Here is a 144179-nt window from a genome sequence, read left to right as displayed (position 1 = left end):
ATGATAGATGATCATAGACTAAGAGTTGATTGATAGATGGTAGATGATAGATGATAAAGAGATACACGATAATAAATAGATGATGCAAATGCATAATAGACACATAATAAAAGATAGATGGCAAATAGATAATAGGTGATGTAGCTAGACTTTACATTCCAGTTTCATAACTATAACTGTAAAAACAATTCGAAGAAAGGCAAACATAATTCATAAACTTGTTTCATAGAGAAATTCCATTAAAAGAAGAACAGTTTCCCAGTCTTTAGCAAAACAAGCTCACCTCCTCCTCCTCCAGTTTCAGATGCCCCAGCCAGGTGCTATGCCCAGGTGGGTGCCTAGTGCTAGGCCACGAGAGCAGTTAATGGGAGAAGCAGGTGGCTGAGGAGAGCAGTTGGACTTTTCTCTGCAACTATTGCAACAAAGCAGGAACATCACTGCAGCATTTATTCTGCATTTAAATGGCAGAATCTGTCCTAAGAGACCTCCATGGGCCACTCTCATGTGCATCTCTCTTCCAAGGGATCCCTGAAGAGACAAGTTTAATGTCATCATAACTCGAAGGACCCCTTTGAGCAATGCTGACCCAAGAGCCCTCGGCCGGGCAGCTGACTGTGGAGGGCAGAGAGACTCCTTTGATGCAGGGTTGGCATAACTGATGATGTTCGGGTTCTTTTGTTCACAAGTTAAAATACTCTACTAAGTCACATTAGACAATACTCTTGGTAAATTTCCCTCCAGATCTTAGGTCTGTGATTTATGTAGCCCTAAGATTTCTAGATTTGCCCTGAGTAAGCCACTTTAAAAATAATGATGATTAATTAAGGCTAGGTCCACTCGGTCCCTCTGCTCTTTGAAAAGGATCCCCCAAACAACAGATTTGTTGTTTTATGGATTTGTTTAAATACAATGGGCTCACTTGATTATAATGCCACATGCTTCAAATATTTTTACTGAAACCGATCAGACCACAGGGAGAGCGGGCAACATGGGAGGCTGTGGAACAGCCCCTGGGGAGGAAAGAAAGCTCGCTTCAAAGGTTTCAGCCCTGTGATTAAGGAGAGGAAAAAAGGCTCTACAGAGGTCCAGGGAATGGGTTCCGCTCGTTCTTTGTTACATCCTTCACTACCACTTTTTCCACCGCAATAAATCTGAAAACATAATTGTGAGATTCTGATTTATCCTTATCCTTCTCTTTAAGTAAAATGTATTAAGGGACCAAAGGAAGAAAGAGATCCTTGGGGAATCTGGTTAGTTTTGACCACTTTTTCAATATCTGGAACTGAAGAAGACGGAAAGGCTTTACCAGTTTCCAGAATTTCTTCCCCAGTGATGACTTGGGTCCAATTGCTTGGGTCCGACTGTCCCAAACATGACACCTTTGCGGGGAGGAAGTGCTAATATTATTGTTTTAGATTATAAAATAGCCTTTAACACAAAATAAATTGTTCTGCTTCCTGTGACACACCACACATGAAAGTCAAATGAGATGAACTTGGTATTTACAAAAAGTATAAAACGATTTCAGCAATATTTACTTATTTTCTTTAGCTTCCGCTTATTTATTTATTTATTTATTTATTTATTTATTTTTGTAATGCCATTGGTTTGGGTATATGAATGTTGCCCAAATTTCTGGCTTATCTAGAAAGTTTTCTTAAACCTTCTCCACCTCAATTTCCTCATTTTGTGGGCATAAAATGACATTATGATCAAAGTTATCATAAAAAATTAAATAAAATATATATTCCACAATTTACTTCCTTCAGAGAAGTCAATATGGTAGACAAAAATCTGAACAGGTAGAGAACTGTAATGTGCATGTCTTAAGCCATTTCAGTCATCTCTAAATGCTTGCCCCTGTGAGTAGCAAAAACTGAATGCACTTCAAGATACAGGACAGAGAATGATAGTGTAAAGTCATAGAATTAAAGCATTTAGAAACCTATTACTAGGTTCTGTGAGACCTTGAAACTTCACCAGCATCCACCTGTCACCTCTATGGAACAGTGTAGATAATATCTTTCTAAAACATCCATTGCTTCTGTGACCAAAATTAAGTATAATTTCCATGTACGTAAACATGTGTAATATATTTAATTTTCATTCATTACTATACAGCAGAAAATTGGCTCAAGGCAGCAATTAGCAGCACAGAGTGAATCTGTGATTGAAATTCAGCCTTTCCTTGGCACCATGGCACTTTCTGAGCAGGACACTCTGATGTCACTGTGATAAGCTTTTCCTTCTCTTCGACCCTTATTTGACTAATAGCATTTAATATTAAAAGAATGCGTCTTTGGGAAAACAGCTCAATTCATGTTCACTGGCTAAGCTGTGTTCTGTTTTGCCTTTGATCCGTGAAAACGGAGGGGTCAGTTTCTTGCAAGGCGATTGGAGAGAGGGTCTTTATCAGAAACGAGACCAGCTGGCATTGGATTCAACACATACTGATGGGTAACTGCCACTAGGTAGCAAATACTGTCCTCTGTGGGAAACAGAAACTAACTAGTCTCTGCCATCATCTTCTGTCTTTGTGAAAACTACAGATGTTGGATTGTTCTGTCCTGTTGGATGCTGGGCCCCATCCTTTTCTATATGTATTTGTACATAGAGATAATTCCTCAACCCTCTTCCCTTTTAAGATTCATTAATTAGTAGCTGGGCACAGTGGCACACACCTGTAATCCCAGTGGCTTGGGAGACTAAGGCAGGAGGATCCTGAGTTCAAAGCCAGCCTCAGCAAAAGTGAGGCAACTCAGTGAGATTCTGTTGCTAAATAAAATACAAAATACAGCTGGGGATGTGGCTCTGTGGACAAGTGCCCCTGAATTTAATCCCCGGTAAAAAAAAATCATTAATTTAGTCACTCAATAAATCTCTACTTAGAACCTACTGTGTGCCTGGCACCATGCTAGATTCCAGCTGGTATAAAACAATATGTGGAAATATCACACCTGGTTCCTGTTGGTGGGATTTGTATAGCAAGGGACAGATGCCACAATCAAGGAGTCATCATGCCCACATGTGAAATAGCCCCATGACAAGCACTGTGCAGGAGAGACATGGGTGGGGGCCGTGTGTCCAGTGATGGTGCTTGGGGCAGGGGACAGCTGTGCCAGGGAGCTGAAGGGGAAGGAGGACTTCACCACCAGAGAAGGGAGGGAAGTACTCCTCACCCCTCAACTGAGAATGAGCTCGTGAGCCAGGGCCGAGAAGGTGGACAAGAGAAGAAAGACGAGCTGGAGTCGAACGGTGACAGGCCTGGAGTTACACCAGGTGAAGTGGCCATATGCTCAGACTTTGAAAAATCTCTTGGTGGCAAGGCTAGGGACACATAAAAGGACACCTTGCTGGAGGTTCTCTTTGCCCTGGGTGACTTTTGTCTTGCATGTGGCTGCAGGAAAGCTACTCATACAGTCTGGACCAAAGTTAGTGTCCTGGGGAGGGGGTGTTGAGATTGTTCCTCCCTGGTGTGGCGAGTATGGTCAGCATCAGGAAATCCAGGATAGGTGACGTTAGCCTTTGTGTCACAGAAGGAGAGAGCGGTGTGGAGTTTCTGTTTACTGGGGCTTCAGCTTGATTGCTCATGTGGTGGGACTTCATAGAAGGCCCTTTGTGGGATCACTGCCACCCCTTGTGTTCGGCTCACAATAGGAGCTTCAGGAGCTAAAATGACCAATGTGCTGGGCTGGTCAGGGTTCACTTGAGGAGAGTGGAGGCTGCTCCGACTAGTTTAAGCAGAGAAAGATTGATTACAGGTGCTCTGTGGCTTCAAGGGAGAAAACTAGAGAAACTCCAGGCTGAGTTACCAGGAACTACTCTCCAAGAAGCATGCAGAAATGGGCCACCAAGGCATGGCAAATCTGTCACCATCAGAAAGTGAACTGCCATTGCAGGTTCCACTCAGATGCCACTATTTCTGCTGTCTATATCTGTGCAATGGTTAGCTTGTTCTCTGCCTCTCTAAGTCAGTTCGGAATTCAAGTTGCAAGCAATTGCTTCTGATGGATGGAACATAAATCATGTCAAATACCCTGCGTTAGTCAGGGTCCTCCAGAGAAATACAACCAATCGAGGAGTGATGTATATATTTATTAGAAGGAATTACATCAACTTGACAAGTCCAAAATCTGCAGAGTGGGGGCAGTCTGGAGACCCAGGAGAGCTGGTGGTCTGTTCCAGGTCTGAAGGCCATCTGCTAGCACGGTCTTTTCTTACTTGGAGGAACCAGTCTCTTGTCTATTCAAGTCTTCAAGTGATGGATGAAGTCTACCCACCATTTGGAAGGAAATCTGGATCCTTCAAAGTCCACTGATTTAAATGTTAATCTCATCCAAAAACACTCTCCCAGAAATATCCCGAATGATGGTTGACCACATATCTGGGCATTGTGGCCCAGACAAATTGACTCATAAAACTGTCACATGTCCAGCAACAAGGAAGTCTAGCAAATGTCTCCCTCCCCGCCAACACACACACAGTATGGGAAGTCACCACCGAGAGCATCTGCAGTAGCTGAGCTGAGCCTGTCTGCAGGGTCTGCCAAATGTCTATGGAGACATCCTGGGGAAATTAGAATAACTCTTCTAGAAACATTTATTTATGGAATCCTCTTGAAGATTTGAAGTTCAAAGATAAAGTATCACTTGTAGTGTTTGTCTTTCCCATCGTTATGAATTTTGTTGTTGTTGAACGTGATTTATGTTTTTGTTTTTGTTTATTTGTTTGTCTGCTTGTTTAGCATTGCTAGGGATCAAACCCAGGGCCTTGCACATGCTAGGCAAGCACTCTACCACTAAGCTACATCCCCAGCCTACCCTAGGTTTTTCTTTAAATTTTTTTATTCTGAGACTGGGTTTCTCTAAGTTGCGAAGGCTGACTTTGAACTTGAGATCCTCCTATCTGAGCCTCTCCGGTAGCTGGGATTATAGGTATGCACTACGATGCCCAACTACTATGTAGTCTTCTTTTTTTTTTAATATGTTTTAGTTGTAGATGGACACAATACCTTTATTTATTTATCTTTATGTGGTGCTGAGGATCAAACCCAGTGCCTCACCCATGCTAGGTGAGTGTTCTACCACTGAGCCACAACCCCAGCCCTATTATATAGTCTTAATGGAAGGCAAACCATTCAATTTAAGTTCTATCCTAGATGTGAGAAAAGAATATCTTCATTAAAAGCATGACTGCTTAGGGCTTACAAAAGCAAAGTCAGAGGCTAATCAAGATTATGATTCTATATTCCAATCTTTCCTTGTAAAGAATGCATAAATCTCATTATATCCATTTTCCAATATTAGTATAAAGTGATCAGTGTCCAACTTTCTCTCCAAATGTCAGCCAAATGTCTTTTGAGAAAGGACTTCAAGTCCTCCCACTAGAACTGAGCAAACCAACCCGTTGATAATTCTCAGCCTTAGTTTGTAAATCCCCTTTGAGGTAACTCCAAAGGATTGAGAACTTGGCCAAAAATTCATTTCAACTCATTCTTATTGAAAATTCATCTGAGATACATCCTCCTTCTGTTTTCCTGTTTCTCAGAGTCCCACAAGGGGGCAACAAGAGTTCTTGAAATGGCTTAAAACTCTGGCACAGTCTTTTTTAGGACAGTTCATTAAACATTCTTTATTCATAACCAGCCTAAGAAACAATATTTTTAAGTTTCATAATAAAAATTCAAGGAAAATTGCTATAGTTTACTTGGTAAAAATTCTAGAACCCACTAGTTAGAACTGATTTCCTATGAGGAGTATATGCTAGATATACAAGTGATTCCCTCACCCCCATCTCCTCATGTCTGTCCTGTTGTTGGTATTTTCTGGTATCACATTACGTTTAGGTCCCTTTAACGTTTATCTGGTCCTTCACATCTTTTAACATGACCCACAGATAGGCCTTATGGCCTCCTGGGTGGAACGACCCAACAACTAAGGTCAAAATAATGTGGAAAGCTCCTTTGAGGAAAGGGCCAACCCATATATTTCTTTGTATTCCACATAAATACCATAAAATGGGATCATCTTAGTGCCTATGTGATAGAGGAGTTGTCCTCAAAATAGTTGCTCAAACCTTTGTGGAATAGAGACGAATGAATGAATGAAGATCGCTCTACAGGAGAGATGGAGCAGAAAGAACCTAGGACCTTGAGTCCCGTGGCCATTTCTGCGGAGGGTTTTTCACCCCAGAGTGCCTCTCCCACCTATGCTAGGCACAGCCTGTTTCCTATCTTCCTGCCCCTGTGAACCTTCTTAGAGATCCTGAGACAGCTGCCAGCAGTCCGCGCAGCATGATTCATCTCTGAAGCCTTAGAAAAGGTCAATGTCTGGGCCTGGTGGCTGGGGCCTGTGGCTCTGAAGTGGGGCAAGACATCCCCAGGCTTCATGGCAGCCCCAATGCCACCAAACAACTAGGGCCTTTCCTAAGCCTGGAGGCCAAGAGGTCCACACTGCTCTGTTTCAAGGGCTTGAAAATCACTTGGTTTTTCTCTGGTTGTTGTTCTTCTTTGCAATAAGCTTTGCACTGAGAGAGAAAGGCGAGTCTATTCTTCACCTTAATCCCCAGTAAGGAGCACTGCCATCACACTTGCCCTAGCAAGAACTTTCAGAGAGTATTTCCAACTCTATCAGCTGATGGGGACTCATCCAAACCGTGGTGAAGTCCCTGTGATACACAGATGCCCTCTTACCCCTCATCGCACTGGTTTAATGGGATATTAAAGTGAGCTTCTGGAAAGTTACAAAAGACCTAAAGAAATCTCAGTGGCTTCTTTCCAGTTTGAAATGATCGGTGCTGACATCCACTGCAGCCCTTGTGAAGGTCATATGGTGTTTTCTCATTTAAGCTGCACACAGTCCCGTGGGACAAGTTGTCTTATTTGTGACTAAAGATAAAAGCAGGTGGGTTCTCCCAGGCTAGGAGATTCTGATGACTGATGTCGTAACCTGATGATGTTATTACCTTACATCATCATAAGAAAAGCTGTCATTTAAAAAAATCACCAAGGTCAAAGCTGGGGACATGGCCAAGTGTCACACAACCATTCATAATTGTTAATGACTGGGGGCGTGGGCTGGAAATCAACTCACATCTGGTGCCCACCGAATATAATGGCCAGAATTATGGCCAGAATCCCCTTCCCTCTGGACAGACTTCCCAGCATGCAACTCACTGAGGGGCCTGGTGAGAAGTCTCCTGTCTTCCTACTTCATTTGCTTATTTATTTGGGGTGTGGTCATTATATTCACTTAACTAAATAACAGAAAGGGGCAACACACTCCTAAAGAAAGCTACAGGAAACTTGAATTAAAACCTTCAAGTTGGCCACACCTGTCATCCCAGAGGTGTGGGAGACTGAGGCAGGAGGATCGAAGGTTCAAAGCCAGCCTCAGCAAAAAGCGAGGTGCTAAGCAACTCCATGAGACCCTGTCTCTAAATAGAATGCAAAATAGGGCTGAGGACGTGGCTCAGTGGTCAAGTGCCCCTAGGTTCAATTCCCCATCATTTCTAAATGATGGCTGGGAAGGCCCAGCGGATAAGAAGAGTAGAGCTAGAGCCAAGGGGTCTAGTGGAGCCTGGGGCCTTAGCTCTGGCCATACCTGACTTGAGGGTATTCATTCAAGTTTCATTTAGCTTTCTTATGGAGTTGTTGCCCCTTTCTGTTATTAAGTCAGGAGAAAATAGACTGTCACACACACACACACACACACACACACAATTGTAGTGCCCTAGGAAGACAGAGACTCACCAAGTCTCTGGGTGAGTTGCATGCTGGGAAGTCTGTCCAGAGGGAAGGGGATTCTGGCCATAATTCTGGCTATTTTATTAGGTGAGCGCCAAATGTGAATTGATTTCCAGTCTCCCCTCCCAGGCATTAACAATCATGAGTGGGTCTGTGACTACTTGGCCATGTCCCCAGGTTTACCCTGGCTGATTTTTTTAAATGACAGCTTTACTCACCTGAAGCAAGCAAGATAATGACTGTTTGCAACTGGTCATGACACTAGCCATCAGAACAACGGATGAACACACTGAGACTTAGATAAGAACTGGAAGAACTTTCTGGTTCTGTTTTTCAAATGAAGACTAGGGTCCCTTCCTCCCGAGACATGTCTACCACAACTGGCTTGTTGAACAGGCCATGACAGAAATGCAGAGCAGGCTCTAACCTCGAAACTCATTTCTGGGAGCTGCAGGAAGAGGAAGGACCAGTTAGATGAGGAAGGCAGACCCCTCTTCCTAAGGCAGCATAAGTGGAAAGCTTAGCCTGAGAGAGAAGTTTCTTGGTATCCTCGAAATGAAAGGTGATATGTATTCATAATGTCCCTCTAGCTGAATTTTCAGATATTCTGATTTCCTGCTGGAGTTTTGGTTGGACCAAGTCAGAGGTTGATATGGAGCTGTTCTGTTTATCCATTTATCAAGTACTGTGTAGCAAACCACTCTAAAACATAGAGGCTAAAACAAAAACAAAAACATTTATTTTTGCTCTTAATTGAACCTGCAATTCACTCAGGACTCAGCAGGCACGGCCTATCTCTGCTTCACTCCCTGTCGACTGGGGCAGTTGAAGGCTGGGGCTAGAATCATCTAGAAGCTCATTCACTCAGATGGATGATGATTCATTCTGGCTATTGGATGGAGCCTGAGCTGACCTGTCTGCCTAACAACCACATATGGCCTCACCATGAGGCTTGGTCTTCCTCACAACATGGCAACTGGATTCCAGTGGTGAGTGTCCTCCCAGGTGGCCAGAAGTCATACCCTTGATACCCCTGTTTATGACCCAGCCTCAGGAGTCACACAGCATCATTTCCACCACACTCTATTCAGTAAGGCAACCACAATGGTCCACCCAAATTCAAGAGACTGGAAAGTAAACTCTGCCTCTTGATGAGAACAGTAAAAATATTCTAGAAAATCATGTAGGACTAGAAATATTGCTGTGCCCTTTTTTGGGAAATAAAACCTGTACGGGAGTAGCCTCATTTCTTGGTGAAGTGGGCACTCTGAAGATCAGATGACCTTTGGCACCATGATGTAATATCCTATAACTCTCTAACACTGACCCTCTCTCTGTCCCAGGGAAGGCTATCTTCTCACATCTCATGGGGGTTGAGCATCCCTGTACCCCCTCTAGGATTCTGTTATCCAACCATCTTCCAAGGTCCAACCACACCATCCCCCATGTCTTCTCTGGCTATACTAGTTCACAGTAGCCCCTCCCCTCTCTGAACATTCACTCTCTGTATCACTGGACAGAGCCCTACTTTCTTCTATTAAAAGGCAATTTTCTTGCATGCATCTTCACCTCTTGACTAAATAATAAGCCCTTGGCATCTCCCACAATGCTTTGCACAGAGGGGGCATTCAGTGCGTTGTTCTTGGTTAGAGTATACGCTCTTTATACCACCGTGAGGTTAGCCTCCCTAGGTTACATAACAATACGGAAGAAAATCGCAGTCTCATGACCTCTTATAAAAGTGAGGCATCTCACTTGAATGCTCAGTTGCCCTTCAAAGATGGGAAAAATAAATACCAAATTTTTTCTTTTTTGGTTTTGTTCTTATGCAATCGTGGCTTTATACCTCTGGGGGAGGGAAGAATTGGATCATTTAATAATTGCTTCGAGTTAAGTGTAAGACACACGGTGGCATTTAGCTCTGGGGGTGGTAGAAAGGAAAGAAGCAGGGAAGGGTCAGAATGAATGGAATCTTGTTGGTTTGCTCCTCATTTTCTCCTTTGTGTGGGAGAAGATCAGATGGTGGGAGGGTAGACGGAATGGATATTTCAAGTTGCTCCAAAATCTTGGAATGGGTGGGAATAAAGTCACTATCAGGTCACGTTAATACTGGTTGGAGTTAGCAAAGTGAATGAGGGTGAACCTTGGCATTTATTTCTTGGAAGGAGTTTAAAAGTCCTTAGCAAAGCCCTCCAGCTCTGTCTAATGCAATGCTTCTGATGTGTCACGGGCAATTTCCTCTGACTTATGGAGCCTCTGATTTCTCTGTGGATTGAAGGGTATCTGTCTTTCTGATTCTGAACGGCCTAATATGGAGAGAATTGGTTCTCCTCCCATTTCTTTGGTTCAGAACACTGCTCTCCGCTGGCCTCCCCCTGCTACTCTGAGAAGCTGAAGAACGTGTCCTGATGGCAATGCAGCTGTGGACCCCTGGAGAAAAATGGTTTAGATATGGCATGCCAGATTTCATGTCAAGTTTTCCTTCTCAATTTGTGTTAGAGTTATTTGATGTTACAATTTTTGCATTGTCTAAAGTCCATGCTAATTTGTAGCAATGAGATGTACTCTGGAATTCTGTTAGGTTTATGAGAGGTGCCAGTTACACCACCAGTGATTGCCATCAGGTATCCCTTCACGGATAACAGGATTGATTTGATTTGACTTTATTTTTTGCATCCTCCATTGGCAAATAACAGCTATCCGATTGATTCCAAGGGGAAGGATTTTTATTCTGGCGTGTTAGGTGCACCATTTCACTCCATACTGTCCCAACAAAGATTTGAAGTCCAAGGTGAAGCCTCAATTGGTATTCTGCACTTTGGAAGATAAACTCCTTGAAAGCAGAGACAGTCTCTCAGAAGAAAATTCCCAGGCATGTCACACAGCATCATGTCTAGAAAAGGTGCTCGGGTGGTGAGGACTTAATACAGTCACATCCAAAGAACAAGATGAAAGTTTGAAATAAATTCTCTTCCTCATCCATGAATACATATTTTATTCAGATGAAGATGGAACCGAAACAAACTATAGCTCTTGTCCTTGTATTTCCCACAACTGTACCTACAGGGGTGACTCTTGTGATCTGCAGTATCCATCCACTGCCCAGAGGACGTGGAGGATCACTCCTCCATAACACAGGTACATCCTGCCTGTGGCTGGTCCTCTGCAGCCTCATCCTGGTGCACGGTTCTGCCAGCTGTGGATGTGGGGGTGTGCTTGAGGCTGTTGCTATGGCACCGAGCAGTGTTACCATAACACAGCCTTCCCACATGCTCACAAGCCAACTTGGACTGGTGGCCCTGCGTGATGCTAGTCCGGCTGGAAAGCGATCAAGGACCCTTTGGGATTGATATTCTGGTTTTTGCATGTGAAAGTTTAACTCTGGCTAAAACCAAGCATGTGCACAGCACAGGCCCAAGATCTAAAAGGAAAAGTTGAAGCACTCTACCCCCTTTCCTTTCTGTCGGGCTGTGCTGAGTAGCCGGGCGTTCTGAGTGCTTGGGCCCCAGGGACTTATGCCTGTGAGGTCTGAGTAGCTGTAGGGAGTGGAACAGAAGAGAGAGGAGGCATGAGCTCATGACAAGGGGACAGGCACAGGTTGACTTTTATAGTTAAAGACTTAGAAAGTGATCTGCAAATTTCCTTACTTTCCCGCCTCCCAAAGGATACACAAGAATTGGGCAACTTAATTTGAACTTGAATTTAAGGGGAGATCTTTCATTTCTTGGCAGTGGCATGTCACCCCCCTGCCCCGTCTGGGTCATGTAGACGTTATCTAAGAGCCTTCCTCCTGCCTTGAGCCCAGTGGGGTAAGCCTGGCTTACCATCCATGCTGAGCTCATGCTTCACATTCAACAGCAGTTCTGTTGGAGTCCCAAATCACCAGGGGACAAAGTTCACTACTGTGCTTTACTTAGAGCCAGAAAACACCCTGACAGGGACAAGAGCAGTCCTCTGGCTGCCTGTGGATCTACTTGCAGGGACAGGGATTCTCCAAGCATGGGTCAGGGTGCTGCTGGCTTCCCACTGCTGCTGTCCATACTACCCCTTCTCATGTGTGAGGGGTGACCACTTCCCCTAGCAGGCCCCTCTCTGCATTCCTCCCTCAGTTCAGGTTGACTCTTCCATCTAGCCCGATTCTTAAAACAAAGATAATATTCTTTTTTTTTTTCAAACTTTCCCATCTAATAAAGTCTGAAACAATTACATATTTGCCTTTCTTGTCCCCCTCTCTCAAACCATAAGTTCTTTGAGGACAGACATCACTCCTGCCTGTGTCTGTATCCCCTACCAGGTTCTGGGCTTACATCATGAGTACACAGCAAGTGTCTATTTCAACAGCATAAATTAAATATCTCAGTGTTTGCACGGTGGACATTTACCAACAAAGCACCTAGGCAAAAATGTCATTTTGGAATTCCTTAACTTACCAGGAATTGGGGGTGGGACCATATAGATGATATTTTCTCTCATGACACTCAACTTGCTTCATATAATATATGGGACAATGATTTTTAAAATCTGTGATCCATGCTTAATTGGACTGTTTGTAGATTGGGTGAGCTTGATTCTGGCCACCTAGTAGAGCTAGTGTGATCCCTATACCAGGGCTGACTAAGAGCCTGGAGCATAGTTGGGGTTCAGTAACTGCTACTACCTTTCCTCTCCCTGCTGTTGAGAACCTAGCAGTAAGCACTGGCAGATGCTAGAGCCTAAATCCTTGGTTATTGACCCTGATGCTGCCAGCTTCACTTAGGGGGTCATCAGGAAATCTTCTGCTAGTTTCTTTTATCTGTTAGGAGGAAGTGGTTGGCTATTTCTTTGTGATCCCAGGGGGAAAAAAAAGAGTGCTTGAAGACCCAGGACCATTTCTCTGTTATCAACAAAACAAATGCATGTCTGATATACTTAGCAGACAAGCAGCAGCAGGCCTGAGAGAACGAACAAACCAAATCCCAAACTAGCAGTGTCGCCGTGTGGCATTTTTTGGACATCTGGCCCTTTGGGGCACATGACCAACTTTGGGGTACTTCCCCCACTTCATGTGTCCTGCTTCCCTGTGGTAACTTTAGAGGGGTTTATTTCTCAGGAAGGGTTGAATCAGGAAGCTCCTTGTTCCCACCCTCAAGGTTTTGGTGACTATGGATGTAGGAGAGGAGTCAGCCTTGGTTCTTTTTGGTCTTTCAGTTGGAGTTCTGCAGTCTCAGTTTTCAGGGGGACATAGAAGCATATGGTAGAGCTTATGCTCAAAGTGTGGTCCAAGGACATCAGCAGGAGCCTTACCTGGGAGCTTCTTGGAAGTGGAGACCTTCAGTTCCATCCCCCCTGCCCGCAACTTTAACACAGTCTCCATGTGACAGAGAGCACTTTGACTCTTGAGAGGACTAGTGTGCAGAAAAGCCCAAGCAGTGGCTCAGAGGTAGGTACTTGAACAAATCAGAGGCAGTTACCTGGCTCAGCCCCACTGAAGACAGAAAATTCCAGAAGGATTTAGAAATAATGGTATAGCAAGATCCTGTCTCAAAATAAAAAAATAAGACTGGGGATGTGACTCAGAAGTAAAGTGCCCCTACGTTAAATCCCAGCACCAAAAAAAAAAAAAAAATCGAATTCTATCATATATAATAATATGGATAGAATTCGAGGACATTATGTTAAATGAAATCAACTTCAAAGAGAAGAACAAACACTGCCTGTGCTCCCTTGTAAGTAGCAAGTAGAGAAGTTGATCTCAAAAACTAAGCAGTTTCATTGTAGAAACTACTGGTTCCTTCAGTTCCAAATTCTGTTAGATCCTGCTGGTGGGGGACGTGTGGAAGGAAGGCAATGCTGGGTGGGAGACGGGGAAGGGAGAAGCACCAAATTATTTTCTTATTAATTTCAAAGTAATCCAAATTCGTTATAAAATTTTAACAGCACATAAGAAAATAAAGCAAAACTTGGACATGAATCTTCCTCTAAGTTAGTAATGATCGTAGAAAACTGATTATGGGCATAGACTCAGATCCAACTTCAGGGTCTAAACCCCAGCTCTAGCACTTACTAGCTGTGCAATCTTGGGAAAATTACTTAACTTCTCGGTGCTTCAGTTTCCTTGGCTGTAAAATGGAGTTAATAAAGGGGTCATTGTGAGGATTCAATTTTGAGTTGTATAAATTACTTTTAAACCATGACTGCAAGTAAGTTTTATATCTTGACTCTTATTCTAATAATGATTTTTCATGTCTGAAGTTAATGATTTAACTTTACATTAGTGATTTTTCATGTTCAAAACCTTGGTCCAAGAAAATGTGGTACACACAATGGAGTTTTATTCATCCATAAAAAGAATGAAATAATGGCATTTGCTGGCAAATGGATGGAAATGGGGACCATCATGCTAAGTGAAATAAGCCAGACTCGGAAAAATCCATCATTGAATGTTTTCTCTCATATGTAGAAGCTAGAGCAAAATAAGGGAAAGAAAGTGGTGGTGGCTTGTGTGTGAGGGGGTGGGATCAGATATAAAAATATAAAATAGATAAGTGGATTAGAAGAAGGAGAAGAGAGGGAAGAAAATGGCCCTGACACTGAAGTTCTTTCCACCATGATGCCCAAGTGCAGGATCAGCCACCATCTCTCTCCCTGAATGATGGAATTTTTTAATAAAACTTAATGGGATGTGTTTGAGGATTAACTCCATCCACAGACAGAACTGTACACTGTGCTGGTTCAAAATGAAGTCTTCGTTCCTAGGCTTAAGACAATGCCAATTTCTTTCTTTTTTTCTTTTTTTAGCACTGTTGGTGGAGTTGGAAAGGGAAAGTGCCAATGCCAGGTTCTATTTCACTTGAGTAAAGAAAATCAGATTAAAATAATGAATGACAACCCAGGAACTAGGAGGCTTCCTGGGGGAGACAATGGCAGTCCGCTGGGCCTTAGCATGAGACCTCCTCTGTGGCGTAAATAGGGATGCATTTCATAGCAGCTAAGCGTCAGGAAATGTGCTTTTAATTATTACTTAAGATGTAACCTGTCAGAGGTATTAGTATCACTTGTGTTTAATGAGAATTGATTTTCAGATTGCATTACCCAGGAAGCCGAGGATAATGGAAAGCCCTGGTTCTTTCCCGAGACCTTTAGTCACCACATGTCTCTCTGTGCTGATGCTCCCCCCCATCAGCAGCCACCAGATATCTGATCTGCCCACATGTGGCCTGGGCAGAGGCCCGCTTAGCCTTGAAGCGATTTCTGATGAATGAGATTCCGTGGAGCTGAGCTGGGCTCATGAATTTCATTGCAAAGTGAGGAAGCCCCAGGGAAAACTAATTAGGGGTTGAGTTTTTCACCAAGGTCCACAGATTGGCCTTGTCAGTGCAAGGATATAATGCAGAAAGAGTGTGTTGATGGGAGAAGCATCAGAGGGAGCAATGCCCACCTCTGTTTTGACCTTTCTCTGATGGTCCAGCAAGTCATGGAGCAGCAGACCTGCGTGGGTGTGCAGCAGGCGGGTCAGAGACCCAGAAGATGTCTGATTCTGCATGTGTTCCCAAACTTAAATTATTCCTATTCCTCCTCCCCCTCTTCCACTTCTTCTTCTTGCCTTAAATTTATACTACCTTGAAAATTATTTGCTTAAAATTTTTCTCAAAGCTGAGAAATCAGCTTTGCAAAATCACTGCAGTAAACCAATTAATCCTTCTGGTTTGAAAACAGACCATCTTTCAGTTGTGATGAATTTTGTTGCCTGCTGATGATTTTGAATTGTGGACCCCACGATTTCTTTGTTAAAGTGGATATTCAACAGATGCTAAGGCATAGAAACATGATGGGGGACCTTCTCTTTTTTCCTTATCAGGATCCAAAGGATTGAAAAAGATTTGAACAGGGAATAATGTTTTCACTGCAAGATCCACATTGTTGAATTCTGTGTCTGTATACGACTTAGGAAATGGTGCTGTGTACTTTACTATTTGGAAAACAATAATATAATCTATGCATAGCTATCTGGGGATCCTGCTGCAAGATTATGTAAAGGGAGGTTTGGGGAAGGTGGAGTAAGCAGGAGACAAAGAAGAAAGCTCAAGCAGGCCCCATGGATTGAAGTAGGGCTTCTGTATTGTCTAAGATGGTTTTTAAAAGAAAAATGATGGTACTAAATTCAGTTCAACGCCAGTCTCTTGGCCCTTCATTCAAGGTTATTCATCCATCAGATGCCTCTCATGTATCAGACACTGTACAATACACTAGAGCCATGGATGAATAATTGCTGTCCTTGGGGGCCTTGTCTAGTTCACAAGTTAGGACAGCAGGCAGATAGAGAGCTGTGGGGGCCCGCGAGAAAGTCATTTTTTTTTTTTTTAATTTTTTATTGTGGGTTGTTCAAAACATTACAAATTTCTTGACATATCATATTCCACACTTTGATTCTAGTGGGTTATGAACTCCCACCTTCACCCCATACACAGATTGCAGATTCACATCAGTTACACATCCATTGATTTACAAATTGCCATACTAGTGTCTGTTGTGCTCCGCTGCCTTTCCCATCATCCACCCTCCCCCCTCCCCACCTCTCCCCTCCCCTCCTCTCTCTCTACCCCCTCCACTGTATAACCCTGAGGGTCTCCTTCCATTACCGTGCAATTTACCTTCTCTCTCCCTTTCCCTCCCACCTCTCATCCCTGTTAAATGTTAATCTTCTTCTCCTGTTCTTCATCCCTACTCTGTTCTTATTTACTTTCCTTATATCAAAGAAGACATTTTGCATTTGTTTTTTAGGGATTGGCTAGCTTCACTTAGCATAATCTGCTCTAATGCCATCCATTTCCCTGTAAATTCTATGATTTTGTCATTTTTTAATGCAGAGTAATACTCCATTGTGTATAAATGCCACATTTTTTTTATCCATTCGTCTATTGAAGGGCATCTAGGTTGGTTCCACAGTCTTGCTATTGTGAACTGTGCTGCTATGAACATCGATGTAGCAGTGTCCCTGTAGCATGCTCTTTTTAGGTCTTTAGGGAATAGACCAAGAAGGGGAATAGCTGGGTCAAATGGTGGCTCCATTCCCAGCTTTCCAAGAAATCTCCATACTGCTTTCCAAATTGGCTGCACCAATCTGCAGTCCCACCAGCAATGTACAAGTGTACCCTTTTCCCCACATCCTCGCCAGCACTTGTTGTTGTTTGACTTCCTAATGGCTGCCAATCTTACTGGAGTGAGATGGTATCTTAGGGTGGTTTTGATTTGCATTTCTCTGACAGCTAGAGATGTTGAGCATTTTTTCATGTACTTGTTGATTGACTGTATGTCCTCCTCTGTGAAGTGTCTGTTCAGGTCCTTGGCCCATTTGTTGATTGGGTTGTTTGTTCTCTTATTGTCTAATTTTTTGAGTTCTTTGTATACTCTGGATATTAGGGCTCTATCTGAAGTGTGAGGAGTAAAGATTTGTTCCCAGGATGTAGGCTCCCTATTTACCTCTCTTATTGTTTCTTTTGCTGAGAAAAAACTTCTTAGTTTGAGTAAGTCCCATTTGTTGATTCTAGTTATTAACTTTTGTGCTATGGGTGTCCTATTGAGGAATTTGGAGCCCGACCCCACCGACTGTAGATCGTAGCCAACTTTTTCTTCTATCAGACGGCGCGTCTCTGATTTGATATCAAGTTCCTTGATCCATTTTGAATTCACTTTTGTGCATGGCGAGAGAAAGGGATTCAGTTTCATTTTGTTGCATATGGATTTCCAGTTTTCCCAGCACCATTTGTTGAAGATGCTATCCTTCCTCCATTGCATGCTTTTAGCCCCTTTATCAAATATAAGATAGTTGTAGTTTTGTGGATTGGTTTCTGTGTCCTCTATTCTGTACCATTGGTCCACACGCCTGTTTTGGTACCAGTACCATGCTGTTTTTGTTACTATTGCTCTGTAGTATAGTTTGAAGTCTGGTATCGCTATACCGCCTGATTCACACTTCTTGCTTAGCATTGTTTTTGCTATTCTGGGTCTTTTATTTTTCCATATGAATTTCATGATTGCTTTCTCTATTTCTACAAGAAATGCCATTGGGATTTTGATTGGCATTGCATTAAACCTATAGAGAACTTTTGGTAATATCGCCATTTTGATGATGTTAGTTCTGCCTATCCATGAACAGGGTATATTTTTCCATCTTCTAAGATCTTCTTCTATTTCTCTCTTTAGGGTTCTGTAGTTTTCATTGTATAAGTCTTTCACCTCTTTTATTAGGTTGATTCCCAAGTATTTTATTTTTTTGAAGATATTTTGAATGGAGTGGTTTTCCTCATTTCCATTTCAGAGGATTTGTCGCTGATATACAGGAATGCCTTTGATTTATGCGTGTTGATTTTAAATCCTGCCACTTTGCTGAATTCATTTATTAGCTCTAATAGTTTCTTTGTAGAGCCTTTTGGGTCTGCTAGATATAGAATCATATCATCTGCAAATAGTGATAATTTAATTTCTTCTTTTCCTATTTTTATGCCTTTAATTTCTTTCGTCTGTCTAATTGCTCTGGCCAGTGTTTCGAGAACTATGTTGAAGAGAAGTGGAGAGAGAGGGCATCCCTGTCTTGTTCCAGATTTTAGAGGGAATGCCTTCAGTTTTTCTCCATTCAGAATAATGCTAGCCTGAGGCTTAGCATAGATTGCTTTTACAATATTGAGGTATGTTCCTGTTATCCCTAGTTTTTCTAGAGTTTTGAACATAAAGGGATGCTGTACTTTGTCAAATGCTTTTTCCGCATCTATCGAGATGATCATATGGTTCTTATTTTTAAGTCTATTGATGTGGTGAATAACATTTATTGATTTCCGTATATTGAACCAGCCTTGCATCCCAGGGATGAATCCTACTTGATCATGGTGTACAATTTTTTTTATATGTTTTTGTATCCGATTCGCCAGAATTTTATTGAGGATTTTTGCATCTAGGTTCATTAGAGATATTGGTCTGTAGTTTTCTTTCTTTGAAGTGTCTTTGTCTGGTTTAGGTATCAGGGTGATGTTGGCCTCATAGAATGAATTTGGAAGTTCTCCCTCCTTTTCTATTTCCTGAAGTAGCTTGAAAAGTATTGGTATTAGTTCTTCTTTAAAGGTTTTGTAAAATTCTGCTGTATACCCATCGGGACCTGGGCTTTTCTTAGTTGGTAGTCTTTTGATGGTTTCTTCTATCTCCTCAATTGATATTGGTCTGTTTAGGTTTTCTATATCCTCCTGACTCAATCTGGTCAGATCATATGACTTAAGAAATTTATCTATGCCTTCACTATCTTCTAATTTATTGGAGTATAAGGATTCAAAATAGTTTTTGATTATCTTCTGTATTTCTGAAGTGTCTGTTGTGATATTGCCTTTTTCATCCCGTATGCTAGTAATTTGAGTTCTCTCTCTTCTTCTCTTCACTAGCATCGCTAAGGGTCTGTCGATTTTGTTTATTTTTTCAAAGAACCAACTTTTAGTTTTGTCAATTTTTTCAATTGTTTCTTTTGTTTCGATTTCATTAATTTCAGCTCTGATTTTAATTATTTCTTGCCTTCTACTTCTTTTGCTGTTGTTTTGCTCTTCTTTTTCAAGGATTTTGAGATGAAGTATGAGATCATTTATTTGTTGGTTTTTTCTTTTTTTAAGGAATGAACTCCAAGCAATGAATTTTCCTCTTAGAACTGCTTTCAATGTGTCCCATAGATTCCGATATGTTGTGTCTGTGTTTTCATTTATCTCTAAGAATTTTTTAATTTCCTCCTTGATGTCTTCTATAACCCATTGATCATTCAGTAACCTATTGTTCATTCTCCAATTGATGTATGCTTTTTCCTTCCTTCTTTTATCGTTGATTTTCAGTTTCATTCCATTATGATCAGATAAGATGCATGGTAATATCTCTACTCCTTTATATTGTCTAAGAGTTGCCCTGTGACATAATATATGATCTATTTTTGAGAAGGATCCATGTGCTGCTGAGAAAAAAGTGTAACTGCTTGATGTTGGGTGGTATACTCTATATATGTCAATTAGGTCTAGGTTATTAATAGTGTTATTGAGTTCTATAGTTTCCTTATTCAACTTTTGTTTGGAAGATCTGTCCAGTGGCGAGAGAGGTGTGTTGAAGTCTCCCATGATTATGGTGTGGTGGTCTATTAGACTCTTGAACTTGAGAAGAGTTTGTTTGACGAACATAGCTGCACCATTGTTTGGGGCATAAATATTTATGATTGTTATGTCTTGTTGGTGTATGGTTCCCTTAAGCAGTATGTAGTGTCCCTCTTTATCTCTTTTGATTAACTTTGGCTTGAAATCTATTTTATTTGATATGAGTATGGACACGCCTGCTTGTTTCCGAAGTCCATATGAGTGATATGATTTTTCCCAACCTTTCACCTTCAGCCTATGTATGTCTTTTCCTATGAAATGCGTCTCCTGTAGGCAGCATATTGTTGGGTCTTGTTTTGTGATCCATTCTACTAGCCTGTGTCTCTTAATTGGTGAGTTTAAGCCATTAACATTTAGGGTTATTATTGAGATATGGGTTGTTCTTCCAGCCATATTTGTTTATTTCTGTTACTAAACATTGTTTGTTTTCCTCTTTGATTGTTCCCCCCCCCCTTTACTGTCCTACCTCCCACTGTTGGTTTTCATTGTTATTTTCCATTTCCTCTTCCTGTAATACTTTGGCTAGGATGTTTTGAAGAGATGGTTTTCTAGCTGCGAATTCTTTAAACTTTTGTTTATCGTGGAAGGTTTTAATTTCATTCTCCATCCTGAAGCTTAATTTCGCTGGATACACAATTCTTGGTTGGAACCCATTATCTTTCAGTGTTTGAAATATGTTATTCCAGGATCTTCTAGCTTTCAGAGTCTGTGTTGAAAGATCAGCTGTTATCCTGATTGGCTTGCCCCTAAATGTAATCTGCTTCCTTTCTCTTGTAGCTTTTAAAATTCTCTCCTTATTCTGTATGTTGGGCATCTTCATTATAATGTGTCTAGGTGTGGATCTCTTATGATTTTGCACATTCGGCGTCCTGTAGGCTTCTAGGATTTGGGATTCTGTCTCATTCTTCAAGTCTGGGAAGTTTTCTTGTATTATTTCATGGAATAGACTGCTCATTCCTTTGGTTTGGAGCTCTGTACCTTCCTGTATCCCAATGACTCTTAAGTTTGGTCTCTTAATGTTATCCCATATTTCTTGGATGTTCTGCTCATGGTTTCTTAACAGTCTTGCTGAGCTGTCTATGTTCTTTTCCAGTTGAAATACTTTGTCTTCATTGTCTGATGTTCTATCTTCTAAGTGTTCTACTCTGTTGGTAGTATTCTCCATTGAGTTTTTAAGTTGGTTTATTGCTTCCTGCATTTCTAGGATTTCTGATTGCTTGTTTTTTATAACCTCTATCTCCCTGTATAGTTGATCCTTTGCTTCCTGGATTTGTTTGCGTAATTCGTTGTCGAAGTGATCTTTCATTGTCTGATTTTGCTGTTTAATGTCTTCCTTGATACTCCAGATCATCTGAAGCATGTATATCCTGAATTCTTTATCTGACATTCCATCTGCTGCAGCTGTTACCTCTTCTAAAGTTGCGTTGACCTGCATTGCTTGTGGTCCTTTCTTTCCTTGTCTTTTCATACTGCTTGCGTATCTTTCCTGCAGGTGCGGGCGGCGGCTCTGCTCTCTCCTTATTCCAATTGGGGTGTCGTGGCTACCACGCCGGCAGGTCACTGGGCCTGTTCTGGGAGCTGGTGGCGGCTCTGTTCTGCCCCTACTCCAATTGGGGTGTCGTGTCTGTCGTACCAGCAGGCCACTGGGCCTGTCCTGCTGGTCGGTCGCAGATCTGCCCACCTTTCGGGCACGAGTGGAGGCTCTGCTTTGCCCCTACTCCAATTGGGGTGTCGTGACTACCCCGCCTGCAGGATGCTGGGTCTGTTCCTGGCAAGGGAGGCGACTCTGCTCTGTCCCTACTCCAATTAGGGTGGTGTTTGTACCCCGCCGGCAGGCTCCTGGGCCTGATCCGCCGGTCTGTTGTAGGTCTGCCTACCTTGAAGGCGCTGGCGGCGGATCTGCCCTGCCCCTCCTACCACGCCTGCGGACCCCTGGGCCTGATCTGCAGGTTGATCACTGGTCTGCTCACCCTGCGGGCACGGGTGGCGGTTCCGCTCCACCCCCACTCCAATTGGGGTCACGTGACCACCACACCGGCAGGGCCTGATCCGGGCATGGGATAAGGATCTGCTCTGCCCCTACTCGAGTTGGGGTGACGTGTGTACCACACTGGCAGGCCACTGGGCCTGACCCGCCAGGCTGTCACAGGTCTGTTTACCTTGCAAGCGCGAAGGGCGGCTCTGCCCTGCCCCTCCTACCACGCCCATGTACTACTGGGTCGTGGGTCTGCCCACCTGGCGGGTGTGGGTGGCGGCTCCGCTCCGCCCCCTCTCCAATTGGGGTCACGCGGTCACCACGCTGGCGAGCCGCTGGGCCTGCTCCGGGGGCTGGCGGCGGCCCGGCTCCTTCCCTCCGGCTCGAGGACAAATTGAGGAGACTCGGGTGACTGAGCCTCACCCCCCTTACCAGGAGACCAACTGCTTATGTCACCGCTGGTATTGATGAAGATCTCTCCTCCACCGCTTTCTGCTGACATCAGATCTCTGCCATGTTGGTATCCTATGCGAATGGCAGCATTTCGTTCCCCTTGCCAGGCAACCCAAGCAATGGGTGAGTCCTGACCTGCCCTCAGCAGGACCCGGACCGAGACACAGTTTCCGCGGGCTCCTAGCCCCGGTCCAGGGAAGTTCCGGGAGCCGGAACTCGGCCGCTCCGTGCTCGGTGTAAGCTCCTATAAGTGTAGGCTCCAAGAAGCAGCCCCCGCGGGCTCAGTTCCGGGAGCCGGAATTCGGCCGCTTAGTGTTTGGTGTATGCTCTGATAGTAGCAGGGTCCAAGAAGCAGCCTCCGCGGGCTCCGCAGCCCTGAGCCAGGGCGGTTCCGGGACGGTTCCGGGAGCCGGAACTCGGCCGCTCTGTGCTCGGTGTAAGCTCCTATAAGTGTAAGCTCCAAGAAGCAGTCCCCGCGGGCTCAGTTCCGGGAGCTGGAATTCGGCTTCTTGGTGTTTCGTGTTTGCTCTGATATTAGCAGGGTCCAAGAAGCAGCCTCCGCAGGCTCCGCAGCCCGGAGCCAGGGCGGTTCCGGGACGGTTCCGGGAGCCGGGACTTGGCCGCCCCGCGCTCCGTGTTCACTCCGATAAGATCAGATTTTAAGAAGCCCCCAGGCGCTGAACCCTAGCAATCTGTCTGCAAGCCGCAGGCGAATTGCAGCCTGAAATTACCTGTTCTATGGCTGAATGAGCTGCGGTCAGTCAAAAACAGGTGTGGTGACGTCAGTTTACCAACATGGTGGCTGCTGGCCTCCTCTGTGGTCTGACCGGTGTGGAGAACCGAGATGGACCGCTTCCTTCCCCGTCTCGAACCCAGAATTCAGCCCTGAGTGCGGTGCTTGCGCGTCTGGCAGAAACTGCAGCGCTGTAACCCTGCGTCTCTATCCCAGCGCGCCTTGCAGACTCTAGCCGCGGGGCGATTTGCTGAATAAGCAGTTTTACCCTCCGTGCGACAAACCTCTCGCGTTTGAGTCCCCGTAGCCGATCCTCATGCGATGGAAATCCTTCCTCCAGGTTCCGGCGCACCCCACTATTGCTGGAAATTCCTAACAAGATATCCTTTAGCCGTCCTGACTTGTCATACTCCCACACAGTGAAGCAGCACACGGGGGTAATGCACTCCCCTCGCCGCCATCTTCCCTCCTCCCCGAGAAAGTCATTTGAATCAACTTCTGAGGCAGTAATGGAGACTTCTTAGAGAAAGTGCTTCCTGGGACATCACCATACTGGAGTATTCTTATTCTCTGAGGAAGGAAAATTAATCACAATCCAAGCAGCACATTAGAGGAAGTAGTATACAGTGTCAGACCACGGCTGGCTTTCTAGCGTCGTTCCCAACCTCACTATGTGTCGTGGACCTTCAGAAGGGACTGTGCTCAGTATGAGATGCTACTGACGGCTCAAATTCCAAAGCCCAGAAGCAGGGGTGTCTCAAGGATAAGTTGGGCTTTGACTCTCTAGACAGTTTCACTGAACAACGGATTATAACTCCTGTGGGTGGCCACAGAGTGGGTATTCACCAGTGACTCCTGTTGGGTGACTACAAGCTCAATTAGTCAGGGCTTGAGAAGATGTCCACTGGCCTTGTTCTGCTTATCCCGGGCTCCATCACAGCAAGAACATTTCTGCCAATTTGGTAGGTTGATGTTCAGAGGGTGGTGAGGTCTAGAGCCAGGAGAAGGCCTGGATCTGGCCAGCTCTGGCAATGCAAGCACGGTTTTCGTGGTTTTAACCTGGCATTGACGTTTGAACTGTTTCTCTTGCCCTATTGGGAAACATAAGCCAATTCATATTGTTCATTGTGAAGCCATTTTTGCTAAACACGTATTAGAACAGAAAAGCAGACCTCACCAGAGCTCCCTGGTGGTTAGGAGGATTTTGTAGACTTCAAGATTTACCTCTGTAGTTTCATTACTGTGAAAATTTGAGGATTTCCCTCTATTGCATTTCATTAACTGTCTCCAAAGCACCATTCCTTCATCCACCATTCTTAATTTTGAGCTCTATGCTTAAAACTCATGTTTCCTGACAAGAGGATTTGAAGTCCACAGGGAGAGACTACCAGCTGTTGAGGACCAAGAGCCCTGGATTGATTCTGTTGAGTGATGATTGTCCCCGTTCCTCACTGAGTTAGGAGATTTGTTGGATTACATCCTAGACCCTCAGCTGCAGCTGACCCTAGAGATGGGTAGCATGCCCCTCCCTGTTCCTGTGTGTGCACTGAAAGGGGTTTCTGAGAACAAAATGGAGGACACAGCCAGGCACATGGACCAGGGCAGGAAAGTGGGCTTGGAGCTCTCTCAGAAGCTCATGGGTGGGGGCAAAAGAATCCCTTTGCAAAGACCAGTTCTCTCAAGGATTTGATTTTCTTCAACAAACCCTTGAAGCAATAAACTAATATATCCTTCAGGCTAAAAGAGAACCACTGGACACATCCACAGGTAGAGCCCATGAAGGGTACCCCTCACACATCCACACGGGAGCTTTCCTTTGCTTCTTTCTTCACAGTATTCTCTTTGGGTTATACGTCTGTCCCAGTTTTCTGTGAATAATATGAGAACGAATGACTCTGAATGTTGTCCTGACACTTCCTGTCCTTCAGACTCGGCCTCCAAATAAAAGAGGCATGAAGGGAAGTTTAGACTACAAGGCTAGGGGCTGTCGTTGGCTTGGTTCAGACAAAGGACAGGAAATGGAAAATAATCTGTATTTAAACCCCACATGCGTCAATTATAGGAAATGGAATGATCCCTCAGCTTCTCAGAATATTGAGATAATTTTGGTTCATGCTCTTTACCTGCCTTCGTCCCCACTATTCACAAGTAGTCCTCATCATAAACATTTCTCCCCATGTGATGTCCTTACCTTCTCTAGCTCCTGGGCTCTTCCTTCAGCAGAGATCCATCATCACTTGACCAGGAACAAGTGATTGGGGACTTGGAAATAGGCCTGGCAATATGTTAGAGCCTAGAGACACACCCAGCAAAATCCCCCTTTTGTACCTCCTGCCCTTACCATGACTTTAGGATAGAAAACATGCTTTACTGCCTTTCACCATCCAGTTCAGGGTTTTATCAAGATCATTTTCTGTATATAATAATAATAATCTACAAGTCTTATTACCTTCTTGACTCCATCATGTTCTGAGTAATGGATAACTTGATCAAGAGGAAATGTAAACAGAAGAGAAAAAGTAGTGATAATCTTCAGAGCAGATAAGAGGAGGACAGTCTACTAGTCATCAACCAAGAAGACTATCAGGAAGACTAGAGCATTGACCAACCTGAAACATGGTCCCTTAGGCTGAGTCACTATGCATAAAGTTGTATGTCTGGGTACAAAAGAGGTACAATCATTTATTACAGAAGATATGTGTGTGTGTGTGTGTGTGTGTGTGTGTGTGGTATGTGTATGTATCTCCACTCATAAGAATAATGTGAGTTGACTGTAGATACTTTGGATATTGCTGAATATATTAAAAAAAGAAAAGAAAAGTCATCTATAACCCTAGCAGCAGGAGGTAATCACTATTAGTATTTTGGCACATTTCTTCTAGTCTTCTATTATTTTTGTATCATTTCTTTTCCAACCAGAATATATGAACATTTTCCCATATTGGTAAATAATCTCACATAATCAGATACTACCTATCTATGCATGAGCCATAATTAAAGTCCCCAGGCCTCTATGATTAGTTACTTGAGCTGTTCCCACTCTGACTACATCCCTACATGAGCCTTTGGCCTACATCTTGAGGATACCTGGAGACTGCGTTCCTTGAGCCAGGACATAAGTAAGGAGTACACACACATTCAGACTAGACGGCACCAATATTCCCTCCACCATCAGTACACAGAGTGTCCATTTTGCTAGGTATGATTCTGTCTAATGGGTGCTTGAATATGGAGCCCAGGGTGAGATGGAAGAGGTTCAGTAATGATGAGGAAGGCATATTTGCCCAAGTAATAAGTACTACTTTCCAAAATTAGATGAACCCAGTCTAGGAGTCAGGAGCCCTGTGTTCAAGTGCTACCCTAATAAGCTGGGTGATAAGCTTGAGTTAATTCACTTCTCTGGGCTTCACTTTCCCTTTCTAAAGAGTAAAGGGGTGGGTGAGATGATCACTCAAACAATAAAAATTCCTGAAATTAAGCTTCCTGCTTTCTAGTGGACCCATGTTCATAGATGAGTGACAGCCAACATGTCGGCCCTCAGTGACAGAATATTAAATTTTAGATGCCAGGTCCAGATTGCTAAAAAATGCATTTCCTCCCCTCTTAACTAATGGGACCAGATCTTTAGTAATAACCAACTTGTAGTCAGGACTCATAAAACACTTATTTCCACAGTAGTATTCTCCTCCCTGAGTGGAGAAAACCTTGTGGACCCTGTAGTATGGAGCCTGCTTGAAGGATTTCTAGCTTTGGTGGACAAGACACGAGTTCAAACTTCCTAGCTCCTAGATGCATGCTTCCTTTCTATGGTTGGTTGCCTAAAATGCTGTCCTTTGAGTATGCCATGAATTACATGGATTTAGGAATCAAGAGATTGATTTATACCCATACAACAAAGTTAACCAGGAAGTCTCAGCACCCCATAAGAGAAAGAATTATGGGTTTCACAGAAGCTCCAGCTATAGATCAAAACTAAGACAAAGCTCAGTGTCTTCCTTTATATAGCTAAAAGGTGTAAGGTCAGGGGGGTCCCAGGTTAGATGCAGGGTGCAGGGGTGCAGTTCACCTCTCCATGCTCTGCTTCCTAGCCACTTCCTTCAGTTAAAGCAAGTGTTAGGCTAGATTGGTTCCTTCTTTGCGGATCGGCTGACTGAAGGTCTATCTAGTCTTATCACCGGATCTTGCTTTCTCCTGCTGACAGCAATATCATTTGGAACAAAGCGTGGGAATAAAGTATCTTTCGAAGAGCTCAGTGCAGTAGGGAAAAATTCATTCCCAACCTTACAAGAGGCACATCCTCACTCTTCTTGGCATATGGCACTTCCTGTCTAACACAGCAGAAAGATGGAAACCTGCTGAGGTTCCCTTCACATACCCAGGAGTCACACTGCTCTGGTGTCCCAAGAGTCTGATAGCCTGAGGTAGGTTAATGGAGGGGGGGGGGCGGTAAAAGGAAAAAAAAAGAGCATCCAGAATTGAGCTTTCAGTATGCCACATTTTTCAGAAAAGTAAGTTAGCACCAGTATCTGAATTACCCCAAGGCTTTAGTGATCACTCAAGGGGTAGTTGACACAAATTCAGCTTCTAGGACATGCATTGAAAAGGCATCTTTTTTCTTTTCTTGTTTTTTTTATTTTTTTTTGAGTACTTAGTATATGCTAGATACAGCACCAATTTCTCTCTTAGATTAGCTCATTGATTTTTCTCCTCAACATGGCATAGTTATGAGCAACTCCAGTTTGCAGATGAGGATGCTTTTGAGGTGTTAAATTACCTTTCCAGGCCATAGGGTGGGGTATTGCCCAGGTAGGATTAGGATGCTGGTCCTTTATTGCTCATTGAAACATCTTGTCAACCGGAAGCCATATTGTCTCTCCTGAGGGTCAGTCAGAAGTTCACAGTGGAGAACAGGATCCAACTTTTTGTGATAAACAGAAAATTAAATATTACTGGACTCTTGGGATCAAATTATTTTTCTCAATTTTGGCTAATGTCCTGAATTAATCAAACTGGCTTTCTCCCTCCCTCCTCTCCTTCCTTCCTCCCTTCCTTCCATCCTTCCTTCCTTCCTTTCCTTTTCCTGGCCTTGGAGATCAAACCCAGGGCCTCTGCATGCTAGGCAAGCCATGAACTCCATCCCCAGCCCACAATCTCACTTCTGAGAATCCATTTCTTGATGTTTACTGGCATGTCTTACTCAAATGGTAAAGTGGGGTGTTCTATTTCTGATAGGTAATCTTCTGGAAATAGGTCTCTATTGAAAATTTTCTTTTTTTTCAAAGAGAAAGATAGAGAGATCAAATTAAAAAGAAATCAATTCTTTGTGATCGTCTGTATTTTCCAAGGTTTTATTTTCTTTAACAATGAATATGTATTATTTTGCTGTCAGATACAAACTGTGTTTTGTTTGTAACTGAAAACGGAGAGCTATCAGCCCAGCCTCTAGTGGGAGAGAAGAAGCATTTCAGAATTGGTTGTCCTCCCCCTCCATTTCTGGGGACAACTACTTCATATAATGCTCAGGTAGGATGCTGACATTGATGCCATTTCTTCCAAACAAGGAACAAAACACTTTCACACACATTATCTCTTGTTGATTCCTCACAAATGAAACCAAAGTCCTTTTCAATAGTTAGTAGTTGACATATTAGAATGGAAAGCCAAAAGCATTTTTAGTATTACTTTAGAAGCAACTTGGGAAACAGTGGTATCTTGTGATTCTCATTTCACAGACCCATTTCGATCCAGAACCCTCCTAGCTTGGAAAAAAGAAAAAAAAATGAAAATGATTAGAACAATGATCTGAACAGTGGTTCGTTTTGATTATTTTGAATTATGACAAATACCAATCATTAAAAGTTTTTCACCTTGCTGTACAAGAGATTGGTCACAGTGTTCTGGGTTGTAGACGGTAAGAAGAGGTCCCAGGGACACCGTGTCTTGTTCACATCAATACAAACACATGGAAACTATGCTTTCACCCCAGTGGGCCAAGCCAGTTGTGCCCCTCAGACGGGGTCAGAAAAGTGGAAATTTGAAACATGATGCGATATGGCTTCTGTGCCAACAGTTGAGTGACTTAAGAAGGATGGGGGCAGCTGCTGCATGTGAGCATTTCATAAGGAGCATAGCCTATAAGGATGAGAAGGAGAGGAGCTCCCCTGCCTGCCCTGGAGAGCAGTGAACATTTCCTTTTAGAATTGCAAAAGCGTCTTTTCTCTGTGCTCCATTTCTGCATTTTTATTTTGTCCCCTACCCCTCCAAGGAACTTTGTCTATAACATTTTCCTCTGTTTAAGGCTCTAAGGAACTTAGAGTCTCCTTTTGCTCACAGATGGCCTAAGCAGTTGGTCTCCATCCTGTGTCAAGCCAAACCATGAGTCACCAACATCCCAGTAGCATGTGAAGCTCTGGGGACTCCCCAATCTGCCATCCCACTGATGGAAGGAAGGGTCTGGACAGTTCTGGCAGTCCTGACTGGGACTTCCCAGGCTGTAAGGTCACCTGTGGTCACTGGTTTGGCCCCTGCCACCCAGCTTACCCTCTTCACTCTGGGTCCTGATCAGCCCTTAAAGATTTTGGTTAGAGGGTAGAGGATTTTTTTTTTTTTTTTTAAATTGTGGGGTAAAATATATGTAACATAAAATTTACCATTTTAACTAATTTTTGTATGTTATTCTTTTAATTTAGTTAGATTCTGTTAAAACTATCTAAAAATTTTGCCTCAATGTCCATGAGTTTTATCTGTAATTTTCTTTCATTGTGCAATTTTTTCAAGTTTTATTGTCCCCTGTGGTTACTCCCCCCACCACCCACCCAAACACACTTTTTTTGCTTGGTAAAAACCACATAATGTAATAGCTAAGCCATTTTCCAGCACACACTTCAGTGACAATTAAGGATCTTCAGTGTAGCCATGCAACAGATCTCCAGAACCTTTTCCTCTTGAAACACTGAAGTCTGTCCTCCCCTGAGTTTCCCTCTTCCTCCTCACAATCCCTCAACCACCACTCCCTTTCCTGTGTCTGTTGCTACCCTGGTACCTCATATAAGTGGAGTCTACCATATGGGTCTTTCTGAGACTGGCTCATTTCACTTAGCCTAAAGCCCCCACCCCAACCCCCCAGGTCCACCCTGTTGTGTATCAGTGTCCCTCCTCCCTGAGGCTGCATGTATATACCACATTTGATTCATCCATTCGTCCCTCCGTGGACTTTGGGCTACTTCCACCTTTGGTTGTTGGAATAATGCTGCTACGAACATGGTTGTACGTCTCTCTTCAGGACACTCTTCAGGATACTGCTTTAACCTTCCTTAATTAAACATGTGGTTGGGTGGCATTACCTACCTTCATATCTTTGGGCAGGGGACACCGTGGCCTGAAATGAACCACAGAAGTCTGAATGCTACTGAGAAGGGTGGTTGTCCCAGGGTCCCCGACTGCAAGGGGATATGGGGGTATGTGTGAGCCTGCCTGGGTCCTCTCCAGCTGCTCTGGGAGGATGGTGCAGCTGACAATGTCCCAGAAAGGGGTCCTTGTCCAGATCGCGCCCTTAAGTGGCTCCATCCTCAGGGCCTTCGGGAGCCCTGCACCCTCCAGTGCAGACCCTGTGTCATTGTCACCAGAACCAGGAGCCAGGGCACGGCCTGGGGTCCAGAGCTCAGCTCTCTCCCCTCTGCCGGCACCCTCCTCAGGCGCCCTCCCCTCTACACCCGGTGCTAAAGTTTCCGGGCTGCACGGGGGTGCGGGAAAGCGCCTCTGGGTTTATCAGGGTTCATCGGACTGTCTAACAGCAGGCGCCGGGCTGCCAGCATCGCCCGGACTCGAATTTCAACCCGTTTTCTCTGCTTAACACCTCCCGGCCCCCCTCTCCGCCCGCACATAATAAGCTCCTTTCTTCGCCAGCAAGCGGGGCAGCGACAGCCGCCCGGGACCCACCGTGTGGGGACAGGAATTGACTCTACTTAACTTGCGGGATTTTCTTTCTTCCTTTCTAACCAGTGCATTCAGCTGTAATCCTAGCAGGCTCCGGCCCAAGAGGGGCGCCAAGGCGTTTGCCTGGGGAGGAACCGACCCAAGCGAGCTGGGAGGGGTGACCCAGGCCCTGCTTTGCACTCACTGTGTGGTCACCCGCAGGTCACCGGGTGTGAAGCCCCACCGTGACCCTGTAAGTAAGAAAGAATAGGCTCTCCTCGCCCTGACCTCACAGAAAGATCTTGGGAACTGCCTTGGTCTAAATGTTGAAGTGCAGGCGGGGGATTGAAGGGCTGTAAGGGAGAGAAGACCAAAAGCAAAACAATCAAGGGAGGTGCCTAGAATTACACTCTGTTTGCTGAAAGGACCCAGCGATTGGGAGTCAACTGGATAGTGAGATCATTCAGGGATTCTCCAGAGGGATCATTCAGGGACTCTCCAGTGCAGGGGCATGGTGGGCTTGGAATGCCCCCAGAATACAGCGGCAAAGAACTTTCTGCTGGGGATGACTTTACTGAGAGATCTCATGGCTAATGACCTTCATTTAGCTTCTACTTCTTCTTCTTTTCTTTTCTCCTCCTCGTCTTCTCCTTTTCTTCTATGAGAAAGTCCCGCGATTTAATTTTTCATCACCTGATCCAAGTGCACCAGGCAGAAAGGCATTAAGAATCACCTGGTGATCTTTCAAAGTCCCTTTGAGCTCCTGCTCCCTACTGACCAGTAAAGAGCTTCTTACTCCATCGCCCTTGTCATTTGCCTCCAAACTCCAGGACTGAGGTGCCAGGAGTGGAAATAGCCAGACATGCTGCACACGAATGAGCCAACCAGACTAAAGGATTGGACTGGAAGGGTCTCCTAGCCCAGGGGTATGAAGGGAGGGACAGAGAGCCCACCCACCTGCACAGGAAACCAAGCTCAGGGACTTTCCAGCAGATCCTCAGGAACTGGCTATCTTTCCTAAATGTGGGTTTCCACTTTGACTTTGTATCATTCATCATAGTGAGCTTTGGTGAGCAAGGGCATTCAAGGACACTGGGCAATGACACAGGAAACTTTTTTTTTCCAAGTATTTTACCTTTGGTTGTGGTATTCTTTGCCACCCCCTCCCTGTTTCCCCTCCCTCCAGTTATTAGAAACTCATGCTCTCATTTGCCTGGGGCCCCCATCTCAAGTCCATGTTCACCTCTTTCCTTTCTTACTCCCTGCAAAACTCCTGGGACTTGCTGACTGGGTGTCTCCCCATTGCTGCAGCTGGAGTCTGACAGAAAAAGGAAGTTCTTGCTGCTTCCACCTTAGCAGGATGCTCTCTGCCAGCTCAAACTGGCTCATTAATCATGTGTTCCCAAGAAGACAAGTGACATTTAAGAGCCACTCAATATGCATATGAGTTCTCTTTCTGTTTCTATGAATCTAACCCCCAGTCTGGCTCTCTCCCCACATCCTTCTAACAGTGATTTGATTGCAAAGGAAGCTTGGAATCATGTCCATGAATCAGAACTCCCTGTCCACTGCCACCCTGACCAGTGGCAATGGCAGCAGGACAGTTCTGTACAATGGACACTGCTTTTAGATGGAAAAACACAATACGATTTTGAAATCACTGTCACTGGGAGGCATAAGCAAGACCCCTGCCATCTTTCTTATCCTCTCAGGCCTGTGATGCATTTGCTGGATACAGGTGGTCCCCGGTCTCATGGCCCAGCAGCTCATGGAATCACAGTAGAAGCTGTTTTGTTTGTCCACAGCATCCCAGAGTCCTAAAAGGAGGAAGAGCATTGCAGCCAGGCAGCCCGCCCCCCAAGACTGATTCTGTGGCAACAGCAGTGATAAAATTTCCCCAAAATTTTACTTCTAAACTATGTATTTCCCTCTTACTTATAGTGTTTTATGAAGAATAAATCAGTTGTTACATGAAATGCTCCCAGACATCTTCTTCCCCCTCTGAACCTGACCAGTCCTGTAAGATCTAAATCAAATGCCAGCTCTTCTTTTATTCCAGGTTGAAAACAATCTTTACCTTTAAACCCCTATAGAACCCTCTTTTTAGCCCCCTGTTTTCTCTGAATGTCTGTAAGATAGACTGCTGTCTATTTTTTTTTTGTTTTGTTTTGTTTTGTACTAATTACATAAAACATTATCTCCAGGGCTGCAGGGGAGGGATGCTATAGCCTTATACGTACTTGGTGCTCACTAAACATTATTCTTAAATGCAAGAATAAGTACATGCATATATTTTGAAGCGTTTTTTCTCTCTGATGGGCAAATTTCATGAACAATTTAGAAAACTGTCATTCAATAAAAGTACAAAGTTTATCCTATGTTTTCTTCATAACATGTTCTCCAAGTATTCTACTTTAGTTTTCCAAGCATGCACATGAAGAGATTGAAAGGATAAGTAGTTACCTACAAGTTCTAGAACTTTCAGTTTCTAGAATATTCCTGGGCACGAACCTTCTTCACAATCAAATACACTTCACTTTTGAACTGACTCACTGTTTTTGCCCTCCAGTGGAAAGCTGGTTTCCTCTGTAACTTTCCATATGGCCTTTGGAATAGAAGCTGGACTTGAGCACTGTGTGATCTCTTGTTTTTTTAACATTTATAGAACTCATGCTAACTTCATGGCTGAAAGATCATAGAAAAGTGAGGCAAAATTCCAAACGGAAATTTAACAAGACAAATGTATATTTGTGTAGCATTCAGACCATCATTCACACTCAAGTATCTGGAGTATTGTATTTTATACATTGCTCTTATGTATTTCAAATAAAATTTATTTTTAAAAGCATACTGAAATGTATTTACAACAAATTTTACACTCATAGTTCAATGAAGTCATGTAATGGGCATGTAAATAAACTTCACACATGTGATTTTCAACTTATATAACCAGAAATTCCCAGTGAGCCATCAGAATATTGGATCTTTTCTTGCACAAACACAGCTGTTGTTTTGAGAAAATAATATGATTAACCAAGAAATTTCAGGAAGAACGCTGTGTCAATAAAAATTAATTTGGCGTTTGCTTCCTTTCCACATTCTGTGATCTCTGTGAAATTCACCTAGCACATATATTTCAACCTTTATTTGCAACATCAAAAATAGCAAAGATGAAATTATTAAAATCAATAAAAATCATGCCTTTAAAAAAATAACAAAGATGGGGCTGGAATTTTTCCTTCCTTTTCTTCTAGATCTTCAATCCCCAAATACCCACCCATATGATGAATGTAGACACTTTGAAGATGAAATTTAGTTTAGCTGCAGAATAACTAAAGGGAAGAGAAGTCAGAAGAGAAGTTCACACTGCAGATTTATATATGGGAGCCATCTATGTATGCAGAGCCACCTGTGGGAACCATGAAGTGCATGAGGTCACTCAAAGAGAGAGTGTAGGGGGCTGTGTTAGTTTGCTTCTCATTCCTGTGACCAAAATAACTGACAAAGAACAACTCAGAGGAGGAAAAATTTATTTTGGCTCATGATCACTGGGGTCCATTGCTCTGGGTCTGAGGTGAGACATCATGGTGGAAAGGCTTGTGGGTTGCTCAGCATTTGTTGACCAGGAAGTAGCGAGTGGGGCGGGGAGCACTCATGGAAGTGGCTGGGGAGAAGAGAAACCTTTCTAGGGTATGGCTGTAGTGACCTATTTCTTCCAAATGGGTCCCACCTCCCAGTAGTCCATTCAGTTCTGAATGGATCAGTCTGAAGCGCACTGAACAGGTCACAGCCCGCATCGTCCAATCACTGCCTAAGCCCCACCTCTGAACTTCTGCATTGGGACTCATGCTTTCCACAAGAGACTCTGAAGGACACTCCAGATCCAGGGACCATGGAAGAACCTCAGGGTAATCCACAGATTGGTAGGAGGAAAGAGATTCATCAAATGAGGCTAGAAAAGATTTACATAAAAGAAGCAAAAGGATCCAGCTTTTCAAAAAAGGGGGAAGAGGCCACCAGAGTCATGCTGAAGGTACTGCCGTTAACTTCGGAAGCAGGGAATGGTAACAGGATGTCTAAGGTATGGTTCCCGAACACCATGAAGGCAGACGCCGAATCTGAGATTGAAGCAATGGACTAGGAGGTAAGAAAAAAGAGGTGTCAAGTACCATCCACCAAAGTTGACACAGAAATATGAAACAAGATAGAAGCTGTAAGGGAGCCCAATCAAGGGATAATCATTTCAGGGTAGAATGAAACTATTTTGGAATGGTGCAGGTTGAGCATCCTTGATCAGAAAATCCAAAACCTGAAATGCTCCAAAATCAGAAACTTGTCAAACGCTGACATGATGGTAAAGTCTATGCCAATATGCAGAAATCCAAAACAACTCAGAAATCGGAAACCCTTCTGGTCTCAAGCATTTTGGAGAAGGGATAGATAGTCCACTTGCATTTGAAATTGGGAGAGAGGGACCTGGTGGGGAACAAGAGTCTGGAGAGAATGGCTGAGGCAACCACCTAGAGGAATTGAGAAGGGAAGGGACCCAGAACACAGGAGGGTGGTCACCTCTAGAATGAAGGGAGGTACCAAGATGAGGAAGCCATGGGAAGAGAGAAGCCCTTTGATAAGGGATAGTAAATGAGGGGGTGCTGGGTCCTTCCTCAGTTTTCTCGTCAGCATTGGAGGCAGAGGTGCTACGGAAAGCTGCAGGGTCTTGTAAGAGCCAAAGCTGGAAATAAGAAGGGCCACTAAGGTCAATATACTTACAGAAAAATCAATGCCAGCAGGAGCCCTGTTGACTACGTGGACCCATGGTAGAGTCATGGGACCTTCCCTGGATGCTTTCTGCATCCCAGGAGTGGGAGTAAAGGAAACAGATGATGTGGACATGGTTGGAGATCCATGCATGGGGACGGGGTGCAGGGAGTCAGGAACCTAGTATTCCACCAAGCATTTTCTATAGTGTGAGTTCCCAGAAACCATTCAATCAACAGCTCTATTTGCACCTGAATGCATGCAGTGAGGAGCTTGCTTCCATTTGGAAGGTGCTCCCAGTTGCCTACCATTATAGAAAACAAGTCCTATGGGGTTGCTTTTTTATATACTCTCCTTCCTGGCAGCTTAGCTCAAAGCTCTGTCCCTGGAATAGTTTCCTGACCTCCCTCTTACCTTCCCGAGTTGTCCCTCTACTATGCTCAGGTAACAGCTCTCGGCAAAGTTCTCCTGCAGTATTCATTAAACCTTTGCACTCGTTCTCCGTTCTGTGATCTCTGTGAAGGCAGGAACTTTGTTCTCTGGATCCCTGGGCCTGGTACACTGGAACTGCAAATTCTCTGGGGTTACTGAATGAATACTTTCCTAACTTATCTTGTGGCGGTTGAGGAAGTTTTTTTCATCTGAAGGCAAAAGATAAAGATCAGAGGATCTTAGAAGTTATCTCCTCCATAACTATAAGAAGCTAAAGAAGCTGAAGCCCAAACAGGTTGACTTGAAGTCCTTGATAATGGATTGTTGGCTTGTTTTCTATTTAACGCAGTCTGCAGTGATGTCTCCCTTGTGTCTCAGGGTTGTTTTGGTTTAAGTCAGGTACCGTTTTTATTCAGAATTTATCATAGCTCAAATAGAATCTAATCAAGATGTGACAGGAGTGCTCAGAACTGGAGGTAAGACGTCAGAAAAAGCTAGAAATGGTACCTAGGTTGGCAAGGTCCAAGCCAAATGGAAGAAGCATCAGCTGAGATGGTGGGCAAAGGGTGCACAAATGAGTGACCCAGTGAGAAGGTGATAGAGAGTTTGGGGTGCTGGTGTCCTCACACAGTAGTGCACTGGGGGTGGGGAGTAGGGTGGTTAAGATACCCCTAAGTCACAGTTTTATAAGAGCACAGGAATGGCCACCATAAATTTGCTGTGTCTTACTGTACAATAATGTGTTACTTTAACATTGTTCTTCCAATGTCACTAATCCATGCTCATATCATTTTACATACAGTCATGCATTGCTTAATGACAGGGATACATTCTGAGAAATGTGTCACAGGCTACTCTGAGAGTATCATGAAGTACAGTCACACAAGCCTAGATGGCATAGTTTATTATGCACCTACTCTGTGGTATATCCCATGCTCCTAGGTTACCAGCATGAACAGCATGTTACTGTACTGAATCCTGTAAGCAAATAAATTGCAAAGTATTTATGCATATAAACACATCTAAAGGGTACAGCAAAAAATAATAGACGGCAGAAAATTCTCAGCTCCATTAAACTCTTATGGGACTACTGTCCTAACTTGCCATCCATTGTTGACCAAAACATCATTATGCAGCTCATGACTGCAATTCAGAAAGACCTACATACAAGCAGCACTGTTAGGATCATTGCTTTATTCTCCCTAGTCCTGATCCTATTTTCCCTCAAAAAACAAACACCTCATTACTTATTTTTAGACATCATTTATTTTTTACAAATTTTTGTTTAAGAAAAAATGTTTCTTGAAATGTGAACTATCTTGTATCCTCCTTATAACTGAAAACGGGTTGCTAAAATAAATATTTAAAATTGAATTTCTAAGTATTTGCTTAGTTGTGTTATTTTATTTGCTGTTTATTTTAGCTAGATGGTGTTCTTATGGTTCTAAGAGTCTTTCAAATTTTAATAGTAGCATTGTTTGGGTACATTCTGGGTAGTTCAGAGAAAGGAAAAAGAATGCATAATGATTGTCTTCCTCAGCCTAGGCTGCTATAACAAGATTACCACGGACTGGGTGGCTTCAACGACAAGCGTTTATTTCTCACAGGTCTGGAGGCTGGGAAGGCCAAGATCAAGGTGTCAGCAGATTTGGTGTCTGGTGAGGGTTAGCTTCCTGGCCTACAAACATTCTACTCTTACATGGCAGAAGCAAGAGAGATGATCTCTCTTGTCTCTTCTTAGAAGAGCCTTAATCCCATCCCTGAGGGCTCTGTCCTCAGGACCTAATCACTTCTGAAAGAGCCCACCTCCAAGCACTATCACATTGAGAACTTAGGCTTTAACATACAAATTTTGGAAGAACACAGGAATTTGTTCCACAGCAGTCAGTTAGGCCAAAATATAGAGAATCCTGTTCCTAATCCACCTATAAAGGCACGATTCAAGTAAATATTTTATGTTCCTCCTGATATGGGACCAAAGAGGAGTTCTCCCCAAGTCCCCTGCATCCTCAGTCCTCAGCATCCTCCCTCACAGCTGGCCAGCTCTGATGGAGTGTTGTGCTGGTCTGTCCTCCCAAACACCTCACCCTCTAGCCTGCAGGGGAAAATCACACCCAAGTCAGACAGAGGAAGATAAGGCACCAGGCATGGCAGACAGGGAATGCTCAGCCCGTTTTATTTGGGGGATATGAAACTTTAAATTAGTAGACCCCTAAAGATGACCCATTCAGAGGCCTCTGTTAGAGGAGGGAGGAGGTTGGAACCCAGAGATGTGGACTTGCTCAAGATCCATTATGACTCATTAACATGAGCTATTACGATAACAGGGAGATTTATCTCCTCTAACTTCAACATTTTTCTCAGTTCCATTCAATTACTCATTTAATAACCTTCCAGTATTTTTTTTTAAAAAAAAAAGCAGAAGGAAAATAAATGATTGACCAGATGGTGAAAAAATGTCAAAGCTAACAAAATGGATTCAGGCAGTTCAGCCTCCCCCTGCTCTAAGCCTTTTAGCAAAATCACTCAACTGCACCCTGCCTTAGTTTCTCTGTCTGACAAGAGAATTCCTCTTTTTCTCTGCATTTGCTTTAAAGAGCTTGTCATTTATAATACATGTGGCTAATTTTTTAAAAAAAGCACATTTTCCAACCAAATTAAAAAGTCCTACATATTATACTGGTGTGGGGTTTTGTACTCACAGATATGAATTTCCAGCTCCAACAGAAAATTCAATGATAAATACCTTCTGCAAATAAAGAATGATCTACAACTAAAGCAGAGAAACAGGACTGGTGTTTGTCTAAAGTAAAAACATAACTTTAAAAGCTCCTCTTTGATACAGTAATTTTTTTTTTTTTTTGGTCTGAGCTGGACAGTTACTGCTGAGTTTCTCATTGGAATATGTTTCTCTGCTGTAGTAGTGACCGGGCTTGCCTAATGACATCCTTCTCTCTCCAGTGTGAGGCCAACACCTGGAACAACAGACCATCGCCCCACGTGCAGCATAGGGGCCTGGGCCTCTTGGCATTAGTGTTGTCTGCTCAGCTGGGATTTATATAATGGAAGGTCCAGGGAATCTGACCAGGACGGCACTGGTCAGCCCTGGCTTGTGTCCCTCCTCTTTTTCTGAGCTTTAAAATATGGAAACATCTGTCATATGTTTTCCTATGTGGCAGGAAAGCAGACAGCTGAGTTTGGTAAGATGGGAGCCAGATAAATAACACAGCTGACAGGCCGTGGTCAGGTGGGTGGGTAAGTGCAGACAGAAGGAGGCCCTGAGAGGGACGGTACCATCACCTGGCGCTAACTGGCTTCCGAATCCAGCCTCTGATGGGAGCATGAGGATGTCATTTCACTGCACGGATGTTTCCCACAGGAAGGTAAATACGATAAACAATTTTCTCCGCTCGGTGGTCTCTCAGGTGCTGCGCATGCCTTCCCGTTTCATGCAGAGGCTGCCCTGGCACCAGGCCGGACGGAGGAAACCCCACGTGAGCGCGTACAAAACCTTTCACTCTGTCCCACATCAAAATATGCTGTTTCCCTGACCACAGTCTGTCTTTCTCTGCTGTTTGGCTCAACTGCCCACTGTGTCCATCTGCTTCCAACCAGTGACTCTGAGAAGACCAAGCCCAGCAGAATGAGAAGTGCTACAAAGAGGAGCACAGAGGCTCTCTGCCCATCACACCTCGTTCCCCTTGGTGATATGGCCAGGCTTTACGAAGGGCATTCGGAAGGAAATGCCTTTTTTTTTGTAGCCCCTCTGATTTTAACACTTTCCTTAGGGGATCAGGTTTGCCCAAGTTCTGGAACCAACGCTCCCTGCTCATGCTGGTTTCCTGGCTTTTGCCCATCTAAGAAGTGGGAAGTCCATTAGGTTTTCTGACATGTGTGCCTTTCCTACTGACAACATGCAAGCTGATTCTTCCTACACCCGGGCTCCCTCTGAGCCAGGTCTACCTTACAGGCCAGCGCCATGCCAGAGCCCTCCCTCAGCTCCTGGACGGTGAAGTCAAAAATGGCCCAGAAATCCTGACAGAGACTGAAGAGTTCCAAGCTAACAATTTGCCTTTCAACTGGCCAACTCCCCAGCACCAAGACGGCCCAATAAACACTATCCACGTGGGGTTTTCCTGTTTATCAAAAGCACTCAGCTTATTGGAATAAATTGCACCAATATTCACCAGCAAAAACAAGTGGTTTATAAAGCTCTTTAAAAGGAAAGAGATTGGTATCTGGGATGTACATGTTTCTACATTTAAAAAAATATTTTTAAATTTGTTTTTAAAAATTTAAAAATGAAATTAATTTTAATGAGTAAGATTCCACAGCAGAGGAAAATCCTCTCCTAAAAAAAGATTTAATTGTTTAAATGATCCAATGTGTGTTTTGTCTGTATGGCCTGTGGCCCAGGGTCAATGGGTGGGGGCAGGGAAGAGATTTCTATGCATGAATATAAGGCAAAAAGCAGAGGGCCTGCACTTGGCTGTTTCTACAGAGAAAACCCTTTCAAGCAACCTCGCATCATCAGAAAAGGTTACTGTTTGGTAGGCTACAAGATGGGAGAGACAGATGGTATATGATACAAACTTTCTTGCTCTTAAATATGACCTTTCTCTCCTTGGCACTACCATTTTCCTCTACTGTAGATGGGGGCGGGGGCAAGGGAGAGAGGAAGGAGAAAGAAACAATATTTTCTCTAGAGCTTCCTGCCCCAGCCCCTTGCCCAAGCAGACACCAGAGCTCCACCCCAGCAGGGTTAGGCTCTGGAGCGCAGCTCACTGCAAGAACCAGGTGTGCACAAGCAACAAGAAGAGTTGCCCCACTGCGGCCCCCAAAGTCACTTCCGTTTCACGTGCTCTTATGAATTAAGGCTGCTGGTTTCGGATCCCAATGTCATCTCTGTGTCAAACGGATGAGATGCCAGGTAATCTTTATACTCCCCATCAATCAGTTTGGCGGCATTGTTCCTGGCAAACCAGCAGTCTATCTGCTCCTCCCCGTTGTAAATCTTCCTTTGTTTCCACACCACTGGGACTCGGTGCCCTTTCACCTTTAGGATGGTCTCAGAAGTCCCTCCTGCTGGCGGGAGTGGAGAATTGGTAAGATTCTTGCTGTGCCCTGCAGGCTCCTGTGTGAGTTTGGCATCCTGGTTCAGGAACTGACCTGAGAAGACAAAAAATAAATAGATAGTAGATAAATAAATAAATAAAAGCATCAATGCATGCTGAATGCAGACAACAGGTGCAATAGGTCTAAGTCAATGAGATGGGTTAACAGGACTACCAGTCCCTAGGTGGACTGCATTCACACATGGTCCCTAAAATGAAGAATAAAGAGCTAAGCTGCTACTTGTAGTGATGGACACTTCTGGAAGCTGCCTGGTTGCTAACATTGAGACGTCGTCACCTAAACAACAAATGGGGACAAACACTCTCTGGTTGAACGGTGAGGACAAGAAGAGGGCTTTGGGCAAAGGGTCAGGTCTTCCCTCTTCCTTCCCTGTTATAGGTCCCCATTTGAACAAGACGTGGTGGGTGCACCTGGGTGGGATATGGAAAGTAGTCAGCTCACTCCTGACACTTGTCCTCAGAATTCTCCAGGTCAGGCGAGGGTACTGCTGAGGCCAATGGGACACAGATCTGCATCTGTGAGACGGGGAGCATGTTTGGCAGCCAGGCACGGCAAAATGCGTCCAACTCAAGTGCCAGGAAATCCTGCTTTCTAAACAGAGCCCTGGCAATGGCTCGACCTTCATTTTTGGGCCAGGAGCCCACATGAAATTACACGTTGAAGGACGTTGGCCAGAGGGTCCTGCCCGCTGCTCACAGCATCAGTGTGGATGACTCCTATGAAATGCAAAACACTTTCATGCCGGGAGGGTAGTGGGCTGCCCTTTTTCTGTGTCTCCTTGCAGAGGAACAAGGAAACAGCCTAAGATGATTATCCTCCACTGCTTTGCTCTCCCAGAGACTAGTGAGAGCTGGTTTGTAACAGCCACTCCTATTCCAGAAAGTCATCAGGAGGCCCAAAATCCAATTTTCATATACACATACTCAGCACTCCATATCTATGGATTGCACATCTTTGGATTCAATCAACTGTGGATCAAACATTCAGGAAAAAAAATGCATCTCTATTGAACATATAGATACTTTTTTCCTTGTTATTAGTCCTTACACAATTCAGAATACCGGCTATTCACACTGCATCCTATGAGGTATAATATAATTTAGAGACGATGTAAAGCACATGAGAGGATGGGTGTAGGTTTTACACAAGTACTATGCCATTTTATTTATTTATTTATTACTGTACTAGGAATACTATTGAACTATATCCCCAGTCCTTTTGATTTTTTTGTTTGTTTGTTTTTTTGGAGACAGTTTCTTACAGAGCTGCCCAGGCTGACCTTGAACTTTCGATCCTCCCTGCCTTAGCCTCCTGAGTGGCTGGGATTACAGGTGTGTACCACTTCCACTGGCTTACTAGGCTATTTGAGGGACTTGAGCATCCTCAGATTTTGGTATCTCAGGGAATCCTGGAACCAGTCCCTGGTGGATGCCAAGGAACAGCTATGTACATAAGGACCACATTTGCTATTGGATTCCTCAATCAAGCTGAAGAGATTGGGAGTAGGGGCTTCTCTTTGAGAATCTAATTCCATGCTCCAAGCCCAGCGTGAAGATGAGCAGCTGCCTACCTAAGAGACCGTGGCAGTTGCTAGAAAGGCCCCTGCTGTTGGAGATGTAGAAGCCAAGGTGGTTTCTCTGGAAGGGCGCTGGGTTTTTGTAGAGGTGAATGAGGATGACAAAAGCAATAGTGCCCTGGATGGTGACAGTGACGTTAGCGTTGGCAGACACAGACACCTCCAGCCCCCGGCTCCCCACCACTACGCTCTGGTTGCAGGGAAGGACCAGCCTGTCGCCACCATCCAGGATGACCCTGTTGGGTGTGATCTCCAGGTATGATCTCTCCGGCTTGTTGATGAGGATGGTGATGGTGCGGAAGTAGGTGCGCTGCTTCTTGTGACCACTAGGTGGGGCGGGGGCCCCGATTAACTCTCCATTCACTGTCACACCTTGAAGCCCAGGGGAAGAGAACAATGGTTAGAAACACAATCCCCAACCCCCAAAGGCCTCTGGTCAGAATTTCCTTCCTCCTTCCTGATCTTTGTTTCTCTAGCAGGAATGACTCAGTAATAGAAGCTGCTCAGTGATGGCTGAATGAGTGAATGGGTGCGGGATCACTGGTAGCCATGTTTGAGCTTTCTGCCCCATGGTCTGACCACATTCTTGAAACAAGGGAAGAAGATTGAGGCTGGGATCAAGATCACAGAAGGGGACTGAATGTTTGTGTGCTTTCATTTCAGCCTGGGTATAGAAGAGAAAGATTCAGTGGTCCTGATAAATATTTTGTATCTACCAGTAGCCATAGATCCTAATTCAGAGACCACTGATGCTAGAATGTTTTTCAATCCCAAAACTCAAGTTTGTCCATGTCCGAGGTGTTCATCCTTAAATAAGTCATTGGAAAAAGTTAAGCCTCAATTCCTTCATCATGTAAAATCGGGAAGATATAATCGCAAACTAAAGTTTTGTAAGGATCGCAAAAGGAAGCATATGTATAAGCTGTCAACTGCCATCAAATATAACTCCTGTGTTTTTTTTTTTTTTTTTGTTGTTGTTGTTGTTGTTTTCCTGTGCCACTAAGAACACAAGCGTTTCTGGACTTAGTAAGGCTGGCAGCCAGCTCCCAGGGCTCCGTGCTGTCAGGCTGAATAACAGACACTCGCAAGTGCACAGGAGATGCTTGCAGCAGTGAATTAAGTGATGTGTGCTACGAGGGCTTTGCCCTTATGCCAAGAGGCAATTTTCAATAACAAAAGATTGGTATATAATTAACTCTTGTGTTCTCTACTTTGGGATCATCTCCCCAGTAAATCTTGACTGTAACTTCTTAGGTATTCAAGGAGAAAAAGGGTCTTCCCTGGGACAAGGAGTGTGGTGTGTGTGTGTGTGGGGGGGTGAGGATTGGAGAGATAGAATCCCTGCCAGAGCACAGCCATGCTCCAAGCACTTCCAGGCTGAGTTCCCATCTTGGGCAGAACACAGAAACCATGGAATAGCTCCAAAGAGAGGGGATACTTCCAGGAAGGGCTGCAGTTAGGCCCCTATCTTATTCCTGCACCCTTTTAGATGAGAAACATTAGAAAATATAGCTCTAAGACTAGAAAGACCCTCAAAAGAACAATGTGATAAAGGAGACCCAGGGTCAAACTTTCCTTAATCTCAACATACCTACCACCTGGGACCTATGTAGACTGACCTTCCACAACTCTTATTTTCTCAGCACTCACAAATACCAGAAAGGTCCACTCCCAAGCTTGTCCTCACAAAGCCATGCTGTGTGGCTGTCTATATAGTTGTCCCCAAGCATTGCTACAGGCACTGAACTCCAAAAGTTTTTTTCTGTGCCAACCTCTTTTACCCAGTCCTTCTCCCCAGCCCATGGGGTCCAGAGGTCTCTTTACATCTGTGCTCACAGCACACAGGACTGTGTGGTTAACCTCTGGGCTTCTCATCTACGTCACCAAGGAACTGAGATCGATGAGTTTGGGCCTCTGGCTTTTCCACCATCACAGCTTCTCAATGAAAAGACAATAATAACTTCATGAGTTTCTTAAGCATTTATGAAGCCAAATTATGTCCATTATTTAATTTAATCCATTTCATAATCGCCCTGTGGGACCAGCAGAGTATCACAATCTCTATTTTACAAGGGAGACAACTGCAGTCCAAGGCCACACAACACCGAAGTCATTAGAGTGGGTCTGAATGTCCCGGTCTCTGACTCCAAGTCCAAGAACAATGTCCACTGCCCTTCATTCATCAGTGGCACCCACTGAGCCTCTTCCATGTGTCCCAAGAACGGGGGGAGGGGGGTGTGCAGCCCCTCCCAGGCCCCTCCTTGCCTTGATGCCACGAGGGAGGGAGGGCAGAGCTCACCAGAGTGCACGTGATCAGAGACCAGCCGGAGGATGTCCCCAGGCTGCCCATCGATGTTGAAGCAGACGGTGAGTTTGCTCAGGGGGAAGTCCACCACAAAATGGGGGTCACCATCCACTGCCAGGACGGGAGAAAAAGGAGAGAGAAAGGCAGACATTTATTGGCTGTCTTCCGTGTGTAAATACTCCTCTCTATTTTCTCACCCATCATTTCTTTGCTCCTTAGGACAATGGTGGAAGAACAGTTTTCTCAATTTCTAAACAAGGGAGAGAAGTGACTCTCCAAAGTCTCCCAGTGAGCCCACATAAAGTAAATACGGACTTCAGGCCTCCTAAGTCCAAATCCAGTACTTCTTGCACCAGGCCTCAGTTAAGTGTATAGAGCCAGGCCTAAGAGGAGGAGGGGTGTGACGGGGAGGAGAGGTGCAGTCCCCAACATCCTGGGTGGGTTTCCTCTCACTGCCCACCTGAAGAATGCAGCCTCGGGGCTGGGTTGTGGCTCAGTGGTAGAGCACTTACCTTGCATGTGTAAGGCACTGGGTTTGATCCTCAGCACCACATAAAAATAAATAAATAAATAAATAAAGATATTGAGTCTAAGAATGCAGCCTCTTCTTATCTATGGCAAGAGTTTCTTAGCGCTTCTCCCAGGAAGCCCCAGTCTGTCTCACAAACATTCCCAGTGCCAGCTGTCTGCGATCCTAGCGGGCAGGTCCTGAGAAGCCAAGCCCAATTTACGGGCAGTGACAGGTGAAGCACTAGGTTCGGCAGTGACAGCGATGAGGGCAGAAATCACTCTCATAGGTCACACTGACTTTACTGCTCTCAAATTTTTGTCCACAGATGAAGTTCAGCTGGCCCCCGTCCCTTGTCCATTTCTCCCCCTTTTCACCTCTGCCAAAGATGAAGAGCCTGTGTCTTGTTGTACAGATCAACTATTTCCCAAGAGTCTACATCAATTCCCTTCTCTCACTGGACTGGAGATGTACTTTCTGACTTACACACCAGACACAGCCTGTTTTGGAACCCCTCTCTGTTTTTCGTGAATGTGTATACATGCATGAGAATGCGCCTAGGTACAGCAGAGGTTTGGGTCAGGAGAAGTCTGGTCTTTTCAAGCTCTAAACAACTTCCCATCCTCCTTATACCTGCAGAAAAACTCTATCTGCCTCCAGCATCACTCAGAAGATCCCTTGAGAAAATCTGGCTACTCTCACTGTGAAGTGCCTCATGTCCCCTGTGAATGGCAACATATAAAGAAATAAAAGGTATCTGTCTTCAGATGGTGGGTGGAGGGGAATGATACCCAGAGGAAACAAAAGTTCTCTCCCACATTTTTGGCACTCTCTGACAGTACTTTGAGACTTTCTGTACACACTACGACACCCACTTCTATTTAAATCATCCAAATCCCTTTACAAGGAAAGATTCTGCTTGTTCCAAAAAAGAGGAGTCCAAAAGTGATTACTGCAGGCAGCATCCAAGAGGAAGGTTTTCTTGCATTCCACAAAGCACACATGTTCAAGGAATTGCATTCTATCCATGAGAGACTACGCATTTCATCCCCATAGCTAATCTCTAGTACGTCCCTGGATTTAAGAATTTGCACGTACAGTACATTGGCAGAGGGATCGTGAGACTTAGAAGGGAAGACGTGTACATTGGAAAATAAAAGCCCAGCGCCCCTAACGCTGCTCTTCCATTTTTATCATAATACCAAGAAGCTGCCAAAAGGAAACTCTATGATGTTTTTAATCTGTTCTTCCTTCTGAAGTTTGGGATTACAAAACAATGACAACGAAATCCTGCTTACCTCAACAAAAATTTCTAAAATACCACTTCTGTATTCATGACACCAGGGGCTGGAAGCACACACACTCCAGACCCCTGAAACCAATGCCTTTTAAGCACAGAAGATGTCTGTTATTCGACTCTTCTTCCACCAGGGCTGTTGCGCCAGGCTTTCCTGGGGACTGTGTGCTCTCCACGGTGTTTATGTAATGGCTTAAAGATGGTCCTGGTTCTCAGCATGCACTCTGTTGGCCTGAGCTAAATAAATACAGTCACGATGCCTTGTTCTGTGAACTGCTAACCTAAATGTGCTCCTGGTGGCCCCTGTCCAAATTTCCCTTGTTCCCAACGCATTCACCAAACCACCTCCTTCTCTTTACCTGATGTTTTAGAGATTTTGATTCTTGGGTCATATGGTTTCTTGAGAGTGGGCCCTAAAAAGGAGAAGGAAGAGAACACTGTAGTTATTCATCAAAGAGGATCCTGTTAGAGGCCCTGGAGAAGCAGGCTGAGATGAGAAATATTCAGTTTTCAGATACATTTGTAACCAAGAATAAAAAACAAAAACAACAACAACAACAACAAAAACTGTTCAAAACATCATCTATTTTAAAGGGAAAGTCTGGCCTCCAAAGAAACAAGCAAGGATGGTTGATGATGTTATTGGTTTAGCATTTAGATAGTATTTTTCTTTTCTGTGATCTCTGTTTACATAAAAGGGGGGAAACAGTCTATCACACTTAAGATACAGTTCTGGGTAAAGGGAGACTAGGGGGTTATTGTTTAGGGAATACAGAGTTTTGGTTCCACCAGATGAAAAACTTTCTGAAGCTGTATTTCACAACGAAGAGAATATAGCCAGCACTACTGAACTGCACCCTTAGAACAGTTAAGATGGTAAATTTTATGTTATGTAGTTTTTACTGCAATAAAAAAAAAGAGACAGTTATATTCCAGGGTCCAGAGCTATGTGTGTAAGCTTAATTCAGAAAACATTTTGAAACACCAAGGATTCAAAATGTACCTTAAAAAATATTCAATTAAATGATAACCTAAAAGTAAATTAATTTCTATAAATAAAACCAATATCATATGGTGCATTAGCAAAATTACACTCCTCTTTAGTTGTTTTCACCCCTCATAGGAATTAAAGGTCAACAGTGTTGGGGACGTAGCTCAGTGGCAGCGCGCTTGCCTAGCATGCCCAAGGCCCTGGGTTCCATCCCCAGTACTTAAAAAGAAAAATAAAATTAAAGATCAAAATCTCTAAATGGGTTTTAAGTGCCCCTTCCTAATTCTGGTCCCTGGAGAGCACGACATGGGCAGAGCGCAGATGGGCCAGGAAGGAGGGGGAAGTCCTTAGGCCAGATGATTGCTTTGAGAAGTGTCAGTTTCAACAGGCACTTTAAAAAATTAAAATTAAAATGTCATCAGAGCATTAACGACAGGAAGATTGTCTTACAAAATCACTAACGATTCAGGAAAAATCTTACTCCAAAACTCTCCTTTGAACAATCAGTTGGTTATTTCCTCATCTGCGCTCTGGGTCCTTTGGGTCTTGGGTCATCTGCCTCTGATCTCTCCTGAAGCCACTGAGACTTGAGTAGTTTATGTAAGGTCCTTATTGCTCAAATAGCCATTTTCCTTGGATGTGGGACGAGTCTCCTGCGTGCGAAGTGACAGCATCCTGCAGCTTGACTTTTATCAGAATGAAAACGGCCCTCGCTTCCCCAGACAGGCGCCAGTCTAACACAGCCACAGCTTGGTGTCGCCTGTCTGAAAGGGTCTGAGCTTCTTGATGAGCTTCTCACACGATGATGTGCCTCATAGAGAGGAGGGCTAAGATCTGCAGAACACTGGTCACATGCCCAAGACACTCTGTGCTTAATACTCACAGCAGCCCTCAGGGAACCTGTCACCACCTCCAATTTCCCAGTAAGGGAACGGAGGCTCAGAGGGTCTGGAACCTGCCCCGGGTCTCACAGCAGGTCAGGAGGTTGGTGGGTCCTAACTTCATGCTCTCTCTGCCACACCCAGGTGCTTCCCAGAGCTCAGAGTGTGAGGAATAAAGGAGACAGCAGTTAACCAGGGCTCGTTAACTTCAGTCCCCTTTCCTAGGAGATGGCAACTTGACAGCGGCCTCATCACAACACCACACCCAACCAATGTGCCACTTTCTACCGGTGGACATGACCTAGACTGTGACCCTCTGATTTGGTTTTACTACTTTTCCTTTCTCCTGCTCCCGTCTCTGCGAAGTCCCCCTGTCCACTGGCACTGACTGGGCATGAGGCTTCTGTTGGATTTTGAGTGGCAGGTGTGTCCAGGGTGAATTCTCTCGAGATTCCCTAGCTTGGTTCTTCAAAAAACTTTCTCAAGAAAATGAAATCGATCCCACGCACACAATAACACAACTCTGATGTGTTTCAGGACACTGAAAGGCACTAAAGCAGAACATAGCTGTGGGCTCATCTCGGGGCCTCCAGTACTGGCTGGCATGTGGTGGGCCCTCAACTGATTGATGATTGACTGATGGGCATTTTTTGCCTCATGCCAATTTTTTCTCATTTCTCAAGAGCCACAGTTTATAATGATACAAATACAAAAATCAAAGATACTCTTTGAAGGCTATTGCTATATGCAGGGTTCTGGTTTATTAAAAGAAACTATAGTATGATAAAAAATAAATAAATAAACTTGTGGAGGTCCCCACAGCCTCACCAGGAGCTCAGGTTTCTGGAGCTGCCTTACCTGGCTGCAGGCCGGCTCCTCGCAGGCTCTGCATCACCATCTCAGGGCCTGTGGCAGCAGACATGCCATGGATGTCCTCCAGCCCACCAGTGTGGAGAGTCGGCTTCTTGAGCTTCATGGATGTGAAGGGGGTGAGGAAATGATAGTTCACGGCCAACGCCTGGGCCCTCTGCCTCAGCTGCTCCTTCTCCTGCTCATCATTACTCTGCACCCAAGAGCTCAGCAGCTCCTTCACGGTGAGGTAGCTCCAGAGACGCTTGATGTGGTTGGGGTCCCCCTGGCCATCACCTTTGGGCCTGGGGCTTCCTGGGACATCATTCCCCACTTTCTGGGGCTCCACGGGCACCTTCGTCTTCAGCATGACGAATTTCTTACTGTTGCTGGCGGTGACCTCCACGGGCAACTGCTCCACCTTCCTGTCCGCCAGCTTCCCCGCGATGATGATCTCTGAGCCGTTGAAATAGTTGGGGAACAGAGTTTTGGTGGCATGCTCCACTATACCAGGGGGATAGTCGATGCGGATGTCAGAAAGGAGGGGTGTCCTGATCTCATCGTAGAACCTGCAGCAGCAGCAGAAGAGAGAGAATGAAGGTCCAGCCCTGGCGAGGAGTCCACACCTCACAGGTGGATCTGACTCCAGAGGTGATCAAGTCCCACCCTAGAGCCAGTACAGTATGCCCCACGGGAGGTAATTCAGCAGGAGCTTGAGCATTTCTGGCAAGACCACACTCACTGCCTCTTAAGGCTTCCAGGCCCCTTTACCTACTCTCTGATGATGAGGAAGACCCTCCTAAGAGTCGATCAAAATCGTCCCCCTCAAATTTCCAGCCAGAGGCCTCAGTTTTGCTTCTGGAGCAAGACAGAATTAGGATGATCCATCCTCAACACAAAAGCCATTTAGATGCTCCAACGACTCTGCCCAGGGTTCCCTGCAGTCTTCGTTTCATGCTACCTAATCAGCCACCAGATTTTTAAATTGGTGCCTATTAATTATACAGAGTGGTGAGTTTCACTGTGGCATATTTAAAGATGCATAAAACGATGCGATTTGAAAAACAAGGAACATTTCACAACTTTGGGTATCATCCTGGACAGGGGCCATACTGATCTCTGGATGGTTCCGACCTTAGTATACCTGCTGTCAAAGCAAGCAGTTTTCATGAATCACTCTTCATGAGAGTCAACTTCAAAGTCCTAAGCACTCCTGATAAATTCCTGATACACACCTGAGTTTCTCAAAGAGCCACTTAAAATATTATTCTTAAAACCAAATACACATTTCAGATGAATTTTAAGCAGCACATTAGATTTGAGAATTCTGGCCTTGACTTTAATGTGGTTCTTTTATGTGATGCAACATTTGTTTCTATTAGGTTTTTTTTTTCCCATGTGTGTGTGTGTGTGTGTGTGTATGGCGGGGTGGGGGGGTTCTGTTATATGGTTGCTTCTTGATAAAGCCACAATTAAAATCCCTTTTCCATAGGTGTAGAGAGAACAGGCTGTAGAGCCACTTCCTTACTGTGTGTCTTGGAACATGTGGCTTAACCTCTCTAACTTCAGTTTCTTCAGCCATAAAATTGGAATATTAACAGTACTACTTTGGTAGCCTACCAGCTGTCTCCCCAAGTCCATTCGCCCCTTCTTTTATATTAACTGAGTTCTAAGTAGGCATTTGTCCATCCTCCTACAAAAGCAATTTCCCAGCCTCCACTGGGGCCAATTATGGCCATGTGACCATGAGCTCACCAATGGATTATACATACAAGTGATTTGTGAAATTTCAAAGATACTTGCTAAAAACAAAATAGCTTGTGTTGGCTTTCCTTCCTTTCTCCTTACCTGGGCAGGGAAAACAAAGGATACTGGCTTAATTTCAGCCTGGCAGCTCAGGAAAACACCTATGGGGAACAAAGCCATAAAATGGAAGGAGCCTGGGTCCCTGAGTGGCTTCATGGAGCAGAATTGATCCTGTCCAGCTGACAGGTGGGAGAAATGAGCAGTTTTCTTAGTTGAGTCTTTGCATTTTCTCATCACTGTGTGTGGCCACTTGGCTTTTATGTAATATACCTATCTCCTAGAACTTCTGTGAGGATCACATAAGGCAGGTAGAGATGCCCGGCATGTCCTGAGTTCTCTGTAAATGTATCAATATTATTTTTAGTAGTGTGACAGTGAAGTTGATTTGTTTCAATGTGGTGGCTTTTGCTTATGAATTCCTTACTGAATCCCTGTTTTTATCAGAGCATTTGATTCTCCTTCTTTGAATCTAATAATTTTTTATAATGGTAGGAAGTAATCAGGGTTTTCATTTAAATCTTTCATTAAAATGTTGGGGAAAAAAATGGTAGCCAGTCCCATACCAACCACCTGTTTTTATTGCATACCTGAGAGACCTTCAGCAGGATTGATAATGAATAAATTTCTTTGGCTATGGCTACTGAACAACTGTAAATTCACCTCAGTTTTCCTTTACCACATATGCCACAACACAGAGAAAGGTACTGTATGCAGACGCTGGCATCTGAGTCAAAAAAGCAAAGTCACATGCCCAGCTTGGCAACATGGCTTGAGGGAAGGTACTTTTGTGTTAGAAGACCCAAGATCTAGTTTCTTTTCCACCTCAATATAATAATCTGAGTATTGTATTTACCAGTTTTAATGGGTCACTTTGCTTCAAAATTAAAATGTAACCACTTATAAAATAAACTCAAAATATTAAGAAGGCAATTGTAACTACAGGAGCTCAGTGGACACCTCATACCTGACACTGTGCCAACACTTGCTTTCTCATTCAACTGTCAGCCTGCCATGACCCTCACTGTACAGATGAGGAAACAGTCATAAAGTCCCAAAGCAGGACCCCTAACCTGCCTGATTTCAAAACACCCAGTATCTACCAGTACAAGGAGTTGGCATTTCCGGCAGGTGTGAGATCACCCTCATTTCTGAATTTCACAAGGAATCCAATCCTGGGCCCCCTCAACCTCTCCTCGTCCCGAGAAGACAGGCAACTGACCCGATGAGCTGCGAGCCAGCGTCCTCCTCCTCATGCACGCGCCGGGTGAGGCCACAGTTCTCCAGCGACAGTTTCTCCAGCAGTTTGAAGTCCACATCATTCCCAATGCCGATGGTGAAGATACAGATCCGACCTCGGGCGGCCTCCTTGGTGTTGTTGAGAATCTTGAGGGTGTGGGTCTCCCCAACGGTGGGCTTCCCATCTGTCAAGAAGATGATGAGGGACACACTCCGGTCCTCGATGTCGTTGTGGGTCACATAATTGTTGAGCAGCCCGATGGCTGTCTGAAGGGCACCGTTGATGTCTGTGCCTGTAGGGAGCAACACAGAACAGCTCACACCTCTGCACCCACCCGGACCCTGACACATGTGTAGAGCTGCAGAGAACTCGGCCACACAGGCATCAACCAGCAGGACTGAGCTGTGGGGGGAAAAGAGATCACCTGCATATGTGGGTGGCTCAGCTTACAGATAAATCTAAATGGCAAGGTGTTATCCCACTGGCAAACCTTTTCCCCAAGGTACCCAATGACACCTGGGCTTAGAAGTCCTTATCTTAGCATTAATGGCTGCCACATTCCTAGAACAGCATTGAAAAGAAGCAGAACATGTTAGATACAGAGATTCAAAGAAAGAAAGTCAGAGAGGGAAGAAAGGATCACAGAATGAAAAGGTGGGGGGGGGGGCGGGTGGCGCGGGCAACTGGAGACCATGTCAGATGGCTTCAAAGGCTGCCCAGGCTGGACGGTGCTGACTGAAGAAGTAATGAGTCACCTTCATTGTCCCTTTTCTTGACTCCTGCCTCTTCAGGGTTACCTCTGCTTGTTAGAAGCCACAAAGGAAAGAGGCACGGATATATATATATATATATATATATATATATATATATATATATATATATATATATATATACCTCCTGATTCTGTAAACTCTCCTTTAGAAAAGGTGCTCAGCAGCAGCAGTTCTGATTAAAGTCCTGGGGCAGGGTGTGTGGTAGGTACCAATATGTATTTGCTTGGTGGGTGGAGAGAGATGGGTGGTTTGGTTGGTTAGGTTAAAACTATCAGCTAAAATGAGGTTTCTGGATTAGCCAGGAAGATCACTCAACTGAGCTACCACTGTTGAACCATCAAGGAAAACAGATTTCTTACTGTAGCATGAATATCTATTTCCTTTAGTTGTTGTTTTTTGAATGGCTTGAGCTAAAATTTACATACCAAAGAAATTTCCCATTCTAAGCACCCAATTCGTTATTTTTAGTCATAGATTTCTGTTCCAAACACCTTGCAAAATGTACCATGTTTGAAAGAACCAGATCATTTTCCCCACTGCTTTATACTCTCCAGAATTTCTGGCAAAAAAGGATAAATCTATGCCTGTGACAATTATGTTCATAATTCTTGCTAAGATGCACACAGAGTCTAAACAGAAGGGAGAGTTACAGCTGAAACCATCTTCAACACTTCTTTGGGATCATTGATTTGCCTTTCTTAACGCCCATCTAATTTCATGTGGCCTCTGGGTGTGTGGGCATGGACTGACTGGCAGGTGTTTGTATGCTCTTTAATCGGCACTTAGCAATGATGCCAAGTCTCCCTCTCCACTTCAAAGCCAAAGAGAGCCAGGGCCAAGCCATCAATTTAGCCTTCCTGATTGCACCTGGGTGCCAAAGGAACTACAGGGCTTGGAATCAGGCCTACGTTAAAATGGGGCATCTCTTGTCCACTCAGCAACCAAGAACTCACGGGACCCAAGCGCACCAGCAAGGGAGCTACTCAAGTGGGTAAAAATCATGGCCACATCTGATGCTTGAAGAGGACTTCCTGCTTGCCGTGCCTCTTCTGTGCACTTTAAAAATCTTAACTCATCTCACCCCAATAACAACCCCATTATTATCTCTGCTTTACAAAGAAACTGAGGCAGAGGGAAGTTCTTTGTCTAATAGAGAGTGGAGCTGAATTCAAGTCCAGGCAGTATGGCTTCAGAATCTACACTCCTAGTTCTGAGGTTCCATTCTCAGAGAGAAGCAGATTAATCCACTGTTGACCTGCAGAGGCTGAGGCAATGCAGGGTCAAGAATAAGTAGAGGGGGGCTGGGGCCGTAGCTCAGCGGCAGAGCACTGGCCTAGCACATGTGAGGGACTGGGTTTGATCCTCAGCACCACATAAAAATAAAAACAAATAAAATAAAAAGGCATGTGGTACATTTACAACTACAAAAAATATTTTTTTTTAAAAAAGAATAAGTAGAGGAACCAGGCATGATGGAGTGTGCCTGTAATCCCAGTGGCTCAGGAGACTGAGGCAGGAGGATCAAGAGTTCAAAGCCAGCCTCAGCAATTTAGTAAGATGCTAAGCAACTCAAGAACACCCTGTGTCTAAATAAAACACAAGAAAGAGCTGGGATATGGCTCAGGGGTAAGTACCCCTGGGTTCAATCCTAGCCCCCTACCAAAAAAATAAAATAAATAAAATTTTATATATATATATATATATATATATATATATATATGAAACTAACCAGGTTTCTAAGGTTCAGATTCCAAAGGAACATAGTCCACAGTTTAGCTGTTATCTGAAGTTACTTATCACCTCCCTGCCAAACATACACTTGTCATTTGAAGAGTAAGTAGTGCCATTAAAATAAGTTCACTTAGCAAATATTCACTGAGGATGCAGTACCTGTCAGGAACCACGCTGGGTACTAGAGGCCACAAGGACTTCACAGCCTTGTCAACTTTCTTCTGTGGACAAAAACTATCAAATTAAATCTAATCTTTTACCTTTACCATCCAACACCAGAAAAGTTCTAGACCACGCTGCTATGGAGACTGGTAGGAAATGCCAGGCTAAGTCAGACACTGGCCAAGCAAGGCCAAGTTCCAGGTGAGGCTCCTCTGGAAAATCAGGGCTTCGTCCTCGATGGGAAATTATGAATACATGAAAACTGGGAGAAGACTGAGTTGTTTCACATGTTTCTAGATAACCAAAGTGGAGTTAACCACAGTGACAACTTCATAAGATGGGTCTCTGTAAAGGGTCTTCAAGACAGGGAGCAGGGACAGCTCGGCCCCACAGAACACTCCAGCACTGAGCACCTCTTTATGTGTCCACAGTATTCATGACACAGCCCCTGTCCGGAGTTGAAAAAACTTACAGGTAGCACAGATGGGTAACATATTATTCTGATTCTCTGATCTCAGAACTCTATTTTTTGATACTGGGGACTGAACTACTGAGCTGCATCCCCAGCCCTTTTTAAATTTTTTATATAGAGACAAGGTCTCAGAGTTGTTGAGGCTGTCCTTGAACTTGCTATCCACCTTTTTCAGCCTCTGGAGTCACGGGGATTACAGGTGTGGACCACTGCACCTGGCTTAGAATTCTCCTCTCTGAACACTCTGCACATGGGCCATGCTCAGAATGACCACACAGTGATTCAGAGCCCAGCATCCTCCTTGGCCCATTTCACATTCATAGCACTTCCCAGGCCATGGTGACCCACTCTGAAGACCCTGCCTTGAAGGCCACCAGTTCCGCAGGGCAGTGCCATCTTTCTGCTCAAGGTGCCCTCATCCAAATGGACCATTCACTGGGCTTTAACTCTCCACCCAAGAACAATTTATAAAAAGAGTTTCCTTGTCCAGGATCCATGAGAGAAGCCAGGAAAGCCTCCAACCACCTTTTAGGTACTTTGTCCCCTTAAGCTGACCAACTTAGTCTGGGGACTGAGGAAGGAGAATTCACAAATTTGGTGTTCCGAGAATCATAAGCTCCTGAGAAAGCCCTCACCAGTTACCCTCTGTCCTGTCAGCACCTTTAGCTCTCAAATTCTTGTCTCTTGGCAGAAAATTAGCTTGATTATGCTGCGGCTACTATGGGAGGCAGGAACCATTCTTACCTCCACTGGGTGACATATGGTGAATGTGGATCTTGCCATCCCTGATGTTGAGGGGAGTAACTGACAGCAAGTGGTCCTTCCACACTTTGATCCGGTTGGAAAACCCAATGATACTGAAGCGGTCCTGGGGCCGGAGGTCATGGAGAATGGTGAAGAGGGCATCCTTGGTCTAGGAAACACAGAAGCCAAACCAGTCACTTGGATGGCATTAGTCCACTTGCTCCCTGGCTTGGAAACTGCCCACAAGGAACTATCCCAGGGTTCAGAGTGGTACCTGCCATGTAAAGGGCTCTTGGCTAAATAGAAGGAATTGTGACCTCGCTAAACAATGGCGTAACTGTATACAAGGCATGAGTCGGTGGTGAACAGGTAACAGGTCACATGCTGCTGCCAGTCAAGGTGTGTCAGGCCCAAGGTATACCTTCATAATTGCCGTTCTCTTAACCCAGAATATTCTTCGCAGCTGCTTTGTTCCCATCTTTCACCCAGCAAGCCTCTACTCATTATTCCAGACCCAGACAAGTGTGCAAAATTCTCTATTTGAAACTTTTCCAAAGAGAGCTGATCATTCCCTCCTCTAGGCTGGCACTGTCCCCAGAACACTCAGGTCATAAAATGCCTGCTGCAGAGTGACGATGACTTGTCTTATGCCTCTTTCCCTTATTGGATTGGAAGCTGTTTGCAGGTGGCTCTCATTCATCCTGTAACCCTAGGAGATGCTGGGGGTGGGTGAATGAAGGATGGAACCCTCAAATCAAAGGCAGACACAGCAAGTGCCATAGGAATTGAGCAGATTATGAAATCGCCATGGACTGGAATGACATGAGAAGGTTCTGTAAAGAAACAGAAATCTGAGTGCGGCGCTTAGAGGGTTGGACAGCTGCAAGGAGTAGGAGGGGGACCCTGAAGAGCAGCGGCCATGAAGAAGCAGGGCCGGAGCCAAGGGAAGAGGGGAGAGGCGAGTGCGGGAGATGCCGGCTGGAGCGATGGTGTGCGCTCAGGTCTGACGTGACCTGTGGAAAGGAGAAAGGAACCTCAGGAAGCAAAACCAGAAAAACTCTAGAGTCTGGACAGGAGTTTCTGGAGTCCACCACCAGACACCACGAGGAAGCACAGCCGTCCCCGGACAGCAGGCTGGGCGCTTAGAGAGACTCAGCCTCTCAAGTTAGGGGCTTTCATGACACCATTGCCATGACAATGACACCAGCACCTTTTTACAGCACTAAAGGTCACAGACTTCAGAGCCAGGTGGTCTTCTGTGGGGGAGGATAGAATAAATGAGGACAGGCAGGGAGGAGACCAACAGGGAGGGGGAATGGAAGGTGTGACTTTCAATCTAAGCAGCTCGGCCAACACTCTCATCGCTGCTTGCCACCCTGCGTCCCTCCAGGCCTGAATTCTAGAAAACTCAGAGTATTCTCAGTCTAGAGGGTCACTGCCATGCACGCTGCTACTTTAAATAATATATTTTCTTTAGACTAAATAAAGCCAAGGAAGGCTGGGGGTGTGGCTCATCAGGAGAGTGCTTGCCCCGCATGCCCAAGGGCCCTGGTTTGATCCCCAGTACTGCCAATAAATAAATAAATAAAGCCAAGGGGGAAACAGTCTCACATGTTCACTGTTTATGAAGATTCACTATTTAAGAAGAAGGGGCCAAGGCCTGGGGATATGGCGCAGTGGTAGAGCGCTTGCCTGGAATGCATGAGGCCCTGGGTTCAATCCCAGCACCTGCCACCACACACACTCACACACAAAGACAAAGAGCCCAAGACACCAAAAGTCTCACTCTAAGATGCCCATGCTCCTTCTGAGTGAGCCTCCTGCTCTATGGCTAGCTTTCCTAGATATATATCTAGATGTCTTAGATAAATCTTTGTGCTTCTTTTGACATCTCCTGAGATTCCTTTCTGTGGTGTAAGTCAAGAACCTGCCAGGGCTGAGTTGAGGCCCCCTCCTCCATTCTGGGGGACCTCCTCGGACCCCTTTCAGGTGACGGTGTGTACTTGAGGCTGGCCTCATCATCTCTCATGGGCCCTATGCAGTGAGCGCCATCTTTCCTTTCTTACTCTTTCCTATCTCACTGTGCCTCATTGGGACAGTGACAGCGCCCACCCCATCAGCTGGTCTCAAAGGTCAAATCAGGTACAAGATGAAAGGTTCTCAAACAGGGCCCGGCAGACAGTGAAAGGGACCTTGTTACTTGCCAGCTGGTGGGAGGTAGAATTTAGGGAAGCAGGAAGTCTGGAGAGGCTATTTCCAGAATGACTGGCAGTAAAGAGCAATATGACCCTCGGAAATACTACGTAGGTCTTTCCCCAGATTTTATGACTCTGACTTTGCTTCATTCCCCAGATTCAGGCAGTATTACAGCTTCCACCTCTCTGTGTCAAATGACCACTTTTTTTTTTTTTACATTTCCCCTTCTAAATTTCCGCTCTTCCTCACTTGTCTGTCCTCCTCTTCAATCCTGTGTCCACCTGCTCACTGTAATATCCCGTGGCCCAGCTCCGAATTTCACTGGGACCTCCAGATCCACTTTAGAATACTATTCTGGACGTGTCTACTTTTAAAATGGTACATCCCATTCTTTCCTGTGTGGCTTATGAAACCAGGAGGTTCTAGTCTGAGCAAGTGTTCACGTAATGTTCCCTGGTGATCCCTGCTGAACGTTAGTTCCTCATCTTCTACCATTTCTTCATTCCCAGATGGAGGAAGCAGCAGAGTTAATGACATCATCAGAAGCATGAAGATGATGATGATGGGGACAATAAATGTCATGTTGAGTGCAAATGCTTCCCTGTGTTGGGGTGACTGATTCTCCTAATCCTCACAGCCCGCCTGAGGTAAAGTGACTATTAATGTTCCCATTACTCAGATAAGGCAACTGAGGCACAGAGGGAGTAAACGCCATGCCCCACAGGAGCCTGGATTGGAATTCAGGAAGACTGACACCAGGACCAACACTCAACCCACAGCGGTGGGATCTGCAGCCCCCACCCTGCTGGGGCTGAGAATACTCTGACCTATAACCCTCACAGTCTGCAGCCCATTTTGGCATCCCTTCCAGTTCTGTTTCTGAGCTCTGTTTATTTCTTTGTTTCTTTCATTTCATTTTTGGCAGCAATTAATGGATTCATCTCCTATAACATCCTTACAGAAGGCACTGCATGAATTCCCCATCCACCCAGAGACGAGAACAATGACTGTATTTCATTAAATCTGTCTCCTCATCCTACAGAGGACTGCCTCCTACTCCCAGTTCTTCCAGGAGAAAAGAGGGCTGTGGAAGTGCTGTTTTCTCTCCTGGGGCTAGGAAGCCTCCTCCATTCTCCCTGAACTCCTTCTGGTGTGGGCTTTCCTCTGAGGGACACTCATTGGCAGCAGAGATTCCTGTCCCCTCATAAACCTGACTCCCATTCCCAGGAAATGGGTCAAAGTGTCTTATGACCATAAACAGAATCCACACCCCAAATGGGCCAGCAGTTCTGGAAGACATTTAAGTGTGTGAGATGCTCTACCAAGATGGCAGCTTCCTCCTTCTTAAAACTCTTCTTATTCTGGCTTTCCCCCGCACACCCTGGGTCTCCCCAAGCTGACTGGTGCTCCCTTGGGCTCTGCTAGGCCTCAGCCACCTTTCAATGAAAGAGTCACAGGGTGATAGTCTCAGCTGAGTCCCAGCTCCACACTCCTCCACCAGTCTCTGTCTTGCCCACTTCCAACTCATCTCCAGAACTTGCTTCTCTCATTAGATCCAGATCAACCCGACAACTATTCTCCCAGCATGTCCCACCAGCAGCTCAGACTCAACAACATGAAGAACTGGGACCTTCACCTTCTGACTCTTGCCTGTGTCCCCTCTGCTGCTCCCTCTCTTGGGGAATGGCACCTTTGGCCACTCAAAGGTCCAGATCGGAAACCTGGGCATCATGCCAAATCTTCTCTCCACCCCATCCCTGACCCTCATCTGCTCTAGCACCCAATCCCCAAATTCCAACGCCTCCCCAAACCTCCCCAGGACTATAATCTGAGCATTTTCTTTTGTTGTCGTTCTTAATTTTTTTAAAAAAATATTATTATTGAAAAGATCAGAAAAAAAATATAAAATTCACATTATCCCACCACCTAGAGACAACCACTATCAAAATACTGGCACACTGCATGCCCTTCAGGGGTTTTTGTGTGAATCTACATGTGTACACAAGTGTGTATGTGTATATGTTTGATTTTAAAGAAAATGCGATCGTATAATATGTATATCATGCTGTAAAGTTTTTATTTACTATACCATATACATTTTTCATGTCAATAAATGAATGAAAGTCATATAATTTTAACAGTAGCATAATACTCTGCTATATGTGTACCTATTCTTTAATATTTCTGAGTATTGAAGCAGAATTGTTATGAAGCTCATTACTCACATATCTTTGTGTCTGTGACTACTGCCTTAAGATAAATTCCCAAGCATGGACTTGGAGTGACAAAGGACTTGCACTTTTGGAAAGATTGAGCATGTCCACATCTTGCTGTGGAGTTAGATTTTCACCCCTCTGTTAAAAACTTTTAGCTGAGCAAGGTGGTGCATGCCTGTAATCCCAGCGGGTTGGGAGGCTGAGGCAGGAGAATCAAGAGTTCAAAGCCAGCCTCAGCAAAAGCGAGGTGCTAAGCAACTCAGTGAGACCCTGTCCCTAAATAAAATACAAAATAGGGCTGGGGATGTGGCTCAGTGGTGGAGTGCCCCTGAGTGCCCAAACAAAATCTTTGACGGCTCCTCACTGCACTCAGCATAAAGTTTACTCTCTTTTTTAGATACAAGATCCTCCATAAAATATATGGTCCCCATCTTCTAATGCTATCTGCCGCTGGTCCCATCCCCAATACCAACACTGAGGTCGACTCCACTCCACCCCCACCAAGCCCCTTGCCCACAACTTCCCTAAACCCACCAGGTGTTTCCAAGACTTTGCTGCTGCACAAACTCCCCCTTCTCCTTTCCCCTCTCTACCCTGGGAACCATGGTCTGTCCTTCAGGACCCACCCACCATGCCCCTCCTTGGTGAAGCCATTCCTAACTCAGCCATGAAGACAGGCAATGGCTCCTCCCCTGATCCTCCTCCATGGATTCACACGTACACTATGGCACCTCCACATCATGGCGGTATTGCTTCCTCATGCTCCTTCCTGCCTCAGGGCCTCCCCACCTGCTGTTCCTTCCCCTGGAATGCTCTTCCTCACAGTCCACACAGTGGCTAGTCCCCGCACTTCCTGTATACATTCTCTCCCAAGAGAGCCCTCCCTCGCCTCCCCCACAGGCTGCTCTCCAAGGCATGGCTCCTGCTCTTTCCATCACACTAAAGAGAACGCCGTTCTCTGACGTTGATTATCTGTCCATTTCAATTCCATACTTTTGAATGCAGGAACTTTTTGGATTTTTTTCATTCCATTTTTAATACCCAGGAACACCTGGCACATTAATGAATGCTTGATAACTGCTTCCTGAATAAGTGAGTGGTTGATAAACTGCCTGTCACACTCGATAGGGAGGGAGCTCCTCAAAACAGCTGTCCCCTTCCCTTCCCCACTCCCAACATGGTGTTTTACACACTGTAGGATTTCAGTAAAGTACTAATATCTGTCATATTAGAATTGTATGAGTATATTTTGTTTGTATTGGTAAATAAATGAGGAGCAGGGAGGAGAAAGAGAGAGGAAAAGAGAGGGAGAGGAGAGAAGGGGTCCTAGCTCTACTAGCAAATCAAAGAATGTGAGAGACTGCAGACTCCTCAAGACAGACAGAAATACCAATACCGGGAGGGCGGATGTGTGGGAGGTCAGAGTGGCCTGGTGGACATGCTGTAGTGCAATCCTGCACCAACACGGTGGCTTCAGCCAGGGAGCTGGCAGCACCGGTTCCCCACCCTTCCTGCTACTCAGACCCAGCGCACACAGCAGGAGCATCAGATGGTCTTGGCGTTACACTTCTGGAAGATCTGAAGGTCCGGGGCTGAGGGCGGCCTGTCTGTGAGAAGGCCCTCTGGAACCCACCTGCAAGGTCCTCAGGGCCCAGAGCTGGCTGGGCTGCACAGGGAGGGTGGGGAAGGGCATGCTTGTCAGAAAGGGCTGTTTGTTTAGCTGCTGGCCTCCCTGCGGACCCTTAAATAGTGTGCTAAAGACCTCGAGAGGGGCCCCGAGGGACTGGCCTGGCTCCTTGGCTGGTATTTTCCCCATGGTGATGGATATCCTGCTGCGGAATGGCTGTTCAGTCTCTCCACCCCACTCCCCTCAGCTCTGTGACTGCAGACTCCTTATGACCTTGTAAGGCCTCAGCTGCGATGTATCCTTGCGTGCACCAAGGGAAGGCGGCCAGCGGCTCGCAGTTGCTCCATTTCCAGTTGCATTAGAGCTGTCTGGATGGCCTCTTGCCCTCCTCCCAGAGGGGCCTGGGCAGAAGCTATCTGCTACCTGCCTCCACCCTCCCTCAACCGTTGACTGGCTCTTCCCCTTTCTTTGATTGGCCCTGGAGCTCTGCCTTCCATACAAGGCTTGGGAGGGAGGAGAAGGTGAGGTCCACAGAGCAGAGTTAAGGAGAGTGGGCTTAGGCTGATCTTTCTGCCCAGTGTTTATACTCTAAAGATTAACAGAGACCTAGTCAGGCTCTGTTCCAGAGTACAGTTCAGGGAACAGGGTTAGCACATTCCAGAAAGACCAGAGGAAGTCCAGAGAGGCAGAGAATGTGCAACCCAGGCTTTCTAAGGGCCTGAACTGCACTGAGGGTAAAGGAGCGTTAGATGAGGGGGTGGACCAGATCCCGTAGGATCCCTCCCACACCTGAGATGGTAGGACGATAACGAAGAAGAGCTGTAGACTCTTCCAGCACAGGTGTATGAGGAGGCAGGTGCACCTCCAGGCCCTTTCCAACTAACAGCCTGAATGAAGATCCTGGATACCCCCCAGGAAGTCATGCTCCTGGACTCCTTCTGTCCACAGTGCTCCCTCTACTGGCCTTACAGATTGGAGAGTCACCTACTAACCCCCAAATACATCCCTTGGAATAATGATGTCCCCAAATTAATTTATTAATAGGTGACCACAGGAGACTGAAGAATGTCTTCCCTAGAGATCTTCTGAAATAGGCATATGAAGCTGATGTTTACATGTATTGCATAGAGTTTCCATGGAGATGAATACAGTGGGGGGTCCGGGTATGATGAGTGAGTGGGGGGTAACTGTCTGACATCAGAAAGTTACATTTGCTCTTGGGGGCCATTAAAATAGTTTCCAACAAGTCGCCATCCTCATTCATCATTATGTTCCCAGACAGAACAAGGGCTTATTTGGAGTGAAAACAGAAGGGAGGGAGGCTCAGGTCATGCATAGCAATTGCTGGGTGCTGAGCCTGAAGAGGGGAGAGTGGGCAACTGTGAAGAGGCAAGACACCCAGGCTAGAACCTAGAGAAATAGGGAATTCTTTAACAGTGCTGAAGAGGAAACAGGGCTCTTTAGATCAACCAGCAAGAGAGCATCAATCCACAGTGAAAGACCTTCTGTACCGACCATCAAAGTTCTTTAAAATTCCAGCTTGTGTTTGGACAAAAGAGCACTATAGAGACATACGAATACAATAAATAAAGGAAAAGGACATATGCATTTCTTACTATTTGTGCTGTGAAGATGTAACTTAGCCTGGATACAGGCATTAGATGAGATTCCTTCTAATCCTAGCTATTTAGAATCACAAAGGATAGGGATTACTCTATGCTTAAAACTATTTTATGGTGATGAATTCCTCTTCTTATATGTACTTTTCTTGGATTAAAAAGAGGAAAAAAAAGTCTTTAAAAAACAGTCTTAAAAGTTCATTCCAGCTCTGCCTTCGGTTTACTATTAAGTAAGTCTTTTGATCTCCTCTGTTTAAATTCTTCCAAGCACAAGGCGGGGGGCATAAATAAATAAAAGTAAACTCTGCTTCAGAATCTTCACCATTCAATATGGCTAACGATGGTCCATCTTGCTCCCGTGGATCTACAGGAAAGAAAATTATAAAGTCCCTTCTGATGGTGCCTGTAGAATGTAGAACTGAGTTCTTGGGCACTCAACCCCCTTTCCATTCTTCAAATCCAGGGAGGGCAGTGTCCAGAGGGCAGCTCTGCCCTGTGCACTGTGCCCTGCACTGAGCTGACCCTTTCCTTCCATCTTCCTTATAAAACTGTGCCCAAGCAGCTGCAGGCTCTTGGCGTCGCCCTCAAAGGAGTGAGCATTCCACTGTGGAAACCCCCATGCCATGAATGACAAGTGAATAGTTCCCACGGAGAGAAACACTATCTAATAAGTCCCTCCGAGACAGCAGTCAGTGGAGCCCATGACAAACCCAGCTGCTGCCCACCCCTCCCTCCTACTGCCATCAGGGTACACATTGATGCAGTTCTTCTCAAATGTTTCTGTGTCTTCGTCAAACAATATGCGATGGAAACCAACTCCGACACAGAAGGCTTTTGTACCACAAACCCTAGGTTGTTGGGCATAAGACAACAGGAGCCCATGACATCACAGATGAATCCGAGTTCGAGGGAATTAGTTATCAGCCATCCCATGTTTTCAGCACAATGATGGTGCTGTTCTCCTACCTAGTCCCATCACTTGCCTCATTCTAAAATATTTACCAAGGAGTTGACATTTTATCTTTCGTTGGTCCACGCAGTCCTTTTCAATGTGTCCAAGGGAAAGATCTTCTAAGCTGCGTAGCTTAAAATAATCTTACAAAGAGATCAAAGACTTTCTAAAAGTCCTGTTGGCTATGGAAGAGAATAGTGACCAGCCAATACTCAAAAATAGCCCTAAGATTCTGAGAATTAATACTAGAAAACAATATAACCAAGACAAACTGTGGCTATGGGTCACCTTTCAAAGGAGGGCAGAGATGACAGACTCCGGAGTTGAGAGAGGAAAGCAAGTCTGTATTGTCCTCTTGGTGGCCTATTAGTCCCTCTTCTTCTTCCAGACAAGAGGTCCTCAGTACCCAGGACCTCCTGCTCTTGGAGGGGGGTGGGCAGTATGGCCCTGTACTCATGCCATTAGAAGGGATAGACAACAATAAAAAATAGCCTGTGATTTCATCAAAGTTTGTGATTCTCACCACAACCTTAAACTACTTGTCTATGACTACAATGAGGAGAAAGGAAATGTCCACCATCTCAGAAGTGCTACCATCCCTCTGTGCAACCCATAGGGACCCCTACAGAATTGCCTCAAGACATCTTGAAGTCAGGGTCATGGCAGAAATCAGAGTAGCCATGACTTGCCAGGAAATGTCGCTGGTCCATGGGTATAAAATATGCTTCATTTGGGGTTTTCCAAGACCATGGTGTTCCAAGATCACAAAAACTTAACCTACCAAAGACAGCACCAATTTATATTGCACTCTGCAGGTCCTTCGATGATTTCAAGGAGAGAATTCTAAAATCTTGTCATGACTGGTCCACCAAACATTTATGTAATAATGTCACTGAACATTTTCTAAAAATCTTTGCCAATATTCTCTTTGATTCTTCATGACATACTAGGCACATTTGACTTTCTTCCTTTCCCTTCCCTTTCTTTTTCTTTCTTTTTTCATACTGGGGATTTGACCCAGGGGCACTTTACCACTGAGCTATATCTCCAGTCCTTTTTTATTTGGAGATAGGGTCTCACTAAGTCGCTAGGGCTGGCTCAAACTTGAGATCCTCCTTCCTCAGCCACTCAGGTCACTGGGATTTTAGACACAATGTGTCTGGCCACATCCATTTTTCATACTTGATGTATAAACAACTTAAAGCTCAAAACACATTTGTTTTTACTTCTTTTCACAATCTGGTAGGTTAGTATTATGCGTGTTTACACTCATTGTTGATCCTATAAATCTCACTCTAATCAAGAAGATAACCTTACCCTACAGTCTTGGTTGCCTTACCAAGAACCTAGCCTACCTCTCTGTAGGTCATCCCTGGGTGTGGCTTCCTGCACTTACAGTAAATAAATAAGAGGGTGCAGACCATAAGAAGCTCACCTCAGTGTATATATCTCCTTCTTAATTGGTGTCCTCCATCCAATGTTCTGACATGCTTACTGACTATGTGACTGGGCTCTTGGTCCCTTTGACCCATTCAACTTTCCCTTCAGTTCTCGTGATTCTTGTCTCCCTAGCTTACATCCATCCTGTGACTCACTATGAATTCCCAGGACACAGATTGACAAATATCAAGAACATAAAACACAAATATGTGGACAGGCTGTGAAAAAGCCATGCTAAGTGCAAAACTGTGGAACAATTATGTGAAAAGTAAACACAATTTACCAACAAATGTAGATTGTATACACAAGGAAATGTCTAGAGGAAATGGAGTTGCCCCTCCCCAGACAAGGAGTGTGATGATATTCTTGCTTCTCTTTCACTTTCCCATAACTGTAAAGTCACCATGAGACTGGAGAGGGAAATTTTTGTTGCAAGAGCGAAGGGATTATAAAACCAGATGAAGCTTATTGTTGGGCATAGGTTTTTATTTGTGCGTGAGGAGATTGGATGTAGAGCTAGAGGGTCCAGAGGGGAGAAGGCAGGGGTTTCCTCAGATGTATGGGGAAGAAGGACTAAGGGAAAATTTCCATCTCTTCCTATTGTGTGGCTCAGCTGCCGAGGAAAGAAAAGCAAAATGAGCATCAAGGCAAAGTTTTGACCAATAATTAGACTGTATGTTGGGGGAAGTTTCATATATGCTACATACTTCAAAAACCTAAGCTGTGGACGGAATGCAAAGGGGCAAATTATTCCAATACCCCTGACTGAATCTGACCTCTGAGATTCCATTCTCCCACCTGACCCCAAACTTGGTTCTGTTTTGTTATAGGTATTTTCTTCCAGTCTAGCATCTCCCTCAAACTACCATATCTTCTTCTGCATGGCTCAGAGTCCTCAGTCCCTATATCTCCCTGCTCCTCTCAGCCAAGCACAGGCACAGCACATCAGAAATGAGCTCAGTCCCTCCTCCTGGTTGCCATCTTATTCACTCAGCCTTGTGTATACAAGTCACAGATGTGCTGAGGACAGGTGCCTGGTAACCACTCACTTGCTGACTTAGGTTTGGTTCATCAGATGGTTCTTCTACAAGTTAAGAATCTGACACGGCATACCTGTAGGTGTGCAATGGACCAAATATTGATGTCTCCCAAAAGCCACATATTGAAATCCAACATACCATGGTGACGGTATTAGGAGGTACTGGAGGTAGTCAGGTCATGAGAAGAGAGTCCTCATGATTGGAATTGGTGACCTTATAAGAAAGTCCAGAGGGCTAGCTATTCTCTTCTACCTTATAAGGACACAGTGGGAAGGTGCTGTCCGTGAACCAGGATGTGGGCCCTCACCAGACACTAACTCCACTGCCACCTTGATCATGGACTTCCTGGCTCCAAAACTGTGAGAAATAAACTTCTATTGTTTACAACCACCGAATCCATGGTACTTTGGGGCAGCTGGGACAGACTATGACAGATGCTTATACTATTAGATACATCTTATCCATCTTTCTAACCTCAGTTGAGCAATTAGCATCTGTTGTCATTAGGCAGACTGGTGGAACTTGCATTATGACCACATCCTAGCAAAAGTGGAATTTCAGAGAATTAGAAAAAGTGTCTCAATCAGCAAACATGAGAACTTTCTTTCCTGTCACCCCAACTCAGAGAGATGGCCGATCCCAGAGGGTCCTTGGAGGTCCAGGACACTAAATCCAAGAGTTCATTCAGAGGAACAATGGCTTCAAGAAGCAGACCTGCCTGAGTCAGACACAAGAAGAGCCCAACAAGTGCCAAATCATAACACAATGCCTAAGGAAGTGACTGAGACCTGGCCTTGGCCCACCCTGGATCTCTGGCTTAAAGATGCAGGTCTGCTATCTGGAACTCCAAACACCCTCTCTAACATTTTCTCCCTCCCATTCTCCTCACCACACTGGATACATTAGACAGATAGCATCAAGCAGGTCTCATGCTCCAAACTCTCTGCAACATGAAAAAACTGCTTCTAGAGGTCCTGGCAGGTGGTCACATGAATGGTGGTCATCCCAAAATGGGAAATGCCACCCCATAGGCAGGCCACCACCACTGAAAAGTAGTTTCAATTGCTCAAAGGGACTTTGGTTTTTTTGACCCTTACTGGAATCTCTTCATTCACTAGAGAACTGACTAGTCACAAGCATATGACCCTCTTCCACCTCCAGTACATCTGGGGCTCAATCCTGCCTTCTCACCATCTCTTTCTTTTCCTCTCCCCAGCCCCGCTGACCTCCTCCTATGAGGCCCAGTCTCTCCTCTGTCCCTAAAGGAATCTCATCCATACTGTAGCTACAACTCCCCTTGAGGGGTTTCCCAGGTCCACCTCTCCAGGACTGACTTCTCCCCAGGCTTTCCTTCCCCATGCCTTATCACCATACCATCACTTCCAGTGTAACCTGCTGAAAACCCAGTGCATAATATTCTTTATCTCAAACCAGCTCCTCCTTTAGAATTCTGTACTTCTGTCCCCAGTTCTGCAATCTTAAGAATCTTTCTTGTTACTCTCCTGCTCCCCAACATCCAGTGTGTGTCCGACTGCAGGGTTGTGGGCATCTCCTCAGAGAGGCTTTATCTGGGGGGATCCCGTGCAGCTTGACTCTCACCGTGTCCCTCCAGAAGCTTCTGCCAAGCGCCTCTGGGTTATCACTCTCTCACACTCCCTTATGGGACAGTTCTTTGATTAGATGGTTGTATATTCAATCACCACCCTAAATGCGTTCTGTTCTATTTTATTTGAGTCCCATGTTTTGTAGGAAAGTCCTTCTCCCCACACCTCACTCAAGCCCATTGAGAGTTGGGCAAACTTCTACGCTGCCTTCCTATAGCAGTGAGTGAAGTTTTTTCTGTTATTTCACTGAAGATGTGGTCCTTCAAAGGAACCAGCTCTAGGCAAGGGTCAGAAGGCCCAAGGCCTCATCTGCTATTCCCACGTGGGCTTAAAGCCCCAGGCCTGGGATGTGGACACTGACACTCTCCTCGGGGGACATCACTAACTATGGTGGTCAGCATTTGCTCTTCAGTGCCCTTTCCAATCTTAGACTCTGATGTTCTTCACTTGTTACAGCTCATCCCTGCTCTTAAAAGACTTCTTTCAAGGAACAAGGAAGCCAGACAAATTTTCATGTTATCCAATCCAAAATATTACCGAAACCTTCAGAGATTCTAGCATTCATTTTCTTTGGGGGAGGGCGGGGGTTCTAGGAATTGAACTCAGGGGCACTCGACCACTGAGCCACATCCCCAGCCCTATTTTGTATTTCATTTAGAGACAGGGTCTCACTGGGTTGCTTAGCGTCTCGCTTTCTGAGGCTGGCTTTGAACTTGCAATCCTCCTGCCTCAGCCTCCAGAGGCACTGGGATTACAGGCATGTGCCACCACGTCCAGCTAAATTCATTCTGGTTTCCGCTCTTTCTTTATGTATTTCCTCAACCAAGAGCTCACTCATTCCCTTTCTGACAAGAAATCTGCATCTCATATCCAAGGACTAGACCAGTTCCTACCTATTCCACCTCCATCATTTATCTTTTGATACCTCAGCTCTTCCTCTTCCCTAAATTTCTTTCCACTCTCTACATGACAGAACAGGTTTGAATAATTGTGACTGTTCTGTGTTTTCCCCAGAAAAATCCTAAAGTCCTTTATTACAGTGAGTCGACTTTCTTGAAAATACTACCTCTGTGTTTTTATACATGTGATCCCTCTGTCTGCACCGATCCTTTCCCCCCCTCTCATCCCATCCACTTGACTAACTTCTGAGAGACCTTTGAGACTACTCAACTATGTCCCTCAAGAGACAGTCACCCCCACTCCCACCCCTAGAACTGGTCACCACCTCACTGCACAATGACTTGGCCTTCCACGTACCTCCATTATATGGAGTACTTTATATATAATTTTTGTCTGACTCTCTCTTCTTCTCTGGCCTTCTTGAGACAATAGGCTCTGTGTTATTTTTCCTTGATTCCCCTATGCCTCGCACCTCGCCCACAGCATACAATCAATATTTGTCTCATTCTTGGAGAATCTGAAGTTCAGAGTCAAAGCCAAGCTGGAAACAGGGGGGAGAGTCGGATGTCTTGGACAAGAGAAGGGGGTGGCTGTGCTTTCTGGCATTGGTAGCTCACCCAGTTGGAATTTCAATCAGCCAGCCAAGGCTATGCAATCCCCTGAACGACCAAGTGTCCCGACACTCCAACAAGCCCTTCCAGGTTTGTTATCTCACTTGATTCTCTTTGACTCATTGAGTTTATCTCATCTTTACTTGTAGCAAAGTTTCCTTTCAGCCTCTATCTAGCCTTTGACAGAAAATTTTGGCAATCCCAATTCGAGACAAGACTGCAAAATCAGGAAACCAGAAAGGGAGATGCCAGAAAATGCCAGAAAAGCATTTACTGTGTCCATGCTTCAGAGGGTTTCAAGGAGCCTGCAACCTGAGCAGGTGAAGTGCTGGAGCCCTTTGGCTCCACACTGGTCTTCTCTGCATGACAGCTCACCTGGGGCTTGTGTTCAGAGACACTCGGTGCTTTTTAAGCATGATCTCATTTAGGTACATCGTAATTACCTTGACCATTTTCTTTTCAACAAAATTGGGTGCCTCTAGTTTATTTGAAATTTTCTGTATCATCATTGTGGGAGGGCAATGTTTCCCTAAAGCTAAAGATTCAAATTCTCATTGATGGCCTGGGGAAACAATATTTTGCCCTCTGCTCATCATATATTACTTCATGTTCTGAGTCAAAGACAAAAAAACACCAGTTTTAACACCATCTTCTGCATCCTGCCCCAAGCCTCAGATCTCTATGTTTAATATATTTCTGAAACAATCATCTCCTAGGGGCGATATTTTGACAAAGTTTACCTGTTAGACAGAATAAGTACTTTCCACTGAAAAAAACCTCTACCCACACACGAATTAGTCACTACTCTGGACGAGGGGTGAGCCAACTGTGGTCCAGGAGCAGAATCCAGGCTGCTTGCTGTGTTTAACAAATAAAGTTTTACTGGTACACAGTCATGGCTCTTTCTTTGCAAATGATCTATGGCAGCTCTTGTTGAGTCGAGTAGTTACAACAGAAACCACCTTGCCTGCAAAGCCCTAAGAGATTTACTATTAGTTATTTTATAGAAAGTTTGTCCAACCAGAAAGAGGGAAGTTGACTCTTGTTATTCCCTGGAGCCATGTTTATAGATGTTTAAAACGGGGTCCAGGACCTGGACAGGCAGTGCAGGTGCACCCAAAGCTTCCTGTTGACTTGCATTTGTATGACAACCAGCAGTGCTGATTCTCAAATGCCTCCACACTCACATCCCTCAGGCCCTTTCTGAGAGACTCAGTTTGTCCTGAGAACTCTCCCCTCTGACCAGAGGCCCTTCTGGATTCCCCTGCGTGTTCCGAGCATTCCTCCTGCTGCCCAGGGACACCATCACATGAAAGCTACTTCCTGCACGTCCTCATAGCGTCAAGAATCTTCCCTTTCAGAATACAATGGGCCCACATGTTCTTGAAGAGGAGGGCTAGAATGAATCTGCACTATGGGTCATCACTGGACTTCACGATCACTCCTAGAGCCTCACTCTGTACCGCCACTGTCCCTACACTTGGAGTCAATCTGTCCCATCCAAATTGTGAATGGGAAAGAAGCCTTTAAATGCCCAGGTATGCTTAAATAATGCCCAGCATTTAATTAATAAAATGCTACTCACTAATTCTATGGATCAGAGCAGAACGGTTCCATTAGTTTTTTTCCCCCGCAACATGCTGCTGCTGGCGGAAGACCCAGGATAGGTGACTTTTGTGTGAGCTCACCTGAGATGCACAGCATTCTCTCTCACGTTCCTTGGCAACAAGAGTGGGTGGAGCCTCTGAGCTTGAGAGATGGTCTGAGGTTTTGTAATGGTTCACATCTAATGTATGGTGAAGAGCTTTAGGGTGGAGTTGACTTGCGCTTGAATCCTAGCTTTTTACTTCATGTACCTTTGTGTATTTCAGCATAGCTACAACAACATCCTGACCATCACCTGTCCACCTATAGAAAGGAGATAGCAACGCCTACTTCACTGGGTTGCCAAAAAGTAACATGGGAAAAATAAGCACTGTGACCAGTGCTTTAGTATGTACTGATAACTCAATTATATTTACTGTGCCTTAAAACCTGTGAGGTGAATTTAAAGTCCTTGTGCTGGTATAGTCTCAGCAAATATCCTGACCTACTATGCGTTAGGTGCTGTGCTAAGAGCTGGGAATACATACTACAATGATCAAAAAACATGATGACCCCAGACCCAAGCAGCTTGCAGATTATTTAACAGTACAAGTTAAAATGTCCAAATCCTTAGAATCCCAATTTTGAACAGTGAAGTAGAAACTGACCTAGAGGATAAGGTGAATCCATGAATGACATACAAGCAGCACGCAGATCACCGTCCTCTACTCCATTAGTTCTAACTTACCTTCATTTTAATTTTGCAATGACAAATAAGAAACACCATGCTTGGGACTGGGCCTGTGGCTCAGTGTTAAAGGGCTTGCTCAGCATGTGTGAGGCATTGGTTCTCAGCACCGCATATAAATAAATAAAGCCCATCAACAATTAAAAATAAATATTAATTTTTTTAAAAAAGAAACACCTTGCTTGTTCTCTATCCTTTGATATTCTCAACCAAATTAAATAGATAAAGACAAATTTCCCAAAGCTACTAGGGTTGGTGCAGAATGGCAGAGTGTGGGAACAGGTTTGGAGAAAGTTACAACATACAAAACGCCTAGTAAATGATCCATTAGTCACTGTGTGGTTACCAAAGAGGTTCCTCGGCCATGCTCCTTAATATGAAAACATGAGTAGTAGAAGTAATTACACAGGCTAAGGGAAGAAAAGAGAAAAAAAATGTGGGCTTTGGCCAAGGAAAAACGTATTCAACAGACAGGATGTTATCCTTGATGTTCTAAAGGCCGTGCATGTCAACAATGCCCGTGCCTTCAGCCTGCGACTAACAAGGAGAAAAGAGTCAACCCTGGTCACATGTCCCTCCTTTGTGCTGCTCTTCTCAGCTCCTGCTCTCCCTGAGTTTTACAAGCTCAAATAGTGAGGCAGAAATCTTGCCTGACCCAGCACCAGAGCCACCACCTCTCAACAGATTCATCTGGAAAAACGTGGGAGAGAAAAAACAAAGTCAAGTGCCAACAACCATGTCATGGCAGACTCTGTCCCTGCTCTCCTGCTGGGGAAACCCTGGTTTCTAGACTCACTTTCCACTGGATTAGGACAGGAAGCAGAAAGTGCCAGATGTGCATGGCTTCAGGGGCTCCTAAGGGCTGCTATGGCCCTTACCGAGTGGATACATCAAGGTTAAGTGATCTTCCAATTTATAAGCCAATTGTTCATGTATTTATTCAGTATATATGCCCAACTATATGCCCTATATTGTGATAAGTACTTTAAAGTCAGTCAAGCCCATCAAACATGATGGAAGCCAAAACATCCAAAATCACAGTGAATGATTCTTAGTAAAATCCAAGGGGACTATGACAAATGTCACACGTTGCCAAGTTTGTTGACACAGTATGAAAACGCTGTGCTTGGGGCAACTGTCCTCTGCTCTGAAGACACAGCATCATACACAAGATGGTCCAAGAGCCAGCAGAGCTTTTTACTTAGTGCTGTGGCCTGAGAGAATCTGAGAATTGCGAAAGTAGTAGTTTTTGAAACCACTCAATGCAGCAAGGGGCTTTAGGAATGGCTCAGACATGTGTTTGGCTGGTCCAGGGTGATTCTCTTGGACAGAAGCCAGGCTGCAGCTAAGAGCCAGCAAAGCACATGCCAGACTGTCAGTGACTAGCATCCAGGAATGAAGGAAGAGGGAGGATGACAAAGGGTCTGGTATGTGTCACCGCACTGCTGTTACAGAAAGTAGGAAATCCCGCCTGCTGCAGCCTTCTCAACCAGGTCTTGAAAGGGGTCAGTGCCCTGACCTTGTACCTATGTGCACTTCTCTGCTGCTGCACATGACAGGGCTGCCTTACAACATGTTCCATGTCTAGAGGTGCCATGGCACCATTGGTTCATAGGCTTCAGAGTTGGATCTCAGAATGAGGCTGACCCTGTTACTCACCACCCATTACCTACCTGTGCTGAACCTCAGTTTCACCATAGATTCGATGCAAATGATTACAAAAATTAAATATCCCCTTATTACTTAATTCACATAAAACCACAGCATAATAAATACCATGTGAAAATACTCCAGGATTTTTTTTAAAGAGGTGTTGAAACTATTTTATGAGTGACAATAAATTTAGGAGATGGTGATTTATCTCATGGGCTTGTTTGTTTTTGTACCAAGGATTAAATCCAAGGCTAACCATTGAGCCACATCCCCAGCCTTTTTTATTTTTTATTTTGAGACAGGATCTCACTAAATTGCTTAGGGCCTCACCAAGTTGCTGAGGCTGGCCTCAAACTTGCAATTCTCCTGTTTCAAGCCTCCCAAGTTGGATTACAGCCTGCACCACCTCACCTGGCTCATAGGTTTTCTCTGTATAATTGGGGGCAGGAATTATCTTTTGGGGAGTTACTTGATAAGAAAATTCTTGATCATTGTCCTGTCAGATGGGGAAGAAGATGATTGTGTATTGGAATGAACTGGGTTTGGAGTCAGTCCCCGAAGTGACTCAAGCATGGGAGCCATGAGTGTTTCAAGCTGCAGCAGCCTGTGGGTAATTAATGGGCTCTGAGTGGAGGGACAGTGGGACTGATCAAGAACTTCCCACTTTGGAACTGCTTAACACTTTATTGGGAAATAATCCAAATATTATCATTGTGTTGAGTTCTACACATGCATGCTATTGAAAGTGTCATTATTAATAATTTACACTATTTACAGTTTGAAACCATGAAGATAAAAAACAGTATTTCTTTACATTTGCATTAAATATACTTGACCCTTTTCCCATGATCTCACAGAATCCTCTTATTTCTTCTGGACTGTTTCACATTCTTTGCTTATTTTCATGTGTAGGATTACCTTTTTGTGATCTGGAATAGCTCATTTATATTCATGATCAACTCCTCTGTCTTTCTCCTGCCTACAACTTACCAATTTTTTCTTGACTTTTAGACTTTTAATTTACCATAATTTCACGATATTTTATTGACCATTGTTTTTAAAATTTACAACAGTTTAATATTTTTATGCAACTCAAGTAATTGTGGGTTTTTTTCCTTATAATTACTTTCATTGTTTTTAGGCTTAAAAGTACCCCCCATTTAAAAATTAATTAAAAATGTCCCTGTATTTTCATACATATCTTTGGGCATGGTTATTCTGATAATAGGCTTAAATGTTATAAATTGGTTCAGCCTTTATAGAAAATGTATTTGTAATATGTATCAAAACACACTAATGAGTTGTCATTCTTTGCCCCAGTAATTCTACTTCTAAGAATCTAACAAGAAAATGACTGGGCATGTGGTCAAGGATTTCTACACAAAGACACTCATCCCAGTGGTGTTTGTAATAGCAGAAAAATGAGAATAATTTAAGAGTCTCTCATGTGTGGGGTAAATATTATACAGCTACACTATCTCATGTGGTAACCATTAGCTATTCAAATTCAAACTTATTGAAATTAAATAAAATAAAAAATTCAGTTTCCTGGTTGCAATAGCCACATTTCACATGTTCAACAGCTATATGTGATGAGTGGCTACCAGATTTGACAGCATAGGGATGGAATATTTCTGTTCTCATAGAAGTTTCTATTAGGTAGTACTGTTCCATGACCATTAAAATCAGGTTTTTAAAGAATATTTAATAACAAGATGCATTCAAGATATGATGGTAAACAAAAGTATCAGAATACAAAATATATGGTGATAACAGGGATTTAGGTTGGTTTTAGCAACTTTCTTCATTAAGTTAAATTAGTTCAGAGGAAACCCAAACCCTGTCCTCATGATACAGAAAGAGAAAGAGGAAAGAAAATCCAAGACACATTGATGCTCAAGAATTAAATGAAATACATGGAGAAATCTACCATATGACACCTACTTAGTAACTGTTTATTGATTGAAGATACAAGTGGGAAATGTCATGCTAGATTACACAAAAGACCGATTAGCACAGTATTCTGTGGCCAACAATAGCTTTGGTTGTCCTACCAATGTTCATTATGTAGCCACCAAAGTCACAAATACAACTTGGGCAGCAAATGGCACTTAAGAACTTATATAAAGCAAAAAACCTTTCAGAATACTTTCTACATATGGAAAGACCATGAAGCCTCTCCAAAACATCAATAAATAATTACATACTATGGAAGAGTACTTCACTATGGTGTGATTGAAACTTCGGGAAAAACTTGAGAAAACTACAGGCAATTTGGCCCCAGTCTTCCCACTGAGAATATCTCAAAAGCCAGAGAAAATGTATTTATTTAAATCTTGAAATCGTGTTTCAGTAATCTCAAGCACTCCAACTTTGAGCCATCTGGGTTCCCAGAAAAATCTTGAGCCCAGAATAAGGTCTGAAGAATCCCAGATTACGCGCTTAACAGAAACAAGTCAAAACTTTCTCTAGAAGAACACACCATCATACCAGGGCTCAATACAGTTTTACCAACAATTTCTAAAATTTAATGTTCATAATTCAATCAAAGATATCCAGTCACATAAGGCAAGAAGATGAGAGAGAATAAAAACAGCCCCTAAGAGGCTCCAAAGTTTAGATTTATTAGACACAGACTTTAAGAACATTACTGTACTTGGGAAAATTTTAAAAACATTATTAAAAAAAAACTTTGTAAAATAACTGAAAATTCTTTTAAAAATGACTAGACAGATTTGAGAAACATTTGAAAACAAATAGGATTTCTAAAGCTAAAAAGTACAATAACCAAAATAACTCAAGAGATGAGTCTAACAATCACTTAGACATATCTGAACAGAGTATTTGTGAACTGGAAGATAGGTATGAAATGAAGCATGGGTAAGTTGGAATATATAAAAGAGAATGTGGAAAACAGAGAAGAATAAAAACTCTAACATTGGAATCACACATGGAAAAGTGAACTTCCGAGATTATGACTGAGAACATAATGAATCCACAAATTCAGGAGGTTCTATGAACTTCAGGCAGAATAAATAGAAAGAAATTCACCCTAAAATCACCATGTTAAAATGATAGAAAACTAAAGACAAAGGAAAATCTTAAAAGTAGTCAATAATTAAAATTCCCTTAGAGGAAAAACAGTTTAAGTTTTTACTGACTTTTTCAATAGCAAAAATGGAAGCCAGAAGACAATGGAAGCCAACCTAAAATTCCATATCCAGTAAAAATGCACTTGAAAAAAATGAAGGGAAGTAAATAATTCTCTGGCCAACAAAAATTGGGAGAATTCTTCACAAAAAACCTACAATGTTAAAGATTTTAACATGATTAATGGATGTTCTTCAGGCAAAAGGAAAGTACTTTTAGACAGAAGATCAAGAATGAGAAGTTATACACCATTCATGTATGATGGGTCAAAATGCATTCCACCGTCACGTAGAATTAGAATTTAAAAAAAGATACAGGAAAGAAGGAAAAGCAATAAAAATGGAAGAGTTGGCAAAATAAACTTGAATGAGATGTGATGTTGAAGAGGAATACAGAGCTATTTTTCAGGGTGAGGTTAACTTTTGCCTATATTAATTAGAATTCATATTTAGCTATACTCTGATGAAAAATATTTAAAGCAATTTTACCATAAAAAAGATCTGTCAATCTTCTATCAAAGATCTGTCAATTTACTGCATGATTCTAAAAATACAAATGATCCAAGAAATCATTTATAAAGTAATAGTCAACTGAGAAAAATATTTGCAATACTTCATTAGCTGTAATAGAGTCCATTACATACGGAGTGGGATCTATGGTGGAAACAGGTGGATATGGGTTCTTAAGAGCTTTGAGGTACTATTTAACACATCAGGTTGTATATATACGATTAGTTAAAAAATAGTTAATGAATTTAAAAAGAAAAGATAAAGACCTCACTCAATTTTTAATGAATGTAGAGTTATAAATGATCTGGCATCCTGTAGCTCTCAATTCACCTTATAAAAGTTGTGGATATATTACAAATAGCCCAAATGATATTTATGATACCAAAGTAAGATAAGGAATCATCTTTTCTAATGATTTGTTTTTTAAAAAAATGTAAATAGTTGTATTTTCAGGATAACTTAATTTCTCAGCAGAGTACATGGCCCCTTAATCCCTTTCAGCCCTGGAATTTTAAGATTCACTGCAAATTCTGTGAAAATATCAATCCTGAATTATGGAGACCTGAATTCCTTATTCTAAGGCTATGCCAGGGGGACTTCCAATGATCCTACTCTGTTATTCTCCAAGGAATCATCACTGAGCAGAATCATTCTGTGGACAATGGCTGTGTGGTTGAGTGGTCCTCTCAGTGTATTCCTTTGTCTCACGTTATCCACTCTGCCAGTGCCCTATGTCAAGGTGTTTCTACAGCATGTCCCTCTGCTCTCTTAAAAACCAACATGCTAGAACAATGGTTTACATCCATGGCTTAAATTAATCAATTAGGAATGTTCTCTGTGGTTAGGAATAGCTGCATGATAAAGCAGATATCTGGCAGCAACTGAAATTTTATTCACAAGGCAGATCACTGTCCCAGAAAAACCTGAGACAGGAAAAAAATAGGCAGGTGGCACTCACTTACCTGCCGGAGTTTGGTTCCCACCATAGAGGCACTGGTGTCAAGAACAAAAACCACATTCTTGGGCAAAGGAGGAAGGTCTTTGGGAGCAAAGTAGTGCACAAAATAGCCATTTAGAACCTGGTAAGGAAAAACAAAGTAAAAAATGGTAGTACTCAGAGTAGGGAGGAAAATTATCCAAAATAGTTAATCTATGGAGCTTTTAAAACTAAGATGGCATGAAATAGTCTAGGGTCACATTCCACACCCAAAGCAAAATTATCTGTGGCTCTGATCCCTCTAAGGGAACCAGACGCTAATCAATCCCTATAAGGATAGAATCATCCCTTTAAAATTTATTGATCAGTGGATTGAGAGTGTAAGTACAGAGTGCTTGTCTAGCATGAGTGAGACCCTGGATTTAAATCCCCAGCACTGAAAAAAGAAAGTATTGATCATGACAACCCATTCAACTTTAACTATCTGTCTCATTCTGACCTTGCCACGTGTGAATCCTACTTTTTTCATTATCTAGTTTTTATCAAGCATTGTACGCATTGAGACATCAAGGTTGTCAACATTCTGGATGCACATTAATATATTTTAATATTCCCACCCTGTCTCTGGAGCAATAAAACCTAAAGGGAAATAAGCTGTGGAACAGTCTCCTTTAATTAAAATTGAAGATGAACTAAAATTCCAACCTCATCTAAAACACCACAGGGAAAATTACATTTTAGATTTCATTAGCTGTCCAGATTACTGGAGCAGGAAATAGGTACCCTCAGCTTCCAGCAAGGATCATCTCTAGTTTCTTTGAAGACATATTTGGGGTAAAACAAATTTACAAAGAACCAAAAAGAGCTTTTGCCCTTAGCTAAATATCAAAATCAATAGTTCTGAGTCTAACAAAAAGCTACCAATATGAAATAGCAACACAAAGCCTGGTACCTGGATGTCTCCAATGCTCTTTTCTCTATTGACATCATATCGAATGATGAAATCTCCCAAAATTCCATTCTGGGCAATCTTGGCTTGTTGTACCACAGTAGGCTTAAAAACGACCTTGGCAAAAGTTTCATTTTGGTTGATAGCAGTAGAAGGAGGTGGCCCCAAATCATCTGCAGGTAACACATTAACATCATAAATAACAATATAAAAGTATTTCCCTAAAAAGAAGTAAGAGTCAATATTGTATAAACAAAGAGGGTTAGACTTCATCTTACTGCAGGTGTACAGATCATATAACCTTCTGAGACTTTGTGTTACTAACATACCACAATATAAGAGATATGCTATCGTATATTTCACTGTAATGGCTCCTTTCTGAACCTTTTATGAAAATTGTTAAAATGCACAAAAGTAGAAAGAATAGCAATATGAACCCCCTATGTATCCATCACTCAGCTGAAACAATTAGCAACATTCTGCCAATTGCTTGTATCTACTTTTATTTCAGCTTTTTTCTAGATCATTTTATAACAAATTTCAGACATCATATTCCATCCAAATATTTCAGTAACAAAAGAATATTTTCCTATCATAACTACAAAACCATTATCACAAGTAACAAAGATAATGCTTGATGTCTTATTATTGTCTAATACTCAGTCTTAAAGTTCTCTTAAAAATGTCATGGTGTGGTTGATTTGTCTGAATCAGGTTCAAAACAAAATCCCCACATCATATTAGGTTAATGTTTCTTAGAATGTCTTTAAATCTCAAGTGTCCCTTCCCTCTATATCTCTTCTTTTTGAAATATGTGTGTGTGTGTGTTATGATGTTATGGTGTGGATATGAAGAACAGTCAGTGCCGCAGTCCGGCTGCAGCAAAATAACTGGGGGGTGACAAGCAACTTGTGTACGTTGATACAGCAGGAGTGGGAGCCATTTATTGCAGGACAGGAGCAGTATTTATACATTCCACACAGCTTATCTTAATTAGCATAAACTAGATACATCAGTCAACCAATAAGAAATCTCCACACTTAATGGCTCGCTGGCGTTACTTCACAAACCACTCCCTCTGGCATTTTGCCAGGCGCCATCCAGACTTGTTTACAGACCCTAACATTTCTCTGGCAAAATGCCAGGCGCCATCCTGACTTGTTTACAGACTCTAACAAGTCAGAGGTGAAATGACTGGATTATGAGAGCTATCCTATTTTGAAAGGATCAACTATAGGCAAGGGGGGGCGTGGCTAGAGGAGGTCACTGGGGGTGTGTGTCCTGGAAAGGTGAATCTTTCCTGTAGCACTTCGTCCCACCCCACCTCTCTGCTTCTTTGCTACCTTGAGAGGAGCAGCTTCCCTCCAGCACATCCTTCCCCCATGATGTGCTGCCTCATCTCAGGCTCAGAGCAATGGAATTGGCCGTCTATGGAATGAAAACTCTGAAACCATGAGCCCCAAATGAGTTTTTCCTTAAGTTGTTCTTGCTGGGTATTTCGGTCACAGTGATGCCAAACCTAACTAAAACTATACACACACATACATATATACATACATATATATCCTGCTCATTGAACTTGTTCCTCTCTTCTGCTGACACTGTAATATTTGGAGGAGCTATTAAAAAAATATTGATGCCCAGGCCCATAGAGTCTCATTAAATTGTTCTGAGATGAAGACTAGGCATTAGGTCTTTGAAAAACTGCCCATGTGATTCAAATGTGCAGTTAGTTGTGAGCACCACCGCTCAATCCCCTGTGTTCACTGGTGTTCTGGAAGTCAGAGCTGGAAGCTTGATTATTCAGGTTTGATGCTACTGAACTACTTCATAGGTGATGAAGATTTCATAGGTGAAATATCTTCATGGAACACCTTCTAGGTGATGGCAAGCTCTTTCTACTCCATCACACTAGATGGTACACAATATCTCCCTGTCTACTTTTAGTGGTACCAATAATGACAACATGCAGGTGTTGTGGGCCTGCCCCTCATCCCCTTAAAAAGTTCAGACATTCTGCAGTGATAGTACACTTAATACTTTTACCAATGACTGATGAAAGCTAGGTCCACTAATTCATTAGATCTACAAAATGATGACTTCAAATTCTGTCATTTCTTCCATATGGAAGAATTAGTCCATAAAGAAAGCCTTTCGCTCATGAATCATTCAGTTGCCCTAACACACTCTTGTCCAGGAAGCATATGGTTGTTTTAAAAACAAAAATCCCCAAAGTTTTCCCCAAAGTGAGTCTTAGGATACGAATTAGAATTACAAAAAGATTATCAGAAGAATGAATTTTGTGTAATTTATTTAAAACTAGCACAATGAGATACTAAGCAAAGAGAATCCCATTTTTACTTCTGAGCTTCAGTTCCTACTAGAACACAAGAACTATTTAGCAGACTACCACGGTTATAAGTGCAAACAATACCAGCCTATGTACTTAGCAATAAAAACCCATATTTTGAAATATGAATGCATCATAAGTAGTATAAAAATAAGATTTAAAATAAAAATAAGATTTCCTAGTCAAAATGAAAACAAGAATTCTTAATCATAAGTATATGTGCAGGGATTTTTTTTATCCATATATGGAATCAAAGCCAGGTTTAAATTGCTATAAGTGTCTGATTATTTTTGAAAATCTATTCAAGTTGATAACATGGAATAGGCTGACCACTAATTTCCCATCTTCAATTAGCAGAATAAAAAAAGGAAATGAAGCATAAATGGCCCCAGTAATTTGTACTTAAGAATAAACTTCTATCTGCTAAGGGTTTATTAGACACTAAAGTCAAAGGAAGTTTAAACACTTTCTTCAACAGAACAGACAGTTATTTTTCAGAGACAATTTAGGTGTAACCTTAACAGGAACCTCAGGACTAAACTGATTCTATTATTTGCATTTAACAAGGGCAGGGATTTTGGAAGTGATCAGAGAGTTTGCAAAATATAGTGTTTTTTTTTTTAAAAGAAAAAGAAATCACAGAAGAAACAAACTCCTTCCAACAAATCTTTTCATTTGAAGGAGTTAGAAAAAATCAAGATGGCACATTGACAAGTGTCCCCATGCAGTTTACTGGCACAGCTGAAGAAGCCTCAGGACCATCACATAATAAGAAGAAAAGAGGGCTGAAAATGGAAAGGCCCTTGAAGAGAGGAAACTGTAGTTCTCTGGGATCAATGTCACCATGGTGACCACTGGTAAAGCACCAAGAATGAGAGTCATAGCAACATGTAGCTAAGAACTCAGGGTCATAAGTCAGAAGGACTAACATTCAAATACTGATTCCACTTCTTATTAGCTGTGAGACCTTTTGCACATTACTGAGCCTTAGTTTCTCATCTCTACAACAAATTAATAGGAGTGCCAATATAACATTATTGACCAGATGAAGTGACATAAGGTATTTGGCACCATCTGGTTCATGGTAAGCAGTCATGCCAGCTAACAACCTTAAACATACACAAAATAGAAGAAGGAATTAAATAGAAGACTGTAAGGTATGTCAAACTTGGGATACTACATAGCAATAAAAATGAAAGGCTCACTATTGCTATTGACAACATGGTTGAATCTCATGGTCATGTTGATTGAAAACACCAAATACAAAACCGTGTATCTTCTACACATCCATTGACATGAAGTTTAAGAGCAAACACACTTGCTGGCTCACAGCAACTGAAGTACACCAATTGTTCCTTTGGTGGATTGGTACTGACTGGAAAGAACACAAAGGAAATTCTGGGGTGATGAAAATGTCCTGAATCTTGACGTGGAAGGTAGGTAGTTGTATGGATATGTTTATATACAATCACTCATCAAGCTGTACACAAAATATTAGTATACTTTATTCTGTTTCCCAGAATCTCTTAAGGTTTGAACTTGGGAGCCAGATGGCAGAATAGTCTGAACAGGCATGGAACCTATTATAATTGGCAAACAAACGCCTGTTTTTTTTCCTTGGGTAAACATGTTAGTGTAGGCATTTATATGGAGACTAGGTGTATCCAGAGAAATCCCAGCTGGCAGAAATTGGACCAGGCACAGAGTTGTGGGGCAGCACTTTTCAGCACGGTACTAGCCAACTGTAAGATGTTTATTGGTGCAGGCAGCTCTCACCACTCAGCTCATTAGAGGTGTTTGAGAAAACCCTGCAGTAATCACCTGCAAGGACCGTGGTAGAGGGGACATCGTAGTGTGACCTTGCCCCAGCAGCAGCAGCACCACCTGGAAGCTGGCTAGAAGTTCCAGTTCTTGGACCCACCCTAGAAACTGCGAGTCTGAAGCTGGGAATGGGACTCAGCAATGTGTGTTTTTAACAAGCCCTCCAAATGATTCCAGTTTCTGCTTAGAAAATAGACATGTTCCTTACACACAGTTGATGCGCCTTACATATAAAAAATTGCCGATAAAATTTGTTGTATGTAATTAGGCAGTGCTTAGATTATCTCTAAGATTCTGCAATAATTAGATTTGATTCTTCTTTATGCTGCCAGCGTGTACCTACTTTGTCTTGCTTCAGATCTCTCTCATGAAAATGCTTCTTACAAGTACCCTGAATTAATACATTCATGGTCGAATGAAAGTACTGGGGATTAAAAAGTATAATTTTTCTCTTCATAATTCATTTGACTAGGCTCTTTGATATGGACCATGAGAAAGGATAGTGTATTATTATTTTCGCTTCCTATTGACCTCGGTGTTTGTTCATTCATGATGAAAATTCATGAGCTTCATCTAAATGGGCTTATTTTACATGAAGAGTGGAGTGATTCTTGATCTGATTACGCACCAAGAAGCTGAGCTCCTGATGCATTTGCCCGTTAAGCACCAGTTAGTAAAAGTGACCAAATGAATTTTCCATTACCTATTTAAAAAAAAAAAAATCTACAGAGAACAATTCCCAGAGTCATATCTCTAGAAAGTAAAATCCCCTTTTTTGGGGGGAAGGAGGATCTGCTAATTATGTTAGTATAGGTTCTTCTTAGAGCTACTGACCAAAACCCCAAAACACAACAATGCTGCTTCGCCTTCTTTAGTGGGAACGGGGTTCACACTGCGGACAGCCACATGGCATTTCCTGGGCACAATGGGCTGTATTAGCAGGGCACTTGGCATTCTGGGACATGTTCCACAGACAATGAGGAGCACTGGGGAAGAGTGTGCAACGCAAACAGAGGAGGGGAGCATCTGACCTACTTTTCTAATGAGTGTCCTGTCTCTTTCCTCCTCTTTGTTTCCTTTCCTTCTTGCCCACTTGCTTGGGGGAAGGAGCCAACTTTGGTGGCTGCTCCGATGGGGGAGGCTGAGTCTCATATGGTCTTCCTGTTTTAATTCAGACATTGGTGGTCTCTTGCAAGATACACCCGGGGGCCCATGACTGCATGCAGCAGGCCCTGATTTCTCTGCCCACTGGCTCCTCTCAGCCTCTCAGGCCACCAGTGTCCTGTGAGGCTCTATTCCTATTGACAGCCTAGTCTTCCAGAAAGAAGCAGGTGTCACCTTTGGAAAACACCTTATACCAAAGTGGGCTTGAGAGTTACAGACTCCAAATGACTGGCTAATCCTTCTAAGCCTCTGTTCTACATCTGTTAAACTGGAGTTGTGCCACAATCATGGGATCATTGTTGGGATTTAGTGAGATCACACAGCCAAAGGTGCTGAGCCTGGTGCCTGGTACCATAACGGCTGCTCACTCCACATACATATCCCCATCCCACCCCACAGAAGTCACTTCTTGTACTCTTGGTCTATCATCAAAAAGCAACTTATGGGGAAAAAAATACTCTTCGATGACATACAGTTTACATTTTACCAAAACAATTTTCTCTTCATCACTAAAAGCTTGGTAAAAGCAATCAGTCAAGTCAGACACATCATAACAAACATTTGTAACAAAGAATTCAAGATTGTTTATATGAAGAACAATCTTTATAAAATATGATAAAGATATGCCCTGGAGACACCTGAAGCAATCTGCAGAATTTTGCATGTAGAAGCATATGTACAATTTTTTTTTTTTCTGAAGAGAGGATCCTTAGCTTTCACTATATCTTCCAAGGAGTCCAAAGAAAGTTAGAAATCACAACTATAAGTGCTATTAAATATTCATCTCTCTGATTCTATCTTGTAATGACAAACCATGCGCGCACGCTCTCTCTCTCTCTCTCTCTCTCTCTCTCTCTCTCTCTCTATATATATATATATATATATATATATATGGTACACACAAGGTTTGGAGAGAATAAATTTATGCCCTTATTCTAGAGCAAAGATGTTATACACAAATATTTTCTTCCTAGACAATGATGGGGAAATAAAAGGGAGACAGTTGTTACATAAACTATCTAAAGGTGGAAAGATTCCGGAGCCGAGAACCATGCTCAAGGACATTAGCTGGAAGCTAAACGCTTTTGGGTCCACAGACAGAGGGATTTCCTGGCCTCTGTTTCCTGTGGGCTTGGGTTTGGCTACTCTCTGTGAAAAGCAGCCACCACCTGGGTCTTTTACAAAAGGATTTCCAAACAAACACTGCCTGCTCATTTCCCCCTTGGAAAGAGGCTAAATTGTTTATGTTTGTTTATGTACCAGCTCACCTGGAATCCAATGAGGCAATTTCTTAAATTTAGGGCAGTCAAAAGTACTGTGTGTATTAGGCAACTATCCTTTGGTGGTGGCAATAAAGACAAAATTCATGCAAATCAGCACAGTTTTGGAAGAGACACTAGTAACACTGAAGCAATATAGAGGGGAAAAATTGGTTATTTCATAAATTTATTACATACAGTTCTCTTATTGGAAAGGACCCCTCCCCAATATTGATGATTGGTATTTTACTTGCTTTGTGGAAAACAGCATCATGTAGATATGATAGCAATATATGGAATAGAATAAAAATGCAATTTTACAGCTGACAGGATTCAAATTTGACTCTTATAATTAAGCAACGTTTGCCCAGATGTCTTAGCATATTAGCTTTCTTCACTATTTATTCAATGTACTTTCTTCCTAAATAACACATTACCAAGTTTCAGCTTCCATATTTGAAAAACTTCTCAAGCCAGACTCTGCATGAAAACATGTGCAAATCCTTCAGCAGATGCACCTGTCCTAATGGCAGCTAACTCTCAAAATAGGCACTATCCCTGCCTGACAGCATCCTTCGTCCACTGAGAATCTAATACCTGCTTGAAGGATTTCAAATGGAGCCACATGAAATCCTTCAAAAGCTGTGCTATAGCACCAAAGAAATATGAGATTAAGAGATTTCTGTTAAATTCCTTTACATTGTCCTTTCGCAGGCAGACCGAACAGGGTTTAGTCATTGAGAAAAACTGGGTGACATTTTATAGATTCAATCATACAGCAGTTTTGTTTTCTTATTATTCAAAACTTCCAACTCTACACATCCACTAGGATGGCCACTATCCAAAGAAACAGAAATTAACAAGTGTTGAGAATATGAAGAAATGAGAACACTTGTGTACTATTCATGGGAATGAAAAATGGCGCAGGGGCTATCGAAAATGGTATGGTGGTCCCTCAAAACACCAAAAATAGAATTATCACATGATCTAGCACTTCCACTTATGGGTGTGTCCAAAGGAATTGAAAGCAGGATCTCAAAAAGATATCTGCATGCTCACATTCACTGCAGTATTACTCACAAGACCTACTGGCTGGGGATGTAGCTCAGTGGTAGAGCACTTTCTTAGAATTCATGAAGTTCTGGGCTTGATCCCCACCACTGGGGAAAGAAAAAAAAAAGATCCAAGAAAATGGAAGCAAATCCAAGTGTCTGTTAACACAAATGGGTAAACAAAATATAATAAAAAGGAAAGAAATTTTGACACAACATGGTTGAACAGTGAGGACATGCCAAGTGAAATAAATCAACCACAGTAAGACAGATACTGAGAGATTCCACTTAAAAGAGGTATCTAAAGTTCAGAAACACAGAAAGCAGGATGGGGGCTGCTGGGGGCTGCAGGGAGAGAGAATAGTAGTTGTTTAATGCACACAGAGCTTCGGTTTGGGACAATGAAGACGTCTAGGAGATCAGCCGAACAACAATGGAAATGTACTTAGCACCGATGAACTGCACACTGAGAACTGGTGAAGGCAGCACATTTTACGTTATGTGCTTTTTTATCACAATTAAAAACTTTAAAAAAAATCTATTACTGACTCTAGTTTTTCAAGGACAGTGAACATGTCGTAGCCACTTTTAGATTCCAGGTATCTGGTTCAGTGCTGGGAATGCAGCAAGAGCTCAAGACAGGCCTGATGGACAGATAGCGAGAAAAGGACCAACATGTCAGTAAGCAGCTGGGAAAGATGGCCAGAGAAGCCCCTCAAGAGAATGGAAGCCTCATCGTGAAAGTGTCACATCCCCTGGATGACCTCTGGCTCCAGCCACAGCTGTGGTAGACAGTAACCACCTCACACAGCAGGTCAAGATAACAGGAAACAGGAAAAAGAAAAGAGTGCAGTCTCATGGGGCTGCCCCTCTCCATCAGGCCAAAGAGAGGAGGCCCAAGCCCCCTGTGACAATCTCCCAGGTCTCTCTGACCATCTTGCTCCCAGGTGTCCCTGGCCAGACTGCCGTGGATGTCAGAACACACAAGATAATGTGGGCTTGCACGCTGACATTACGGAACAAAACAAAACCAACTCTGGAGCCAAATGATTCATACCTGAATAATTTCTGTGCTGAACAATGTTGGAAACTCTCACACAACAACAAAATTGTTTCCTGGCAAATATACAGAGATTTTAGAGGCCAAACAGGGCCATGCCTTTCCAGCTGCCGCGTGGAGACTAGAGCCAGGGGAGGAACGCAGTACAAGGGCCTTAATGGTGAATCACAATGCAGCCCTTTAATAAGGGAGAGAGGCCAGATTTAGAAAATCAAATACAGGATGTCCAGTTACATCTGAATTTCAAATGATGAATAACTTTTTAGTATGTCCCAAATATTGCATGGCACATATTATTTATCTGAAATACAAATGTAACAAGGTATCCTGCATTGTATCTGGCAACCCTAGAAAAGCGGTATTAATCTAGATTTTTGGAACCAGAGTCTTCTGGACAAAGGTGAATTATTAATTCTCTCCTCTAATTCCTCCTTCAAAACAAGGTAAGAGTTAAGCCTAAAATGAAGCAAAATTCACCAAGGTAAGCCAGGAAAGGGTTGAAAACCCAGTAGCACTTGCATTGTCAATAATTATTTAGCCCTTGGTTCATTGAACAAACGTTTATTGAGCACTTACTGTATCCCAGAGACAATCTTAGGGGTCTGAGGATACAGCCCCCAAAGAGCCCTGACAGCTCAGAGCCATGGTGTGAAGGTATTAAAGAAAGACATAAGTAAAAGTTTGAAACAGATTCTATTCAACTCCTCATTAGGCATCTATGAAGTGCAAGACACTGTGTTCATCTCAGGTCAGTGGTGACTTGATCTTGCAGGTGAATGTGGCCTGTTTTTCAGGACAGCTGTAGCGTCTTTACATTCACCTTCCAACAAAGAGTAATGAAGCTGTTGCCAGTACCTCCCTTTGTGCTCATTAAGCTTTCTCGGTGTTAAGGATTATGTGAAAGCCAAAATTTTATAGACAGAGTACATCAGGGTGATATGATTAAAATGCAAGCCACACATCAAGTTCCACCTACTCTGATCATTTGCTTTCCCAGGCATGTAAATGACGCACAGCTAAGTGCCCAAGAGCACAAGAAACTGGCTTCCAGGGCATGGAGAGAGAAGGTATCACAATCTAGGATACAACCCTTTCCTTTAAACTCAGTTGAAGCTCACAGAACAACAACAACAAAAATAACCATTTTCAGGTGTACAATTCGGTGACATTTAGTATATTCATAAAATTGTACATTCACCACCTCTATTAAGTTCCAGAACATTTCTACCACCACCAAAGAAATTCTACAACCATTAAGCTTTCATTCCTCATTCCTTCCTCCCCGCAGCCCTGGCAACCACCAATCTGCTTTTTGTGTGTGTGGATTTGCCTACTCTGGACATTTCAAATAACTGGAATAGTACAGCCTGTGACCTTCTGAATCTGCTTCTTTCACTTCGCATAATGTTTTCAAGGTCCATATTGTAACATAAATTTGTGCTTCCTTTCTTTCATGCCTGGATAATATTCCTCATGTCCATATTCCACATTTCATGTATCCTTATACCTGTTGATGCACCTGCAAATGTACTAAAAAGCACTGAACCCTGCTCTTAAAATGGGCAAATGTTATAAAGGTCTATAAAGGATGGAGTCATTAGAACCATACCTGCAGAGAGGCAGAAAAATATTCAGCATTATTCTTTTACTTTATGAATCACTAAAAATTTTTAAAGTCCATATAAATTTTTAAGTTATTCATGTAAAAGCAGAATCGCAACCTAAAAATACAGCTCCCTAGAAACTATCTCCCTCCCCGCACCAACAACACTAATTCACCTAGCTGGGGTGGGCTTGGCCATTTGGATTTATTTTTCAACCTCTCGAGGTTACTATTAGAAAAAGTCAAGTTTGAGAGTCACTGATGTAAAGCCAAATGAGGACTAAAACAGGTAAGGTCTCTTACTTCTCACTTATTTATCTAACCACTGGTCATTATGGATCTGTCATAGTGAAAATTTACACATATATTAACTCTTTTAATAATCTAGAAATTATAATGTTTTAGTTTCCAAATTATCTCCACAATTAACTTTTACATTGAGAAAGGATTTGTTAATTTATAATTCAATAGATGTGGATCCAATTCTGATTCATCTAGCAAGGAAACTGAGGCAAAGATAGATCATCTTGCTGTTTTTTTTAATATTTATTTTTTAGTTGTAGTTGGACACAACAATTTTATTTATTTTTATGTGGTGCTGAGGATCAAACCCAGGGCCTCACACATAGTAGGTGAGTGCTCTACTGCTGAGCCACAATCCCAGCCCGATCATCTTGCTTTTAACCTTAAAAAATGTTTAAATTTAACTGGGAAGAGATATGGAATTTGGATTCATGCCCCAGAAGTTTAAAATATTCTGTTCAGTGAGAATATAGTACAGTACAATGGCTAAGGGCATGAACTTGGAATCAGATGGATCTGTTTACATTCTGTCTCCATTAATAATCAAGTATGAGACACTGTCCATATAGCTGGACCACGCCAATCCTTAGTTTCTTCATAAATCAAGTGAGGATTAAAAGAACCTGATCTAAGAGGGTCTTATAAAAAGACAGAATGAGCTAACATGTATGCCAAGTGCTTAGTCTAGTACCACACACAGTAACCCCATCCAGATGCAGCCTTCAAGATGAAGCCAGATCCACTGGTCAGAGGTTAGCTTAGACAAATTGCAGAAGTCTGATTTCTTAACCACAGCCAGATCTACCAGAGTCATGTTCTGCCTTGGAGCACATTCACACAGTTACAGCTCGTGATCTGGTGCAGGCCCAACCCCCAGTTTGATCTCTACCCTGTATTTCTTTTGGAAACATGCAACACTGTCCAGACAAAAATCACAACATCCTGTGCTTCACACTGCTGGGGCTACCATTTTGCAAGAAAAATAACAGCTGAGCTCAAAAAGATGGGAATGAAGAACAGCAACAAGGGAATCAATCCACTGCACCTGGCTCTGAGATGCACTTGTGAAACCACCACGTTCTGTAAGGCAAAGTATCTGCCTGGGTATGAAGAGCTAAAAAAACAATTTAAAAATAAATAAATAAATAAACAGATCCCAAGAGATCAATGGTCTGGAAAAACTCCTGTGAATTCTAACAGGGCCTGAACGTAAACAGTGAGCAATGTTTTAAACAACAATTGCAATTCATTACCCCCTCCAAGAATAACACACGTACGAATAGCACAACATGTACACACACACACATGCATGCACATTTACACCACAACACATTCATACACACACCACATTTATACACACATGTACACACATATGCACCACAATATGTACACACACATGCACACAACATGTACTCACATATACATATACATTACAAAATGTACACAGCTATGAAAAATCACGGTGGTTCAGAAAATTAGGCAAAAGCACACACATTGCTGACTAGCACAGCTGCCCTCAGAACCTCCTACAGGCACATTCACTGACCCTGTGTCACCCAGAGCACTTCAGATACCCCACTCCCTGTACAAGATCCTACCAACTCAGAGAGTAGTCTTTCCCCTAAAAAAAATGTTTCTGTCATTTGGCCCTCTAAGTTACGATTAGAGAAATGAATTTTCAAAACATTCCTGGCTATTTGTTTGGTTTTTCTTCTCTGATTTGAACACTCAGTGATGTGCTATGTAAAAGGCACTGGGTTAAATCCCTCAAGGAGATGCACAGGCCTGCTTCAAAGCCACCTATGAGCTTTAACAGGGGGGTGAGATGTGCAGAGAATGATAGTAAATATAAGGTGATCATAATAATGACAACAAAAACAATCCTGAACAGTTACCAAGCTCTACTCTGGACCAGAGGCTGTACATACAATGCACCTTGCCATGGCCCACTGTATGGGTGTGCAAGCTGGCTTCCAGGGGTGCCGTAGTTTTTTCACGAGTAGACAAAAACTGAGCTAAAATCCACTAACCACATGACTACCACCAACATGACATGAGAATGACTGCTGTATCTCAATCCATTTCTGAATGCCAGAGACCCTGGCAATGGCTTTGCTGTATCAGTGGGTATCAAGTTCAGGGTTTGGAGTCAACACACAACAAGGACCTGAGTGTCCCAGAGCCAGGGAAAGCAGTCCCTGAGGGTGAACAACTTCTCAATATAAAGTCTTTAAACTGTGGGCTGGGGTGGGGAACATACTTCCCTTCTGTTTGTTCTTCCTTATACCAGCTCTAGGCCTTAAATAATTTTGAAAAATGTTAAATGCCTATATTCTTTTATTCCACTTATCTAGTCATTTCTCTCCTTACCTTCCAATGTCATTCACAATTTTCAATGTCACGATTGCCTGAAATCGTGTCATTCCAAATCTGTTAAAATTTTTTAAATATATCTGTCTCATCATCCAATTTGACAATAAACTTTACTGATATATTAACTACAGAGCTCAACGCAAGTAAATATCTAACACAAGCTAACTTGTTGTAATTAATAGTGATTAAAATTAGACAATAATGATTCATAATATTTTCAATAAATGAAATGCATTTTCAAAAATAAGAATTTGAGAAGAACCTATACTGAATGATCCTGCTAATGAAATTGTCACCTACAGAACACATTTTTCATTATCTAATTGTAAAAAAAAAAAAAAACATAATTGAATGATTAATAATAGATTTTTAAAAACAACCCTACAATCCCATGTTCCTAACATAAAACTATTGTTATTTTATAAAACTTTCTATTCAACTTTTATTTAACACAACTAACATATTTTACAATATGCACAATTTTGCATGTATATATATATATATATATATATATATATATATATATATATTTTTTTTTTTTTTTGTTGCTAGGGATTGAACCCAGAGGTACTTTACTACTGAGCCATATCCCCGCCCTTTTGATGATGTGACAGGATCTCACTAAGCTGCTTTGGACCTCGATAAATTGCTGAGGCTGGCCTTGAACTTATGATCCTCCTGCCTCAGCCTCCAGAGTTTCTGGGGTTAAGGCACACATCACCATGCCCAGAGGCGCATATAAATTTATACGTACAGTTTTATCTTTTCTCCCATCACATGCTGAATCGTGATTACCATCGTATTATACTAATATCTTCTTATCATTGAATATTTAGGCTGATGAAATGTTTTTGCTACAATAAATGTTACCACACAGATTGCTGCATGTGATTATGCCCAATAAAATCTTAAATGTTTTACTTAGCATAGATTCCCAAGAGTGGGATTATTGTGTCAAAAAAAAAATACTTAAAACATCTTTTAATTTACTGATAGAGACCAGATCCTTAAAAAATAAAATGTACCAGCCATTGTCTTTGTTTTGTTGCTATCTTTCCAATTTCCACAAAAATTCAAGCCTTTGAGGAAGGGGTGCCATTCCTTCTACAGACTTCTGTAGTGCCTAGTGGCAGCTCTGACTTGACCCAGAAGATCTGAGCACAACCAGCAATTGGTACTCACCTTCCCCTCTCCCACTGCCCTTCTGCCTGCTGTTGTGAAGTGGGGGCACCTCCAAGGACGTGATGCCTGACCTCTCCAGAACATTCACTTCCACATTCAGTCTCCCAATCAGCTGCTGGGGTCGCACACTGATGACGTGCTCATACTTCCCAAGCCTTCTCTGCAGAAGTTCTTCATAACTCAGGAGGAAGATGGCTTTGTCCTTGCTGGGAATCACTAGAGAAGCTCTGAACGTATCAGCCCCCTTCTCTCTGTCAGGAAGAAAAATGAGGCCACAGGTAGAGTTCAGAGTAGAAAAAGCCAGGTTTCCTCAATTCCCTCAGGACACCCGCCATACTCTTTTAACCAGGATGCCAAGAAGACCAGTGGGTACAGCAGGGTGAATCCTTAGACTGGAAAAATAAAAATGAGTCTTAAAAGAAGTTGAAAACCTGCCCAAAGGAAGGTTACCAAGGACAAACAAATACTGAATAGAAGGGAATTCAAAAACTGACCTTTCCTACCTCTACCAGAGACAAACCTAAGAGGGCAAAGAGAAAGGGGACCTTTGAGTAGATAAACCACTACAAGAAGGAGCTTTGGAGTCAAGTTGTGAATTTCACTGCTCTCTCTACAAGGATGGACAAATTAATTCATAATTAGTTTTTTCACTTTGATTAAGTTTGGTGGATGTGTTTAGGGCGAAATAAAGGACTGCAAAGTTTATAAAAATACGAACTAATCCAAATGCTTTCAGTACTCAGAGTGAGGGTTCTCTGATTCAAGATGGTGGGTTGGCCACCAAAAGATGAAGAGCAGGAGGGGTGAGTAGATAACATATTTCAGAAAGGTTCCAGAAGACTTGGGAGATTCAGTATAGAGTAAGAATTCTATAGCTCAGGACATACTGGAAGGGGCTTCACTAAAGGAAAGAAACAAAGATTTTGTTTGGCATAATCTCAGAGAGACTGCTGACTTTGAGTTCAAGAGGACACAATAGGATAAAACTAAGAAAGGGGACCAAATAGAGGGGAAATAATTCTAATTCATATATGAATGAATGAATAAGCCGATAGACTTCTTGTACTCCTATTTCCCAGAGGTGAAAAGAGACAGAAAGTTCCACTGAACACTGGGCAGAATGAACAGAAAAGGATTGATAGCTAAACCCATTATGGTAAAATATCACACTACCAGATGAAGAAAACATGTAAAATGATGGGAGGGGAGGGGAGGAGTAGGGGGGGTAGGAAGGGCAGCAGAATAGAATAGACTTCATGATTGCTGTATGTATATAGATGACTTTATGACCAGTGTGATTCTGCAATCTGTACAATCAGAAAAATGAGAAATTATACCCCAATGATTCAAATGTATGAATTGCCAAGATCATTGTAATGTCATGTGTAGCTAATAAAAAAAAGAAAACATGTAAAAGCAATGATACTAGATCACACCAAAGACAACAGCAATGATACTAGATGTTGAAGGCCTTGAAGCAATACCCCAGAGTTCAAAAGGAAAATCACTGTGAACTTTGATTCCATACAATATTATAAAATATTACGAAGGCTCAGAAAATCTATCCCTCACACACCCATTCTGAGGAAGTTACTTCAGAATTATATGTCAGCAAAGTAAAGGTAAAAAGCAAGAAAGAGAAAAAATATGGAATCCAAGAAATCACAAAACCAACCCACAAGAAAATGAAAAGTGATTTCAGGGTAAATGTTTTGTAATGAGGCTTCAAAGGAATAACAATATCCATGGATCTGGAGACAGCCATGTTTTCACAGCATGTTTTAATGGCTCTGAAATCAGAATGCCTCCCAATCAATGATGTCTTCCAATTGCTGTTGGCCAGGCTTCTGGATGATGTAGATGTCATTGCTTCCATAAACTTGGTTACGGCTATTCATTTTGTCCTCATTTCAAATGAATTATGTGTCTTGCTCAACATTAATAGTAACAAAATTAAGTTCTCTCTCATAAGAGGAAGGCAATTAGAAACTCCAGAAAAAAAAAAAAAAAAAAAAAAAAAAAAACCCAGAAACCTGTATGTTAAGATCCAACTAAAGTAAGCTGTGGCGTGACTCTGAACAATTTTGATAAAGACAACCTGGGAAGCAGCTGCAGAATACAAAGTGAGGTTTAATAATTTGCTGCAGCAAGACAGACCACATACCAGAGGCACTGCAAGGCATCTCACCAAACAAAGGCAGAAACCGGGTTATTATGGGATTGGGGGAAGGGTAGAGTGTAGGTAAAAAATCAGTGAAGCCGAATTTGGACAGGCACCAAGCAAAGGAGGGGTGCTTGTAAGGCTGTTAACGTCAGCCTGGACTAAGAAGGAGACCCAAAGTTCTGTGTCCTTGGAAACTGTACTTTAAGATAAACGTGGAATTCTGCATGTGAAAATGCCTTATCTGAAGCTCTGAACCTCATTTGCTTTCAGTATCAAAATGACTCAGGTCTTTTAGACCAGAGCAAGATGTTCCATTCTTACAAACTGACTACAAAGGCCTGGCTGTCTATAATTTTAAAGAACTAACTTTCTCAAAGCTGTGTCTTTTATTAATGAGAAAAAATATCAGGCTTACAAGTTTGGACCATTTTATCTAGGTACTTAGATCACTTCTCTGCAAAGGGAACAGAGGCCTTCACATTTGTCTGGTTGAGGGGAAAATGTAATCTTATTAGTGTATGATAGGCTGTTCTTCTGTTAATGTAATTGTTATAGTAATTGAAAGGCAAAGGCTATTTATTGGCTTTCAGTAAATAGCTGATTTTCAATAAATACTTGTTTTTCAAGTTTACAAAGAATACAAGTATCATTATAGATCAGAATTTAAACGTTAATAACATTAATGAAAATGTAACAAGTCAATGATTACGTGACAAAAGATGAGTTCAAGAAATGAATAAGGAGAGGTAAACTGAAGGGTAAGAAAAGGAATGTCATCATTTAGGAAGCAGTGACAGGGACAGGAATGTAGCTCAGTGCTCCCCTGGGATGCATGAGGTCCTTGGGTCAATCCCCACATAAAGATAGGAGGGAAAGTCTAGGGGAGTAGAAACACTTCATCAGCGGAAGAAGAAATAAAATAATAATATGGAAATGTTGAACGCAAAGAGAAAGTAGGACTGTTGTAAATTTGCTAAATCCTCTTTCTTCACAATCAGGAGATAGTGTCTTTATTTTTATTAAGAAATCAAGAAAAAGCAACACTATCGTACACTTTAGAGTTAGGAGGTAACTACAAAGAAAACTCAGCACAGAAATATTAGAAGCAGATGTTCTAGGAAGTAAAAACCAAGGAACGGTGTAATAAAGTTATCTTTTTTTATTACCAATGTTCATCTACTATATTGTTAATCACATGTACTTATTCGATTAAAAAAAGAAAAAATATTTGGAAGACAGCAAGAAATAGGTCAAGGGGTAGAAAACGTGACACTGTAAAACCAGATTTTTAATTCCTAATTAAACAATACTTACTCATTTTCTTCTGTGGTTGTATTCCTTTTCCCTTTTACCCTATCACCATTTTTCTTCTCTTTTTCTGTAATTTCACCCTGATACACCTTTTCTCCAATAATCCTGAAACATGAGAGACAGCTATGTTACCAGCTTGCAGTTCCAAGACAGACTCAAACATGGTTCTCAGAACCATGACAACCCTAGAAAATATTTTTATTTGCCTCTTAGATATGCAGATTAAATGCATTCCAGACGAGGGCACTAGCCTTAAACCATTCATTTCAATCTAGGGCAATTTTCAAAAGACCCAACCCAGGGTGTCTCTGATTCTCCAGGAGAAAATCATAACTGCTCAAACGTCCATGAAGATTCACCAACTCGATTCTTGCCCACACCAAAATTAAACCCAACGCTTCCCCTGTTTTGCCAATTTTTACCTCTTGAGTCAGAAAAATAAAACCTCAGCTAGTATGTCAGAGGTTTCATACTGTCTCACTCGGGTCTCAACCTAACCATGGCCCCTCTCACCTCCCTCCCTCATTTCCCTTCCTAAGGAAGCCCCTCTCAGTCCTGTTTGCCATCTTTATACTACAACACTCCCCACTGCCCAAGATGATGTCACTGACTATTTGTTTACTTGCTAATGGACTATTTCTCCCGGCTGAAATTTCTGGAGCAAGCAACATGGTCTTTTTTTTTTTTTAGAAGTAAATCAATCACCCCTAAGACAGCCTGGCCCAGAGTGGACCAGGAGGGGAAAAGGGATAGGAAAGAAAGAGGAAGAGGAAGAAAAGGAAGGAGGAAAGGAAAGGAGAATGGAAGAGATGAAGGCAGTCGGGAAGGTTGGCAGGAAGGAACCAAAGAAGGAAAGAAGAAGGGGAATCAGCCCTCGGATCCACACGCCGCCATCTAATGGGATGTGAATCCTTCCCACACACAAATCTGGACCACCCCCACACAGAGCTCCATCTCTCGCCAGCATGCCACCTACATGGTGAAGTTGGTGATGAAAGCTGAAGCTGGAATCTGCATCTGGAACTCAGCATCCTGGTCCTCAGAAGCCCTGTTCAGCATCCTGCAGGAGACTGTAGTGAAGGCGTAACGAGAAATAATGGTGGACTTCACCGAGAATTCTGTCATCAAGGGCTTGGTTTTCTGTTGAAATTAAAACAACAGGATTCTTCCTGATGCATGGAAACATGATGAAAATATTTTGGGGTAGATGTAGGCATTTGAGAGCCTTTGGCATGTGATTCCCCCCCCCCACCTCTCTCTCGTGTTGTCCCTATGTCCCCATTTTTAACTCCCTTAACGTGTGAAAGCAACCTTAACTGAATAATCAATTCACGACACAGAAGCAACTCTTTTAAACTAATCTGAACAAGAGAACATAGTGAAGATTTCCAACTTAACAGAAAAGACACATTGCTTCAATAGATCAATAATTATCAGAATTTTAGAAATATGTAACATATTTAATACTTTCATCAACTTGGAGATCACATTTACAGGATCACCCACTTGTAACATCAGAACATGCCTAAAGATTCTCACATTTTCAAATTCCTTTCAATATCCATTTAGAGACACTATCTGCAAGGGCTTCCCTATCTGGACTGTAATTATGGTATTATAAAATAAAAATCAATACTAAACTCAAGAGAGTTTTTGGGGAATTTTCCCAGAACAAAGAAAGTCTAAGTTTGTGCTAATTAAATTTATCCCTAAAGCTTCTGATAAGAGTAGTTGCTAACAATGCAAATTTAAGGACCCCCACCCCCACCCCAGTAAAACTATTCACTGTTTTTTCTAGTCTCTGCAATAGTGCTATGTCTTAAGACAGTTGGCAGCAGAAGCCCAAAGAAGGAAGGAAATATCCATGAGAAAAGGTGTTACTAAGAGGGATTCTCTAACCCCAGGAACTGGCTGAGCAATTCACAAATGTGAGCTGACTGGGTGGTGCCCTCAATTCATATGCTGAGGCCCTAATCCCTAATGTGGTGGTATTTGGAGGTGGCTTCTTGAGAGGTAATCAAGGTTAGATTAGGTCATGAGGATAGAGCCTCAGGATGGATTAGTGCTCATATAAGAGGACACAGTGGAGAAGATGCCTCTTATAAGGAGACACGCTCTGGGTTCCCTTCCTCTTTTTCTTTCTCTCCAAGTGCACACACCAAGAAAAGGCCATGATATAAGTGAACAGCAAGAAGTGGCCATTTACAAGCCATGATGAGAGCCCTCACCATTGATGAAACCCTGCTAGACCTAGACCTTGATCTTGAAATTTCCAGTCTCCAGAAATATAAGAAAACAAATTCCTGCTGTGTAAGACATTCAGTCTATAGTTGTGTAAGCCCAAGCAGACTAAGACATTATATAGTCTTGGGACAGACATGCAAAGGAGGTGTTTTACCCTCGCTTTTATGGCAAAAACTCAAGCTTAATGAGGGAACATATTTGTCCATACCAACAAGTAATAGAGATGAGACTTGAACCGAATCCCACTTGCTCCAAAGTGCACACCTGCTACCATTATGTGAGGCTGTCTGGCAGCTCTGTGTCAACGGGCCTACTCACCCTTGTGTGTTCCAATCTCAGCCTGGTATGTGACACACAGCAGGCCTCAATAAATGTTGAATGGAGTCAGCTTACTCTGATGGAACTGGACTCTCTGCTGTTGGGCAACATCTGAGTAATTCAATCCTCACCTGCTTTATTTACAAGCCTAGGCTCACTTTCAAAATACATACAAGGTTACAATCTGTTGATACCAAGGCGTATTGTCCCCGTGACAGGAAGGGCAATCATATACCTGTTCTAAAGGGTCACCACAGAAGGTTACTCTATTTAAAACAAGTTACTCGAAACCTTTGAGTAAAATCATGGATGGTCAGCCAGCAAACCACAAATTGCTCAAGAGATGTCTTCTACGATGCATTAGAGAAGTGGGTATGCACATAAAGTGATCTGAGAATATACTCAAATACCCCCAGGAGGGCCAACTGCAAGCAAGCAAGAACAGAGCAGTGGGGGAACAGCCAAGATCACAAGCAAGAACAGAGCAGTGGGGGAGCTCCATGTGAGCATGTCAGGAACATTGGTGTCTGTGTTGGTTTATGGCAGAACTTCCAGTCTTGGAGAAGGAAAAGACAAAATTGGAACAGCTTAGGACAAATGTTGGGGTACATGTGTGAAAAGTTCGGGAAGATAACACATAGAGAACAGCTAAGTAAGGATCAGGTTAAAAATAAATAAATAAATAAATAAATAAATAAATAAATAAATAAATAAACAGCCTATTGAAAGCGGTTTAGCTAAAACAGGAAAAGAAATCCCCCAGTTTGGTCTGACAAAAGTGATTTCAAAACAGTGGTTCTCGAAGTGTGGCCACCAGACCAGCAGCAGCATCAACCCAGAAAAGGGATTGAAAGGTAGATTCTCAGATTCCATCTCAAGCCACAGATTCAGAAGCCCAGAGGATGGGTTTCACAACCCGTGTTTTAACAAGGTGCCCAAGAGATCTTGATGTATACTCAAGTTTGAGAACCACTGTTTTACCGTAATTTAACAAGGTGATCACCTTTGCATAGTTTTTCATCTGTAAATTGAGAAGGCTTGAATATGTCACTAGAATCACATCCACTTCTGAGATCCACAGAACTAAAGACAAAGCCAAAAGTGTGGAATAAAACTTTGGGATTTAGGAAATAACTCCCCAATTCAGAAATAATTGGATTGTACAACATTCTTTTATGAAACTCCAGTTTCTTTAGGACAAAGTCTGTCTCTCTACACAGATGTGATTTGAATTAAAAAAAGAGTTCATTAAGATTAACCAAATGTTTCTTTTAAATGATGTCATTAAAACATTTAATACATTTCAGTAAAGATGATGGGTATTAGACTGGGGATGACAATGATAATGATCTTCATAGCTTAAAAACCTGTTGCGTTCTTTAAATTAAAATTTGTATCTCATGATCTTTCAAAAAAAGGGGCCTAAGGTGAATGAATTAAAACCATGAATTGAGATGAAGTGTTGACTTTGATTTGTGTTATTTCTGGAAGCAGATTTTCTTTCTAAATTATTCATGATTAAATATATTCTTTTATCTCTAAATCTGAGCTGGTGTACCAAAAAAAAAAAAAAAAAAAAAAGTCCTTGGTTGCACCCATATGAATTTGCGAAAAGTCTAAAAATATACTGCACATAGTTCTGATTTCTGCAGATGCAAAGTTAATGGGAATCAGAAGCTTAAAAAAAATCCTGTGAACTAAGAAAATTTTAACTTTATCCTTCTCCACTTTATTTAAAATTTAAACTAGTTCTTAAAAAATAGCAAGTCACATAGACACATGGTAAAAACTTCAAATTACACTGAATGTCAAATGAAAAGTATGCATCTCCCACCCACCTGGGATCCACATTTCCATTCCCCAGAGGCAGTATTTAACAGTTTGGGGTATATCTTTCCATAAAGATACTGTAGTCGTTTGTTTTAATTTCATCTGATAATAGAGTAGTTTGTTCATCTTTCTTCACCAATGTTCCAGTTATCTCACTAGGCATAACAAATCACTCTGAAATGGTGACTTCAAACAATAGCAATTAATATTTTCTCACATGGTTTCTGTGGGTCACAGATTCCAGAAGGACTAGGTTGGGACCTGGCTCTTTCACAGTCAAATGGTGGCTGGAGTTATGAAAATGAGATGGCTGGCATGGATTTTATCTTATCCCAGGGCCCCTCTATGTGATCCTTCTGAATGTGTTGAGTGTAGGCTCACTCATTTGAGGGGCTCCCTCAGAATGATTATGTAGAAGCTAGAGGTTCATTGATCACATGGTAGTGTTCCCAACAGAAAGGTGGTCACTGTTGTATGCCCCAGCCTCAAAATTTCACATAGGATTACTTCTGTTATAATGTTGGCCATGACAGGCACAAAAACACAATTTCAATGGCAAAGAGAACAGATCCTATCTTAACAGGAGAAGTGGCATGTCAAAGGGCTGCCATTTTTTAAAATGCCATTTGCTGCTGAACAAAAAGGTCTAACTCATTCTTTTCTAAATAGTTGCATAACGTTTTAAATGTACTATATTTAATCAATCCCTCCTATCATCCACCAGTCCTTTGTAATTATTTTTTGAATTATAGTTTGAAACTCTCTTCAGATGTCCCTCCTCTCTAATTCATCCACACCTGGGGTAGGCAAACTATGGAAGGCAGGCCACATGCTTTTGTAAATATATATATATTGGGACACAGCCACATCCATTCATTTACATACTATCTCTGGCTACTTTGGGACTATAATGGCAGAGTAGTTGAGTAGTCACATTAATTAATAAAAATAAATAATAAATGATCACAAATTCTTTCTCATCTCCACTTTTGGAACAGATAAGGCCCTTATATCAATCATTTACATATCTTTATTGATCAGTGTGCTTTAGTAAGAGATCTCAAATTATACAGCTGGTAGGCATTTTATTTGACTTGTGGTCTTTTAAATTTTTTTTCACGTTTAGAGTACAACATCTAAAAATTGGGAAATTTTAAACAAAAATCTATAATACCTATTTCTATTGGAATAGCGAGTGGGGAAACTCTAGCTCTCATTCCCATAGCACCATCGTCTGCCAGTAGTGATGGCGTTGCCCATTCAGATCAGCCCCATATCAATATATCCAATATCCCACATTCCCCTCTCACCCCAGGCCCCCTCAATCCCAATTGCCCCCTTGAGGCTGAGACTGGTAGTGTTTTCACTAGGATTTTTCTTATTCCCATCTTAGTCCACTCCATTGTAAATGGATTAAAAATGGCCAAGATCTGCACACGCACGTTTAGAGCGGCATCACTCATGACAGGGTGGAAACAACCCAAGTATCTATCACCAGATGAATGGAAAAACAAAATGTGGCATATGATACAATGTAATATTACTCAAACTTTAAAAAAGAAAGGAAATCCTGTTATATGCTTCATGGGTAACCCCTGAAGCCACTATGCTAAGTTAAATATGCCAGACACAGAAAGACAAATATTGTGTGATTCCACCCACATGAGGTAGCTAAAGCAATCAATGGGGATTTATTGCTTCAAAAGGACAGAGTGTCAATTTTATAAGATAAAAAAGAGCTGGATGGTGGTGGTAGGTGAACAATGGTATGAATGTACTTATTGAACTACGTACTTAAAAAGAGCTAAGACATTAATTGTATGCATTTTATCACAAGAAAAAATGAAAAATAACTTAATGATCATGGGCTAGGGGTATAGCTCAGTGGTACAGCCCTTGCCTAATACACATATAGTTCTAGGTTTGATCCCCAGCAGCCCCCCCCAAAATATTAATAAAAATAAATAATAAATGATCACAAATTCTTTCTCCTCCCATGGAGAGGTGAAGTTTGATTCATTTCCCTTTGAATCTGGACCTTAGTGATTTACATTATCCATAGAACACTCTAGAGGTGATGTTCTGGGATTGCAAGGCCAGGTCATGAGAAGCCTTGTCCATCCAGGTCTCCTAGAATGCTCTCTCAAGGTCCTGAATGTCCATGTAAGATGTCCAGCCATCCCGATGGTTCCATGCTGCAAGGCCACATTCAGGTACTGCAGCGAATGATGGCAGTGAGCCCAGCTTCAGCCTCCTCTCCCACCAAGCCTAGCATTGAGTGAAGGCTTCCTAGACCCTCCAGATCAGCCCATCTGCCAGCTGAATACCACTGAGCAACTTCCATTGAAGTGATTGGCCAAAAAAATTAACCCCCATGAGCTCTACCCAAATTTCTACCCCACAAATCAAATAAAGCAATGGCTGTTGCTTTGAACCACTAAGTTTTGCAGATTTTTATGCACCAACAGAAAACAGGAACACTTTCCCAGTCTCTGTAGACATGTGAATGTACAGTCCTACTTTAGTGTGACTTGCCAGTGAGTGGCATGGAGTCATCTTGTTAGTTACTCCAAACTCTAAGCTATTTATGACCTGTAGGTGTTTCATTTGCTATGTTTTATAAAGATCAACAACACCTTTGGAATATTTTTGGAAGAATTTAAAGTATAAATTATAAAGTCAAAATATACAGAAGAATACTCTTGTCACCTCAATCCCTTCACTTTACCAATACAGGACAAAGTTATTTACCATGTGGCTTTACCAGGTCACCCAGGTAGGAGGTAGCATATCCAGGATGACAGTCAATCCTGCCTCTCTCATAAAAGGATTACACATGCCACCTGGTTGCCAAAGGCTTTCACAACCATAGTTGTTAGATAATCAATGAAATACAGAACTCCAAAATACACTCAATAGAACATGGTCTTTGTTGCTGATTCAAAAGTTACTTATGACCCTCAATTACCATCCACTAAATTATAAACACTGGAGAGAGGATGTTAAGCTGAATCTATGCTGAAACTGCTGTCATATTCTGACATTCTCCAAAAATTCTTATCAACTGGTCACTTATCAACTGTTTACTCTTACATAAAAGTCGTGTACTCAGGGTGCAGAGGACGTGCTAAGTTTACACCTTAGTTCAACAGAAGTTTATAACTCTAGCTACATAGCATTCTAAATAAAATTTAGCTCCTCCAGTGGAGTTCTTGCCCAGTGCTATTTTAAAAATAACTGAAAATCTGCTTCCCTTGATACGCTGTGACTATTTTGATGTCATGTTGATGGGTTCCTATTTATGTGATAAGAAATGATTTTGTTGAATTTAAAATGAGAAAACTAGAAGACACCGGACAAACATTGTTTATTACAGTATAACTTCTTGGGCCTTAAATTAAGATTATAGATGTAGTAGAATGTTCCACAATATTCCATCAAGAATATGAGGCATAGTTTATGGGCCCAAGAGACTAGTTGAAAAGAGCTTAAGAAACTATTTTCGTCTTGCTGCCTCTGCCCAGTTACCATTTTCCCAGGAGCCCCTGATGTTATTTACACACCACAGCCCTGCCCTCTTGGTTCTGCATGCTAGCTGTAGAATCTGCAGGAATCAATTACGTGCATGTCTTTATCAGCTCCAGCTACCAATCCTTACCCCACCCCTACTACATTGTAAATGCATGGAGAATAGCAACGTTGACTCTCTTTTTCAATCCACAACTCTCAGCAAGAGGGGACAACTTGGAAAAAAAAAAAAAACGTTTATGGAACTGATTTGAATTTTCTGAACAATTAAAAAGAAAAATATATATCTACTAAAAAATGAAATGTAATAAACTAGTATGTATTAAGTACTGCTACAGATGGAATTCTATGAAGGTTTGGGAAGAAATACCACACATTCTTCCTTCTCTCAAGGCATGAGATGGGAGGAAAGCAACATAGGAAGATACAGGGAAGGCCATATATATATGTAGCTTCAGATAGACAGACAGAGACTTGACTGCAAAATATTCAAGAGTTTGAAGAAAGATAAGCTGTAGTGTACAGGGTATAGCTCCATGGTAGAGTGCTTGCCTACCAAGCACAAGGCCCTGGGTTTGATCCCAGCACTCCAAATGAACAAAAAATTATAATAAGTAAGAAAAGGTTTTCAAATAGATGCAGAATTTGTATGTGAGAAAACAAAACAAAAAGAAAATTCTAGGATGGGGATATAGCTCAGTTGGTAGAGTGCTTGCCTTGCATGCACAAGGCCCTGAGTTCAGTCCCCAGCACCACTAAAAAAAAGAAAGAAAGAAAATTCTAACAACACCAGACAGGGAAGTTGGACGCAGCCATGAATACACTATGGAAAGTGTGTTGGACAGGTAGGTGACAGAGGAAATGACATTAAAAAACAAACACAGAATGTTGAATGGCAGAGGCTCATGAAAAATTTGTCATAAGAGGAAGGATATAAAACAGTTACCTCAAATTTTCCCAGTACATAGTTTTTTAAAATATAACATGTGTTCTATATTTATAATTAATAATTTTGTTTGGGGATGTCAACTGGAAAATTGGGGGCCACAAAAAAAATCTTCCTGTGACACAGTATAATTTCTTCATTATTTTTTCCTGCAAAAAAATAATGAAACAGATGGAAAAGTAGTTTGAGGCAGGGAGTGTCTTAATTAGCTGCCTAAGGGACCAAAGGTTTTCAGATGACTCATGTGAGTCATTTAAAATCAAGCCACCCAGAGGATGTCCTGAATTACCCAAGCTGTCATCTGGAAATGCAATGGGAATGTGTGGGGTGGGAGCTGCCAACACCCAGGACCCGGTGCCTTTTCCTACATTAACCTGTTTTCTTCTGGTCTAACATCCTTTAATATCCATTAGGAGAAATAATCTGAGTGGTTCTCTGCTCCCTCAGAAATCCTCTTAACTCCACTCCCTCGCCTCTTCTAGAAGAGGAGGGTTTGCTGTGGCCGCTGGCTAACTCTGGACACAAAGACTTAACTAAACCTTCATGCCTCTCCTCTTGAGGAAAAGGAGGAAGCACACACTGTTCTTACGTGGAGCAGAACGATAAGGGCCCTTCCCAGAATGCACGCTGTATGTATTTACCACCTTGGGAAATCATTTCACCCTTCTGCAGACACAAGGGCCATCAGCTCTGAGCCGCCTACATGCAGTAATGCATCGTACTTAGCAGTATTTCCTTTTATTTAAAGAGAAGAAACGCAACACATAATTATCATCTTTACAGGGGGAAAAACCCCATCCTATTATCTGCTGAAAAGGATACATCCTGAAGGTCAGAGTTGGGCACAGGGAGACAGACACACACACCTAAGTAGCCTCCCTGAGGCAATGTGGCCCAGAATCGCGCTCCTTGCAGTATTGTAGCCAACAATCAGTTTCTGTGTTCTTGTTGCTCTGGCAGCTGGGGCTTTGATCCTGGAGGGACTGTCCCTCTCATTCCTAGAGAGGGCGCATGACTTCCCTGCCCGCACACCTTCCACACACCAACCAACAGTCCTGGGCCCACACCCAACCACCTCCTCTATCAAACTCTCACACCAAGTCAACGCTCTCCCTATCCTGCATCACCTGGAGCAGGTACTGGACAACTAGGGACAACTGTTACAGCCCAGAATCATGCAAACTCTCCAGGCTTAAGCTAAACTCAGCAGACACACCAGGCCATGCCCATTTCTTCTCATGGAAACTCTAATAAACACTCTGAGCCATGCTGTCCCCTGCCCCTTCTGCCTCCTGACAGACCATGGTACTTGCACATGTGACCCCGCATTGGTGCCGAAGCCCCTGTTTCTAGAGACCTACGAGTACCGCCTTCTTCCTCTGTGAAGATCTCCTCTGCGTCTTCATATCTTACCATACCTGAATAACAGTTCCTGGCTACAAATTTTAGAATACCTGCTACAAAAATCCATGAAGACAGGGCATCTGCTGTCTGAGGGTTCAATGTCAGCAGAGAATCATTTTACGAAAACTAGGCCAGTATCCTAAAGCACCATGGAAACTCAGACACAAAGATAACCCCTGCTTTTCAAAATGTGTGCGTGTGTGCGTGTGTGTGTGTGTGTGTGTGTTTTGCCAGGGAGCTTCATAAAAAGGATACCTAATTAATTCAGAATAGAAATCCAGCAAATCCTTGCAGCCTGGCCATGGTGGGAGAAGACCAGCTGTTGCCGTTCACATTCTATTCATTAATTAAAGTGTGGAACATTCAGGGAACTATAATTAATGTGAGATGGCTAGAGCACAGAATATAAGGAGACTCAGAGAGGGAATTAAAATCCCGCAGGGTCTCCTGGTCCTTGGAGTTTATCCCACATGTGATGTGGAGTCATCGAGGACATGCACGCACAAGCATGATATGCCAGGTCTGCTGCTGGAAAGATCGTTCTGGTTCCAGTTGCATGGGTATAGTTCATGTTACAAATTTATAACACATGTGAAAATAAGACTGAAAACTCTAAGAAGTCTCCAAGAACATCTAAGAGATTTTCTGAAGAGTCTAAGCCAATGGATCAAGAAAGTCTTTGTTACCAAGAACAAAGACTAGAGGCTAAAGGAAAAGATAAATTTATTTATTACTTTGGAACTTAAAACTTTTATATGACAAATATACCCTAAGTAAAATTAATAGGTAAATGGTAGTTTTATGGGGGAAAGTTTTAGAAGACAGAAGGTATCTGTGACATACAAAAATCTCAGCTACATTGACAATTAAGGGGATAAAAACACAATAGAAAGGTGGGCAAAGGACCTGAAAAATTCAATTCAGAGAACTACTCTGAATGGCTATCAAATCTATTTTTAAATTTCCAAACTTGTATATACTCAGAGAAACCAAAGGAATAATGAGATATCACTTTACATCTAAGAGACTGGCAAATCCAAAAGAGTAGTCATAATGATTATAAGAGGAATGTGTATATTCATCACTGGTGACAGAATGGAATAAATACAGATAGTATTAACAGCAATAGTATTCAAAAAGTAATCTGAAGACATCTGTCAAAAATTAACGTACATCCATTTTGAATCAGCAATCTTCCTACTGAAAATGTAAGCCACAGAATTAAAGCACTGTGAATAACAGTATAAAAAAGGGTTTTGTTGTTGTTGTTGTTGTTTTGTGGTACTATTTAGAAGAATCTAGAAACAAATTAAGAGTTCAATACTAGACTGATTAATAAATTGTAATGTATCAATGACATGGGTTTTAAATGGTGTTCACCATTTAAAAATGGGTAGAGCTATGCCAGGTAAAGTATTATAGAGTGAAAATGATAAGGAATAGAAAATACATATAATTCATAGAGTAGCTGGTGTATTAGTTAAGAGCATGGACTTAGAAGCTTCCAGATCATTGGGACTCAATCCTGGTCCTGCTACCTCTTCTCAGCCATGTAATCTTGAAAAAGTTACTCAATCTCTCTGATTCTCAGTTTTCTCATGCTGTCCCCCGCAAACCATGATAAGAGTAATTGAGACAAGACACGAAGAACTGAAGAGGAATGACTGGCACACAGTAAGCCGTCGGCCAACATCAGTGGTCATTGAAGGTCCCCACTGTTTTAAAGCAATGAGCAGAAATCTCATGTATAGGTGTATATAAGGTCCCATCTTCCACTGCTCATCTTGTCAATGGGACTTTTCATCTTCCCAGTTACTAATATGCTGTTACTTTTATTTATTTTTTATTTCAATTTTTTAAAAATCTATTTCCACCCACTTTTAGAATTCAAGCTCTGCAGAGGGCAAGATATTTTATGCCTACAACAGTGCTGGGCAGGTATCAGACACTCAAAAAAATATTTGTTGAATGAATGAATATGTGTATGTGTGTACTGTTAGGATAATATTCCCCAGGAGTTGCTGGAATTTCTGCACTTTTACCACTAGCTGACACTGGATGCTTTGTTCTGCACTATCTTTTCAAGGATATTTGTCTAGTGAACAGCCTTGGAAGATAGGTGGTATCTCTTTTCAAAGCAGAGGACAAGTTGGCTTAATGTCCAGAATAATAAAGAGAATATTTTCCTGCAAGGGCAAAAATCAGGAAGGTTCAGAGGGCAGTTGGTATATTAGTTGGTGTATTATTAAATCATGTTCCCTAAACTTAAGTTTGCTCTCATGTAACCAACTGCATGTGTAAGGGTCATCATGTCCAGGGACTGGGGTCGAGGAATAGAGCAAATGTTATACCCTGGTTATTATTACTGTTATTGTGAGGAATAAACTGGTCTTTGTCTCTGACCCAGGAGTCTCCTATTTCCTGCCAGCGTTAATGAAATGGTAACAGGGAAAAATCTCAGATATTTCACAATCTTTGACATACTTAAGTACACATGTTAATCTATGGTATGTGAACACGGATAAAAACGTGAAAAAAAAATACTAAGCTAACAAAATTGGGAATATGGAGAGGCAGAATTGGGAGGACCATGGGAAGGAAGGGGGAAGAGGAAGACAAGCAAAAAAAAAAAAAAAAAGAATGCCAGGTGTGGTGGCACATGCCTCTATCTCCAGCAACTCAGGAGGCTGGGGCAGGAGGATTGCAAGTTCAAGGCCAGCCTCAGCAACTTGGTGAGACCTCCTCTCAAAATAAAATTAAAAGGGCTGAAGAGGTAGCTCAGTGGTAGAGCACCCCTGGGTTCAATCCCCAAGTACTGAGAAAGAGAAAGACAGACAGACAAAATCCCAGTCCAAATAAGGATGGTAATGGATGTGATACTGTTAATGATGAGACAATCTAAATCAATTCAAACACCAGCCAGAGAAAGGAAAGCCTCCCTGGAGCCTAAGACATGTCCCCTCGCTTTGATATTTCACCACATACGCATTCATAAGGAAGAACTGAGATTGCTTCAAACAAGCTCTTAGAGTTTCTGAACGTTTGTTCAAGTTCTAACCTACTAGCCTCCATTAGGCAGTGAGAACCTGCCCAGCTTTCACTAGCTGCCTTCATCTGTGAAAGTGAATTCTTTGGATGCCTGACCGGTTGACTTCACAACAAAGTGTTTTTTTCCTGGGCAAGGATGCCATAAAAAAAATAAATGTTATGTTTAGATTCTTTTTAAAAGACAGCCCTTTGAAACTTCAGGCTTTGTTCTTAGAGTCCTACTGAAATAATCAAGTCTCTTTCAAGCAAGGAAAATCCACTTAAATTAGAAAACTTATAAAGGAATCAGCTACGCAGACTCATGTTAGAATTCTTCTGAGAGCAACCCCAGAAGCTATGGAGGGCCTGCATGCAAAGCGTGTGCCTGATTCAAAAGAACCAGCGGAGTAAGGGAAGTGACTTTTGAGATGCACCAGGGTATACGTACCAGCCTCTGCAGCAGCCTGAGTTGCCTGGGGACCCTGAGTCCAACCTACATGGAAGAGGAGAAATGGAAGAGCAAGATCATGAGGTGTCCTTAAATATGAGGGTTAAAATTCAGATTCACTCAAATTCACCAAAAGGACTATCTATCTCAAAAGGTAGTTTTAACTTTATATCGGAGTTTGTTTCTAGGCCAGAACTGGAGCCAACAGATCTGGTCAGCTCTTAACCTGCCTGGTCACCTGAATGGTCTTTCCGGTAAGAGGAGAGATGATATTAGAATATCTTTACTCTGTTTCATTTTACTTTGGGCTTGACATTGAGCTCCTTGCTGTTGTACCTATTATGATCAGTGAAGGTACTCAGCCTTATTCTGATGGGCTCATTATGCAACTCAAAACTCTTAGAGTGTTAGGGATGTGGTTCAGTTGGTAGAGTACTTCCCTCACATGAACAAGGCCCTGGTTTCAATCTCCAGCACCACAAAAAAAAAAAAAAAAAAAAGAAAAAGAAAAAGAAAAAAAAAAAAAAAAACCTCCTAGAAACTCTGAAAGCAAAACTGAACTTACCCTGATTTTTTTTTCTTTACCATGAATTTTCTTATTGTGTTTTTTCTGGATGATGTGTCATGTTTTCCCATGTGCAGCAGAGGGACACAGAAAAGTGATAAAATCACCTTCTTTAAAAACCACAGTCATAATCAATGGGCCCCTCCAGACTGATTTGAAAGTTGTAGCTAGGTGCCAAACGTTACTTATGACAAATTTCTGTCTCAATAGTAGCAGTGTAAATGGTTATTGCTAAGAGTAATAAAATATTCTTTCTGGAGGGCAATTTGACAATGTAGATCAAAATCTTGAAAAATATGCCAGGGATTGCCTGCATATTCTTTAAACAATGGTATGAAGTGTAATTTACATAAAATGAAATTCATTCCTTTCTGTGCACAAGTAAAAACATTTTTTTACCATATACAGAGTTGTGCAAATACGGCCATAATCAACTTGAACATTTTACTGTTCAAGAAAGAAACCCTATTTCCTTTAGCCATCATCTCTGAATCTCTTCTTTTCTCCTACCCCTTTGAAACCACTAAATTTACTTTGTCCCTATGGTTTTGCCCATTTCGGTCATTTCATATAAATGGAAACTTACTATATGTAGACTTTTGTGTCTGACATTTTTCACATAGCATGATTTTTTCCAAGGTTTGTCCATACTGCAGCAACCAGTACTCAATTCTTTTTTATATCTGAATGATATTCCATTGTATGGATGTACTACATTTCATTTGCTCGCCAGATAATGGACATTTGGGTTGTTTCTACTTTGTAGCTATTTTGAATGATTCTGAACTTGAATGAAGATTCACAGTCAATCCTTTGTATGGGAGACATACTTTTATTTTCCTATTACTGAAATTACTGGCAAATTTAACTTTTAAGAATCTGCCAAAACGTTTTTCCAAAATGACTATAGCATTTTATATTCTCACCTGAATGCATGTCTTTTAATTTGAAAATTCTACTTATAGAAAAGCATAATATACACAATGGAATATTACTCAGCAATAAAAGAGAATACAATCATGACATTTGCAGGTAAATGAATGGAATTGGAGAATATAATGTTAAATGAAGTTAGCCAATCCCAAAAAACCAAAGGTTGAATGTTTTCTCTGAAATAAGAAGGCTGATTCATAGTGGGGTTGGGAGGGGGAGCATAGGAGGGTTAGACAAACTTTAGATAGGGCAGAGGGGTGGGAGGGGATGGGAGGGGGCATGGGGGTAAAAAAGATGGTGGAATGAGATGGACATCATTACCCTAAGTACATGTATGAAGACACGAATGGTGTGAATATACTTTGTATATGAAAAATTGTGCTCAATATGTATAATATGAATTGTAATTCATTCTGCTGTCATATACTACAAATTAAAATAAAAAATAAATAAATTTTTAAAAAGAAAAATATCATAGGAGGAGAAATCAATGGAAAAAAATAGATACACAAGAAAATTCTTTGCAACTTTTAAAGCAATTGTTCATAATTGGAAATTGTCCAAAATATCCTTAAAACATGGTTCAATTAAATATATCATGATACATTAATTACAACAGAGCTGTTGAGAATAATGATGTGGATCTATATTTACTGATATCAACAAATCCTCTTGTTACTAAACTTTAATGCTATTCATCAAATATTTTTCTAGCTCTCCTCCTGAAAGATTACTACCTTGGAAGGTAAGTGGATCCACATGACTAGCTGTGGCCAATAAGTTGTGAAGGCAAGTAGTGTTTGTCACTTCTGGACCAAGAATTAAATTATAGACACTGGATCCTCCAGTATAGTAATTAGCAGTTTTTAGATCGGTAGCTTCATCAGGCCCATGTTCACAAGGGACAACAGTGTACACATGCGCTCCACTGCCAACCAGGAACAGACAAGTGGCATAAGCAAGAAATAAATGAGGGGCTTGTTATCTAGCATAACTCAGCTTATCCTGACAGATACATTCATGACACAATTTAAAATATTATATCAGGCAACAAACACTACATTTAATATGATTCATTTTTGCAAGGATAAGTGTTTTTATGTGTGGAACCCGCACCAAAATGCTAAAGATGGTTACTTTGGGATGGTTGAATTCTTTCTCTTAATACTTTTCTGTATTTTCTTCAGTTTTGACAAACTATCAGGTATCCCTTCCATATAGAAAAAACAATAAAGATATTTCCTTTTGAAAACTGATTGTATTACAGAAATTGTTTAACCCCATCCTCTTCCTTATCCCAAGTATGTGTGTGTGTGTTATAAGTTAAAACTAGAAACCACTAGATAGCTTCATACTCAAAATTCAAGAACAGAAAGGAAACTACAGGATTTAGGTTGACAGCCACCCTGAATCCAAATGGGAACCAAACAATTCCTAGGTGGATGGTGGTCTCTGATTTCTAAAAGGAGGTAAGATGTATCAGAAACCACTGGAAGGATCATGGGCAAGTTATTTACCAGTTTTGCAGGTTCATCTGAGGCCTTCCCCTCCCTAACATTGCAGAATAGACTGGGGACCACTTAAAAATAACTATGGTCAGAAGGAAAGCCCAACCCCTCTAGGTATTAAGTTCTCTGATTGATCTAAAGTATTTTCTTTGACGTCTCCTCCTTTTAAAAATAGATTTTACAAGGAAATAAGCAAGCTTTAAGGAGAACAAGAGAAGTGGGTTTTCCATTTTTGAGATAACTATCTGATGTCTCAGGGGATCCTGATGGCTACACTTCAGTCCAAGTTTAAACTCAGGTTGACCCAGAACCAAAACATCCCAGTACAGACAGATTCCCGGTGCCAGCTGGGACTGGAAGTACAAATGGCACCAATGTCATCATCATTGTTTTGAGTTAGGAATTCCTGATCCTTTTTATTGTTTGAGTAATTTTCCATTGTCTTATATAATAATCTGGGGGTAGGAACTGGGAACAAGGAAGTTACTGATTTTCAGCTTCATGGAAAGAGTTACCATAAATAGTAACCTCAGAGCTCCCACCAACTTGCTTGCAACCTAAAGAGATGATTCAAGTAGGATTCTTTGGTTCTAGCAAGACTTAGAGCTTACTTCCCCAGCATCAGATGTCCAGATCACAGTATTTATTAAGAAATATAAGCCATGATCTCTACCATCAAGGACTTACTATCTAACTAAAATATATATATATATTTAGGAATGGAAAAGGGCTGGGGATGGAGCTCAATGGTACAGCACTTTCCTTGCACGTGTGAGGCTCTGGGTTCAATCCCCAGTCTCACAAAGGAAAAACAAAAACCAAAAAAGGAATGGGAAAAGGTCAAGTTCATTTTGTTCTTGAGTGACTATGGATGGCTATATGATAGAGGTACGACTAGATCTAGCTTTGTCTGTATGGAATGGGATGAAAGGGAAGCAGGTTTAATACAGGTAACTAATGAGACAAGTTACCTTAGAGGTCTGCTGTAGAACTTGAACCAAAACCAAGGTCAGACATGGAAGGTCACTTAAGATGTTGTTTGTCACCAGTTGAAGAAGAGCCAGTGTGGGAGTATTTCCCTTTGGGTAATTCTATGTCACCTGCACAAAACTGTTCTTCCTTTGGGGTAAAGCTGCTGCAAGTTGTTCAGCTACTAACCACTTGCAATTCGGGGTTTCTATAACTTCAGAAATGAAAGAAGAAACTTCAAATTTGGGCTAAAATTGCAAACAATTTCCTGGAAGATTTGGGGTAAAAAATCAGCTGGCCTTAAGGCAAGTCAACCTATTTTGTTTCTTTGTGAAAAATAATGGAAATATAGGAAAATAATGAGTGGTTTAGGACACCCACTTGTCCCTGACCCTACCATTTCCACACACAAACATAAGCTCAGGCCTTCATCCCGCGGCTCCATCATCCTGAATCAACCTTGCAGCTCCAGGGACACAGAAACATTGCTCACATTCCAGACTGCAACTCCAACAGCACATTGAGCAAGATTCCTCAAACCTGAGCATCCAAGGCTTTGAGAAAGTGCTAGTTAGAAACACAGAGTCACATACAACTCATCACACAGTGCTCAGGACTCCCACCCCTCCTTTCCACCCCCAAGAAATGAGATATGGCTGGCTTGGGAATGAGCACATCTCTGGAATTTCTCCCACAGCATCCTCCTTCCCCATTCAGTTCTACAATTCCATTTCAGCAATCACATTCATGCACACAAGGGAGGCATTATTGAGGGGCCTGCAGTTTGCACAATCTGGGACTGGCTTTAGAAAGTTTCATATATTTACACACACATATGTATTTGTCTTCTCTGTTTTTTCCCCAAATACAAAGATGTGACTCTAAATAGAAATTTGTAAGAAATTTCCAAATTCAGGGAATTGGAAATGTATTACAATAGATGCTAGAATTATGATCAGCATTTATTGAACACTATTGATGTGCCAGGAGTTACAAATGAATATTACATTTAAACAAACTAAACTGTCCACATGAAAGAGGGGTGCTGCTTGGAGGAGTCAAGGCCAGCCCCAACCTTGACCTCTGCACATCTGGGTTCTGGTATGGGCTCCGCCCAGTTAGCCTGGGTGCATTGCTTCTTCTGGTGGCCTTCCCTGGTTGTCCTTTGTAAAGCAGCTCACTGAGGACCTTGTCATGGAACTTGTGAAGATTTAATAAGGCTGGACATAAATGCTAAAAACTGCTAATATTACCTTAGTGTCTACTATAGGCAAATGCTTTGCCTGAATTAACTCTGTCCTCACAATAACCATGAGAGCATACAATTTATTGTCAAATTTATTATCAAACTGAGGGTCTCCTACATGCCAAGAAACCACAATTTATTAAATAAATTTTATTATGTTTAGACTATAAGTTTGGAGCTCCCTCCCTTGTAAGAGACCCCTAAAACTGAGTGATATTTGTGATGTTTTTTCAGTTGTCATCTGTTGCAATTTATCACTCTAAATAAGAGGTCCCTTTAGCACCTAATTTTGTAGTCATAATTTGATATTCTTTCCCTTTAAAAAGGGCTCTGCAAATTATGATAACTTTATTTTCATCCTCAAACCTAAATCCACTCCTGCCAATGAGGCAAGAACTATTATCAACTCTTTTGTGCAGATGATGAAACTGAGATCCAGAGAGTTTGTTACTCGCCCAAGTATACACAGCCAAGAAATAGTGGGGCCCAGATTTGAACCCGGCAGTATGACTATATTTGAAAGGTGATTAATCATAACTTTATTGCTTTTGATGGGGAGGACAGTACTGGGGATTCAACTCAGGGGCACTTAAACGTGGAGCCTCATCCCCAGTCTTTTTTTTAATTTTTTAAATTTTGAGACAGAGTTTCATTAAATTCTTAGGAGCTTGCTAAATTGCTGAAACTGGCTTTGAACTTGCAATTTTCCGGCCTCAGCCTCCCAAGCTCCTGGGATTACAGACGTGTGCTGCCACACTTGGCTTCTGAGTTCTTTAACACAAAAGTTCTTAACAAACTCTCTGAGAGACTGAAGACATTCAATAACTGGTGTCTATTACTATTTTGTGAAGCTAAAACTGCTTTTCTAATCATAGGAATAGAGCCAATCTTTATTTAAATTTAAAACTTACAAAACATATAAATCAGCAGACTGATTTTATACAAGAGACTTCCTCTTTAAGATTAATTTTCTGAAAGAGTCTTTTAAAGTAGTAGTGTTGGGGTGGAGACAGGAATTTGAATGAGGTGTTATTAGTCTATTTCTAATTAAAGGTAAATGACAAATAAGAATTGCATTGCAAGTTAATGGGTCTATATAATTACATTAAGATTTGCATAAAATTCACATACCTGGATACAATTTTTAAATTAAGTTTACATGTAATTTTGAAGAGCATAATATTTGAGAATAGAGTACTGACAACATTTCCAGGTTCTGTTCTAAGGTCTAAGTACATTAATTCTTTCACTCTTCAAAATCCATGTAATTAAGTAGTTTTGTCATTCTTGTTGAGACATAAAGATTCAGAAATGTTAAATAATCCCCTAGCAAGTGCCCAGCCAGGATGTGAACCCAGGAAGTCTGTACTAGAACCTGTCTCTTAAATTCTTCTTCACCAAAAAAAAAAAAAAGAAAAAAGAAATAACTAAATTTTAAAAATAGCGCTTATTCTATTTTTGAGCTTTACTCAAAGGTAAAATTGCAAATTTTCATAGAACTTCATACTTTGAAAGGTTTTATTTTATTTGTATTTTTTTATTTAGTCATTTTCAACACAAATTATTACCACATATTAAAGATCACATGAAACCATTAAATGGGCCGAATCCATGTTTTTCTAAGAAGGAAAGTTTAGAGAGTGTTAAGCCTTCCTGGACGTTAGAGCTGTAAGAGGTCCTCCTAATTCATAAACACAATCTTCACTTCTGTCCTTCCCACACTGCCTTTCCTCCATCCCACAAAAAAGTTACAAGATCTTTACTCTAAATTCCTTGTTTCTGCTCTCCTGCTGCACAAGAGCAATTGCTAACATGCAGTGCCAACCCTGTTTTAAACACACAACTAATATTTTCCTATATTTTACATAAGAGGAAATTGAGGCACTGAGTGTAAGCTGCCCAAGGTAACAGAGATGGTAAGTGACAGAATCAGGACTCAAACCTAGACAGCCACCGATCATGCCCTTTACTGCTTACTAAAACACCTTCCATGTACTGAGTGTCCACTGCATATATCAGGTCCCTACCATATGGTATCTAAGTCCTTGGCTGTATGCCCAAAGGAACTGCACTGTAAATGGAAGAGAAGGGACCAGCCTGTCTCTGGATCCAAAGTCTGCACTTGTTCTACACCAACACAAAAGCCTATTGGGATTTGTATATATTCCATCTGATGACCCCCAGAAAGAATTACCGGCCACCTCCACTTGATCGATAAGCCCATTCATAAGAAATAGTCTGCATGAAATTAACCAAGGACCGGGCAGATTTGTCTTCCAGATCTGCTCTTCAAAAGGAGGGGCAGGAAAAAAGCGAAAAGAGGTACCCTGCTTATATCTTCCTCCCAACCTACAAAACAGGCTTTAAACTGAACAGTGTGTCACTAAAATGTTGTGTATGCAAGCAGCTTGTCCACTTTAACTGTGACAGCCACTCCTCTCACAGGTCTCCACAGTGCCACTTGTGTGAAGCCGCTATATACTACTGTCCAAAGGGCTTTCCTAGTCGTAGGACACCAGATTGGGATTTCATATTTATTGGTTTTATTCACCTGGGAGGCTAAGCCAGTTAAAACACAAGCTCTAGCGAACATACTGAGTATCAGTTAAAGGGGCTAAGACGCTTTAGTTCCGGGGGATTTTTAAACTGCTAACCCATTGCTGAGACCCTAATGGGAAAGTCGTGTTCTCCCCGTTTCCACGTGGGAAAAGCTGAGCTTCCATGAGTCTGGAACTTTCCCAGGTTGTCCCTTCTCCTTGGATCAACAACAATAGCAACAAACTCTTAGTCGCCTCAGAAATTAACAAAGACTGGCCAAAACACGTCCAGATAACCCGAGGCCAAGAAGTTAACTTGGTCCCGCAGGACTGGGAGTCTCAGGCACAGTTCCGCGGGAGCCTCAGGGTCAGGTTGGCACTGCGGATGATGGAGAAGCGACCCACAAGTGACCGACAGGTGGGGAAGCTTTGGTGCAGAAAGTCGAGAAAGGAGAGGGAGGTGATGCCTCCCTGCCCCGCGTCCGAACTGCCCAAAGACTCCCGTCCAGAAGCCACGCGGCCCAGGCAGGCTGAGGGAGCGGACCGCAGCCCCGCCGGCCCCCGCCCACCCCTCCCTCCAGCTCTCCCGCTTACTTGCTCCGAAGTGTCATCCCAGCTCCGTGCCTCTTCCTGCGACCCTGCGCAGAGAGAAAGCCCCAAGCACAGCCCTAAAAGCAGGAGCATGGTGGGGCGAGAGCGCGGGGACCGCGAGGGACACGCAGGGAGATCCCGGGACTCCGGCAGCTGCGGACGCGCCCTGGCCCGGGCCCCGCCCCCGCCCCCGCTGGCCCGCCCCCCTCTCCCCGCTGACAAACCCCCGGGCCCCGCCTCCCCGAGCGTCCCCACTCCGGTCCTGCCTCCCTGAGCGCCCCTATGGACACCCAGCCCAGCCTCCGGCGCGCTACCACCTCCGATCCCCGCCTCCCCTGGCCCGGGTCCAAGCAGGGTACCCTCTGCCTGAGTCGCACGCCCAGCCGGGCCACCTGTGCGCTGTCCAGTGGGTCCTCTCCCCTTGCTTGCCCTCCTATTCTGTACATGCCCTTAAAGGAACCAGATTCCGGTATAAAAACTTCTCCGTTTTCACCTTCCAGCACTCCACCCTAACCCTTTCCTCCCTTTCTGCAAGGTGTGAAATGCCTCTGTGTGCCAAAGGAGAGGGAAAGGTCACCCTAACACTCAGCATAGTACCCACTCCCTCACCTGCTAGCATTAGCCACAGAGCTTCCTCCTCTCTGTTCAGACAACAGCACATTTTGCATCTGCCACTGATATTTGGAAGTCAAGATTAAGCGACCCTGGTCAGTAGTAATATTGTTCCCCTTTGTGATGTTCTGGCACAAGGAGAAAGAAAGGAGGAAGGTAGAGTTGGCAGTGTGTGAGAGTAGTTTTAATTTTTTTGCTATTAATCATGAAAATGAATGCCAGGTATCTTACTTATAAACTTTTAGTGTATTTCCAACCTGCCATAGGCAGAATTATCTACCAACAATTGTACCTGGCCTGTTAAAATCTGGGGCCATCTTTTTGTCCAGTAGATACATAATGTAGCTGGGGCTACCTGTTTATTTTATTTTCAAAAGGGCATTTCTCAAAGACATTTTCTGTCTCTGGCATTGCTATCTCACCAGATGAGGCACATAGTAGGGTTCACTGGCCCAGAATAGGGAAATGACTACCACAGATAGTGGAGCATCAGACCTGTGGGACATTAGGTGGCCGTTATAATCTGGAAGTCAGAGAAACATGGCAAATGCTTATAATGTAATCTAAAGGGAAAAAGAAATCAGACCACAAAACTGGATCAATAGTATGACTGTAATTAGGTAAAAATACATATGAATGGACATTACTGAAAAACAATGAAAAATGACAACCAGTGTGCTCATTTGAGCAGGTATTTCATAAAGCATTTTATTTACCTGTTGAAATGCTGCTTGCTCGATAGAGAAATTAAGAGAGGTTAAAACAAACAAACTAGTTGCTACAGTGCAATAAATGCAAGGAAAATCTTTGCCATTAGCAGATAAACATTTCATAACCTAACTACTGACTAATTAAAAAGCACATAACCAACAAGAACTAAAGTAGCTGATAGAGTGGGAGTTTCTGCTTAGACCTGGTAGCACACCCTGTCCTCATTTTTAACTGAAGAAAATAGTCCTAATCTTTTCAAGTCAGTTTGCCTATTTCTTCTCCTGGGGAAAAATAACTATCTGTGAACTGATAGTTGTGTTGGACAAAGCCACGTTATTTGAAGGGGACGGTGACAGCTACTATTATTTCAGTGCTTCAGCAGATCAAGGGCCCCATCTGGTCTTCCCTTTCCTCCCACCCCTCTGCCCTGCAGTGCCAGGAGGAACCATACTCAACTGTTTTTTCTCTTATATCTGATCTTTTTTTCCAGTTTTATAATAACTGGGTTTTGTAGCAATAACATTAAGAAATGTGAGTTTTCTTTGTCCTGGATGACCCTGATTTTACTTTGGGCCATGGAACTAATGCATTGTTGTGTTTGTTTTGAGGCCAGTATCTCCAGTGGGATCAGAAGTTCTTTGAGAACAAGCATCTTTCTCTACTTCCAGCACTGTGTTAAATATATAGTTAGTCCCAAGGACCTTTTGATGAACAGAATAAGGAGACAAGAGGCATGGGATGGGAGGTCAGGGGCTGTCTGTGCTGGAAAGGGGCAGCTTGGGCTATCATCCAGTTGGCCACTGGGGACTACAAGACTTAGGAAAGTTTCAGAATTTTTTGTTACAGATGTTGCTGGATTTATGATGGTTTGACTTACAATGTTTCCAGTTTACAGTGTATTCAGTAGACAACATGCTTTCTAGAAAACATGTTCTAGAAAACATGCTTTGAGTTGTGATCTTTTCCTAGGCTATAATTTGTGGTGTGATACTCCTGTGATGCTGAGCCACAGAGGCAAGGGGACTCCCAGTCAGCCACTCCATAGCAAGGAGGGGAGTGGGGAGCAGATAGTACTGTACCATGTGTTGTGTTGCCAGCGGTTTTGATATTGTGTTTTGTGTGTTTGGATCTCATCATGTATACAAAACGCCCATCGTGTGCATACATGAGATATTCAACACTTGATTACAAACTAGGCTTTGTGTTAGTTGATTTTGCCCAACAGTAGCTAATCTCAGTTGTTCTGAGCAGTGTAAGGTAGGCCAGGCTGACCTATTCATGTAATATTCAATACATTAGCCATGTTAAAATTTTTTCAACTTAAAATTTCAACTTATGAGGACTTCATTATTTATTACTCTTTCTGTTCCCCTACTGACTCCCACTAAAATTGCTCTACAGTGAGTAGTGGAACATCAGTACTTTTTAAATCACATCCATGCTAAAGGTTTCCCACCCAGGACTCATTCTGACTGACCTTGACACCAGTCCACAGGTAAAAAGCTCTATAGATTTATGTGATATGCCTAATTATGTAAAGCCAAAGAAATGTAAGCCTCTGGCAACAATCTCTGTCAAATCTATGCACGCATCTACAAATCCACTTCAGAGAATTTATAATACAAACAAACCCGCTCACATACCCAAGGTAGGTACAAGGTTATTCACTACAATATGAATTTGTTTGTCATGCCCAGAGACAGGAAACAACTTGAAAGTTCATTAATAGGGGTCTAGTTAAATATAATGTGTTACTATGAGGTTGTGTTAAAGATTTCTATGTATCCATATAGGAAGATATCCAATATTATATAATTAAGAAAAAGCAAAGGTTAATATGTAGCACACACTGTCTTTAGTGTAAGAAAGATGAAAATATACTCATATTTTCCTGTCTTTGCACAAAGAAATTCTAAGAAACATGAACAAGGAATTAAAGTGTTTGGGGAAATATGATAGGAAGAGGATGGGATGGGGGCAGATTCAAAGCTGAGGAAGAGAAAGGCTTTTTTTTTTCTAACTGCATACATTCATTGTTTTTGATTTTTGAATATTGTGAATGTACTACCTGCTCAGGATTAAGGAATCCATGTCAAACTGTATACCCCAAAACAAAGATAATGGTGATGGAGAACTGATTCTTGGGGTACCTCTCACATGAGAAGATCTCTCTTGAGCTTGTTGGCTAAATACCTCCCCATGCCTACTTCACTTCTTGGACATCTTCCAACACACACACACACACACACACACGCCTGTAGATAGCCATACTCACTTACTTCTGGTTTCCTAATCACTCTGGTCCCCCTGCTTGCTTGGATGCTTCTCTTTTCTGGAATGTCCGTCTCTACCTCCTTACCCAACCCTGCAGATGTCACTTCCTCCGGGGTGTCTCCCAGATCACACAGGGGTGAAAAGTGCTGTTTGTGACTCTAGCAGAGCTCTCTGCTCTGTGTTTACTTGTCTGTTTCTCCAAGACCCAGCAGGGGACAGGCTCTTCTTTTCATGGTGTCCCTTGTCAGTACCTAGCCTGAAACCTGAGCTAGAGAAATGTTTGTTGAATGAATAAGAAAGACTCAGTTAGCTTGTCTGCTTTTTATGTTGTGCATCTCACTTGAAATTTCTACACCGCCAGACTGCTTAGCCACTGACTACATGCAAGACCCTGCACAAAGTGTTTACTTCTCCGGAAGGCAATATTTTCAAAGAGGAGCATAATATTGACAGCTCTATTGCCAAAAATATGTTAGCAAATGATCAGCCCACTTTATTATATATTCATTTTGTGGGAGTTATAATTCCAAGAACTGTGGGAAGACAAATGAATTTGAGACCCTCAATATAATACTGTGTCAGAAGTGTGATCTTCTCTTAGAGTATTGTATTCTTCAGAGAACTGAATTCTGCATGGTGGGAGAAGTGAGTTCTAATCCATCCATTTCCCCCACCCCTATTTACTCTATTTACCTATCCTTTCAAAGATTTCCCTCCAAAAAAAATCTGCTCTCAGAAATTACTATAACCTTCTCCAAACACACGTGCTAAAAACATCTCTCTCATTATCAACTTTAAGGTTGATAATATATAATAATACATTTTTTAATCTTTTTTTTAGTTCTAGATGGACATAATACCTTTATTTTATTTATTTTTACATAATGCTGAGGATTGAACCCAGTGTTTCATGCATGCTAGGCGAGCACTCTACCACTAAGCCACTACCCCAGTCCCATATAGTTTTAATAAATGCCTTAGGTCATCAAAAGTCACCATTAACATTAATGTTACTTTATTTCCCAAAGATGAACAAAAAAATTAAGTAAAGCCAGGGCTTCGCTCTTCAGCCTTCACTGCAGATAGCTATGGCTGCTCTTCTGCATCTGCATTAAGGTGTAATTCAAAACCAGGCAAGTACCTCTGTAGAAATATTTATCAGTTGAGCAATGTTTTGTCCCTATAGAAATGCTCATTAAATACTGAAAAAAAAATCTCAGTCCAAAGTTAAGAATGATTTTCATTTTCGTTTGGAAAGATGCCTAGAGCAACAAGTGGTGGCCCACTTTTCTGGGCTTCAACCTGGCCTCAGAGAAGACTTGGAACCTCGCGCAGCATTTGCTGGCACGTGGAATAAGATAAAGGATCAGTTTTACCTGTCTCCTCGCCCAGCATTGATTCCCCACCCTGTTCTTTCTTTGACTTCAGGGCCTGAGGATTGAGAAGCCAGAAACACCTGAAGCTGATCCACAGAGAGTGCTTTCAAGCCGGAGATCTGCAAGATGCATTTCAGACAGATGTTGGGGGATCTCCAGGGAGTTTGCACTGAAAGCCCCAGGTGTGTCTTTGGGAGGGTTTTGGCTAAAACAAACTGGTGTTAGTTTTGTGGCTGATGCCAAGATACATATTTATGGTATTTGTTGAAACCAGGGCGGACAGCTCAGCATCCTTGGGTCCTTCAGGTAGCACTGACGGGCTCACTTTCTGGCTGGGAAGAAGCCTCTTCTCTATGCAGCACCTGCCACAGATTCAAATGGCACAGGTAAAGACTTGCTGAGCAAAAAATGTGTTTTTCCTTTTACTACTTCTCACCAGTATCTCCAGGCTGGGTTCCCATTCCCTGGGGAAAACAAGCTTTCCTCCTGCCAGTTCGTGAGAAACCATTAGTGTGGAGTTTTTTAAAGACCAAATTATTGTTTTCTTCATCAATTTAGGATTCTTTGCCTTCCCACCTGTTGGATTGGTTCTAAGTTCCAGGATGCCAGTAGGGAATGGGGCAGGGAGGGGAGGAATGTTCTTTCCTGCTATGCCTGATATTCTCCAGCAACTTTGTGTATGTTTGTGTGTGTGTTTGCATTTATATGTATGCATTTACCTGGTTGTGTGTGTGTGCTTGCATGTGTTTATATTTGTGTATGTGTGCACTTATCTGATGTGTGTGGGGAGGTGTCATTTTATGCCTTCTCTCTACCATAACTACCAGTTTCATTTTTAATGTCTTATCCAAAATAAACTCATTACTTCTAGGCTTCCTCTATCAATTAGGCACAATGGCTCTATCAGAGCAGGCTGTCCATCTTTGAGGTCCTACCATATAGAGTTATTGTTCAACTCTGCCACCAATTATATAATTCTCTTGTAATAGGGTCTCTCTGTTTTTCTTAAACATTGCCAGGATTTTACCACATTTCAATAGGAATGCTAGTACATGCCTCCCTTCAATCAAGAGGCCTTTCTATAATAACTTAGAAGCAGAAGAGGGAAAGACAACTTGTTTTCATATGATCACATGCCAATACTCTGCTAAGTGTCTTACAAGCATGTCTGATTCACTCCTAAAGATAATTCAGACAGAACAGATAAAAATATGGATTCCGAGCAGTTCAGCATCTTCTCCCAGGTGACAGTTATAAACAAAGGAAGGAGGATTAAATAAATTTGTGATTATCTCAACCTAAAAATAGCTCTGGAACTTTCACTTTGTCATAAGACTGATGTTCTTTTATTGACTATTTGATCTGTGTTATAATTTATTCCAAATCTTTAGAGTCACTGGATTCCTAAAAGTCACTAATTACATCATAGAAAATGCCAATGATTTTGTAATTTAAATTTGTAATGGAATATATTTTTTAAAATTTTCACTTTGCCATGGTTTTACCACCTTTTAAATAGGAATATCAATATATGTCCCTGTTATATCAAGATTCTTGAGGGGCTGGGGCTGCAAGTGTGAGGTCCTGGGTTCAATCCCCACCACAGAAAAAGGAAAAAAAAAGAAAGTTATGCAAACATAATTTTATAATCAACAGGAAATATTATTACTATAACATAGTTCTGTTATATGTAAATGATGTATTTATTAGTGCTAGAAGCCCAAGATGTCGTCTGTATTTGCCCCCTATTGCTGATGTAACCACCCACAAAGCTGGCAGCTTGGAGCATCGCAGACTCATCATCTTACAGCTCTGATGGTCTGCAGGCTGCAGGGGTCAGCGAGGTTGGCCCCTTCCGGAGGCTCTGGGGCAGGATCCTTTCCTTGCCTATCCCAGCTTCTAGGCCACCTGCGTTCTTGGCTCTTGCCCCGCCACTCTAGCTTCTGCTTCCTCCATGGCATCTCCTCTGTGCCCCTCCTTCCCTCTCTCTTGCTTCTAGGGTTCCTTGTGATGACATTGGGCCACCCAGATAACCCAGGACACTTATCTCAAGATCCTTGACTTCATCACATCTGCAAAGTCCCTTTAGCCATGTAAAGTAGTGTACTCTCAGGTCCCAGCGACAGGGGGAGTCATTTGCCCTAGTGCCATCTGAATGCTTGCATGGTGTCCTACTCCAGAGCCTGCACTTTGCATGGCTGAGGAGAGAGGACAGAGAAGTATCTTCTACTTGGCCCCTTTCTGTGAATCCCAAATATCAAGGGCAAAGGGGCACTTCCCACTCCCTGCGCAGGTGGTGGGAAGGTGTGCCCCCAAATCACTTCTGTATCTCTTCATCCTTTCCTTCTCAAGGGTGGACACTGGAAGGATTGAGGTAAGGATCCCTTTGGAAAAGACTGCTCAATGTCCCCTGATGTCTCCCCCAAGCCCCCACCCTTGCACTGAACATTGCCAGATGAGGGTGGTTATCCTGGAGTAGGGGAGCTGGCATAGGGCTACTTTATGTTCACCTAAGAGAACTGTGTCACAGCACTTGATGTGACCCTAAGAGATCCCAAAGGAGGGAGTAGATTGCAAGAGCCTAGTGGCTGGGGATGGTGCTCTGAGCAGCTGTAGGTCTGATAAGGCTGGATTGGCAGTTGGAGATTCCCCGCACTGGGGAGAACAAAAATCAGCTCCATTTACAGGGTACCTGCAGGGGTTGGGTTTCTCCAGAGAAACATAATCAACAGGAGGTGTGTGTGTGTGTGTGTGTGCTGTTTTAAGGAATTGTTCGCACTGGTCATCAGGCTGAAGATGCACGGAAGTCGTTTTGAGTCCAAAAGCCCTGTGCTAGAGACGCAAGAAGAGCTGATGTTGTAGACGAAGTCCCAAGGTCCTCTGCTGAGAATTCCTTCTTGCTCAGGGAAGGTCAATCCTTCATGGTTTTCAGATCTTCAACTTATTGGATGAGGCCCGCCCACCGTGAGGAAGGCAGTCTGCTTTACACAAAGTTCACTGATTTAAATGTGAACCTCATCCCGAAACATCTTCACAGAAACCTCCATGGTTGAAGATTGGCACACAAAATATGGTCAAGTCAACGTAAAATTAACCATTCCAGCACATTTGCTGGGTTTTATGTCTTTATCCCTCCTGGCCCTCACTGTTCTTTATTCTCTGTGTACCCTACAGGACATAAACCCGGGGACTATGGGAACCACTAAGACTTATTCTGAATTCTGTTTTCAACTTCTCCATTTACAACGTGGGTGATAGTGGCACCCATCATACTGGGAAACTCTAAAGGCTACCAAGTCTTCACTTAAAATGGTTAACTTTATATTATACAAATTTCACTTCAAGTAAGGAAAACAGCCAAAATTAACTTCCCCCTATCCCAACAGCACTAATATGGTGAATTGATGCCGAAGGCAATTTGAAAATTATATATTTGCAAGAAGTACACAGTAGCATGCTTTTGTGCAACGTCAGAAAAGTTGTGACATTGCATAATCTTTTTTATATGACTGTGTCCCTCATAATTCCTGTGCCAGTCGATTCTGTATAAATAAAATTATATAATTAAATTCCTAGTAAAGGCCCCATGCGGGACACACGCCTGTAAGCCCAGCAGTTCTGGAGGCTGATGCTGGAGGATCACAAGTTCAAAGCCAGCATCAGCAACTTAGTGAGACCCTGTCTCTAAATAAAATTAAGAAGAAGTGGGTCACTAGGGGTGTGCCTTTGGGGTATATATTTTGTCCCTGGTGACCAGAGTTCTCTCTCCCTCTCTCTCTCCCTTCTTCCCTCCCTCCTTCCTCATTGTCATGTCCTGAGCTGCTTTCTTCATGCTCTTCCACCTTGATGTTCTGCCTCACCTCAGGCCTAGAGAAATGGCATTCGAGGACTAGGGACTGAGACCTCTGAAACCATGAGCATCAAATAAGCTTTGCCTCCCCCATGTTGTTCTTGTCAGGTGTTTTGGTCACAGTGACAAAAAAAAAATACTAATCAACCTGATTAAAACACACCAATAAAACAGAAAGACAAGAATATTTTTAAGGAACTCTCTAATTCCCCCAGAGTGATATGTTCAGCCACGTGGAGAATACTCAATGAACAGTGGCCAACCCCATTATGGTATTTATTCTTCGCATAGCAGGAATTCTGGCATTGAATGTTGCCATCATTGATTCAATTCACCCATTTAGGACCAATGTTCTCTTTCTGTGCCTAATTCTCTTGCTTGTCACAGAAGGAGGTCCTGAGAAAAAGTTGCTCTTGCTTCAGGCATACACTATGTTGGACATGGGGAGAGTCTCCAAGTCCATCTGTCCATTTTATGAAGAAAGCAAAAATTTCCTCAGAAGCCACCCAGCAGAGTGGCCACAGCCTGGCTCCAGGCTACAAGTGGTACAAGTTCAACTTGTGTCCAACGCTAGTGAGTGATCGTGACAGGTACTGGCCAGTTATGATTTGGTCACCTGTATAAATAAAGTTATAGAATTAAATTCCTAGTACAAGCCCAGTGCAGTGGCCCACACCTGTAAGCCCAACAGCTCTGGAGGCTGAGGCTGGAGGTGCAAGTGGGCACCTGTCTCCAACAAAACTGGAATGTGGTATCAAGGGAAAGAGAGATGGCCAACGTGGCCGTGATTCTGAGCCTCCAGTTCTGTGGTTCCTTCCACTGAGAATGCTTCCCCCCAATACCCACCATTAACCCTCCTCATTTTTCCAGCTCTACCCCACTGCCCCTTCCTTTTGGCCAAATTATCAGTTACTACTATACTAGCTTCACCTACTGGGCTTTTTCATGGTTCAGTTACCTGTCAATCCCACTTCTCCCGTGAAATTTCTTTATTTCATGAGTCAGGAGCCATACCTGACCCACTCTTCTAGCCCTTTTGTTCTTTTTTTTATTATTTATTTTTGACTGATACCTGAAAACAAAAACTGAGCATACATAGGGGGTGTCATGAGATGTTTTGATATCTATAAACACTGTGTGATGTTCAAATCAGAACATTTATCTTTTCTTTATTTTGAAAACATTCAAAATTCGTTCTTTTTCTCTTTTGAAATATTCAGTACATTATCATTCTCTATAGTCAACATACTACAGCCTGGAACTTCTTGCTCCTATCCTATCTAACTGTAACCTCCCCCTAACCTCCCCAGCCTTGGGCAAACACCATTCTACTCTCAATTCACATGAGATCAACCTTGTTCATTCCACATATGAGAGCTCTGCAGTCCTTGTCTTTCTGTGCCTGGCTTTTTTCTTTAACATAATGATCTCCAGATCCTTTCATATACCCAGTGTCCTTCACAGTACTTAGGAGGTACTTGAGAGATCTTTGCCCAGCTGAACCCCATAGTGAGCTCCTTTGTGAATGAAGAATCTTGCTATAGTAGTGATGATGACTTACACTTGTGTAATAGGCAATATTTGAAATGCCTTACAAAGATGAACTCTCTACAATAGTCTGTGAAGTAGACATTATTATCTCTACTTTACAAATAAGGAAACTGAGACACAGGTGAAGGAACATGTTGTGGGTCATATTTAATAATTGGTTAGAAAATCAGGCTCTTTGGACCCAACACTGTGTTCTTAACCAATAGGCAGACTGCCTTGTGTGCCATATATATCTAACAATGTGCCTTGCATATAGATTCAGTGAATATCAATTGATTGGCTGATTAGTTTACTGTAAATAATTATCTACATCTGTTTTTGTAAGTAGAGTTTCTGAATAATACTTTGTAAGTGATTGACCCTTATATATTCAATATATATATATATATATATATATATATATATATATATAATATATATATATATATATATATATCTGTTCAATATATATATGTATACATGTTCAGTATATAAATGTGTATATATATATATATATATATATTTCATGTGTCTGAATTTATTTTAATATCTTTAATATGTGACTATTTAAAATGTTTTGGGGCAAGAAAAAAATATATGTAATTGACCCTAGAGATATTAGGTGTGCAATTATTTAATGCCACTGCAGTAAAACTCTTATTCCATTATTCCAGTATGACATGGCCCTTTTATATACTAACAGCATGTTCATCAGCCCCAGTGTGAGGCCCTATTTTACTTTCAAGTTCCTCCTCTCCTCCTTAGCACAAGTCCATTACATCAGCTCCAAATTGATAAGCGCTTTGCGCCACCTAGTGGAGATATGTTTCGAAAAACATTTCAAGTGAATATCAACCACCAGAGTCTGTACCAATGCCATTCAAAAGCCACCAGCAGATCTATGAAAGAAAACAACGGAGACTGAGTAAAACTGGAACCTTTCCCCAATACGCAGCTGCTCTAACACTATCCTTCCAAACTCTCCCTAATTGTTCCACCTTGTTCTTGATTCTGCTCAACTGCCTCCTACTGAAAACACCCTTGGTGCTTCTCGAAGGCCACTAGGCTGATCTGTTGACCACAGAGATTTGTGTTTCTCCCAGTATGAGGAAGGGGCTCCTGGCAGAGTCCATGTTGCTGGCTGGATACAAGCCAGAAGGGGTGCCTTCTGTGACCTGCAGGACCCTCCCTCAGCTCCAACTCCCCTCCTCTCCTTGTGTATGTACTTGTGTAAGTTGAACATGCCAGTCCATGCTTGGTGGCTTGTTCAAGGGCCTTGCTGTGATTCTTGCAAACTCTGGAACTTGTTCTCATGGACATGTTGACTTTCCTTCATGTTCAACTCCCAGTTTCAGTAGATTTCCTCTTGGGTCAGCTACCCCAAGATCCAAATTCTTTCTACTTGCAGGCAGGGGAGAGATGGTATGTGCAAGAAGCAAGAAAACTTGGGTTTGTTTTAAGCCACTGAGATTTGGGCATTGTTACCTAAACATAGCCTAGCCTCTACTGACTGACTACACTTCCCAATGTCTGTGTGGTTCTGACTCTTGACTGCATTGATCTGACCATGGAATAAAGATCCCTCTTTAATTCTCCAAAATACCACTCCCTAAAAGTTTCTGTAACTATAGGAAATGTTTTTAAACTAAACATTATATATTCTTTCAAGGGTGCCATTGAATAGGAGGCTTAACTTCTAATGTTCTAGGATGTGCTCTGATGCCAAAATTTTTGAGCCATGCTACTGAAGGGCTAGAGTTATTTAACTAAATGACGGCCACTGAAATCCATGCATGGGAAACAAGGAATGTCTAGCATATTCTGTATACACAATCACATTTTCTAAAGAGAAAGTACAGTACTCCCCTAGAGATAAAAGTGGCTTCAGTCATTTGGAATTTGAAGGATTATTTTCCCTCTATTTACCTTCGTGGGAATACTCAGGAAATAGGAGCCTCCTGTACCAAAGAACAAACTGACAACCTCATCTCTATGTAGAAGAAGTAAAGCTATAGAAAGTTTGTTTATATAAATGGGGTCCTGTATAAAGTCAGGCTATACATGTAGGGGTGTGTGTGTGTGTGTGTGTGTGTGTGTGTGTGTGTGTGTTTGGTGGCACTGGGGATTGAACCTAGGCCTCTTGCATGCTAGGCAAGTGCCCCACCCCTGAGCTACCTCTCCAGTTCCCTACATGTAAATAGATATTTTAAAAGGCCAACTTTTTGCTTATTTGTTTGCTCTAACTTGAACAATGCCAGAACCCCACTGACTTGGAAATACTTCTCTTTTAGGTCTGCATTTGTATGCTGCCTGCACTCTTTCCAAAACTATTCTCTAGAGGATTCCCTCTAAGTAAAAAACGGAAGAAGCTAGATGGGTGGAGGAGGATGCTCTAAGACATGTGGGAATGGGAGGCTGGCTTTTTCTAGCTTTCTGTGGAGTCATGGGATCTTCACAGTCCCTTAGAATTCATCTCCCAAAGGCTTACTCTCCCAGTGCAGGAATCCTCCGTGCCCTTCCCCAAATCTGGCCTTGCTTCCCATTTAGTTTAGGCACTTCAGTGGCAGGCACAGAATTAAAAATAACATTGATATTAATAGCAGCTGCTGTGTAATGGGACTTGGCTACATCCCGGTTAGTATGAAGATCTTTACAGGCATCATCCTATTGATCTTCATGATAACCTCCATTAGCAGTCATTTCCATTTTTGAGTCAAAACCTCCAAAACTTTGATCCCTTATATCATCCCTTCATTTTCCTTGTGATGGTTTAAAGATGCTTCCCAAAATCCTTACCACTCTTCTATTTAGAGGTGTAATTTATGTTCTCTCCCCTGGAGTCAGGAGTGTCCCTGAGACTGATTTATCCAATAATACATGAAAGAAATGTAACTGTAAAATCTAAGCACGGGCCCTAGGAGCGCCACCGCCTCCATGTTTGTACCTTTCGAATGCCCATCTTGAGACCCAGCTTGTCATGTGAGTCACGCCATGTGGGGACAGTCTAGCGAGAGCCCTTACTGAGCTCCCAGCTCACAGCCAGGGCCGATTCCCAGGCTTTGGTTAGTAATTTGGATATTGTTACCCATTGACTGGGGGCCCAGCCCACACCACACAGAGCAAAAGAACCAGTTAGCCCACAGACTCAGGAGAGAGATTCAACTGTGGTTTTGAAACACAAAGTTATGCAGCTGTAGAAAACTGGAACATTCCAGGTACCACCCTCTGGAAATACAGGAATTAAGCTCACTCGGCATAGTTTGGTCCAAATGACTACCATGACCTGGCCCATGAACACTGCCAAACCACACCTCAGAGAACTGTGCCGGCAGGTGCTCAGGGTTCATGGGACACGTTCCAGAGAGCCTAGTTCCATCCATTGAACTCCCTCTGCTCTCAGCCTTCTCTGTGGGCTGTTGGCCCTGCTCATTCTTCAGCCACATAGACTGGCCACCTGCCAGGCTTCTTCCAGCGTTTGATTTCCTTTCCTGGATTCTGACTTTGTTCCTCCATTCTGGGATGGAGTCTCTGTAGAATAATAACTCCTTAAATAACCCACTCTTTGGCCTCATGCATGGATAGCTGTCATATCCACTCCAGCTTCTCGTTTTCAAAGGGCTTTTTTCCTTGAACTGTGTATTTAGTTTTATATCTTCATAAGACACAGTTTTCAAATCTCTAACTATCCTACTAGGCTCCAGTGGTTTACCTCTAATTTATCAAAATCCTTCACAGTATTTCATTTGGAAATGAGTGCAACATTCCAAGCCCGCATTAAAGAAAGCACTGAGGATTTACTGCTTCCAAAATTTGTTAAGTCTGTCTTCCTTTTCATCATTCAAGTAGATTTCAAGTAGATTTTATTCAAATAGGTTCAGTGAATTACATTGTTTCTCACTACTAAATTCACTCCTTCAAGTTAACATCAATTTATCTATGAAAGCTTTTCTGATTGGCTTTGTTCAAACAACTGGTTCTGCAATTCCCCAGGTGAAAACTCATTCCATTTTCAGTTTCCACCTCACTCATGATAAGTATGTTGTAATCAATCTGTGCTTCTATCCAATCAGGGTCTTCCAGTTTAGAAACACTATGGGGAAAAGAAGTCAAATTAATTCAATGTTGATAGTCAATAGAACACTATGATCACTAATTCTTTAGATGATAAATGGCCTTGTGCCATCTTCAAGCTTAATAATCAAAGGGAAGAGTTTGGCTCTAATACATGGACAGTGTTTACAGGCTTTGTGTGTCACCAGCCCTTGGTCTGCCAACAAGTCACTTTGCCGGTCAGTGCGTGGTGGGGATGCGCCACATCTCTGGTTGGACATAAGCCCAGCCTCATCTCCTCCTGAAGATGGTATAATTCCCCTGCTTCCTGACTCTTGAGAACAGTACTCTTTCTGCTTGGTTTGGAGTTTCCAAACTCCCTTCTGTTTCTTGGCAGTTCCCTCCTAGGGTCCAGAGCCCAGGCTGTCTCCTGCTGCCATCCTTATTCTATCTCCAACCCCACGTGGATCCTCACCCCTCAGATTCCCCCTCATCCCTACCCCATATCTAGTGGGCCTTGGTCATCAGAGCCTCCCACCCCCACCCCACACACTCCTTCGTCAAATTGTTTCCTCTTCCAAAGGTTCTCAAACCATCTTTTTAATAGTTTCATGTCATTTACTTTTCAAAATCAGCTCAACTTCAAGCTCCCCAAACTATAACTTACAGAATCTAAATGTTCTCCTTTTTCAACACTGAAATAAGCTAATAGCCCAAACTGGCAAGTTCCTTCAATTGAGAACTTCTTTCAGTGCCCTGGGGTGTAATTGGTCTGGGAAGTGATTCACTTAAAACTAGTTCAGTGCTGTCTGTATTTCTCTAGGGTTTTATTTCCCTCTTTTCCATTGCTTGTGTTATTCTTTCCAGGTTGATGGCCATAATCCAAGGAAAAACAAAGCTTAAATAAACTATTAGTTGATATGAACCCATCTCTTACTGGCTATAGGCCCACTTTTTTCCCTAACTTTGTCCCACGCGTCCCAAACACAGTTTCTAAAGTGCATTTTGATGTGTCTGTCAAGCCTCAGTCCGTTCCCTCTTCTGGATTTCCAGTACTGTTCTTACAATGGTACTGCCCCTCCTGGGGATGTCCCTCCATTCCACCTCTCCTCACAGGTTGCTGTCAGTCTCCTCTTGTGAGAAGGAAGGGGCAGAGGGGGTTACACTGTGTGACACTGAACTGCAGGGGATTATTCAGCTCCTGGTACCACCTTTCTCCTTGGCTACATCCATTCCATTTGCAGTGCCCTGAAGACACTGTGAGGAGACAGGAGAAGACGTGAGGTCAAAACAGCTCAGAGTACTCAGAGATCAGAATGCTTTGGACTTCTTGCTTTAATACTGCTAAATGATATTTACTCACACTTAATAAGCACCTAATGTGTTCCAAGCAGTGCTCAAAGTCCATTATACACATGTGTAAGTGAGCACTTCTTGTTGTCCCCTGTTTTTCAGATGATGACATAGAGGCACACAGATTGGCCCCAGTGGTAAAGGTCTTAGTGAGTTGGAGAGGCAGACCAGGGTTGTGACTGAGAGTGAGACTCTAGAACCTGTTGGTTCAGACCCCACTGCCACCGCCTCCCTGTGGCCCTCACCCCAGCTCTTCTACCGCCCTTCTACAGCACTTCTTTACCACCCCCCCCCCATTAGCTGGGTGACTCTGGCCACATGACTTACCCACTGTAAGTCACTCCATCATCTTTCGATGTAGAGAATTCAATAGATGACCTCCAACACCCCTCGTGGCACAGATACCCAGATATGCCCCTCACACTCTTTCCACCTTGGAGATGGCCCCAGTACTCATGCCAAGGTGCTGCCTGCCTGGATTGGAAACACCAGGGCTAGATCTTGTTGTTTGAGCCTCCAGATTTGGCCCCATCCTTGCCAGAAACACCCAGACCCCCTGGGAAAAACACGGGGAGCTGTTATTCTGGGATTGACCTATCCCGATTGAGGCTGGTCACTTACACCCCCAGGCCTGGTGTCTCTACTCCGGTAATGGGTGTGAAGTCAAACTTCAGATACAGGGGAACACAATCACTGCAGCTCAAGAAAAGAACAGCAATCACTCAACCCAAGAGCTAATGAGACAATTAGCTCCACCCTCTCTATGTGACATTTTTGGCTTGTGACATGTCTATTCTATTTTAAAGAAAAAATATCTTTTTAAAGTGTTTTTGTAGTAGTAGGTGGCCATGATACCTTTTATTTTATTTATCTGTGTGAAGTGCTGAGGATTGAACTCAATGCCTCTCGTGTGCTAGGCAAGCGCTCCACCACTGAGCCATAACCCCAGCCTCCCCCCAAATCTTTATGATCTCGCTACAACTGATAATAAACCATACCTGTCGCTATGGGAAGAAAAAAGATACAGCCGAGAAGTAGAATGTCTTCTTGAAAATTCTAACAGTTTTTTTTTTTTTAATCTTTGCAGTTCTGGCCATTGAACATGGGGCCTTTTATATGCTAGGATAATGCTCTATCACTGAGTAATGTCCCCAGTTCTTTTTATTCTGTTTTGACTTAGTTGCTGAGGCTGACCTCAAATCTGCAATTCTTCTGTCTCAGCCTCCTGAGTAGCTGAGGTTACAGGCATGTGCCAACATGCCTGACCGTCTTTAAAGATCCTATAAACACTTTACCATGGGAAGGAAAGGCATCTGAGCCCACAATATGTAGAAAACAGACACTCTCCATATTATGCTTCATCTGACCCCATGAACAAGAAGGGAAAAGTCAGAGATAGCTATTTGTATGTTAGCTCAGCCTCACTTTGAACTTTTAAAAATACACTTTCACAATGATAGGACTAGAACTGAACTTTTTAAAATGTGTGCTTGCTATAGCTATTCTGTTAGCTAAATCACAGTGACATTCAGAGTGATGAATCTCAAGTTCATTTATATTTGTCAGAAAGCTCAATGCATACTCAATAACTTGTTAGTTTGTTCAAACATCATGAAATTTTGTGACATTTTTTTCTTGTAGATTTTCTACTGATGTTCACATTCATGAAAGTAGATATTCTCAGTCGACCTTCTCAGTAGTAACTTCCATCCTAATAAGTCAGGAACATTTAAAGCAGAAAATACTTTTGGTCCACATTACAGCTGCCTGGGCCTGGGAAAGGCGGAGTGGAAGGGCCACAGGTTCAGGACCTGTGACCTGAACACATAGCCTACCCTGATGGGAGCCCCTGTGCTTCTGTACATCAAGAGAGAGCAAACAGAGTGTTTTTCCTGAGACCTTGGGATTTGCATACAAGCTATTGACATGAAAAGGGGAGAATGACCCAGGCTGCCCTTAGTTTAGATTCGTCCATACTACTTCTGAATGTTAGATTAAAACCACTGAAGATGAGATGATCAACGGAAAGGTATATGATGTTGAAGAACACAGTTATTTTTTTTAAAAAATGCACCCCAAAGCACTATCTTAGTGGAGGATGCCAAGCTGTGGCTAGATCGTTCTGTGAGGGTGGGGCTAAGGCCCCCCACAGGCTTGGGCAGGTACCCACCCTGTCCATCCCAGACAGGGGAGGAGAGGGTCTATTTCTTCTCTTCCATTGTTCCTGAAGTTGTTTTCCAATAGATTCACTGCTGTGCAACTTCAGAGGGTGAAGACAAAGCCTCCAACAGACAGGTTTCAGTTACAAGCCCCGTGAATTGGGCTTTAAATGTATTAGGGAGCTGCAGGACACCAGAAGTTGGCCCAGACTACCTGTCCTTGAGCATGAGACAGCTTCCCTTTGTCACTGTTCTGCCCAGGGTGTGAGATTGACTATTGCAGCACTGTGTCCTAGAGGCTCCAGAACTTGTTTGTTGCAAGGAAAATAAAATTCCACCAAGATTGGCTAATACGTAAAATTCCTTCACTGTATTTGTCTCCTTATTCTGAAATGTTGGAACAGTCTTACAGGGAGAGTTTGATAATAAACAACATGCAAGCTCAAAAGGATATGAAATCTACTAAAATGATTAACCTGTTTAAAAGAAAAAAAGACCGGAGGAGAGTAGAACAAAATAATCTATGATGGAAACGAGAAATCATTGGGCAGACTTTAATTCACCATCTGCAATGTGCAGGAAAATATGCTGGTAGGTCCTGATTAAGATTTATTGTCAAAAATAAAAAAAAATAGAAATAATTTTACGGATAAAAATGGCTAGTAAGTATTAAGCTCTATTTTTATGTGCCCTGTTTTCACATAGAAACCTGCTTTCTTCTTTAATGACAGAGTTAATTGTGACTAATATTTATTAAGCACTTAGTATGTGCCAAATATTTTATATGTGCTGTCTTATTTAATGCTTATAAAACCCCTCCAACAGTAAGTGGGCATCTTAGTGCAGGCTGCTGTAACATAACATCGCAGACCGAGCGGCTCAAACAACAGAAATTTATTTCTTACAGTTCTGGAGACTGGGAAGTCCAAGATCAAGGCAAGATCCAAGTGCCAGCCAGTTTTGTTTCTGGTACAGGCCCTCTCCTGATTTGTAGACCACTGCCTTCTCATTATGTCCTCATACTACAGAAAGAAAATAAGAGAGAAAAAGAGTGTATGTGTATGTGTATGTGTTCTGGTGTCTCATAAGCACACTAATCAAATCAAGGCCCCCACTTTGCCCCATTTAACCTTAATTACTTTGTTTTAAAAAAAATTTAGTTGTAGATGGACACAATTCCTTTATTTTATTTATGTGTTGCTGAGGATCGAACCTAGTTCCCTAGGCATGCGAGGCAAGTGCTCCACCACTGAGCCACAACCCCAGCCCTTAATTACTTCTTTACTCCAAATACAACCACACTGGGAGGCCTCAGCAAATAAATTTGGGAAGGGCACAACTCAGTCCACAGCAATGGGAGATCATTCTCATTGCACAAATAAGGCTCTCAGAGATGAAGGAGACCACCTGGATTCTTACAACTAGTCAGCAGAAGGAGCAGGACTATGAACCTCTGATGACCGACTCCTAAACCCAGTGGCCTTAGCCACCACCCTGAAGAAGAAGGCACAAAGTGCCCATGAGCCCACCACCCAGACAGCATCTTCATCACCACGAGTTTTAGTTATTTGCCAATCTGCATATTTTTCTTACAGCTATAAAAGTCTGCCCTCATTAATCTGCATGCTGCTATCATTACTTAGCAACAGCACCTACACGTCTATATATCAAAAGTAAGTACTTGCTTTTTCCACTAACACCTGGTATTTGATGTGAACACCACGTGAACCCATCATCTCAAGCGATCTTCACTCCACAGCCTTCGTCTAGGACCTTATGCTATCTCAACAGGACTATCAGCATCTCTTAAATAGTTCATGGGCTTTTTCTCCTGCCTCTTCCATCACCTGAGCTGAACCCACTGTGATCTGTATACAATATGAGTGCTTGTCTCTCAGGCTTCTCCCCTTCCAGTCCTGAGTCCCCATTGCCTAGAGTGCAGAGTTCAGGTTGCCCTGGACTGGTGTATTCCGTGCTCTGTGGCCCTCTACCCCTCTGCCAACTCCCTTCGCCCTCCCTCCAACTCCTGCCATACCAACCTACCTCTGTTTCCCTGGGTGTCCACCAGCCCTGCACGCTCATCTCACACCCTGAGTGAGAGCCTCTGCCATCAGCCTGGAGAAACCCCACCCATGTTTCCAGACCTGACAGATGACACCCTGTCTTCCCTGAGAATGTGCCTACATCTCTCCAAGTGAGTGTAGCCCACCTTCCTTGTGACATCTCTGTACGGGACATGGCTCTCATTATCCCTCATCCTGGTGATGTCCATTCTTCTCCACTACTATATGGGGACACTGGCAGGTCACTCCTTGTGATTCACTTTTATGCCTTCAGCTCCTAGTGCATGTAATAAGTCTCCATCAATGTTTATGGCACACGAACTGATTCATAAACTAACTTGATTATTTGCTTAGCCATTTGTCAATGTGCTTGTGTCCATCTTTCATGGATATAAACTTTTCCATACATTTTTCTTTTTGTATTATTTCCTTGACATTTGTTTCCCATGTTAAAATAATGTGGTGACAATTTTAAAGTTCCTAGTTTATATTTTTACTGTATGACTCACCAGAACGATGGCACCAACTCCTAGTGCCACCTGGCAAGTCATGATCAGGGGCAGGAAGAATGGACACTTAGCTTTATGGAAGATACCTACCCTGAAGAGTGAGTCTTAGTATCTTATCACCTTGCTCAGTTTTTTATATGTAATAGGTATTCAGTATCAGAGAGGGGTAAATCATTAACTATGAATTCTCTGCCCAGAAACCATTGTGTTTCTCCTATTGCCTTTTTTTTTCTTCTCCTGCGTTAATTTAAGTGAAAGAATTTTGTTTTCAGAAACTTTTCACTTTAACTTTTCTCTCTGGATCTATCTCTTGGTATAGTTCCTAATTGGGTCCCTTAAATAAGACGGGAATTATCCTTAGGTTTCTCTGACTTTATCAATAGAAATCAGCAAAAGAAAAAAAAAAAAAAGTCTGACCCCAATCCTGACCCTGACTTGTCCCATGGCCCAGCAACTGCTTCTGGCTTTGCTGTTTGGATAACCTCTGGGTGTCTTTCCGCCCCCACAGATCAAGTTGGAGCTCCCAAACAAATATTTGTCCCGATTTTGAGCACAGTTAGAGAGCTTCCTTCTCTTTCTCCTTTTTTTTTGACAGGAACTGTGAGCCTCTGTTGTTCCTTTGAACTTGATTCAGGACGAAGCAGTAGAATTCTCTCCAGGCCATCTGCTCTGGAGAGCTTGGCAAAGCAGTCCGGCAAAATGAAAGGACTCACGTGCTTTCTCATCTGGTTATTTCTTTTGGAAACACAAGCCTTTGAGATCCCCATAAATGGACTTCCTGAAGTAAGTACATCTAGAGGACTCCTTGCTGCTGTTCTGAACGTAAATCATTGCAATTGCTATTCAATGACCTTGCTCTGTGTAGAAAGGAAACTTGTAGAACAATCATCAGAGTACACACATTTATCATGATAATTACTAGAATATGTATTTACCTCTTAAAGCATTAGCGGGTTTTGCATGAGAAATGAGTCAAGTTCAGTGGTCGGGCATCATTGTGTAGCAGTTATAGAGCAGAGCCGGTTGCTCCCTATCTAAAAAGGGCAAAAGATTGCTATGAAAATTCAACGTCATGTATAAGCTACCCGCCACAGTGCATGGACTAGCAAGTGTTAACAATTATTAGCTAATACTATTAAGAAATGTCATTATCACTGATTTCCCTAGGAGTCATTATCAAAGCACCATTGCTTTTTATACTAAGTGAACTATGATTTTTGTGTAAGGACTCTTTAAACTTTCCTATTAAAAGGGAATATGGAAAGTGAGCTGGCAAAGTGCAGGAATAATTCCCATGGAATTCAAGATCTTCACTTGGGACCCTTGGTCATCTCATGTAAGGAAAGTCTTGAACTGAATCTTTCTGAAATTCATGTAGGAGCTACTGTTATGCCAGAAAAGCAAAATGTGTTATGGGACTATCCTAGCAAATGCAGAGGTCTTGCTTGAAGAAGAATACAATAGCGTATTTGCAGGGGGAGAGAATTGCTCTGCTTAGAAATCATTACATTTTCTAACACTTTGAAAACCATTAAATGTGTTAGCAATCTCTAACTGAAGTCAAGACACCCAAATGCATTTGTGATTTTTCAGTCATTTCTAAAATTGGCTTTCCTTTCCTACCTACATTTTTAACTCAGGAAGATGAATTGATCACATCTGTCTAGCCCACCATGCTAAGGCCCCCAGGTCTACCCAAATACTCCCCCATGTACCCACCTAATCACTGGGTCACTTTGGCCACTACATGTCTGTCCCATCATCTCCACACAACAAATTTATAGATGTTAATTTCCTTTTACTGACCTCTGAGACTAAACAAGCAAACAAAATAGATTAGAAAAAAAAATTATGGTATAAAATAATGAGATGGTCCAGAGGCAGAGGAAAAGGAATATGAAATAATATTATGACTGCTCCAGCTGCCTCTATTGCTCTAGATATTTTTAGTAGAAATAAACATCCTGAATTCTTTTTTAAGTTTGCAGAATATGGTGATCTGGTGGAACTGGCTCCAGGAAAATTTCAATTTGTGCCAGAGAAACGGAGGTATCAGGTACAGTAAGCTTTACTTCCAAAGGGAAAATAGGAGAAAGAGCTCATGGGTGGAGAGGTGAAACAGGTATGATGGTGCCTCTTGCTAGATTTTCTCAAGATCTCACTTCTTAGTGAGTTTAGTGGTTTTGCACCTAGGTGGAAACACTGTCAAGGTTAAATAAAGTGAGACCTCCATATAGCTCTCCAGTGGCTGCCAGTCATAATGGTCCCCTTAGTTCCCTAAAGGATACATGGCTATGAATTTTCTTCAAAATTAAAGATTCTGGAATGATCTTATTGCCTTATAAGAAATGCCTCTTAGGAAGGACTTTCTTAATCCAGTGGTGACCCTTCTCACTGTGACCACACATTCTCCTTCCTCTGGTCACTCTGCCATGGGAAGCTGCTCAGAGAGCACCATGGAAGGAGAAATATCATGCTGGAGGCAGCCTAGATAAAATCCTCTAATTAATGGGGGTGAGCTCAGCAATGCTGGGAAGGGTTTGGCTTTTCCCACACAGAGCCCACTGCTAAGAAAGGAGGTCTTTATGGAAGCAGCACTAAGCTGACTGATGACTTAGTTTGTGTGGGTATCAATGTTTAATGTTTCTAAAATCCAGGTTTTTTATGGATCAATAATATTAAAACCCAATCAGCTAGACTTCATTTAGCCATGGGGGAGAAAATGTAATCATCAAACTTTCCATTCAAAAAATCTGAAAGAAAGCAATTGTTGACCTCACCGTGTCATATAGCACCTGCTAAAGCCTGGGTTCAACCCAAGTCAGGCAAGCTGAGCTTATATCCAAAACTTGTCTTATTTTTTAACCCATCAGGTATTAAATTTCCACCCATCAATCCTAAGCCATTCGCCTTTCAAAGGCAAGATGATTTCCATGACACGGGACGGTTACTCATGGGGAGAACCCCCTAGCTCTCAACTTCTGTTGAGAGCACAGAAGTTTCCAGGTGCCAGTCACTGTGTTTGGCTCCAGGGCTAATCATGGAGGAAGTACATCAAAGTCCCTGCTGGTATGTAGCTTAGTTTAAAAGGAGACAGAGCCTAGGAAACTGACCCCTCAAGTGAAATGGATAAGAGGTGGATGTTTTGAGTGTAGGAAAGCGCTCCTTGTAAAACACTTAGCTGACCTCATTGGGGGGGTGGGGGGGCGAGGTCAGAGAATTTCAAAGGAAATTCTGCCAAAGCTGAGATGGGAGAGATGGGTAGGACATACTATGGAGGTGGGGGGGGGGGCATTGCAGATGGAGGGGGACTGGCAGCAAGAGTGTTTATGACAGTGGGAACAGAGTGTCCAGAACTCCATGGCAGAATGGAGCACCCCAATCACCACTCAATTGAAGAAAAAGCAAACCAGACAGAGTAAAGAAAATCTATGCTGCCCAGGATAAGTCTGGCTGGACATTTTCACTTAAAAATATTCATTTTAGCATTAGGTCACAGAGGGGTGTGCCCGCAACCAAAAATGGCAGAGAAACTTGTTCAGAGAAACTCACCAGTGGGAAAAGAGTTTCCGAGAATATTTGAGATTCATGTCTC

At 42.5% G+C, this 144179-nt stretch overlaps 2 protein-coding genes and 1 non-coding gene across 4 annotated transcripts in view; 1 reads left to right on the top strand and 2 right to left on the bottom strand.

The window, feature by feature from the left end:
* Window positions 1–34481: 34481 nt before the first annotated feature.
* Itih5 (inter-alpha-trypsin inhibitor heavy chain 5) lies at window positions 34482–120265 on the bottom strand. Of its 2 annotated transcripts, XM_046442363.2 has the most exons (14): window positions 120101–120264; window positions 111749–111793; window positions 98980–99143; window positions 98007–98108; window positions 94529–94779; window positions 80365–80534; window positions 79438–79554; window positions 56627–56795; window positions 52727–53036; window positions 49711–50270; window positions 47340–47393; window positions 45170–45286; window positions 42865–43242; window positions 34482–41327 (listed from the first exon to the last, which is right to left on the bottom strand). In XM_046442363.2, the coding sequence occupies exons 1-14, from the start codon at window positions 120188–120190 to the stop codon at window positions 41023–41025; spliced, it is 2832 nt and encodes a 943-aa protein (XP_046298319.1). In that variant the 5' UTR covers window positions 120191–120264; the 3' UTR covers window positions 34482–41022. The 2 variants fall into 2 exon arrangements, with proteins under 2 accessions (XP_046298319.1, XP_058434635.1); XM_058578652.1 differs by lacking the exons at window positions 34482–41327; window positions 42865–43242; window positions 45170–45286 and adding an exon at window positions 46862–46936 and having other exon boundaries at window positions 47326–47393; window positions 120101–120265.
* LOC124091388 (U6 spliceosomal RNA) lies at window positions 50762–50864 on the bottom strand. The gene has a single exon (XR_006851347.1). It is a non-coding gene; the product is annotated as a U6 spliceosomal RNA (small nuclear RNA).
* A 20875-nt stretch (window positions 120266–141140) lies between the features above and the next one.
* Itih2 (inter-alpha-trypsin inhibitor heavy chain 2) overlaps window positions 141141–144179 on the top strand; it is a 34729-nt gene continuing 31690 nt past the window's right edge. The window contains exons 1-2 of the mRNA XM_046442361.2: window positions 141141–141367; window positions 142566–142640. Of these exons, the coding sequence (XP_046298317.1) occupies window positions 141284–141367; window positions 142566–142640 (159 nt within the window). The 5' untranslated portion in view covers window positions 141141–141283. The remainder of the gene's footprint in view (window positions 141368–142565; window positions 142641–144179) is intronic.

This window comes from Marmota monax, unplaced genomic scaffold, assembly GCF_021218885.2.
Source record: "Marmota monax isolate L192 unplaced genomic scaffold, Marmota_monax_Labrador192_F-V1.1 WCK01_AAM20220418_F8-fsc00072, whole genome shotgun sequence".
In the NCBI taxonomy this organism is placed as follows: Eukaryota; Metazoa; Chordata; class Mammalia; order Rodentia; family Sciuridae; genus Marmota; species Marmota monax.
Note: the sequence above shows the minus strand (reverse complement) of the source record. Positions and strands in the feature narration are given on the sequence as shown.

What these genes read in the sequence shown, in the direction of transcription:
- Itih5 (XM_046442363.2), bottom strand. Translation starts at nt 120,190, where the DNA reads ATGCTCCTGCTTTTAGGGCTGTGCTTGGGGCTTTCTCTCTGCGCAGGG. An exon ending in AGAGCATTGGAGACATCCAG is followed by an intron (nt 79,555 to 80,364) that starts GTACCAGGCTTT and finishes TTTCCTTACCAG; the next exon opens with GTTCTAAATGGCTATTTTGT. An exon ending in GCTGGCTCGCAGCTCATCGG is followed by an intron (nt 50,271 to 52,726) that starts GTCAGTTGCCTG and finishes CTGCTGCTGCAG; the next exon opens with GTTCTACGATGAGATCAGGA.